General features: G+C 38.9%; 7 protein-coding genes and 8 non-coding genes across 23 annotated transcripts; 3 read left to right on the top strand and 12 right to left on the bottom strand.

Annotated features, from left to right (window-relative positions):
* Window positions 1–2,408: 2,408 nt before the first annotated feature.
* Window positions 2,409–10,300, bottom strand: esco2 (establishment of sister chromatid cohesion N-acetyltransferase 2). Its single transcript, XM_044016367.1, has 16 exons — window positions 10,185–10,300; window positions 9,243–9,307; window positions 8,376–8,527; window positions 7,960–8,284; window positions 7,809–7,858; window positions 7,471–7,772; window positions 7,135–7,244; window positions 6,918–7,029; window positions 6,442–6,514; window positions 6,310–6,352; window positions 5,636–5,777; window positions 5,358–5,489; window positions 4,622–4,711; window positions 4,386–4,529; window positions 3,663–3,847; window positions 2,409–2,986 (listed from the first exon to the last, which is right to left on the bottom strand). The coding sequence occupies exons 2-16, from the start codon at window positions 9,290–9,292 to the stop codon at window positions 2,854–2,856; spliced, it is 2,043 nt and encodes a 680-aa protein (XP_043872302.1). The 5' UTR covers window positions 9,293–9,307; window positions 10,185–10,300; the 3' UTR covers window positions 2,409–2,853.
* Window positions 10,301–10,811: 511 nt separating this feature from the next.
* Window positions 10,812–14,495, top strand: ccdc25 (coiled-coil domain containing 25). The gene is made up of 9 exons (XM_044016352.1): window positions 10,812–10,995; window positions 11,167–11,214; window positions 11,385–11,424; window positions 11,966–12,017; window positions 12,107–12,182; window positions 12,301–12,404; window positions 12,876–13,078; window positions 13,230–13,275; window positions 14,074–14,495. The coding sequence occupies exons 1-9, from the start codon at window positions 10,971–10,973 to the stop codon at window positions 14,101–14,103; spliced, it is 624 nt and encodes a 207-aa protein (XP_043872287.1). The 5' UTR covers window positions 10,812–10,970; the 3' UTR covers window positions 14,104–14,495.
* Window positions 14,496–15,221: 726 nt separating this feature from the next.
* On the bottom strand, window positions 15,222–15,294 carry trnaa-agc. The gene has a single exon. It is a non-coding gene; the product is annotated as a tRNA-Ala (tRNA).
* Window positions 15,295–15,908: 614 nt separating this feature from the next.
* Window positions 15,909–15,982, top strand: trnan-guu. The gene has a single exon. It is a non-coding gene; the product is annotated as a tRNA-Asn (tRNA).
* A 914-nt stretch (window positions 15,983–16,896) lies between these two features.
* trnaa-agc lies at window positions 16,897–16,969 on the bottom strand. The gene has a single exon. It is a non-coding gene; the product is annotated as a tRNA-Ala (tRNA).
* A 1,589-nt stretch (window positions 16,970–18,558) lies between these two features.
* trnay-gua lies at window positions 18,559–18,648 on the bottom strand. Its single transcript is given in 2 exon segments — window positions 18,559–18,594; window positions 18,612–18,648. It is a non-coding gene; the product is annotated as a tRNA-Tyr (tRNA).
* Window positions 18,649–18,995: 347 nt separating this feature from the next.
* LOC122761183 (gastrula zinc finger protein XlCGF8.2DB-like) lies at window positions 18,996–21,433 on the top strand. Its single transcript, XM_044016365.1, has 2 exons — window positions 18,996–19,315; window positions 19,902–21,433. The coding sequence occupies exon 2, from the start codon at window positions 19,919–19,921 to the stop codon at window positions 21,011–21,013; it is 1,095 nt and encodes a 364-aa protein (XP_043872300.1). The 5' UTR covers window positions 18,996–19,315; window positions 19,902–19,918; the 3' UTR covers window positions 21,014–21,433.
* A 3,158-nt stretch (window positions 21,434–24,591) lies between these two features.
* Window positions 24,592–24,664, bottom strand: trnaa-agc. The gene has a single exon. It is a non-coding gene; the product is annotated as a tRNA-Ala (tRNA).
* Window positions 24,665–25,672: 1,008 nt separating this feature from the next.
* trnay-gua lies at window positions 25,673–25,760 on the bottom strand. Its single transcript is given in 2 exon segments — window positions 25,673–25,708; window positions 25,724–25,760. It is a non-coding gene; the product is annotated as a tRNA-Tyr (tRNA).
* Window positions 25,761–26,102: 342 nt separating this feature from the next.
* Window positions 26,103–42,095, bottom strand: tmem214 (transmembrane protein 214). The gene is made up of 17 exons (XM_044016366.1): window positions 41,822–42,095; window positions 37,640–37,833; window positions 37,188–37,338; window positions 36,936–37,070; window positions 36,424–36,506; window positions 36,143–36,248; window positions 34,399–34,480; window positions 34,196–34,297; window positions 33,354–33,495; window positions 32,626–32,717; window positions 32,497–32,545; window positions 31,646–31,753; window positions 29,811–29,928; window positions 29,607–29,703; window positions 29,271–29,439; window positions 29,031–29,182; window positions 26,103–27,281 (listed from the first exon to the last, which is right to left on the bottom strand). The coding sequence occupies exons 1-17, from the start codon at window positions 41,958–41,960 to the stop codon at window positions 27,155–27,157; spliced, it is 2,046 nt and encodes a 681-aa protein (XP_043872301.1). The 5' UTR covers window positions 41,961–42,095; the 3' UTR covers window positions 26,103–27,154.
* A 1,838-nt stretch (window positions 42,096–43,933) lies between these two features.
* On the bottom strand, window positions 43,934–54,787 carry LOC122761180 (microtubule-associated protein RP/EB family member 3-like). 4 transcript variants are annotated; one of them, XM_044016356.1, is made up of 8 exons: window positions 54,711–54,787; window positions 51,734–51,801; window positions 50,144–50,271; window positions 49,911–50,056; window positions 48,902–49,061; window positions 47,142–47,278; window positions 46,177–46,329; window positions 43,934–45,455 (listed from the first exon to the last, which is right to left on the bottom strand). In XM_044016356.1, the coding sequence occupies exons 3-8, from the start codon at window positions 50,262–50,264 to the stop codon at window positions 45,381–45,383; spliced, it is 792 nt and encodes a 263-aa protein (XP_043872291.1). In that variant the 5' UTR covers window positions 50,265–50,271; window positions 51,734–51,801; window positions 54,711–54,787; the 3' UTR covers window positions 43,934–45,380. The 4 variants fall into 4 exon arrangements, with proteins under 4 accessions (XP_043872291.1, XP_043872292.1, XP_043872293.1 ...); XM_044016357.1 differs by having other exon boundaries at window positions 50,144–50,268; XM_044016358.1 differs by lacking the exon at window positions 54,711–54,787 and adding an exon at window positions 52,188–52,215.
* trnar-ucu lies at window positions 51,311–51,398 on the bottom strand. The gene is given in 2 exon segments: window positions 51,311–51,346; window positions 51,362–51,398. It is a non-coding gene; the product is annotated as a tRNA-Arg (tRNA).
* A 715-nt stretch (window positions 54,788–55,502) lies between the features above and the next one.
* LOC122761179 (dihydropyrimidinase-related protein 5-like) lies at window positions 55,503–76,070 on the bottom strand. Of its 3 annotated transcripts, none has more exons than XM_044016354.1 (15): window positions 75,984–76,070; window positions 68,151–68,265; window positions 67,111–67,260; window positions 63,036–63,194; window positions 61,591–61,770; window positions 61,289–61,357; window positions 61,085–61,129; window positions 60,915–60,990; window positions 60,665–60,821; window positions 59,549–59,690; window positions 59,274–59,416; window positions 58,966–59,173; window positions 58,061–58,238; window positions 57,874–57,965; window positions 55,503–55,830 (listed from the first exon to the last, which is right to left on the bottom strand). In XM_044016354.1, exons 2-14 carry the CDS (start codon window positions 68,259–68,261, stop codon window positions 57,880–57,882), a joined length of 1,704 nt encoding a protein of 567 aa, XP_043872289.1. In that variant the 5' UTR covers window positions 68,262–68,265; window positions 75,984–76,070; the 3' UTR covers window positions 55,503–55,830; window positions 57,874–57,879. The 3 variants fall into 3 exon arrangements, with proteins under 3 accessions (XP_043872289.1, XP_043872288.1, XP_043872290.1); XM_044016353.1 differs by having other exon boundaries at window positions 55,503–57,270; window positions 57,884–57,965; XM_044016355.1 differs by having other exon boundaries at window positions 57,884–57,965; window positions 75,984–76,069.
* Window positions 73,765–73,837, bottom strand: trnak-cuu. Its single transcript has one exon. It is a non-coding gene; the product is annotated as a tRNA-Lys (tRNA).
* Window positions 76,071–85,523: 9,453 nt separating the features above from the next.
* On the bottom strand, window positions 85,524–97,859 carry LOC122761182 (DNA (cytosine-5)-methyltransferase 3A-like). Of its 4 annotated transcripts, none has more exons than XM_044016363.1 (17): window positions 97,659–97,859; window positions 97,037–97,195; window positions 96,702–96,809; window positions 95,854–96,001; window positions 95,635–95,778; window positions 95,484–95,528; window positions 95,043–95,122; window positions 93,704–93,816; window positions 92,536–92,719; window positions 91,469–91,553; window positions 89,999–90,144; window positions 89,818–89,908; window positions 89,155–89,303; window positions 88,225–88,310; window positions 87,326–87,395; window positions 86,880–86,998; window positions 85,524–85,714 (listed from the first exon to the last, which is right to left on the bottom strand). In XM_044016363.1, exons 1-17 carry the CDS (start codon window positions 97,824–97,826, stop codon window positions 85,573–85,575), a joined length of 2,037 nt encoding a protein of 678 aa, XP_043872298.1. In that variant the 5' UTR covers window positions 97,827–97,859; the 3' UTR covers window positions 85,524–85,572. The 4 variants fall into 4 exon arrangements, with proteins under 4 accessions (XP_043872298.1, XP_043872295.1, XP_043872296.1 ...); XM_044016360.1 differs by having other exon boundaries at window positions 97,037–97,201; window positions 97,659–97,858; XM_044016361.1 differs by having other exon boundaries at window positions 86,880–86,953; window positions 97,037–97,201; window positions 97,659–97,858.
* Window positions 97,860–103,115: the final 5,256 nt, after the last annotated feature.

Below are 103,115 nucleotides of genomic sequence, written 5' to 3'. Positions count from 1 at the left end.
CAAAATGAGACGAAAAAGTCACACTATAGTATGTCGCCCAAAAATTGACAAAAAAGTCATAGTATAGTATGTTGTCCAAAATGAGACGAAAACGTCACACTATAGTATGTCGCCAAAAAATGGACAAAAAAAGTCATAGTATCATATGTCGTCCAAAAATGCACAATAAAGTCATAGAATAGTATGTAGCCCAAAAATTGACAAAAAAAGTCATAGTATAGTATGTTGTCCAAAATGAGACGAAAAAGTCACACTATAGTATGTTGTCCAAAATGAGACGAAAAAGTCATAGTATAGTATGTTGTCCAAAATGAGACGAGAAAGTCACACTATAGTATGTCGTCCAAAAATGGACCAAAAAAGTCATAGTATCATATGTCATCCAAAAATGCACAATAAAGTCATAGTACAGTATGTCGTCCAAAAATGGTCAAAAAAGTCATAGTAAAGTATGTCGTCCAAAATGAGACGAAAAGTCACACTATAGTATGTCACCCAAAAATGGACAAGTATAGTAAAGTATGTCGTCCAAAAATGGACCAAGAAGTCCCACTATAGTATGTTGTCCAAAATACCAAAAGTCATAGTATAAAAGTGTCGTCAAAATGAGACGGCAAAAGTCATAGTATTAGTATAAGTATTGTCCAAAATGAGACCTAAACGCCACACTATAGTATGTCGCTTCCAAAATGGACAAAAGTCATAGTATCATGTCATCCAAAATGGACCAAAAGTCATAATATCATAAGGTCATCCAAAATGCACAATAAAGTCATAGTACAGGCATGTCAGTCCAAAATGGACGCAAAAGTCATAGTATAGTATAAGTTGTCTCAAAAAATGAATCAAAACGTCACACTATAGCATGTCGCCCAAAATGGACAAAAGTCATAGTATCATGTCATCCAAAAGTGGACCAAAAAGTCAAGTAATATCATATGTCATCCAAACACAATAAAGCTCAGAGTATAAGTCAAAATCAAAATGGACTTAAAAGTCATAGTATAGTATGTTGTCCAAAATGAGACGAAAAAGTCACACTATAGTATGTCGCCCAAAAATGGACAAAAAAGTCATAGTATAGTATGTTGTCCAAAATGAGACGAAAACGTCACACTATAGTATGTCGCCAAAAAATGGACAAAAAAAGTCATAGTATCATATGTCATCCAAAAATGGACCAAAAAAGTCATAATATCATATGTCATCCAAAAATGCACAATAAAGTCATAGTACAGTATGTCGTCCAAAAATGGACAAAAAAAGTCATAGTATAGTATGTTGTCCAAAATGAGACGAAAAAGTCACACTATCGTATGTCGCCCAAAAATGTCACACTATAGTATGTAGCCCAGAAATTGATAAAAAAGTCATAGTAAAGTATGTCGTCCCAAAATAGTCACAGGTTAATGTTGTATGGTATAGTACAGTGGTTAACAACGTGGTGCCCACGGGCGGGCTCACTTCACCTCACTTACTTGTATCCATATGATCACTGGGTAAAATGTCCTTGATATTGTCTATAAAACTGCAATAATTGTCAGGAGTAAGCACCGGAATTAACGTTTATGCAACCAAATGCATAATATTCATCACTTAAATGGTAAGTTGCATAAAATGTTAATATATTCTCTTCCCTTCAGGTAGCTCTCGGTCTCAAAAAGGTTGGTGACCGTACTATACTGTGACTTGTTTGACGACAAAGTATGTTGTTTAAATTTATAAATTTAGTGGATCACTTTTTAGTTATATAATGTGCTTTAATCATTTAAAATTACATGACAAGTTTGAAAAGAAAATAATGAAACCAGAACCAAGTATTCCTTCATATTGGCATTTTTATTATTTCATTATCTTTTATAGTGTCCGACGATTCGATAGAGGAGAGTTTTGACGAGGATGCGTACTACGAGCGCTTGGGGACACGGCCGGCACTGGACGTGGAGTCTCTGGGTGCCTCATACCGGAGGATGGTGGAGCTTTTCTACCTCTGTACAGAGGAAGAGCCCAAGAAGAGGCCTTCAGCCACACAGATCGTCCAGGCCTTGGAGAAAATCCCCTGCGAGGTGATCACGATCAACTGATTCACATTCTCCACCAGGGTTTAAGTGCAGTTGATGCTACATGTAACCTATATTTGTTTGTATGTTGTTTTATCTATTGTAATTCTGTCATGTTGATTACTTTCATGTGTGTCTGACTGTTATTTCCCCCTTTATAAAATCATGGTTCAATATTAAAGCTTTCACTTTTGTTATTTACTTGTGTGAGTTGCCACAGTGTAGTAAGTGTATGTTAAGTACTGTTTAGGCCATGTTTTAATCACTAACATTACCTTAAAAAGCTGCATATTATTTAGAAGTTGTGACACTCGGGAATTAAAAGAAAAAAAAACTGTACAGGAAGAATTTATAAAACACTGCAACATGTTTATTAAAATCTATTTACAAAGCAGAATCCTCCTAAACAATGAGACACTGCCTTTAAACATTCTTACTTCTAAGGTTCCCAGAAAACCCTGAGCTGGTGTCAAAAAAACAACAATAATAATAATCTGAACGTGTGAAAACACTTTTCTGATGCAAAGCACAAAATGAACAGCAGCAGCAAACGATGTGAAAATGTCGAGCTAAATATAAACATCTGAACGTGCTGCTAATTAACACAACATTCACCGAGTATAAATACTGACTGATACTGTGATTAATAATAAACTCTACTCTGGTATAAGTTAAACCTCAGTTACTGCTTTGTTTGCATATGAACACTTTTTGCCTGATGATGAGTAAAGAAAAAAAAAAACCATATATAAACACTCACATCACTCATTTAACCGGCTGAACACTTGAATTCTCACGCGATGAAGTTGTAAACGAGAAACGTCGGCGTGTTGCAGTACTTTGTCGCAAACACTTTGCCGTCGGGCGTCGGGTCAGAGAAGGCGATCTCCTGCTTGGTCAGGTGACATCCGTACGTGAAGGAGCTCCTACACAATAAAAAGGATGACAATTAAGCACCAATTACTGACGTTAGGATTCTATATGTCCAAGTGACGTGTTGCTCCTTTAAATTGTGTGTACAAATAAAAACATGGGGAAAAATGAATAATTTAAATGTCTTAATCTCCTGCACCAAAGTTCATAGTCACAGCACAACAGGAGGTGCTGGTCCACTGTTGCCTCTATCAGTAGATTAGAATGTATTTTTATTGTGAAGTTCTTCGTTTCATTTTACTCATGACACAAAACAAGGATTTTCTCTATGGACTTTGGAGCAGGAGAATAAAAAATGTAGATTAAAAAAATATTGGTTTCCAGCTATAAAAGGCATCTAAACACAAGGTTAATCTGTGAATATATTCCCAACGTGTCAGAGAATTAAGATGGATTTCAGATTGTCTCCACTGTTGCCTCTATCAGTAAGTTTAAATGCAATTTTTTGTAACTTCAGTGTTTGAAAGCCCCTGATAATGTTGTGTTCCTGCATACTAAAAACGAGGACTTTCTCTGTGGAGTCTGGTGCAGGAGAATAAGCGGATTACGAATGTTGGTTTCCAGCTATAAAAGGCGTCTAAACGCAAGTTAAAATCAGTTTTAAGAGCTATGAACTATCTCCTTTCAGACCGGTCTGCATTAGTGTGAAGTTGTAGTGGGACACCGTACCTGACTGTGTCCAGCATGCGGGTTGCGATGCCCCGTCTCCTGGCGAGACTGAAGACCCAGATCCGGCTGATCCCGCACACGGCTGGTTCTGGGACGGTGGAGCAGCACCAGGCTCGGTGTCGCTCCATGAAGTCGTCCTTGGTCATGTCCTTGTGTCCGTCCGGCTGGTCGAGGACTCTGAACGCCTGGAGGAAGAGCAAACCCCCAGTCATTCCACAGTTTAATGGGATAGAACACTTCTCGTCTCCGCCCACCCGGACACTGCTGCTGCATACGAACAAGCGCTCCCTCCAGCACATAAAATAGGAAAAAAATGATTGGAGGGCAGGAAATTCAAGCTGATTTACTCTCTTAACTCAGCTTTTGTTTTTGGTCTTTATTAAAATGATTCTGTGAATTATATAAATACTAGAGCTGCAATGATTAATGGATTATTAATCCATCACTAACTTTATCTTCAACTGTTTCAAACAAGTTTACGCCCATCACCTCTCCTTTTTTTTCTTCCACTGAATCATTCATTCACACATTTAAGACCATAATTACTTCCAGGTTTGGGAAACACTGATTTAACACATTTTGTGGACCAAAAAAACAAAGGAAAAACTGACCAAATAATCAAGATTTATGTCAAAATATTCAATAGATTATGAAAATCTTGATCTGGGATGTGAACGTTGACAAAAAGACAAAGATGAAAGGTTGTAAATGTGTGTGTGGTACCTGACGTATGGGCTCAGCGACCAGACATCCCACCACCATCCTCTCTGTGTTGATGAACAGGTAAGTCTTTGCCTGCAAGGGTCTGCTCAGCGTCACCTGCTGGAAACCAAGCTCACTGTCTGCGACGCGACGCACGTCCTCAGCCTGATCTCACACACGCAGCGAAAAACAAGATTTAAAAGAACTTTCAGGAACGCAGTGTCAATATAATATGGCCAGAGTGTGCGCGCACGCACCTTTTTAACAGCATATTTGGGATCATCCGGCATAACCAGGAGAATTTTTCCATCCCAGAACTCGGACACCACACGTTCCTTCTTCCAGCCCTGGAAACAACAGAGAAAATCTGGTAATTAATTTTCTTAAATGTGAACTTTCTCTGGTTTCTTTGCTCCATAAAACAAAGAAACCTTAAATTTGGTAAAAACTTTTGGTAAAAACACCGACTTTCTTTAAACCAGACAACTAATCGTGAAAATAATCCACCGATTATTCAATATTCAATAATAATTTTTGGATTTGAGTGGTTTTCAAGATATTTTCAGCTTCTTAAATGTGAATATTTTCAGTTTTTTTTGCTCCATAAAACAAAGAAATTGTGAAATTTATAGATTTGAGAGACACTGATTCTGACATTTTATGAACCAAACGATGACTTGATTAATCTAGAGAATAATCCACAGGTTCGTCAATAATAAAAAGTAACAGTTAGCTGCAATAGCTGAAAACATGCTTCTTTCATTGGTCGACACGGAATAATAAAACAAACTTGACATAAAGAAGAAAAGAAATGAGATAAAAAGTAAAAATTATTAAAAAATTATAAACAATTTGTACTAAATTACATTGGTTTTTGTTGTGTCACTGTATTTAAATTTCTAGTTAGTTCAAAAATCAACTAAAGATCTTCTAATCTTAAACTGAGAGAGACGGACGTGAGGCAGAGAAGACAAACAAATGTTTTATTTTTACCACAAACTTGATGGAGTCGATGAAGCGCTGGTGGAACTGCGTGTGCTGGAAATTGTCCTCAGGATTTTCGGCGCTGTAGATCATCCCACACGAGCCGCATGTCGTCACACCGAAACGTTTCTGACCGGCATCCTGATTTAACAAAACAACAACAACAACAACAAAAAACAAAATACAAACATTTGAGACAAATAAAAAAAAAACATGATGAATCTGCTTCCACGTTTGTGTTCTTCACTTAAAACTGTTTCCAGGTCAAACATGACAGTAGAACTTACAATGATGAGCTGGTCGTCGTCCTGCTTCTCTCGCTTCTTACGAGCGCTGCGTTGTTTGGCTGAAGACGGCGTCTGCAGTGACGCGATGGGGCCAGAGGGGGTGCTGCAGGACACGGGAGGCTGCACAGCTGCTTTCTTTAACCTGTGGAGCAAAGTCTTTGTCAGTGTTTTTACTTTTTTCTTTTCTATATTATTTTTTCCACCCAATGTCCTTAATCTTTTACGTGCATTGTTATATAATGTTGTGGATTTATTATGTTAATTAGAGAAGCCTTTAACGAGGATGGTTTTGTTTTGTTTTTTTACACATAAACACATGAAAAAACAAACAAACACCAGTGGACGCGATGCAAATTGTAAAGGTTTCTATAAAAAGATGCCTGGAATGTTGGTTTCTATAAATATGAATAAGAAATTAACTCAGAATTTTCTGTTTTTGTTTAGTTAACATTCATTATTCTATTGTGATGCTGCAAATATGTAATATTTCTTGACACTACCCATTAATCTTGCCTTTCGTGCAGCAGAATATACTTCCCAGGGAGATAAAGTAAAGGACTTCATGTGTTTTGTCGACAGATTTCTCTTTAGAAAAGTGATTTTCACATACAGCAAGATTCAAAATGACAAAATTAGATGAAAAAATGTATAAAATAAACTCTTGATGATGAAACCTTCTGGAGGCGGAGCAAAAGATGGGATACACTGCTGCAGGTTCTGTAGATTAAAAAAAATAAAAAGGTTTTAAATGTCTCTTTTTGTCTCAATAATATGAGTATGATATTGTTTTGGAAGCGTGTGGTTACTTTTGGGTGGGCTGAAGGTGGCGCTGTTGGGACTGATGTCACTCAGGTCAAAGACGTCTGTCAGAGAAGCGTCCTGAAAAACAGCAGCAGAAAATAAGTGTTTTATGTTCAGTTAAAACAGACTAAATGGTGCAATTTATATTTGTTATTAAACATTTTGGAATCGCAGCCACACGTCTGGACAAACGACTACTTATAATCTTCAGATTAATCAATTATGAACATGAACATTAATTGTTGCCTGTTAATTAATAAGCTTTGTTTTAAAAGCCCAGGGACAACATACACACAGTTACAGTGATCTAGTGGAGAGGTAATGAAGACATTTAAAAAAACAAAAACAACACACAGGAATCTTCCAACAGACACAAAATAGAAATTAAAATACCAGGTACAGTTTTATGAGGATTAAATAAATTCAATCCTGTATGCAGGACAATGTTTGTGAAAAAGGTAAACAAAGTGACAAACTTCACCTGTGAGTCGGTGAACGAGGCTGTAGATGATCGACTTGGTGTCGGAGTCCTCGTCAACACAATCGTCAGCTCCTTGTTAATCCCATATTTCTCCCTCAGAGCTTTATGTGAGCTGACACAACAAGATCAGAAGATGATTCGTGACTTTCTGGGAAGTTTTGTTTCTGTTTTAAATGAGGTGTTAAGAGTTTGTTGTTGTTGTTTTTTGTGTAAGTACCTTAAAGGCTGTGGAGTTCCAGGCTCTTCGATCCAGTCGGACAGATCAAACCTGGGCCTCTGTTTGGTGCCGAGACGCTTCTCTTCTGGTTTGAGCGGCTGAACGACAGTCTGCAGGAAACAACGACATCAAATTTTACACTTAATTTAGTGTTAAACATCATTTATATCAATTCATTTGCTGATTATCTGACTGGAAATATTCAAATTTGGAGTGTTCATGACTTAAAACACAATAATGTGATTTAAAAAAAACATGATTTTCAATAAGGATGTGACCCAAAGTGCCACTTTCGTCTGCAGGTCAAAGCATAATCTAGGAATAGAGTAAACTCACTTTTTCAGGTGTTTTCTGTTGGTTCATCACCTGCTGCTGCTGCTGCTGCGTCGTTGTCGTTGTCGTCTCGCTCTTCTTCTGAACCGGTGCTGCTCGACTCTTCTGTTGCACTGAGACCGGTTTAGTCGAGGACTTTGGTGCAGACTTCTTGTACATGGACTTGGGTTTCTTCCCTGTACCGAAGAACGCAGCCCCGACGAAGATCTTGGGTTTGGGTTTCAGGCTGCTGAAAGTGATGGTGATGGCTTTCTTAGACTCTGACACAGGTTTGGTGACAGTGGTGGGAGGAGCAGCAGCAGCAGCAGCAGCAGCAGCAGCAGCAGCAGCAGCAGCAGCAGATGTTGTTGTTGTTGTTGTTGTTGTTGCTGCTGTTGGTTTGGCCGTGACACTGTGGAGTGAAATAATGCGACAGACGACAGATTGTGACAAAAAGGTAACAAAAATGATCTCCAAAAAAAGTATAGTCAGAAATCTTCTGACTTGACAAACCTTAAGTTGAGTTTCGAAAGTGTGATCTTCTTCGTAGATGTCGCGTAGCTTTTGATTCCCGCCTCCGCCGCGGTTCTCGATCCTGCAGAGACTTTCCTCGGCTTGTTGCCTCCTTTGACGTTCTTCTTATTCTTCCTTTGCTGTTTTATTGGCTGAGAGGGAGGTGACGGGAGAGCGGGCGGAGGAGGAGCAGCAGGAGGCAGAGACTCCTTAATCGCTTTCCTCTCCAGTGGAGTGAGGTAGACGGGCTTCTGTTTGCCGTAGAACGAGCTTGTAACCATGGTCTGTTTCAAGAAGGGTTTGCGGGGCGATTTGGCTGGAGAACCTCGAAAAAGAAGCAAATAAATACATATCACGATAGTGATTTGAAAATAAATCCTTAACAAATGAAAAATCCTTCAAAGTCAACACCATACCTGCTGGTCTAAGTGGGGATTTCTGTGGTGAAGGACAGTTCTTCTTGTTCAGACGTCCAGTTAGCTTCTTACTCATGGGAGACTGCGGCGGCTTCCTCGGGGAGCTTCTCTTCACGGGGGACATCTCTCTCACCCCCTTCTTGGACGGGTGACTGCCACAAAATACAGCACAGCCGCCATTTTATGTTGTTCTACATCTAAGAATTTATTTAGGTTAGGTGTTGAAAACTGTGACGACAGAGACCTGGTAGATCTCTTCACCGGCTGTTTTCATAAAAACATGTTGGGTAAAGTTTAAATCAGGCAGTTTTCCACCGATGTAGAAGGAGAGAAAGTTTGACAGAAAGGTCAAGATATCGGGATTACAGCAGGTAAGGAATAATGTCCACACTCGCTCTTCTATACTCATGAAAAGCACTTTAGGAGCATTGTAAGAGTCAGATATACTCAAGTCTGCAATATATTGTTCAATCTGCATTGATTTAAAGTGAGCAGTGAACTCTTGACGGCGTGAAACTGGCACTTAAGTTGTTTTTCCTGCCGCCATGGCGGTGTAAACTGAGTTGTGTGTCGTCAAGAGCTCCGCGATACAGCGTTGTGTTCATAAAACTAATGAAAACACAGCATGGGTGGTGAAAAAAACAAAATACAAACAGATTTGTCATCTCTACAATACTTAATGAACATATATGAAGAGGTCAGAAAAAAATAGAGTTAGAAAATGTAACACCATTGATATTGTATGTATTTTGTTTTACATCTGAATAAGAAGAAACATTAGTTTGAGGACAAGCGCTAAAGGGATTAATTCCAGAAGTTTACATTATAAATCAGATACTCTAACAATATTCAAACCCAGTGTCCCACCTGTCAGAGTCCAGAGAGGTGAGCTTTCTCTTCCTGGTATTAGGCATCATTTCAACAAACGGCACCTGAACACAGACGACACACTTCATTTAATGATTAGACATTACACGTATGTAGTTCTCTCCATTAATGCAGAAACACAGCACAACTCAATGCAATGCTGGTTTAAGGAAACTCATGTAATCATAAATTAACATTACTATACTAAATCATCAAGTTTGTTGATATGATCACTGCCTTTACGAAAAAGACAGCAAAATAGTAGTAGAAATAAATTACTTTCTATCGTGAAAAGTGAGATGTAATATTTAGCTCATAATTACAGCAGCCGAAAAGCAGCGACATAAACCTTGCGTTTGGACATCATGAAATCTCACAGACACAAAAATAGTTTATGGGTTATTTCGGGGTTTGTCGGTTAAATTAGCAGACTTTCTGCAGATGTTTCGTGAAAATGTCTACCAGGGAACATACACCCCAAACCTTTATCCTCACGTGACCTCTAACACGTCATTAACATATTACATGACAAGTTATTTGACTTAAAGCACAAGACGACAATTAATTCACGTTTGTTTGAGCAGAAATGTGAACACACTCGACGCGAGCGTTGACTTACACAACTTGAGCGCTTGTTTAACACAAACACGGCGAATAATGGGACAAATGGCGGGATGTTTAGCCAACACACAAGCTACTTCTGTCCTCAATAGAAACTAGCTAGTGTGTCATCAACGACTAACAACCACCTAAACACGACATTAGCTTGTCTATTTACGCGCGTATTTTGATATTCGTCCGTTTTACACCTCGCGTGATCAGACGCTGCTTTATTGAACGCGACTTCAAAGTAAATACGACACTCGCGAAAGAAATAACCAATGTATATTTGGCCGTCTAACGCCGAAAACACGTCCGTGAACCCGGCATCAGTTTACTTACCGAATACGTTTCTGTCGCGAAGCATAAAGCAACAAATGTTGAGATAAATTAAAAGTTGGCGGCGTCTTGGCAGCTTCTGTTGCCCGCGTTCTTCTTCGTGTTTTGAACACCCCGCGCTAGCTGGCCGGAAACGGGAACGAGGCATCAGAGGTCTGACTTTCATGGCCTTCAAAGTAAAAGCTCACAACTGTTTATACTGTGTGCTTCGCAAGGAAAAATGGCAACGTTCAAACTTAATCGAAAAAAAATGAAATAAAATGCAAAATGAATAATTGTACAATGAATGAAAACGTATTATTGCAATTAAATAAATGTTTATGCTGTCTGCTTGGCTAAAGGCCCATTACAAGTTAACACTACGATAAGCAAAGATTAAAAGTCACAAATATGGTACAACTTTTATTTTTTAAGACCGTACAGATCACAAATGTGACTAAAAGAGCACAAATACTACAAGGACAATACATTTACGATAAAGTTAGTGTGTTTAAGCATATTTTGTTTCTTCATATAATCCCAAACTGACTTGTTTATGTCATGCAGGGCTGCATAATATGGAAAGCATGGTACTTTGATTATACAAACCGATACAAACTGTGCTTTTATTTTGACGGCCTATTTTAAATACTTCCAGGGTTAACTTTTTACATGGGAAAAGTGACAGATAACAACGAACCATCGCCTCAGAACTGGTCGAAATTTGCTCGTTTCTGGTGCTCGGCGTGTTTAATTCGATACTTTTAGACACTGATTCATCTCTAAGCGGCGACTTTTAATCCACGTAAAATGGTGTTTTACTTCACGAGTGCCGGTGAGTGCAGCCAGAGTTAGCAGTGGTGTTAGCATGTAGCCTGGTTAGCCTGACTCCCCTCAAAGCTGTGGGTTATAAGTTTATTTAATGTTAAATGTGACTTTTTAATGTTGAATTAAACGAGTTGTGTGCTTATTCATGTAAAATCACAGTATTTCTTTCTTCTGTCAGTGGTGGAGACTCCGTACACAATCTACATGGGAAAGGACAAATATGAAAGTAAGACTGTTAGCATTATAACACATTCACTGATCATGCTCTGTGATTTTATTATTATATTCAGTTTAGTTTATGTGATAATTTAAACTTAAAACTTGATTTTAAATCAGCGTCTATTGTGAGCTGCACGGTCTAACAGATGATGAACGCCTGTTGTTATTTGTCAACAGATGAAGATCTAATAAAGTATGGTTGGCCCGAAGATATTTGGTAAGGTTTTACACAATTTTATTAATAATTAAAAGTGACTCAAGTTCACAACAAAGTCTCTCATGTATGAGTAAATGTCTGCTTAAAGGTCCCAAACATTGTTTACGCATACAAAAATGTCAGGAATTAAAGGTTTGTTATAAAATAAAATGCTAAAATCAGAAGATAAAAAAGTGTTTACTCTATTTACTTACATATGTCCCACTTAATTAAAACTTGTTGTTGTTACCCTCTGTTCATGGAACTCATTTTTTCATTAGTTTTTGTTTGTACTCAAATTGATCAGAATATCTAAAACTTATAATTATTAATAACTGTATACATGTTTACTGTCTATCTTCTAATCAACAGATTAATTATGAAAATAATCGTCAATTGCAGCCCTACTTTGTGCTGATCTAATTTCTATATTTGTATTATGATAATACAGTACATCATCAAGTATTGGCACACTTACTTGTACTATTTTTACATCACATCTTTGTCACATTAACTAAATAAATGACACTTTTCCTTATTTTATTTTCTTCTCAACCGGCAGGTTTCATGTGGACAAACTGTCCTCGGCTCACGTTTACTTGAGATTACCAAAGGTGAGGGGTCAACACTGTGAAGAACAGCGAATCTGAAATATGACAACTTGTAAAGTATTGATTCCTGACAACACCTGTGTGATTTCTAGGGTCATACCATAGAGGCTATTCCTCCAGAAGTGCTGATAGACTGTGCACAGCTGGTGAAGAACAACAGCATCCAAGGTAAAACAACCTGCCTCCTCACATCAACATACACTTAACAGCTACAAAACATGAGTGTAAAACATGCTCTGGATTAAGCGTTTGGGATTAATTTGTTAAAAAGTGATTTTGTTGTCAGGCTGTAAGATGAACAACATCAATGTGGTTTACACACCGTGGGCCAACCTGAAGAAAACCGGAGACATGGACGTAGGACAGATCGGATTCCATCGACAGAAAGAGGTCAGTGTTCACACAACTGAAATCAAACTAAATAACAGCTTCATGCTTGTGTTTTTTGACGGACAATTTAATCAGGAATATAAGAATATATAAAATATTTTATATTCTTTTTATAGAAAAGGGGAAAGCCAAACATTCTTAAATTATTCTAACTTTGAGCACGAATATCTGCCAAACTGTCTCAAACTGTCTAGTAAATATAGCCATTTTAGGGCCATTACTCTTGAATAGAGAAGTCAGACTCTTTAAATCAGAAAGAGAGAAACATCACAAAGCAGCATTTATTCAAGTCCAAACATGTCCAAATTGAAAAATCCAAATGTCTAAAAGGCAACAATAAACAATAGTTAAACTTTTAAATACATGTTTCTTTTTCATGGCAGCTTCACAAGATAACTTATCTTAGTGTAATTATCTTATCAATGCTTGAATCAGATTTTCTAATGTCATGTGCCTGTGTTTTCTCTTCAGGTGAAGCTTGTGGCCGTGGAGAAGAAGGTCAACGAGATCGTGAACCGCTTGGAGAAAACAAAAGAGGAACGCTTCCCCGACCTGGCGGCAGAGAAGGAGTCAAGAGACCGAGAGGAGAGGAACGAAAAGAAAGCACAACTCCAAGAACAGAAGAAGAGAGAGAAAGAGGAGCAGAAGAGGAAAAAGGAGACAGAGGACCTCAGGTACACAATCAGACAAAGGCTTACGTGCAATATATGGTCATCAAAAGGTCCTTTAAATTTACTCCATTTAAGGCAAATTAAGTACAATTTAATATAATTTGAGCATAATCTGAATCTTCTTTTAAATCTTTGACTTGTTTTCCTTGTCTAGGAATTATACATCACTGATGCAGAGTGAGAACATGCAGACAAATGAGGTGAGGATGTCAATCAGCTATCTACCAACCAACCAAGAGAGATCACATTACGTCTTCTCCCATGTCTTTGTTTATCAAATAGCATTGTGTGCATGGACACATGTAGAAATCTGATGAATTATTTGAGTTAGAGCGCTAAAACCTTGAAATTTTAATCATTTGATGTGTAGTTGTGCTCCAATAAGGTGGTATAAAACATAAGAATCCATAGCAGTGTTGTTACTAGGGCTGCAACTAACCATTATTTGAATCACTGATTTATCTGTCCATTATTGTCTCAATTACTTGTAAGATAAGAGTACAATGATTTTGTTGTTATATGAAGCTGAAAAATCTGACAAAAACAGTTATTTTTTGTTCTAAGAGCTTATCAGGTGTAGACCACACACCTTTTAAAATTCACGTAAAAGTAGAAAATACACATTACAGGCAGAAAATGTGGATGGGGATGCTGAATACTTGTGATTGCATTTAATGTGTATGCAATCTGCCTTCCACAGATTGGTGCCGTGATACATGAAAAATATTTCAAAATTAATAAATACTAGACGTGTATATACAATTTTCTGTATTTAAGACCAACTTTCGTGAGTTTTAGTGTAGTTTTATGCCCTAAAAATTTAATTATTTGGGGAGACAACAAAGAAGTAGGTAAAATATCTGCGATGTTTAAGAAAAGCGCTGTTGACTCTGTCCATACATTTAACAAAAAGTGAGAGGCTTTGAGAGGCAACTACGAGGTAACGCTGTTAGATTAGTAAAATCTTTCAGGGTTTGATGTTGATTTGTCATTTGCAGGACGGCTACGACTCGGATGACTTCATGTAGGACATGAATACGAGGCAGCAGCGAACAGACCGATGACTCCTCTTCACCACCGCTCAGATCTGCTGTCAGGATTCTGTTTGGCTGCTTTTGCTTGCTGTAACCCTACACTGACATTTTAGAAGGGGAAGGGGGAATTAAGAAAAAAAAAAAGAAGAAGAAGAAATAAAAGAAATGGATACCTTGAACTTTTGGTCACGTTGGAGCAGAGGGAGCGAGCCGGTTAGCTTTGCGACGTATGCCACCTGGCTGGTTCAGACTCTTCAACACAGGATAACACTGTGGACGAGGGAAAAGCAGGAAACAGGAGGGTCATTTTGGGGGTAAAGAATATCTCAAGCAGTCCAACAGTGTGTTTTTGGCTTTTCACTTAATTAAAGTGGTGCCTATGATGACCTGTCTGCTCACTTTATCCATGTGTTTTCACATCATACTCCATTGAGAACAACTGATGTATGAATTAAAGTATTGACTTACTCATTGGTGCTGCTTGTATCAACAATGACAAAGACACTATTATTTTTATAAACCTGTCCCAGCCTCTGTGGTTTTTTTGCAAAACTTTCCCTTTTCCCCCTGTAGGTGGCAACATTAGCACATCTACAGTGTCTTGGTGTATGCAGATGAATCAGTATGATTGCTTTTCCTTCCTTCAAAGCAGCAGAAACATGTATATATTATATGACAGTGACTCTCCCTATGAGGATCTGTGGCTTTTACATGTGGAGAGAATGTAATGAGCGGGGCTGGTATTTTACGTCCATGAGGTTCTTTGCATGTAAACCATTTAATAAAAGTGTTTAACTACAAACATTTAAGGGCAACAATTACCTTTGTACTTCCCACTGTGGTAGTTTAAGCTCCCATGTGCATAGTTTATAGCATAATTGATGCGTTCATGTTCAAAATAATATACATACATAGTATGCATACAATTTAGAGCTTCACTTCTTTCACTATACATTATTTCTTAGAAAAGTACAGTATGTTCACCTAGATCCAAAATAATATGAATCAGAAACTAATCTGCTGCAAAGAAAAGGCTTTTGTCACGATTAACATTATGTGATGTCCATATTAAAATAATTGGAAAATTAAATCGGAATGGGCAAAAAGGATATTGGAGGATGCGGGCATCGATCCCGCTACCTCTCGCATGCTAAGCGAGCGCTCTACCATTTGAGCTAATCCCCCGCTAGTCGCAGAAGAAACTCTATGCTTTATATGGGCATACACCATGTGAGGAGTGAGGACGAGATATAACTGAATGCTTAGGGGTTTTGTAAATGTTTCTTAACTCAGTCTCTCACAAAAAAATCACTGCATTTAATACATATCAGAAATAACATATCTATGGTGCGAACTCCGGGGGAGCCAGGAGGGGTCTCAGCCTGCCATAATGAGACATGAGCTCCCCTGGACACATGATTTGTGAGATTTTGGGAGGGTCTCTAAAATATTGGCACAATTGTTTTTTAATTGATTTGATGCGTGAGTGGAGGTTGGATTCGATATGTGCTGATTTAAGGCAAGTAGACATACAGACTTGTAATAATGGATGTGTTGAGTTGAGTAGGTTTTTTTGTGGTGGAGATGCAACCTAAACTGTGACGTGCCGAGTCGAGGCGAGTAGAGCCGGTGGAAATACACCACAAGCCCTTTGAGGCACGCGCAAGCGTCCGTCCCGCAGAATCATAAAAACATTTACTTATTGTTAATCCCATTTTAATGTATGGGGTTAAATATGAGTTTTTTTCAATTGCATACAGGTGGGCCCAGATGTAAGCCACGCCCATTCCACTCATATCGTCTCTGTGGCGCAATCGGTTAGCGCGTTCGGCTGTTAACCGAAAGGTTGGTGGTTCAAGCCCACCCAGGGACGTTTTGAGTTCAATATTAGCCACATTACAGAAGTCAATTTAATCCAGCACTCTGCTCCGTCCCTGGTATAAACCCATTGTGAAGTATAAACTACTGTGGAAGACTGAACCTAATTCATGTATAAATAAATAAAAGAATAAATAAATGCCTTACATTTATTTCTACATTTCTGTTCACTTACATTTATATATTTATTTACTGCTGTGTCCATATGTTAATGAGGTAGGAGGTCCTAACCTCAGTCAACAGCATGATTGGTTACAGGAGTGTGCTCGATTCGGGTCTACGACTTCTGCCTTACTAACGGCACTGAGTCGTGTACAGGAATGTTGTTGGCTACCAGCCCGCCCAGCACTGTTGCCAACTCCTAAGTAAGGAAAGTCGCTATTGGCTGTCGTAAAAGTCGCTAAATTATGTCATCGCCTAATTTGCAAGCACAGTTTAGGTTACATCTCCACCGCAAAAAAACCCAACTCAACTCAACACATCCATTATTACAAGTCTGTATGTCTACTTGCCTTAAATCAGCACATATCAAATCCAATAATATTGGAGGTTGACATTCCCGGTCGAGGACATTACGCTAACTGGAGCTTCTTTTCAATGTTACGTTACAGGGAGGAAGGCTTGGGATCGGGAATCGTTTGCGTTTGTCTGGGTCTCCGATTTGACCAATCATGCTGTTGACTGAGGTTAGGACCTCCTACCTCATTAACATATGGACACAGAAATAAATAAATAAATGTAAGTGAACAGAAATGTAGAAATAAATTAAAGGCATTTATTTATTCTTTTATTTCTGCATTTATTTATTCATTGATTTATATCTGCATTTATTTATTCATTTATTTATGCCTGTATTTATTTATACACGGTTTCGTCCTCCATACATAGCGGCGGCATCTAAAAAAGTATTGGAGGATGCGGGCATCGATCCCGCTACCTCTCGCATGCTAAGCGAGCGCTCTACCATTTGAGCTAATCCCCCTTGTACAATCTCGTGAGAACTGGCCATTAAGAACCGGCCAGAGAGACAGTTGACTGTGCTCTTTATCTTTTTGTAAGCGCGTTATGAAGGGCAAACAATACAACGCAATTTGGACATACGAATATTAAATGTTGTGACATTTTAGCTATTTTAATGTAAGTTTCTTGGGGGGTATTTTCAAAACATATTACTAGAAATATTGAACTTGTGTTACAGGTTTATAATTATGGAGGACGAAACCTGACTTATGTATAAATAAATACAGACATAAATGTAGAAATAAATACAGAAATAAATGAATGAATAAATAACTGTATGAATAAATAAATAAAAGAATAAATAAATGGAAGGCATTTATTTATAGGTTAGGACCTCCGTCCTCATTAACATATGGACACAGCAATAAATAAATAAATAAATATATGTAAGTGAACAGAAATGTAGAAATAAATGTAAGGCATTTATTTATTCTTTTATTTATTTATTTCTGCATTTATTCATTCATTCATTTATTTCTGCATTTATGCCTGTATTTATTTATATATTGCTGTATTTATTCATGCATTTATTTATTCATTTATTATTTATTTCTGTATTTATTTATTTATTTCTGTATTTATTTATACATAAGTCAAGTTTCGTCCTCCATATATAATTCCGAAATAGCGCTAGATTCTCTGCAACATTCTTATTCATGCAGTGTTTTTTTTAAATGATATGAAATACACTATTTTTATTAGTAGTTTATGTTTCACTTTCATTGTTCATGGACAAGTAGTAATAAGTACTTTTACTGTCAACTTTTCGAGAAATCCAGGGTCAAAGTATACTTTTCACAATAAATATTATTTATTTTTTATCGTCTATTTTAGAAGTAAAAGCCATACAGTATGTTTTACTTAATTTTTTATATATAATTGTTTTGATGTATAATTTAAAAAAAGATCTTTCCATCACGTTACGTTAGCTTTCGATAGGACTTCATTTTAAAAACTACAAATATGAGCGCTTGGTCTGGTCTGGACCGAGTAGAATTGACGTAAAAGAGAGAATATCTGCGCACATTTAGGAGCGGTTGATTTGACCACGGTAAAACATATATACCTTAGCCTTAAACCGGCCCTTATCGGGCATTGTCCCGGTTCTCCCGTGTGTCACTCCGGGTGCACCAGAAAAATAAAACAAACTCTTTGTCGATTTACAGCTAACGATATAACATAATTAGCTACCTAGCTCGGTGAGCGAGGAACATCCGGGTTCTTCAGCACTCCACTCAGCTACAGGACCGCAAGTCGGGATGCACCTGATCAACAGGCTCAAAGCAAAATGTACTTACCGGTAAAAAACTAAAACAAAAAAACAAGGTGCTTCAGTCAGAAATAACTTAAACTTACAGATTTAGCACGCCAACTTTCATGGGACGCCCATCTAGCTCTCAATCAAACAGGACTTCATTACGAAACCCAACGGACAAGTCGCCCCCTTCTGTCCATTAATGGCACAAGTTTCAAGCACTTCCGCTTCATTTAATCTGGATGTGTGGATAACATTAATAATCAAGAAAAAATTTAATAATGCAAAATGTGTCCTCCTTCGAGCCGGATTTGAACCAGCGACCTAAGGATTTCTTACAGTGTACTGCCTACAGTCCTCCGCTCTACCAACTGAGCTATCGAAGGGGATATCATGCCACACTGTTACAACTGTATATTATCTTGGACTGTACAGGAATAGTATATTGTTTCCATTATCTTTCTATCACCCTGTGGTGAATACAAGTAATTGTTCAAATATAAACTGAATATAGACTGCCTATAAATGGTATACAGATACACATGGATATTACATCACTTCTTTGAATGTCATCAGAAACTTGGCCAGCTATAAATGTATATTTACTCTATTATGATATTTACTCTCTCTATATATAAATGTAGTCAATTGTTTTATATTGATGACTACATGTATTTCTATCTTGCGCGTTCAGTCCAGCAGAGGTCGCTGCTCGCTATATTTTCAACGAACTGGAGCGTTGACGCAGTACACTCGGTTGTCTCGTCTCTGTTTACCAGTCCAAAGTGCGCAGAAAGGGAGCAAAGGTTCGCCGTGTGGCTGCCGATCATCGCCGCGGATGGTTTTCTACTGAAAGGCGAAGGAACGAACTAAGACCCGGCGCTGAGAGCGCTGTTCACCGATCCGCTGACAGCGGGGGAGATATGGTCGGTCTGAGTGAGGAAACTGTGTCTGAGTACAAAGACCGAGTGAAGCGGTCAGAGGGACAGATCTGCCGCAAGAGGAAGCAGCTCGACACCGCGTTGAAGCCGGAAGTCAGGCGGTAAATATCAGGTCAGTCCCTGCTCTCGGAAGCTCTGAAAAAAGCCCGAACGACTAGCTAACCCGCTGTTTGGTAGAAAAGCTAATCGGGTTAGCCATTGCTACATCCTCTCATAGACGTACACGTAGATGCTGCATTGGCCCATACGTCAAACTGATCGCCATATTGGTCCGGGCAAGAGGGCAGCACTAAGTAAACATACTATACTGATGTTACTGGGATTTACTAGCTTGCTAACAAAAGCTATCAAGGGTAGTGCTGCAACAAGTAATCATAAATTAGGCGATTTCTTCATTCATTTACTATTATTACATGGTAGGGCAGCCCATAGCCAAGAGAAACGGAATAGAATTGGGCTTGTAACTGGAGGGTCACCAAATCCCATGACAGGGCTGGGTGCCCCTGAGAAAGGCATCCAATCCCCATTGCTCCCCCAAGGGGATGGGTCTAATTCTAATAAGTTTTCAGATTTCAGCTTCTTAAACATGAATTTGAGTGAGTTTGTTTTGTAGCTCCTCCGTAACGGCATAATTATTAAATTTCCATGTGTGTATCATGTAAAGAGTTTCCTTTAAGTCTCTTTACTCTCTCCACCAGACAACCAACAGTTGGTGATGAAAGATTTTTCCCCGGAGCAGCAGGAGTGGAGAGTCAGCATGGATCCAGAGCGCTGCCACATTAAAGAGGAACAGGAGGAACTGTGGATCAATCAGAGGGAGGATGATATCATTGCTGTGATAGTAAAGGGTGAAGAGGATGATGAGAAACCTGGGTCCTCGCAGACTCGTCACAGTCGCACCGGTGAGAACAGAGCAGACTGTGGAAGACCAGAATCAGCCAGAAACCTGGGTCTGCGTGGACATCCAGGACCAGGTACTGAGGACAAGAACGAAGAAGAAGAAGAAGAAGACTCTTCTGAGACTGACAACAGTGAAGATGAGTGGAAGACCACCAGTGAACCTCAAACTTTAAAGTCATCCAAAAGTAAAACACCCTCCACTGATACGAGAGGTAACACCAGTGATAAAGTATTTGAATGTTCTGAATGTGGTAAAAGGTTTGTCAGAAAGAGCCACCTGACGACACACAAGAAGATCCACACAGGAGAGAAGCCATTTAGTTGCTCTGAGTGTGGCAAAAGCTTTACTCAAAAGGGCAATCTGAAGTCACATGAAAAACTTCACACAGGAGAGAAACCCTTTAGCTGCTCCGAGTGTGGTAAACGATTTACAGAGAAGAGCAATCTCAAGAAGCACATCAAATCTCACACGGGAGAGAAACCATTCGGTTGCACCGTGTGCGGTAGGCGATTCTTCGAGAACAGCCATCTGAGGTCACACATGAAAATCCACTCGGGAGACAAACCGTTCCGCTGCGCCGGGTGTGGTAAGGGATTCTTCGAAAGGAGCAGCCTAAGGAAGCACGAGAAATGTCACCTGGGAGAAAAACCCTACAATTGCTCCGAGTGTGGTAAAGGATTTTTCGAAAAGAGCAGTTTCAGGAAGCACGAGAAGTTTCATTCGGGAGAGAAACCGTTTACTTGCTTGTTCTGTGGCAAAGGGTTTGCTGAGAAAAGAAACCAGATACTACACATGTCCGTCCACACAGGGGAAAAACTACTGAGTTGCAGAGTTTGCAACCAAAGATTTAGCTGGTATAGTCAGATCAAAAAACATCACTGTGTTGGTTACGCCACAGAGATTAATTAGAGCCAGAGACCAGAAACCAGTCGGTTATTCACAATTTGAAGGATAGTTTTTCCCTCAGGCCATGACAGGGTCATTAACCTTCAGACACCGAACATTTACCATAGAGCTCCGAACGTCACATGACTCAGTTTGTTTACGCCGCCATATCGGCAGGAAAAGCTTCAGCAAAATGGTTTCAAGCTGTCAAGAGTTCACTGCACACTTTAAATCCACGGAGAACCTGACTGAATACAAATTTGTGTTGCCACCAAATTGAAACGGTTCGGTTTGGAACAGTGAACAATGAACATCTTTGGCACCCTTCTCTTGAGGTACCAGAGTAAAATGGTATGGTACGGTCAGGGTGGAGTCACAGTCAACTGAATGTGCGACAGAAAAATGTCACTCCCTTGCAGCCAATGCTTCTTCAACGCCCGCAGTCTATTCTTGTACATAGCTTGACGTCTTGTTGAGACAAAAGGCAACAAACTGAGCAGGAAACAAAGAGCTGCTGGATGTCCTCCATTGTTGTCTGTTGTGTTGCGTTCAATGTCGTCGCACTGGTACGACGTAATGCCATCTAGCGCAGCCCAAACCCCGCCTACCGAGTAAAGGTACTGTTCCCAGTTGAAATGTAAGCCTGACCCAAGGCTTTGTCATTCCAAACCGTACCGTACTGTACTGTACTGTACTGTACTGCACCAGACCAGACCATGACAGAAACACAGCATAGCTGATCCTTACAAATACCCCAGTGGAAAGAGTCAGAGTGGACATTCTTCCAGACCTGCAGGATTTTGATATATTCAACTTTTCGATGAATACTCCATCATCCTACTCCAGAGAACATTTACACATCGCAATAAATGCTTGTGAAATAAGACATTTAAGTTATTTAGTGATGGATTGCCTGTGGACTCTTATTGCTCCATTTTATATGCCAGCCTGTAATGGACTGTTTCGGCACCCTGGCACAACACAGCTACCCACCGTCTTCACTTTTTGCCTGATATATTACCTGGTAAACATATATATTCTGACGATTGTATAAATCTATGGATTTGTAGAGCGCCACTTTCTGCCATAATGGCATCATTTTGGTTGCATGTTGGAATTCCGTGACGTCCGCTACCAGAGCTCTATTGTACGTAACTGGTGATGTAAATACTGCATGCTGTGAATAATATAATGTATTACAAATACAATGTGCAAATCCATCCACCCCATGTACACGTATTTATACAGTATTACATTGCACTACTGTACTATTTTGTACCATTCTTAAACTTAGTAGTACTTAAAGTTTTTTTAGGGCTCCTAATTGGGTGCCATTTTACACCGACACCATTAATATGCCTTGTACGTGCTCACATTTGGCAAAAAAAAAAAAGTCGGGTTTGAGTCTGACAATCATTCAGTGAGTTTCCATTGGCCTGTTTTTATACGCATGCTTGATTAGTACTTAAAAAAAAATCAGACAATTAAAAAAAACTTGAAAAGTTTTTACACCTGGAAAGGTTAACATATCGGTAAAACGTAAATGTGAATAAGTGCAATGGAAACATTTTCAGAAAATGAAGGATGGCATTTAGAAGTCGATTGGGTTAGCCTATCATATAAGCAGAAAAGAGAAATTGTCTGTTTGAGTCCCCACCAGGTCAAGGGCTGGGGTATCCCTGAGCAAGGTACCCAGTCCCCATTGCTCATTGTCAATTAGACACTCTAAACTGACCCCAGCCACAGCATCCAGTGTACTTCTAATGCTGGTCCCAAGCTTGGATATATTGGATCATCCGCTGTGGTGCCCCCTAGAGAGGGAGAAGCCAAAAGAAAAAATGAAATATATATGTCGTGATTGAAACAGCACTGCATTTGGAAAGTCACAGAAACAGCCGATGAAGGAACTGTGACAGTTCTCAACGTGGTGCGAGAAGCAAATATTACTACAATAAAAGATGGAAGCAGCAATGAAACGCCAACATATTTTAACAGCTTGATGCTCTTTATTTATAACATGAAACTGTGCTTTGTTATCTTTTTCTTTTTTTTGGGCGCGCCACCTCGCACCTACTGCTTATCTCGGTGAACTAACTCCCAACATTTGCATCCACAACTGTGGCCTGGGCGACTTAAATGCCTTTTTTTGAATGGTTTATTTGATAGGACTGATAGAGTTTGCATTGACAGGCTTAAGTGTTTATAGCAGATGCTAATTTGCACCCGTCCCCAGAAGAGCTTCTGTAAAAAGTTTAAAAGGGGGTAATCCACTAAGTACAACCATGTCATAAATACAGATATACAGATTTATAAGAATGTAAGTCGGGCTACTCACTAACGATTGTTTCCCTGATTAATCCAATACTTGTTGGTCCACAAAATGTTGAAAAATATTGATCAATTGGCGATGTTATAACGTTTCAATTATCTCTTTGTTATATAGAGCAAAAGACACCCGAAAATATTTTCATTTAAGAAGCTGGAAAATCGAAAAGCTTGTTTTATTTATTGAAAGAAACGCTCAAAGCAATTAATCGACTATCAAAATAGTTGGCGATTAGTTGAGTATTAATAATCGAGTAATCGTTGCAGCCCTAAACATAAACAAATTAAATTTATGGTACGCAGTGTAAAAGGATATTCATATAATTAGACATGAGGACATTTTTGTTACTGTATTAACCAGGATTTGTTGAACTCTTGAAATGGGTGAACATTCTGTGAAATTTTGTAAGATGATTTAATAAAAACCACACTGATGGAGCCTGAAATCTCCCTGCAGTTAAACAGAGATCTCACTCTGTTTCCATGCACACATAAGCACCGATATCTAATGACAGACATTCCTAGAAAATTTCATAAAAATCAGCTTTTTTACTTAAAATAGTAGCTCAAATTGAAGTGTGGGCAGCACATGTATAAATATTCTCCTCTCAATTTTAGTAATTTATACTAATTTACTAATTTTATATTTTGTTGCCTACTTTTTTTTCTTCCTTGTACAGCCTCTGCATATCTTAATTTAATCTGCTTTAATCTTTAGTGACCTTTGAAATCTTACTTCATGTATTTCTTGTCACTGTGTTTGTTCTGCAACAAAATACCAAAGCAAATTCCTTGTATGTTAATTCCTACTTGGCAATAAAAGAAATTCTGATTCTAGAGCAAATTGTGTGTGTGTGAGTCAAAATGTCTTGACGTGGCTAATTAGATTTGGATGAAAACAGATATTCTATCCATAATGTTTGTCCCTTTTAGCCATAGACTGTGTATAAAAAAAGTGGATGTAGTCATTAAAACACTTATTGACTTTAGACATTTGCAAAGTGTCACAACTTGTCATAACTATTTATGGTAGTTCTGGGGATTTCAATAACAATATATTAGTTATTTGTATAAAATAAATATACTGTATGCTAGGAGAACAGGGTTTCTTCATTTTCAGGAATTTTTGCTCTATATAACAAATAAATCATTAAAACTGAATTATTTTTGGTTTGTGGACAAAAGCAAGATATGGAAAAGAAAATAATTTTAGCATCTCAACGTGTTGATATGACAGTGACTCTTGCTTTTAAACGTGAAATGGGTCAAAAGCTTCTTGGAGGATGCGGGCATCGATCCCGCTACCTCTCGCATGCTAAGCGAGCGCTCTACCATTTGAGCTAATCCCCCGTATTGGACACACATCAGTGACGTCATAAACTGTATTCGTGCGATTGTCAGACTTCAATATCATTCTTTTCTACAATTTAACTCCAGGTACAAGGCAGCGTGAACAACTTTTTTTTGTAAGGCATCGATATTTTTTGTTTCACGTGCTGTCACTCATTTTAATTGTTTTATTCAGCCACTTTATAATTTCAATACAAAACTCCGTTAGCCAGTTTTTTTTAAATACTCGCACTAAGACAATGAACTTAAAATGGGCCAAACGTTCCAATAATAAAAAATAAAATAGCTGGCGATGTCACATAACTCGCAAGTTAGCTAGCTAGCTTCGTGAGGGACCAACATCCGGGTTCTTTTAATGTCACCTCAAATTGGGAATAGTTAGCGACAAACAGAGTCAAATCAAAACAAGATGTACTTACCGGGTGAAAAAATAACAGCCTTAGTGTTTTTGGCATCGATAGTCTTATTTCACATGCCGTCACTAGTTTCTGTTTTTATTTAGTGTTTTTTGTTTAGTTTTTAATTCGGGTATAGTTACTAAGTACAAAACTCCCTGTTAGCCAGTTGTATTTTTGTAAATACACTAAGACACTGCACTTAAAATGGATAGAAATCTACCAGTAACAGAAAATAAAAAGTTTAAACGTTATTAGCGGGCGATATAACACAACTAGCTTGGTGAGGGACCAACATCCGGGTTCTTTTAACGTCACCGCAAATTAGGAATGCTAATTATGGATAGCGACAAACCAGGCTCAAAAGAAAATTTACCGGGACAAAAAAGAACGGCCGACGTGTTTTAGCAAAGCAAATCGCAAACAATAATTTTTGAAATGAACAACGATAGCACAACATTAGCTAAAAATCCCACAGACAGGACTCCAGAGCAAAACAACGTCACCCCTGCTGTTGATTTGAGAGAATAATTTCAGGCAGTGCTGCATTTAATGTAGTAAGGATGACAATGAATTATATCTTAAATAATTAACATTAATCTAAAAAGTGTCCTCCTTCGAGCCGGATTCGAACCAGCGACCTAAGGATTTCTCACAGTATTGCCTACAGTCCTCCGCTCTACCAACTGAGCTATCGAAGGGGATATTAACCACGGCTAACAATTGTCCACTTAAAATGCAAGTCCAACCATATCAACATATATTATAAGTAGAGTGATGCAAGTGACTTTGAATATGACCAAACTCCTTAATAAGCTTTGAGTCATGAAAGAAATGTAGTTAATCGTTATGCAAACACATAACACACAACACAACAATCACCTTGTTGATCACATCACCAGGCCCAACAGTGTTTTGCCATTTCTTGTGATTCATTAAAATTCAAAACCACGTACATAGAGGACACATACAGTGAAGCCAGATTATGAGAACATAATAGTAAAGACCCCAGACAGATGAAATAATTCATATCAAACAGTGACCAGGGTTGAACTCTTTATTATAAATCATTCACATTACAAAGTAAGACAATAATCACTGCCATATCCATCCAGACAGTTTTGCTTTTTCAAGGAGAATAGGTTAACAAATCAGATTGGTCAGATTAGGTATTCTTCTTCTTGTGAGGTGACGTTTTTACGGCGTGCGCAGGGGGAGGAGGATGTTGGCACAGGGTTAATGAATCTATGAGACAAGTGCATTGAACCATGCACTCTGACTCTCACTCACTCACTCACACACACACACAGACAGACAGACAGGACACTGTCAGCCTTTAAGTATGAGAACATAGCTGTTGTGTTGAGCTGCTGATAATAGATGAAAAGACGCAAAATGGGGGGAAAAGAGAAACGGAACAAGCAGCAAAGATGAGATGAAGTGCAAGACATAAAGTCAGTGAGTATATTTTTCTTTCTTCTGTTATTTTCTCACGCTTCCAACTCCAAATCTTCTGCAGGAGTCACTGCACTTCTAACACATCCATATTTAAACTAATCTGACTTTTGAAGTAAGCAGGACAAAGTGTAGAAGATGAACATGGCCCACAACGTTTAACTGTTAAATTATTTTTTTTTGGTTTTCTCCCTGCCCTTCAGCATCCTTTCACACTAACACCTTTTTTTGTATTGTTAAATTAAAAAACGGTTTATAAATCATCTATAAACTTACATCCAACTATAAATTACATAGTCTGTTCAAAGCAACAGTTGAAATTTGCAGTAGAAAACCGAGGAAGAGAGAAAGAGACGACCTCCGCATCCAGAAGTGACAAAGAGGATTGGTAGAAAAGAAAAGAAAAAAAACCAACTATACAACAGCAACTGATTGGTAAAATTTCACCGAAACAAGAGAAATACGAGTCCTTTAGAGTAAGCTTTTGTTTCTCTGACCCCCACAGTGTCCAATCATGGCTTTGGAGAGGATCCGATGCACTTAAAGGCAGCCTTAGGCTGGGTCAGTGTGTGTGTGTGGGTGTGTTATTTCTTGTGTGTATGTAAAATTAGTCAGCTTTGTTATTGTCGTTGTGGTGTCATCATGCTCGCGTTAGCAGCTTCTGAGCCCATGTCTTGATAGATGTCGTCGTGTGCTGGAGCAGGTTCCACGTGGAGTTGGTGAAGGAGACGGCGTGACCCTGCAGGCACGACACGGACACCTCACCACTGCGAGAAAAAACAAAAGACAAATGTGTTTCTCAGGTTCAGAATCAGACGACATTATTGTACGACGGGACAAGTCATCGATTTAATTGATTCATTTGAATTCATGGTGTATTGAGAGATTTGTTTTTAAGAAAGTCAACATCTCTTTAACTTTCACTGCTCCTCCCCTTGGGCTCCCTGGATAAAAGAAGTTTCCTTCGTCAATCTTTTCTTTGAAAGTTTTCTATAAACACAGCATTGTTTCAAAAAATGTTTATACACATAACAACTAGTGCTGGAAGCATATTTAAATTATTCCTAATTACAATAGGCCGCGTTGCAGTTTTGATTAAATTTCGATTAATTGTTCAGCCATAATAAAAACCCTAAAAAAAAAAGCAACCTCTAAACGCTGCAGTGTGGAGCTGTAACTCAGCCACAGAAAGTCACATCAAGGTCACGGGTCATGAAAAAACTCCAAACACAAGAGGAAGAAGATGATGACAACAAGGCAAGAGTAAGAGAGGTGGAGCTTTACTGAAGTTGTAATTTATATTTTTATATTCATTCCAAAAATAGTGTTTGAGGGCTCCCAAAAACACTGGCTCCACGTTGCTAAAAAAAAACTGTACAATTAAAAACGTTTGCAGTTTCTCCCCAATTGTTCTCAACGGTTTCTGTCCACAGTACTTCTACTTACTCGTTCTGGTGTGTAGGGACTGTCTCCTCAGTAGTATGGAACAGGTTTGGCTGGTTACTGCCCACATTGTTTAAAGGCTAATGCAACTACAGGCAGGTGTGTGTTTGGTTGTACTAAAGCTAAAATAGATGCAAATCATCAGAAAAAGAAAGGTGAAAGGTGAATTTGAATATCATCTTCTTTTTTTAAATTGAAAACACAGTGTAAACACTTGTTGTTCATAGGGTTAGTAGTTGCTTCCTCCTGGATGTAACAATAACTTCTGTCATTTTCTGTAACCATAAATAAAGGCTAACAAACTCCTGCATGACAGAGTTTGTTTCATCTTACGCCAACTGTGTTGTGTATTTGTCGGGCTCTGACAAAATTAAAATCCAGGATGTGTGCATGACCCACACTCTACTACACACATATCACCCAACCCTTGGTATATTGATCCTTGGAAAGCAACAGCTACTGTTTTGCAGTTTTAAATAGATAAATAAGGTATTCAAGCTATTTCAATACATAAATAAATATAAGGACAGATAGACAGAACATTGTTGTGAATATGCTCTGTTTTGTAAATTTGTAAATGTAAAATCACAAAGTGAATAAATAATGAACAAACTGTCCTGTTAAAAGAGCATGCTGATTATTGAGTTTAGTAACCCAACGTCATAGGGAATGAAGGACTCTCCTTGAAGGTATATGGCATCAGAAAAAAGAAACATTTACATTTATTATATATAGTATATTTATTTCTCTGTGACAGTAAAACTGAGTATCTTTTGTTTGCTGACAAATATAAATAAAGATATTTGTAGCCGTCTTTTTGTCTTTGACAAACACTGATTTGTCATTTTCACCATTTTCTAAAATTTTTGGACCAAACAACAAATCAAAGTAATTGTTGTTGTGCAGCACAATGTTTTGTCCAAAGTTGCATTACATGAGTGTGTCGACTAGGAAATTTTAATCTTCAACGCCGTATTTGCGACGTTGCAGCAGCTAAATCTTCATCATCAGGCAGGCAAGGTTGGGTAAAAATCTAAAATCTAGGTCGATGTTTTTTTTAAAAAAGCACTGACTTGCAGGAATCCTGTAGGTTGGTCCACGCTCGCTGTAGCAGCTCAGATATGTAGGCCAGTGCTGGCAGGATGTAGTTTTGATGGAGGAGGAGGAGGAGCTCCTTCAGATACGCCAACACCTGAAACACGCTGTCCGGAGTGTTTGTGTACATCTGAGCAAAGAAATGGAAAAGGATATTATTGTCCATGAAGCATTAAACATCAGTGAGTGACATGTTGACATTTGAACTAAGTACTTACCCATTCTATAGCCAGCGGAGTCTTTTCTTTGACCCAGAGAATAAAGTGTGACGTGTTCTCAAAGATGAAAATGGCTGCTGCTTTTGTCTTCTCTAAACTCCGCTCAATTAGCGGCCCCAAGACCCGCACACACTCAGAGTAGTAATATGGAGTGTTTTTCTCCAACCAGCTGCAGGAAAAACAAAACACAAGTTGTCACACAAACTGAAAAAGTGGATCAATTAACTGCTCAAAACTTGAATCGTTGACTTGAAAGGTCAACAGTTGACCTTTCTATGTCAAAATGAGTCAATTATTAACCAAGGGTTAAAAACTAATGAAAGTTTGAGGTCATACCTGAAGCCCCGTTTGGAGTAGACTGTTATTTTGCTCCATGCCTGCTGAGAAACGGCTGTGACCCCTGAACTGTGCAGATATCTGGCTGTGGTGGAATCTAAAACAAGCAACAACGATTAATAAAAAATGACCTTAAAAGAAAACAAATCAAAAAGTCGACAGAAACAGACTCGGAGGGAGGAGGTTCTTCTGTAAGAGACAGACCTGTGAAGGAGCCGTGAGATCTGACGTCGTGTGCGATAAAGCTGACGGCAAACACGCACAGAACCATGAGCACTTTGGACCAGGGGAAGCCCCGGCCGCGCATCCTCACCTGCAGATTCTGGTGACAAGAGCAAAACACATTCTACTTAGGTCGACATGCTGATACCAATGCACTACAACTGGTTTAAAACATGTTTTCTGTTAACCATGAAAAAGGCTTTGAAGCAATTCAAGTTAAGTTGTCATTGGTGTTGAACGTCTTCAATTCGTCTTCGTCTTCGGCATTTTGTTTTTCAATATTTGATCTTTCCAGACTTCATACTTGGCTGGCGACTTACTAAGCCCTATCCCTTTACCTACTAATGTTTTCCAGCACCCTGTACACAGAGAGTTGCTTGCAGAACTGTATGCCACAGTTTTAAGTTCTTAATGACAGTTCTTCCCCCTCTTCTTGTGATAAATATTCTTGCACAGCACCCTCATCAAAACCATGGCATATCAAAGGCAAGTCCTTTGACGCCTCTGAACAAAGGAAGAGGTAGCAGTGAACCTTAATAGATTCTCTCTGCCGTCAAACCAGGACCAGCCCCACTGCTAAACAAACCGCTTACGCATGCCTAAAGACATCCCTGCCAATAAAGTGTTGATAAGCAAGGCAACGTGCCTTGCACAAGATGCAGAGACAGTCTACGCATGGCGTGCTGGGGTGGCAAAGGACGCAGCACACAGGGCAAGGCGGCGTGAAGACGAGACAGACGCCACACGGCAAGCCCGACTAGCAAGGGATGCCGCACGCAGGGCAAGGCGGCGCGAAACAGAGACTGATGACACGCGGCAAACTCGGCTGGCAAAGGATGCCGCACGCAGGGCGGAGCGCCGTGAGTCCGAGACAGATGAGACGCGGAGCGCTCGACTGGCAAATGATGCCGCACGCAAGGCAAGACGCCGCGAGGCCGAGACAGACGACGCAAGACGAGCTCGGCTGGAGAGGGATGCCGCACGCAAGGCGAGGTGCCGCAAAGCCGAGACAGACGACGCAAGGCGAGCTCGATTGGCAAGCGATGCCGCGCGCAAGGCAAGGTGCCGCGCGGCCGAGACAGATGACGCACGGAAAGCTCGGCTGGCGAGCAACACCGCGCGCAATGCGAGGCGCCGTGCAGCTGAAGCAGATGATCTTCGGATGGCAAAGGAAGAAATCCTTCCACAGCGACATGCAGGGGATGTCACGCTTCACCAGGAGACGCGTCGCACACATCTGGAGCACAATCACAACCTGGATCAGTGTGAAGATACAGGATTGTTCCAAAAGGAGCTTAATGGTGGTGATAGGCACAAGCTGAGAAAGACTACCAGAAGCAAATCAATATAACAATGCAATGGCAAGTATTGGTGTAACCCAGGCCTGCTTCCATCATGTCCCCTTCTGTTACACGTCCTCCTTAACAACATCCATGAACCTTCTCTGTGGACTTCCTTTTCCTACCGCCCGGCAGCTCCTTTAAAAGCTGCTGAACATGGTCACATGGTCTCACACACACGCCTCTTTTTTCTCAGATCAGATGATCCTGCGTGTGAACTGGAATACCATCGCACCTACGCTTCTCACACAGGAGGTAAATGCTGTATGGACACTTGACTTACCAAGTGTGAGACAACACCTCGTTCAGCCCGACACACTAGAACATCTTCATTTTGTGCACAAGAAGACCAGAACAATAACACACCGCCATGCAAAAACAACTATTTTGCGCAGCCTACTGCTCATCTTGGTGTTAAAAAAAAAAAAAAAGGTGCAATACATTGTGATGGAAACCTGGTTGCTGTGGCGGACTCACCTGGCACAGGTCGTTGCACTCCTGAAGGTCCCGAGTTTCACTGCCGTCTCTCATCTCCTCATTGGTCACTTTGAATGACTGGATTGTCTCTTCAAGGTTTTTACGCAGCTAAAATAGTTGAAAGGTACAAATGCAGAGGTCAAAGTTGTTTTTTAACTTATCAGAAAGTCAGCTATGACAGGGCTCTAAGCTTTGTGATACCATGTGATGGTGTACTTTGATCTTCATGTGATGTCATCAAAGTGGCTGTGAAGTCAGACTTTTATTTTTGAATCCTTTTATATGATGTTGCCGTTTAAATAAAATGGAGGGATGGATTCTAATTTGTCTCTTGTCCTTTCTCCCACCTTTCCTGTCACCCATTTTTCCTTTCACCCCAACCTGTCTAGGCAGATGGCTGCATATCTTTGATTCTGGTTCTGTCACAAGTTTTTTCTCTCCAGTGATGCTATAGTGCTTGCTCATTGTGTGAATTGTTGGGTTTCCCCTGCTCTCGATGATGTTGTCTATGTACAGAGCCTTGAGATAATGTATGTTGTGAATCGGCGCTATACAAATAAAACTGAATTGAAATTGAATTAGTCCAGAAGCAGCAGAAGTTGTAGAAAAATACAATTGAAACAAAAACAATAGGACTTTCCACTGTGGGCATGTTTGTTTTTGGATGTGCTCTACAAATAAACATTAAATGGACTTTTTTGTTTAACTCTCTCATCCTTCCTTCAAGCGTCACAGTGAGTTAGTGTTGATTCATACACTGATTCTGTATTTTCCTCAGTTTTTTCTGTACAGTTTCAAGGGAAGTGATTTTTTAAACCCTCACATGTAGTGGCGGCAGGAGTCAGACCTACCTTTGGTGGCAGGCTGTTCCAGGACTTTAACAAATGATTCAACAGCAGACTGGAAAAAGAAAACATTTTTTGTCAGCTACAAAAATCTCAGCTACTTCTCTAAATGTCCCTCAAGTGTGTCTTTCTCACCTGGATTGGGGTAAGTGTTTGGTATAGAGCTGCCTCCATACTCCAAGACTCTGTACGTCCACACACAAACACTCTGTCATACTGCTGAGAAGCTGCAAGAAACGACAAAAGAAAAGAGACACAGAATGAATAATTACTTTTGAGAAATTCCAACATCCATCCATGTAAAATGTTTTTTAGGGAGAATAAAGTGAGTAAATATCTTGCGGCTGCAGTAGAATGATGCTGGAGTTGGTGAAGACAGTGAAACAGGTTTCCTATTGATGATTCATTTCATTGCAGAGGAGTAAAATACACGGAAACTAACACAAACGGTGGTACAACCCTCACCTACATCCTGTCGATAAAAGAAGTTAAAAGTTACAGCAACAGTTCAGGATAATATACAGACTATAATAAAAACAATGTAACTGCTCATGCTGCTAAAAAAGGTACAATAAAAAAGAACTTTCTCTTGAGTCATTTGCATATATTTGTTGAGGTTTAGAACTTGGGAAAGTTTAATATACTTAAATTCATCATTTAGATGAATTGAAAGATTGATTGGGACTGAGGTAAAAGTTTCATAATAGTCATCACTGTAACATTGTCAATGAACTCCATTCCATGGTTTTGCAGTTTCCGTTTCTGACTCGCTATGTTTCCAGTGCGTTCATGACGTCACAATTTACCCACAACTACCGGGTGAACCCACTGACTTTGAACACAAAACAGATCTCGAGTCTCACCTCCTTCTTCATGTCGTCTGGACAGTGTGACGTGGCTCTGGACAAGAATGACGGCAGATACGTGTGTAACGTGCTCTCAGGTTTGGCTCCGAAAGCCAGGACTTTGAGTCGAGGATACAGATGTCTCAGCTGTTCCTGCAGACTGAGCAGAGAGTAATGGGTTCATTAAAAAATAATCCTTTTTTTCCCCTTTTCTTTTTTAAAGCGTTCAGGGTGACAGCACATCATTATGCACAGATGACGACACTCTATCAGTAGTTGGTTTTAAAGAGGAACGGGAGGTGGAAACTGTCAAAAATATGTAGCTCCAACATGTTTCTGGTCATTCTGTGATTTTCAGTGCTTGAGTGCATATTTCTATATGTTTAACATCCGGGCAAAATTCCCACTAATCACATTTATACACAAATGTATTCCAGCACTTTGCAATGATGTTATTTGGGAACATATCTTTTATACATACAAAATAACAGTTCATAAGGCTGTCCTATAGTGCAGCTGCTGGAAAGGAGGGACCAATCTAGGTGCGGCTCAATCTGATTCACTGACATCGTGCCAAGAGGCTGGTGACCCAGTGTGTGCGCCAACTCAGGAGCACTACATCTAAACCACAGCTCATCCCCACCAATCACACTTCAACACATGCCAGACTACAGCGGATCTTAGTTCTCCGTATCACGTGCTCTTCTGAGATGCACCAGCGTGAGGGTAGTTACACTTAGCGGAGCCCACAGCTGTGTTTTGTACTTGTTGCTTCAACAATAAAACTATATAGAAGTTTCCTCTCATATCTCAAAATATGAAACACAACAGTTACAAAGATTGTGTAGCAGTGTGTGTACCTTGATGACAGAGCATTCTTGGGCATGAATGCAAAATCCAGTAAAGGAAAGAACTCTTTAGGACCCATGATGCCAAATCCCTTTGTCAGGTTTGCATGAAGTCTAAAGGAAGAAAAAGATTAAAAACAGCAAAAGGTGAATAAATTACTAAGAGAACATTGTATTTTACATTAATAACGTTGACATTTCTTGAACAGACTTACAGAAGAAGTCGATCCAGATAGGCTATGGCATACGCAGACAAGGATTTCACTCCGAGCACAGGAAGCATGATACCCAGCCACACTGAAAACACAAAAATAAAAACATTTAATTCACCTCAAACTGACGGATCATTTATTCAGCTTTCCCTTTTAAAGAAAATAAAAGCCCAGAGCAGAGACATCCAAACAATAAAGGGAAAACAAAACACAAAAGTAATTGTGTGGCGTAAAGTGGAGCAGTGTAACGGAGGTCAAACAAAAGTGACAAATCAATAAATGTCACAAAGAAACTATTCTGTAACTGTAACTATACCAGTCCGAGCAAAAATGATAAAAATATCTCTTCTGAATGTCACCCCACGTGAGAAATTCTTCCATACTTTAGTTTCTTCATCTTTAGGACTTTTAACTAAAGTGCAGAGCTTTTCTGTGTGTTTTCAGCATCGACAAAAGACACGTTTTAACAGCTACAGGATTTTTATATAGTTACAGTGTCTGAGGAGGAGTTATGCCAACTAGGGCTCTGCTGCTTTGAATTATATAATAAGACACAACGAAAATAAACAGTTTTCAGTCTTATACTGTATATATAAACATTTGTTTCACATCCACACGTGTGCTTACAATGCTTAAAATGCACAACATGCAACATTAAAAATTGTCTATAGTCTCTTTAAATTCCCAGCGATGTGATCAATGTGCTCCAGTTTTTACTGATGCATTTTTTTCCTGTTAATAATACGAAAGTGTCTTTTGTAGTCTTCAAACTCCACGTTTCTTTGCCTTAATGGAGGCAAATGATGCTCATCTATTTTGCAGATGAAGGTTGTTGTGTAATCTTCTAAGAACATTCCCCACCCGGTGCCCACACACACCGACACCCACTCTCCCACCACACAGCCTCAAACACACACTGCACCGCACCACACCTCACACGCGCGTGCGTGCACATGCACGCGCCTGCTATCATGTGTTTGGAGATTATCAGTGGATGGGCACTGATTATAACTCTAAACTTTAAAGTTATGAATGACTCAGAGCTCTGATTCAATCTGTAGCGGCACAGAAAGGAATCTTTGTGCAGTCACGGACCTGGAGTTTGACATCCACATTTAACACGATTATAAAATTGTCCAAGTATCACTTCAACAACAAAAGTTTTCCATAAACACGGCATTGTTTCAAGAAATGTATTCGTACACACTAAACCCCCTGAAAACGATTATAAATGCTGTATATATACACACACACACACACATATATGTATAAATATATACACACACATAAATATATATATATATATACACACACACACACACATAAATATATATATATACACACACACACATACATATATAAATGTATGTATATCACAGAAATAAACCGAAATCAAGAGAAGATGACGTGGAGAGGTGGGGCTATTTTTCCAAAGTTGCATTAATTGGTAAATGTAAGGATGTTTTTTCTGAACAAATAGCATTCAATGGCTCCAAAAATGCCAGAAGACAAAAAAAGCAAAGTCGTTTTCGTATGTTAGACAGGCGTTCCTATTTTAATAAAACAGTCATTTCTGTCCAACTGCTTTTTCCCTGTTTATCTCTGAATTGAATTCCCCTGTTGTCGTCTTGTGCCATGAATAAACTTGCCTTTACTTGTTGTGTCATAAAAGTGGGTGAAAGGACAGTCTAGGACAAAGAGTAGTGCGCAAACTTTACAGCTGTGAAAGTGTTTCACTGTCTGTTACCTCTTAGTCCTTGGCTGAGGTCATGAAATCCTGCTTGTCCCAGAGCCCACATGATCGTCAGACACTTTGCCGGACGATTCTGAACCGACCTCAATAACTCCAAATACTGCAGAGGAAGGAAAGAGCGATAAAGGGCATTTCAACATACTACTGCACAATTTTGTCATTGGAGAACAGAAGTGAAACCGGTTGGCTGCTCAGTTTACGGCTTTAAAAAGAGAGAAAATTCATCAATTTGCATTGTTTGTTAGTTTTTTGTCTATATAATTACTCTCACTCACCTCTGGCAGATTTTGAGTGGCTATTCTGGGTTTGTCCTGTAAGAGTGCCTGAATGCAAACTCTGTAGCCATGCAGTGGTTCTCCTGAGGGGGGAGAAAGACACAGAAAAAGCTGTCGGATATTTGATCAAAGGTGGACACGTAAAGGTGGACATTCGTTCCAACTTCTGAACTGTTTCCTCTTCCACATGTTCATATTTCTATTAAATCGGCAGCGAAGGCACTCAGTTGCCAGTTTATTAGGTACAGTAGCCACAAAGTATTTCAGTCTAAAACTACAGAACAAGAACTGAACAATATCTTCCTCTTTCAGCTTCCCTCTCTCTTTCAGGGGCGCCACAGCAAAAGCTGCACAATATAAACTTAATAAACATAAGATTTATAGCAAGGTTAGACTGAATTCATGCCACATACCTGCACCTAATAAACAAGCAAATAAACATAACTAAATATATAACAAAATCTAGGAGGATGAGGCCACTTACACCTCTTTGTGTGAGACGTTGCATTTACCTGACTGTCTGTCCAGCTCCCTGAGCATCGTGTGAACACAGTGGTCGAAGAAATCTGGCAGAATGTCGCTGCAGCGTCCAAGGAGGCCTTTGATCACACCCTTCAGCTCTTTTCCTGTAAGGCAGTATGGGTAATCTGGAGGGGGGGTAAAGTGAAAATGGTGGAAATGAGTTAAGTGCTGACTTTTTATTTGAGCTATGGAAGTAAATATTTTCATATTTGGAGCGTTGGAGTGTGTGTGTTTTGACAGACCGTGGACATGGCTGCTGAGTGTTGGCTCAGTCTCTGGTACGGTCAGCTTGAGGTTGAGGTAACCTGCCAGGTCTTTGACCCAGACCGACGGATTATCAGGGAACAGAGTCTGACTGCGAGCCAACTGCTGCTTCAGGTCCCCAACATCCAGCTAAAAACAGAAACAAGGGCTGTAAACTCGGATAAACAACGCACTCATTATGTGGAGAGAAAGATGTGTTCAGCATGTGATTATTCGCTCTAAAAGACGCCACAGTGCTTCACTGTTTCTGTGCGGCCTTGAAGAACTTTACAGCGATGGCATGTGTGGCTTTTTCACAAAGAAAATAAGAAGATTTGGGGCAAAACAAATCCACACAACTCGTAAGAATGTTAAAACACATTCCTCGACAAATAAGTCGTTTTAAAATGCCCTGATATCCTGGAGCTGAACAGGAATGAACATTACTCACAGCTTTGAAGGCCTCCTCAAGGTTCTTGAAATTCGCAGACGTGACCGTATTGGTGGAGTGTGGTTTCTTGGATGGTTTACTTGACGGCTGCTTCTTGTTTTGGGGCTCGGGCGGCGGAGGAACCTGCTCCTTGTTCTGTTTCTTCCCCATCTTCTCGAAGCCCTCGAACAGAGTCTCTGACATCTTCAGGGGCGCTGAAAGAAACAGGGGCAGCTGCAGTGAGACACGCCTTTCTTGGAATATAACAGACGACTAACTGAAAAAACTTCTTTGATCCTCTTTAAACTCTTTCTTCAATCACCCCAGTGTCTTGAAAATCAAGTTAGTCCAGAAGGAGTGAGGTATTCCCCTCCCTGGCTGCTCTTCACTTACATCCAATGCCTTACTGATCTTGAACACCCTCCCTCGCTTGTGGTTTGCGTAATAGGCGGTTATTATCCCACAATCTTGAAACATCCATTACAATTCACATAGGGGACAGAGTTTTAAGCAACAGCTGTACCGTTCATTTTCCTCTGTGCATAACTTGTTGACACCCTCTTCAAAGCAAAACCACTTCCAGCTAAAACCCCAAATTTAACCTTCTCTGACCAATTCAAACATTGTTTGTTATGTTTTCTACTACTTTTTACATTATAGCTCTTTATACCAACATTAAACCCAGGTTTTAAGCTTGGAAAACTCTGTACTGTATTGTATTTCTAACACTGACGTAGTTTGAAAAGCTGACTGTTATAAAGTAGAGGTCAACTAGCTGATATTTGCCATTTTTTTAAATAATCATGATAATTATTCATTACTCAGCTAATAATAGTAAAATAACTTCAAGTTTCAAAGGAACAGATTGTTAAAAATCTAAGAACACTAGGCTCAAAATCTACTTGCCTTTTAATTAAAAACAAAAAATCAACACTTAAAATAACAGGGACGATGTAAATTACATGTTTATGTCCATATTTCACCACCACCATAATGCACTTGCACTCTTTTTTCAGATTAATTTATTCAAATACATTTACGGTATTGCGGGGGGTGGAGTGGCTCAGTGGTTAAGACCCTACCTTGTGTACCAAAGACATCATGGTCGCAAGTTCGATACCACCCCTGGCTAATTGTACTTGATTCCATTGTAAGTCGCTTTGGATAAAAGCGTCTGCTAAATGACATGTAATGTAATGTAATGTATATAAGTATGGTTTCACACGAGAGTTCAAACTTGAGTGGTTGTTGCTGACAGAGGTCACCAGTTGCTCAATGATCAGTCAGCTGGTCATGCTGCTGCTGCGCAGAATACTAAATTTACATCATCTGTTGCTGTGACTATCAATGCAGTGATGCAAAAGAATGGACAGCTTTGTATCCATCTCCAAGTGGATTCACAGCTAATTCAAACACCATAATCCATCATAAAAGAAATACAGGTCACTTTTTTAATCTCTTTTTGGGGAGTAATCGCATTGAAAATATAATTTTTTGTTACAAAACAGTGAAGAAATGTGATGCCTGCTTTACTACAGACTGTTAGCTCAGCGTCTATGTGTAAATTTTCCTGTCAGCTCTCTGTCTCTTCTTCTGCTGGTGTTAGGAGTCACTCCACTTCCTGCTGTAAGGGACACGCTGTTGCAACGTACTATAGTGTATGTCTCCTCAGATTACGTTGTCACAAAGACCTTCTGCTGACTAAAACCAGAACTGTGTCCAAATTGATCTCTCATCCATGCATTCACTACTCCACCTGTGAAGTAAGGAGATACATATAGTTCGCTCTGAAATGCAGATTTAATTCACAGACAGCTGAAAGAGTAAATATGATCTTTGGTCAGATATTCCAAAAAGATAGTCCAGTGTGTAAATTCAGATGACATTATTTTCATTTGTTGTAAATAATTCTACTTAGCTTTAGGACTGTAACTAATGATAATCCTCATAATCGATTAATCAGTAGATTATTTTCTCAATTAATTGAATAATTGCTTAGATTGAGTGTTTTCCAAACCTGGAAATGATGATCAAAACTCAAATGTCGTATTTTGACCACAAATCAGTTTTAATGATTTCTTTGTTATAAAGACCAAAGAAACCAGAAAATATTCACATTGAAGAAGTTGAAAAGTCAGAAAACTTCACCAGACATGTAAAGACAAACATGGGTATCATCATATCAGTTGACCTCAGACCCAGTCTGTCAAATACACTACACACTGATCAAAGAGAACGCTTTCAAGGTAAAAATCAGACACATTTTGCCAGGGTTTCCTTGCAAATATGGCTCTCACAGAAGTGAGAAACACTGTGACAAATATAGGCTGAGTTACTCTCTCTTTATCAATGCAAATCAAGTGCTTTACATAACACTGTGGCGGTTAGAGGGACATGTATTTGCTCCAAATAAAAACCCTCTGGCAGAACAGGGGTCACTTTCAAACAGACTTTGAACAGACAGGCTGATTCTCTGATAAATCTAATGCATTAACAAACAGCAGTGGCAGAGGCAGATCTAATCTTTTACTGACACATTATTTTTGTAGCAGCCAGTGAGTAGAAGGACACTGTATTTAAGCAAATTCAATGGAAAACCTGGACTTTGGAACATGGTCGTGTACTAACGATAGATAGGGCGTAGAAACGATTCAAATTCAAGCATGAGAGGAAAAATGTTTCCATTTCAGTATTTTCAAATTATCTGTTGTGTTTCATGTCATGGTGAATATTTTTGGGTTTATAGAAACTCTTAAGGAACAAGAACATTCTCACATTTTAAATAAACTACAGAATTAATCAGGACTATAATCAAAGCATGAATCACTTTTAGACTTATTAAAACATGGTGTTTTAAGTCTCAATGTGCAGTAATATTGTGTTTTTCTGCTGAAAATATAAGCCAGCTCCTTTAATACCACTCAGTTGTTGAGGGGAAACGTAGACTTTGTAAGGTAATATTAGCAAATAAAACCTTGTACATCTACTTTGTGCATTCTACATACAACTTTAGTAGTTATAGTGGGCAGACGTATTTGAATACCAGGAATTCAGTTGGGCTAACTACATACACAACTACTAAAAAAAACAGTGTAAACATTTTCTATTTATATGAGATATTTAAATTGCTCAGGTTGCCTTAAAAAGTTCAGGTTTCCCCCTTAATGACAACTGAACAGAAGACAAGAAGGTGATTTGGGTTTAAGTGCAAGTTATTAATCAGTTGATTATTTTCTCGATTAAACAGTCACCATTTTGCTTCATAAAATGACAGAAAATGTTGACAAATATTGATAAATGTTTTTCTTCCCTGGAAATTATGATGTTTCTCAAACAGCTTGTTTTGTCCATAAGCCAAAATTATTAATATTTAATGATTTATTTGTTACATGGAGCAAATAAACCAGACAACATTCACATTTAAGAAGCTGATACATCAAAAACACTTTTAGTTGAGTAATTGTTTCAGTCTGAACTTATTGTGAAATACCATATCTGCATTCATGATTATCCCAATACAGGAGAGCCACCAACTTCAAGTTCATTTTAAATCGCGATACATAATAAGGTCGTTTATCGTCCTAACCCCAGTGACGATAATATGGTGAACGTAGCACTCAGCGGTGACAGCTGTCAGTGTAGGCTAAGCAGTAACGGGCTAATGGTTGATTCTTTTAAAGTTCAGCTAAAGTGAAACAACATCATGTGACCGTTTTAACAAAGTGTGACAACAGCAGAAGAAAGAGGAAATCAGTGATGACGACGCCTCTGTTGACACACACACACACAATTATGAGGAAAAAAAACTGCTAACAAGCTAACCGCACATGCTAGCTGGCTAACAATGCTTTCTCACTCTTTTTCTGCTGTGTGCAAAAAAGGAACACACAACACGGGGAAACCTATTAGCCCACATGTGTATATAATAGCGTGTAAATGAGGAAATATAAAGTATAAGTACGTCAAATGTGTAAATATATTAGAGAAAGCTGCGTAAATGTGAGCTAGCTAGCTTGTCCACTCATAACTGACTCATAAGTGTCTTCTTTCGCGACATTATCTCGGTAAAAAGGGGGAAGTTGGTGTGAAAACATAAAGTTAACAGGAGCTCCGGGTTTCTTTCATTCATTTGAACAGAGACAGAGAGGTGAGCGGCTCATGGAGCAGGAGCAACAGCAGTTGCTGCGGGCCGCGTTCACTTACGTCGGGACGGCAGGTTGGACTCGCCGAGCGCTTTCCTTCCGCCGCTGTTCTTCTCACTCGGGTTCTTTCCGGAGCTGTTGTTCTTCTTTCCCTTCTTCACCACCTCCCATTTACCGGCGGAGCCGTTATTTGAAGCCATGTCTTCGGTCCTGGTTCTGTTATAGTGTCGGGGTCGGGGCGCTGCTGTTGCTGCTGGGTGAAAACGGCCAGGCTTGACGGGACGATGCTCCGGCAAACACCTCGGTTCATTTAAACATAAAAAGCCTGCCACGTCTCTTTGTCGGCGTGACGTCAGAGTGACGTGGAGGACCGTTAACTTCCACATTTGTTTTTAAACGAGCTCTTTTAGATTTACAGTTTAGATTTTCTTTATGAAAATATATCGTAAATGTTAGGTTTACCTTTAGAAAACACATAATTAATTTTTGGACGTTGTTATGTCACATTTGAACTTTAACTGAGCACACAATGCAGTTAAATATGAATTAGTTTTGATTTAATTGATTAAAACGGACTCATCCATGCGGGATTTACATATAAATACCTAAAGATTTTCTTCATGTATGCCAAATTCATGTATGCCAAATTTCTACTTCAACTTAGCTCAACATTTGGTGAAATATGAGTTGACCAGTTAATAGTTTACCTGAAGAAACTCTAGTTGCATTTAAATTGATTTTACAGAAGATAGAAATCAGTTTTGACTGAACTCAATTGAAATTGGAGTTGTCTCATACAGGTTTTGATTTTCACACACAAAAAAAAGGTTTATCCGAAGAAAACCAAGAAACAATAGATTTTTTTGTGTGTGTTTTAAGTCAATTCTTTTCATCTGTGGGCTAAAAACTGTTTTGGGCTAGTTTTGTTCTGTTGCTCGTCCAAATAAAGCAGCAAATAGCACTGATTTAGCCGCTCAATGTTGGATATATTGAACTACGGAACTTCAAAAAAAAGCCTTCCCCAAAAAAATGTCTCTATTGGAGGTTTTTTTTTCCTTCTACGTCCCATCTGGTACTTCGTACCCCAACAATGTTTTCAAATGGGAAGGGATTGCAGTAACTTTTAAACTGTTGCTGTTGTACATATTTTACTTACTATCACCTTTAATGTGAGGCAGAAACCTAACTGCCGACCACAGTGGGCGTTCTACTGAATCAATATTTTGCCAAATATACCTTTGTTTTCCGAGTAGTACACGTGAACCTTTACTGTATTTGTAACTGTTGAATTGTTCTTATAGCTGCAAAACATATGAAGTTCATTTTAAAACAGAGACAGCTATATATTAATGACCATTAGTGTTACATACAAGATTGTAGCCACATATTCTTGTTTTTTTCCCTTACTTTCAGTGCAAGTTAGTGATCAGCGTGGATGATTACAGGGCACCAATAATAGGTATTTTCATCATCATTCCTTCATCTGGACCATCTGCTCTCAAGCTGCCGCTTCAACCGTCAAACAGCTGACAACAACATGAGTCTTCCTTCCTGCTGCTTTTTAGAATCCATATAAATGACAATAGGAGGGTTAAAAAAAAAAGAATAAAAGGCTGTGCTGTTAGCTCTGGGGCAGCAACTAATGATTATTTTCATAATCCATGACTGTCGATTGTTTGGTCAGTGAAATGTTGAAAGATGTTGATCAGTGTTTACCAAACCTTCTCAAATGTCTTGTTTCGTCCACAAAAATATTCAGTTTAAACAACTTTTTTTTTGTTTAGTTATAATGAGCATAAAATAAACCAGAGAAATGTTCAAATTTAAGAAGCAGAAGAATCAGAGAAACTTGTTTTAATCATTGAAAAAATGTAGTTAGTAGTCAATTAATAATCAATTAATCAATTCATTCATTATTTAAAATCCAAATAAAATAATTTATGTTTTGATCAACATTGAAGGCAGAGTTTATCAAAACAAAGTATTGTGAAATTTGTTCATTAAATTTCATTTTACTATCAGCGCATATCTTGGTCCAAATATCGGATTATTGGCCTCATTAATGAGTAATAATCAGTATTGATATCACTGGAAAAAAACAATATCGATTGACCCAGTTTTCCATAACCTAAAGATGAATTTAAACAATATGACAACACCACGGACAGCACACTTCTTGAACCTCAGAACTTTATTGCATTCCAGCTGTAACTCCAAACGATGTCGGTTTATCACAAGGCTGCTATAACAAAAAACAACAAGTGTTCGATGTTTTTGTTCTCACACCATGTTTGACCCCCCCATGCAAATAAACTCATTGTTAATTAAATACGGCAAATGAAAAGGAGAAGGATAGCAGCTAAAATGTTTAACTCAATCAACACAGTCAAACATTAGTGTTGTCAGTCTGTTGTCTTACCTTTTTTTTTTATCATTATTTTACATTTGTTCATTCATAGAATTTCAAAATCCTGACGTTTGTCTGATAAATAATTTTTCTTTACACTGGTTCTTTACACTACCAATGTCTGACTTGGCCGTGGACAAATTCAGTGCAAATTTAAAAAATAATAAAAGAAATAGACATAATATAAAACGGCATTTTCCTGTGTGTCCCTGGCAAACAGCCAGTCACTGCGTTGTTGGCATTGTGGATCATTTTTTATCTTTTTTTGCTACATTTACTGCATTTTTCAAATCCAAAAAGAATCCAACACTGTTTTCAGAAACTTTGAAGAGCAGATTAAAAAAAAAATTAAATAAATAAAAACATAAATACATCATGCTGTCTCGTAAAACAAGCTGTCAGAAGAGCAAATCCATCTGTGTTTTGACGAATGAGAACGGGAATATGAGAAATTTCATACAATCTGATATGTTTTTATCATATCTATATATATGTATATATATATCTATATATATATAGATATATATCTATACATATATAGATATATATCTATATCTACACATATATATGTATATGTATATACACTTATATGACGTCTGTGTGTGTGTGTGTGTGTGTGTGTGTGCAGGCCTCTCCTCCAGAAGGGGATTTAAAACCGTTCATAATCTCACTTGAGTGAAATCTTCTGCCCAAAACCGAACACAATGTGCAGAAAATATTGTGTGGTTTCATATATAAACCCTGATCCCTGTGTGTGTGTGTGTGTGTTTGTGTGTGTCACCGGTCAGAGTGGACAGAGACAGAAAGTGACCTCCTGCAAGATTTCGACACATCGTTATAGCAACTGTCGGCTCCGACTGTCAGCACTGAAAACCCTGTAATCACATTACCGTTCATGTTGAACCTCTGAAAGACTTAAAGTAGACCCCCCCCCCTCCCCCCAGTAGTGCCGCGTTCTCCCCCCTCTCTATTAAGAGTAAGTCGAGTGAGACAAGTCCTTTAGTCCAGACAAGTCCAGGTTTAGTGTCCTTTTGTTTGCAAGGGCGAGTTTGGGAAGCTAGGCTTTACAAAAACAAAGAGTTAAGACGACGTATGAGTGGGGGCGGGTAAATAAAAATAAAAAGGACAGATGAGAATAATGATGAGGTTTGGTTAAAGGGGTGAGAGATGAGAGTGGGACAAACTGATGATTTGTGATGATGAGGAAAAGAGTTCAGAACTCGTCCTGTTCCGCACCTGGTCCTGCTCCCTCGTCGATCTCCTCATCCTCTGGCGGCGCAAATCCCTCCTGTCAGAGAAAAACTCAAGGTCAGAGTAGCAACAAATCTTATTTCAAGTTTCTACACCACTACAGGGTTTCACCCTCATTACCTTGGCTTTGCATCTACTTGGTGAGACACCCAAAAACACACACACACACCCTAGTTTTCATGACTTTGGAGGACATTTCACTGATTTACGTTAATTTCCTGGAGACTTACTCTGATCTTAACCATAACTACCACTAATCCTGACCATAACCAGAACCTAACCCTAAGCTTGTGTCTCATGTCTTCACCTTAAAGTAAGTCATTTTCATTATGGGGACTTGATTTTTGTCCCTATAAGGAAGACTAGTCCCCAATGTAAGGTTTGGTTTGGACACTGCATTGTGTTCTATTAATTCAGGACAGTCTAAATATCTGAATATCTTCATCAGGCAAAACCTGTTTCTACTAAACTTCTTTCTTCTAATCTAAACTGTTCAGTATTGCACAAAAATGGCAAATTTAAGAGACGTCTTGGTTTAATAAAAGTAACTTGAATGTAAAACGTGTGTCTTGAATGTAAAACTGCTCTTTGACTCACTTAATCTTTTTCAGTCACTTAATCTGATTTTTGAGTTCAACTACCGGGCCGAATATTAATGCTGGCGGCCCAGTTTTGGCCCACAGACCACGAGTTGCTGAGCACTCGTACGACCATCATGATAATGAGGCTGCCTGGATTTATTTTGTGACCTCGTTTACCTCTGTCGCGTACAGTACGTCTAGGATTTTGCTCAGGAGGGGGCTGCTCTCGCTTTCGTTTTCTTGACAGATGAGCTCGATGTCTCGCAGCTTTCCAAAGTAAAAGTCCCTCTCCTTCTCCAGTCCGTCCACAGACTGCTTCAGTTCCAGCACCTGAGGGGAGGAGGGGCCGCAAAGTGGGAGTTAACGATAACAAACAGATACATGTACATAGATTAATAGATGAACCAAGGAACAATGCCACATTATTACCAGTAAATATTTGAGATTAGTGTTTACTCAACGCTATAGAAACCGCAGAGATAAGGAAGCAAAAAAGGTTTAGAAAATAAAGTTTATAAAAGAATAGAAAATAATAGTAAGGAATAGCAAAAAAATAAATATAAATGGTAAAATACAATAAATGTGTGCACGTGTGTAAGCATATAGAAGTGATTCCCAAAGACTGGGTCGGGACCCAGAAATGGATCACTGGTGATTTTTTTTGGGTCCCCAATCAAATTTACAGAACTTTCCCAATGTTTTGGTCAAGATTTATTTGTTTAAAGTTTAATATATCATGCATAAAATTAATGTTTTGGAAATAATTTGGGTTCACCGATTATAAAGCGATATTAGCTTTTACACAAACGGTTGTAAATGAGTCACAACATTATGTACAAAAGTGCTTTTGTCACGATTGATATTGGGAGTTTGGTCAAGCTAGTCTTTGGGAAACACTGACGTTTATCGTAAATTAAATAGCACGTAGCATATAGTTATGACCAATAACAAACCACACTAAAAATCCAGACAGATAAAAATGTTGCTTAACAAAGAAAAGCGGTTTAATTACAATGTCCTTTGTTGTGAAACATCAGTATTGATCATTTGGTGAAGTCAACATGACACTGAGCAGGAAGTGCATGTGTGACACATTAAATGGCAGTTTAAGAAAACGTGTGCACAGCTGTGAGGTGAGGTACCTGCTGGTGGAGCTCCATGAGGTCGGCGTCTCCTCCGTTGCGGGTCACGGGAGGGTTCCTGCGGGCCGCCGGTACGTTGGCCGGCCTCTGCGGAGTGGGGACGCTCTTGGGTGTTGTTGGCGACGTTCTCATGGAGGCTGGAAGACAGGGACACACGTTATCTACACCAGGATACAATCGGTCATCAGTGGAGTCTTTCTGTTGCGCTGTGGGTTACTCCTTACATCACTGTAACTGTGAACAGATTCACCCTATTCTTACTCACTGTAGCTGTCAAAACAGACTGCAGGGTGCAACGCTGCCCTCCCCAGGAAGAAAACGTCACTGTCAACAGTTCATAACTCCTTCAACACAAACTTCTTTATCATCACATGTGTAAGTATGTGATTGGACAGGAAAAAGCATGTCGCAGCAAAGTCACAACATTTGTTTTGTTAATAATCGGCTGCTTTCACACAAAAAACATGTCTGTGTGAAACAGAAATAAACAAAATAACATCTGTTTCACGCAGATAAAAGAATTCAAACATGCACACATGCACAGACTCACAGATCGACACTTTTAGGACATCTTTACATTAAAAAATCAATTTCTTTGAGTTACTGTGAGTTTTTTGTTTCCCTATATAGAGCATTGGACCGTAAATTTAAAGGTGACATCAAATGCTTGTATCGCACATCTATGTTAGTTATGGAGGTCTACTTACATATATTATCTTGTTTTCATGGTTAAAAACCTCCTAATCGCTGCAAACAAGCCGATCAAAATATCTCCTCACTGACGCTCTCGTCAGCCGCGCTGTTTCAGACCAAAACCACACCCCCAGCCAATGAGAGCTTTCCTACTGTCCTGTGATTGGCCAGGTACCTGGAAGTGACGTAATAGATAGCCCAGCTCTCAGATACACAGCTCCCCCTCTGGCACGGTGGATGCTCTGCATCTCAGCAGCTACAACGAGAGTAGTTCTTCTTCTTCTGCGGTTGAATGTACGCAACCGGATGTGCCCGGACTAGTGCCCGCACCAGGAGGCGCTACGGTGGTGAGAGGAGTGGTGAGGATTTCTGATGACGACATCAAATTAAGGAAGTGCCGATCCGCTTCGCAGAGCCCAGGAAAACAATAAAACCCTATTTTCTCAGCAGTGGCTGAACTGTTTGTTCTGAAACTTTAGGGTTTCATAAACGAGGTACTGACGCAGATACACACACAAACGCAGCGTTAATTGGAGCTTCCGGTCTATGTCGCCTTTAAACTGTATTATAGATTTATAATAAATGTTTCTTTTAACTCAACTTACGCAGTCTTTTTTTTATGTGGACCATCTTGTAATATAAGGCAGAAACTGCCTTTAAAAATTGTTCTCTGTCGGTGCACACAACTCCACAGATGCAGTCAAAGGCCACAAAATATCAGGACAGACTTTTTTTACAGCTTATTTTTCTTGTCACACCCGTTTGGATGAGACCAACCATGCTCACTGTGGTACTAACAGCTTTTATTTGACATGATGCTTGTGTTGGTTCATCCAAACTGGCCTGGAAGAATATAACACATCAGCATGAACACACACACACACACACACACACAGACACATGGTTGATGGAGGGGATGTTACCTGTAATGAGCGGTCTTTTGGGTTTGTGATGAATGGGAACACCTGGGTTAGAGGGGGTGGTGGTGGTGGTGAGTGTATCTTAAAACAGCATCTTACACACACACACGCACACAAACGTGTGTGTTGTTCATGCATGCGTCGTACCTATGCTGGATGGATGCGCCGATCCCTCCTGACCCTGTCGCGTGAGGACGGGGTCGTATTCTTTGCCGTCGTAGTTGGCGTCGAAAAACCTCTTGAACCACTGGAGGAACTCAAAGTTGTCTTGGAATTTGCCCTTCACCAACTTCTCCACCGGGATGATCTAAGTGTTAAAGAGACAGGGACATCATTTACAAAATTACTCTGGCCAAACAGCGGTCTCAAACCTGCGACCCGAGCGCCACAAGCGGCCTCCACAATCAAATTGGGTTATTTCTGTATGTTTTTTAATTAAAAGACTTAATTAGAAGACATTGTGCATCATTAATATACTCATATTGTGAACTATTTATCGTTCTATATCAAAAGAAACACTTTAATTTTGAAATTATACGAAATATGATCATAAATATCTCTTTTTCTTATTTTTTTTCACTTGACCAGCCTCCGACTGACTGAACTAGCCATTCAGAATTGTTTAATTAATATAATTATTTAAAGTTCCTGTGTGCAATATTTAGGAGTGTTTAATGTCAGAAATTGAACATACGACCCATAAGTTTGTATAAGTGTACAATCACTTTAGAATAGTAAATACTTTGTTTTTTAAGTAGAGCTGAAACAATTAATCAATTCATCGATTACTAAATATAATTGACAAGTATTTTAAAAATCGATTACTCGGTTCAAAGGTTCAAATGATTAAAACAAGATTTCCGATTTTTTAAGCTTCTTAAATGTGAGTATTTTCTTAATTTCTTTGCTCTGGATAACAAAGAAATCATTAAAAGTGAATCATTTTGGTTTGTAGACAAAACAAGACATTTGAGAACATCATAACAGGTTCACTAAGGTTTTCTGATATTTTATGGACCAAGCAATTAATCAAGAGAACTTCTTTGTTGCGCGAGACTCATTTTAACCCAAAGGGGACAATTTATTTAAGTTATTGGACCTAGTTTATTTTTAGAAATGTGTATGTGTGTGTGTGTGTGTGTGTTCGTGTTCTCACCTTGTCCACATTCATTCTCTTGAACGCAGCCTGTAAAACCTTGAAATTGTGGATGTATTCATGTTCCAATTTGGAGTTGAATTTGACTTTCTTCAGCAGTATGCAGCCTGGAAACAGCATGTCCATGAACTGGCAGTAAGCAGTGCCTTTTTAGAATAAATAAATGAATGAATAAATATATGTACTTTTTACCTTCAATCGCAAGCTTGACATCCAAATAAAACAGCGTTTACCTGAACAGAGCTGCTCGATCTTCGTGTAGGTGAGCTGCAGCGAGTCGTTCACCCACGCCAGCATGTCATGACGACTGAGGTTCTCTACGTTCATAGAGGTGGAGTAGACATTCACCGCCATCCTCCTGCTTAACACACACACACACACAGATTATATCAGATGTCGGAGTCTCAGATTACTGAAGAGAACTGGCGTCACATAATTTCATTCCTAAAGTAACTAAAGTAACAAAGTTATGAACAAACTGTCAGAAAGCAAACCTGAAAAATGAAATGAAAAACTCTGGGTGGAAGAGCTTCTTGGACTCACAGTAGCTTTAGTAAGCGTTGCCGTTTGAATGGAGGAAAACACGCAGACACAAAGACAAAAGACACTTTTCAGCCTCAAGTCTTATTAATAAGTTTGGAGAACACACCCCGACACGTTTGAGCTTGTTTGTTTTTTAATGATTTTAACCATGACCACTCCGTGACATTAAAGGCATCTTTTGAAAATGGTTTGAAAGAGAGTTTCCTTGGATTTTTTGACTTTGATATCTTCTTTGAAGTCGCACAATATATGAATAATTTATTCATCTTCCATGTGTCGTCTATATGGAAGGATATAAAGCAACAGAAACTTTTGATTTCCTGCTGAGGGCAGCGCTGCACATTGAGGTGAACAGCCTGAATCCAGAAATCATTAGAAGAAGAAGTTATATTACATTTATCAAACCACATTAACTGCCTAATCTAATGTCTTTCTAATAAGTGTTGATGCTGCTATCTAAAGACATGTCTTTTAAGAGCAGATTTGATGAGATTTGATTTGATTTAGTGATTTTGAAAAATAGGAATTGTAAGGCTGTATATAAGCTGTATGTAATATAAAGTTCCTGAAGTTTTCCAAATAACTTAATTGTGTCTGAAATCCCTGTTTTTCCACTTTTTGGTTAACCTTTAAGGAGGCCCTTTTAGGGAACAGCGTCTTTTGAACTTGACCTCTGTGTTTAACTCATCCTTTTTAAACACCAGTCATGAACACACACACACACCCACACACACAGGAGCAGTGGGCAGCACTTATCTGAACTCAGGGAGCACTTGATCTGTCTGGAATTTAGAACAGGCAGCTGTCCAGTTACAGCCGCCCGTTTCACTTCCACTCGGCAGCCAGAAAAAAAAATGCGACTCCGGTGGGACTCGAACCCACAACCTTTGAATCACTTAGTCTTAACCTAGAAGTCCAATGCGCTGTCCATTGCGCCACGGAGCCACTTGCCCCCACAATGTGTCATAGTAACAAGTTAAAGCCTCAAACCTCAATCACCACTACTTCCACCAACAGTGCATTGATATAGATATATATATACATATATATTCATTGTTATTATTATTTCCATAAATTTAAAGTAAATAAAAAATGTTTAATATACAAACTTTTTAGTCGGGTCAAAACTTTTACATTAACCACAAACTCACTTTCGAAATACATTACAAATACTTTCTATTGCAATTAACCCACAATAAGATATTGTCCCGTCACTACATTTTCATGTATTTTTTAAGAGCCACTATATACAAAAAACAAGAAAAAAACACTGTGCTCACCTGTGCTGGGTGTGTGTTCGGTGTGAACTGTTTGAATCAGGCTGTGCTCGACCACCTCACAGACAGACCTGCAGACAAACAAAAATATTATTATTAGTCCCATTTATGACACAATTTATTTCTGTCATGCTGGTGGTTATAAGCCCTTATTTATGTCGACGGCCAACATACAAATGTTAGCGTTACATCCAGGAGAAAAGCCCCCACACACAGAAGTCACACACTATCAGTTCTGTAAATATCCAACTATGGGTGTAAAATAAGTAAACTCTTTTTAGTTACTTGTTATATTGTATATTAACCCTTTAACACAGGGCATATCATTACCATATCGCAGATGACACATTAGCATTACCGTAATTACGAGGTGGTTACTTTGCGGAAAACGGTTTCTGAAAGCTGAGAAGTTGCACATCAAAGCACAACATGTGGTTATTATGGTAATTTCACTTACCGGCGAATCAGTGTCTCTGTCGCCAGAGAGGAGAGTTGGAAAAACTGCCTGTACATACAGTAGTTTAAATTACTGTCTGCAAGTCTGTTTTTTCGAACATGGAGAAACACTCAAACAAATGTCACCCTAAATATGTTTTACACTGTTATTAAATTGTTAACACACTATTTTACATGCAGTAAGTTGTAAATAACTGCCAGATATTGAAAGTTATTCTGGAAAAATGGGCAAATACACTTACTCACAGGACATTTTCTGGCCCTTTTATGGTTAAAATAAGCACAAAAGAACATTTTGAGGCTTAGTATTCTCAATAAGTAATTTTGCAAAATGTATTTATGTTTCACTGCGATAACCGAACACAACCACAACCAAGCTGCAAAAATAATTTCTAAACTTTATTTATACCTGCTTTGCAATGGTCCAGAGCGCCTCAAAAAGGTGACAATATACACCACTCACGAGTTCACCCACTAGACCACTAATCTCTCCTAATCCTTTTAGCCGAGGTCCAACATGCCGTAACCCATCATGGTTCAAGCACGCAGCACGGATCACCAGTGGGTGTGACATTAAACCAGTGCAAGTGAGTCATCGTCAATTCGATGAAAGACCAAGATAAGGAAATATCTGACAATATCAAGGCATTTCCCTGTGAACTAGCTGCCTCCAAAGTAAACACCACGCCGCAGGATGTTCTGCTGAGCAATCACTTCCTGAGTGCAGGGCTGCACAGTGCCAACGTTGTTCACTTGGAAAAATGCTGCAAAATGTTTGTTTTTTTCATTGGTTAATCTGCCAGGTTCTCTCTGTGGGTAACACAAACTCTTCAGCCTGATGTGTCTTACTGAAATACTTATTATTTCACTGTACAGTTAGTCTGAAAATGCCTTTTCCTTGCTGGAAAATGAAATCTGTGAACCGCCTTCTCTCCCTGCACCAAAGTCCATGGATAAAAATCAACTATTTAACACCACGGCACACAGGAGTTGTTAATCCAGCAGTAGATTCAAACGTGTTAGTTTGTGATTTTGGTGTTTGAAATCCTTTGTTTGCATGAACCTCAGTGACAAACTTATCAAATGAAGCAGCAGTAGACCAGCAGCTCCTGTGTCCCTGTGAGCTGAAAAACGTTGTTTTTCATTATGGACTTTGGTGTGGTAGCATGAGTGGGTTACAAAAAACTTCAGTTTCCTGGAAAAGTGAAAACTTGTGAACATTTTGTGCACATACTGTATACTTAATATAACTTATATGAAGTGAGCCTTTCAGAATTGTCCCTTTAAGTTTGTTTCAACACATATGGCAAGACTGTATAAATAGGAATAGGTTTAATTTGTTATGTGGATTATGTAAATTCATAGTTATACAGTATATTTGAAGTGTTCATATCGGCTATTTTCCTAGTTAAAGTTCAGATTCAGATAGTACACTATTATTTTTGTGGATTCCACATTGAATGTGCAGAACAATACTGATTAATGTAAACTTTTTAAACACTTCATTACATTGGATACATTTACACGTACAAATACACAAAATATCATAAGTCAAATACTATATACATTGAAAAGCCTAATTATTTGTGTTATAGAAATAGCCACAGAAATAGGTCTAATCAGAATTATCTGAAACAAAATGTAATAACTTTATTTTAAGATCATGTAATACAGCATATGTGGATACAAATCAGCCACATATATCTCATAAATCAGTATATAGACTAAAAAATATCCAGATATTCATATAAGCCATATCGCCCAGGTTTACAGAAATTATATTGTGATATATATCTATATATATATAGATATATATATATATATATAGATATATATCGATATCAAATGACATTAAAAAAATAAAGGTATGTTTTTATTTGTGAAGCACTCTAACTTTATTGTTACTTTTAGTGGTTATGAATGATCTATATATAAATGTATATAGTACATTAATCACTGAAGTGTTGGCAGATTAAAGGAAACGCAGCTGTATAATGTTGTAATATTGCACAGACATGTAAACATGTTGTTGTAACATGCAAACTCTGCCGTGTGTGAACCAAACTTCGCCGTCGGTTCCTCCGCTTCGTGTTGTGACAGCTGAAGTCGTGGCCGCCTCACGGTGCCACAGACTCGGCTGTGACCGTGTGTGACAGGGCCGAACTCGAACTGCTCCGCGGCTAGTAGCTCCTCCAGCCTGCTAACCGCCACCGTTAGCTACCGAGCTGAGCTCCAGTTCGCTAAAATAAATGCTGCATTTAAAACCCACGCATTTTATTTTTTTAGTTAGATCGTGGCTGCGTTAGCAGCGTGGAAATAAAAGTGTAAGTCAATACGAGACTTTAAAAAAAGGCTAACGTTACCCCCCTCTGGAGGCCTTTTCGGTAATACACACGCACAATATCAGTGAAACTACGGCTTGGTTTAACTACTTATCTGCCCCATAAATCAAATGAGTCACTAGAAAACTGATTTAAAACATAAATGTGGAGATTTAAAGTTAAGTTGAGTAGAAATAACTCACCGGAGTGGCTCTCTCAGCCGTCTCGTTGTCTCAGATGATGAGCTGCTCTCTGTCGCTGAGTCGCTTCAGCCAGTTGCCGCGAGACTGCTGCTACTGCTGCCTAAAGCCGCCGGGAGTGCGCGTGCGCGTAGCAGTTGCACGATTTCGCCGTTGTGTTGAGTGAAACTGGCGTTTTTCAGGAGCGGCCATGATGGAGAGAGTGGCGCATGTTCGGGGATTAACCTGGCCGCTGGTGTTTCTATTACACCTCATTTATTTACACCAAACATTCAGAATAAATTAGCCTGAAGATCGAGACCCAACCATAAACGAGTTATATATACATTTAAATGTATATATAAATGTGTTTTATGTTATGAAATGAGAAGCACTGCATGCAATAAATGAATATATAATTTCAGTTTTTATTGAATCTTGTGTTGAGACTTTGTATAAACTGTGCTCAATCAAGATTATTTTTTATTATGTTTTTTTACTATTAATTGCAATGTTGCCAAAACATTTTGTTTTTAAATGAGATATGTAAACAAAGTTGCAAACAATTAGGCACCAGAGTTGCACCTTTCAACTTTTATTATTCTAATTATAAGGTTTGTATGCAATTTACATCTTTTTTTGCTAAACAAATCACATTTTTATTTGATATTACTAACTTGTACACAAATCGACCTATAACATCATTTTATCATTAATTATTGGGGAAGTGTTAATGTATTACATGAATACAGCTGTGGTTTAGTGGTCTTAGTGGAACCACAACGCCATTAAAAAAAACACACAATTAACAGGGGGGAGCTTTTCTTATTTTTCCACTTTATTGTTTGCTTTGTGGTAAGAAACAAGCAGCCACTTACAGATTCAACAGGTTCACTGTCCAGCACGACAAGAGTCTACAAACACACAGAGCCACTGAGCAGTCACAGTGCCTTCAACACAACAAAACCATCCAACAGTGAAATAACTAATAATATCATCATCATAAAAAAACACACAGCACCAGGTTGTTTGTTGTCGGTTTTCGGGAGACACTTCTCTCCTCTTGCCTCCGGGTGGTGCTGTTCATGCATGGGTGTTGGTGTGGCACGCGTGACTCACATTTTGGCACATTTTATTCTTTCAACTAAAAAACAAAAACAAAAACAAACAAACATCCTAAATATATAGTAGTACACAAGCGAGAAGACGTGAATGTGTATAAATATAATACTGGGAGGCAGGAATGAAAGGACCAGTGTTTTCTTTTGTTTGTTTTGTTTTTTTAATCCTGCATGTGCAGCTCAATCTTTTTACTCTGGAAACACACAGCTCTTACAACAATCCCTTCTATTTTTCCAACGTATAGTAAACATAGTCTAATATCAGTTGCTCACATTTGGGCTCCTATGAACCACTGCACCCCAAGTCAAATCAAATTCTTATTGTGCTTGACATATTTAGAGTGTAATCCAAAGGTTTTTTCAATGTGCGTTTCATTTAAATATTTAAATTCATGTTTGCAGCAGCTTCGATTGATAAATGAGAAGGTACATTAACCTTTACTCATGTTAATTACAGAAACTATGTGAAACTGTCAGTAGCAAAGTAAGAAAAAAACGTAATTTCCCTCCCTCCCTTTCCTCAGACCTTTCCACAGGGTTGTAGCACAAAGATGAAGTTTCCATAAGAGCAACGCCCACATGTAGCCGTTGTGGGATCAGTGGTGGGACTAGGAGTTATAATCCAAATTAAGCCTGGACACGTTGTGTACTTACATAGACTGTGCTACACTACAGGTGACGCTGGGAAATGTGTTGTATTTCAGTCAGAGGCAGTAGAGTTAGGACTTGGTTCAGACCAGGTGTTAACATCTGTCCTGAGTGACCTGAGCACCAAGGTGGTTTGAGGATGAGTGTGACCATGTGCCTGATCATGACTGAACACAATCCGGCCTCAGGATGGATTAGAGTCTGCCTCCTTTTTTTTAACAGTAATCTGCTTTTACAGACACATCTGAACAGTCAGACCGGTTGTAAACATGATTTTGATCACATGGAGTCACAGGAGAATCATCCAGGACATATTTTTAATGCCAGGTGTGAGTAGCTGTAGTTAAAGCAGAACTATGCAAGAATTTCACCTAATTTAATAGCTTCTGAGTCAATGTGGTATGGTTATATGTCTTGATGTGAGGAGATAGGGGGATGTGTTGCAAGATCAGCGGCGCCCCAAGAATCAGGAGGTCTTGTAAAGTCACTGATGTTGTGAGACACACTAATTGCTACACATAGGCAATAAGATCAAGGCAGATATGGTGACAGTGATGAGTTTTCACAACAGTGAGGATAAAGGAGGATACTCCAAAACTGTAGGGGGAGCGGCATCCGTAAAAGCGATAAGTCTTGCAAAGTTCCGCTTTAAAGCTGTCTACTTGTGATTGGGTCGCTCAAGACGGACGTTAAAACCGGGTCTGAAACGAGCCAAAGACGACGGATGATCAAGTCACTACTGAGGGAGTGGCGCTGTAAGATCACATGGTGTTCAAAGCAGTTGGATGTCATCACCACACAGCACAGTTCATCCACTGGAAACAAAAACACTGAGGTTAGAGGAGCCCACGGTGCAGCGGAGAGGCCGAGCACAGTGGGTGGTTTTAATCACAAACAGAATCCACACACACACACACTTATCTTCATATGATTCTAAAGCTATGGTGTCTACAGTGTACGCTGTGTGTGTGTGTGAGTGACAAGGGTATACAGTATAATAGATATTCCACTGAATTCAGTTGCACTATTTTTAAATAATTGGGTCGACATCACTTCAACTTCAAACCATCAAAAACTGTACTGGTTTTGATCTCTCACAGCGCGGTAATGAGTGGACTTTATCAGTGTTAGTATGATCAGCTTGAATTTGGTAATGGCGTTAAAATTCATAGATAGATAGATAGATAGATAGCCCTTCACTCTCATGTGAATCAGTCATTCCAATTAAAATTAGATTTGTAAAAGTCACTTTGGCAAATCATCGATCGTCAGTCGGGTTGTCACTAACCACAGATAAGTGCTGGAATTTATTCCCCCCCATTTCAACTTAAAAACTCTGTGATGGAAAATCAGTGCAGTTTTCCTGGTTGCTCAGAAATATACAAAACACGGAGGCTTAGGTGGTCGGAGGTCATCACCAGCGTTTACCAGATGCCGCTGGAACGACCGCCGGGAGGAGCCAGGATCCGAGCGGAGGACCTCTTCGGGATATGGTCGTCGACCTGGGAACCTGAGAGAAAACCACACAAGAGTTTGCTTCAATCTCAAACATGAGAACAATAAAAAACATGACGACCAGTGCTGTTAGTCGTATTCCGGTTTTACCCGAGAGGCTGAAGGACGACTCATGAAGGTCTCGGACCCCCTGGTGAGCCCGAGGACAATTCTTGTTGGCGGCGTCTCCATCTACCGGACCCAGACCCAGCTCCTTCTTCATAATGGTTGCCACCTTGGCCACATCACCAGAGTAGGGATCCCTGTCGACTCCTTTATAACCCTGAGTCTAAAACAAAGCATTAAACACATTAACACAAAACTTCTGTTGATGATTATTCTGGCTCGGTTTGGTTAATGAGAACAGAAATTATGCAACATTATTTGTTTGCTGTGGTTCTGTTATGCAATACTATTAGATCTGAGTGAGGGAGCGTTTGTGTGTATACAGCAGCAGTGCAGGGGTGGGCGGGTATAAGGTATACTGTTTTTGTTTTTTTGGAAGCAGTTGAATTGAAACCTTCTCACTTTCCTTGCTTAACGTTGCTGTTTCCTCCATCTGTCTTGTATAAAACGTATCACTTCCTGTGTGCAGTGTGGGAATGTCTGCCACACTGAGAAAGACAGAGTCGTGTGGAGCTGATAGACAGTGTGTGAACTCACTTGACATTGATTAAAACGTAACTGATATAGATACAGCTTTAACATCAAGAAAGCATAATAAATAATTCAGTAGACGCTATATCGTGCATCTGAAAGAGAGTTGGAGCAAAGCATGCAGAGGCTGTGAGCAGTTTCAGTGTACAGTGCATTAAAGGTTTTTTCTTTTTAAACTCTACGAATCAGTAGAGTTAGATGCAGTTTCATGGATGCATTTGTTGCAGATTTCAGCCGATGCAGCACAGCATGAGCCTTGATACTCTGCTGCAACTAAATTAGTTTACTAACAAGTGTTTAAATTCAGTGTTTAAAGTGATGATGGAGACACATATGTGAATGAATGAAAGTGAACACACCTTTTCTCTCTGCACCATCTTCTTGTAGAGGTAGTCGGGGAACGTGCGCTGGGAGTAGAACTTCCCGGATCCCTCGGCACACATGAACACACCGTTCTCACACACCAGACGCCCTCGGCTGATGGTGACCAGTGGAACGCCGTGACAGCGCATCCCCTCGTATAGGTTAAAGTCTCCGCCCTGCACCTGAGTGCTCACAGAGATTGTCCTGCGGTGGCAGAAGAGCCGTTACTACACGGTTACTTTGTTTGTCAGCATGTTTGTGTTATTTAAAAAAAACAAACAAAAAAAACACTGTTACTATGTACTTTGTTGCATCTGGGTCCCAGACCACCACGTCAGCGTCGGCACCGGGGATGATACGCCCCTTGCGTGGGTAAAGGTTGTAGATCTTTGCAGCGTTAGAGCTTGTCACTGCCACAAAGCGATTCTCATCCATCTTTCCTGTAACCTGTAAGTATTGATACATTTAAATATCCGGGAATGTGTTTGCAGAAATGAATCTATAACATTTTTTCTTTACAAATTCATTACAAAAAATACATTTAAAATGTCATTCATGCTTGTGTGTGTGTGAACGTACCACTCCCCTCTCCCAGATGACACTCATCCTGTCCTGGACTCCAGCCACTCCGTGAGGGATCTTGGTGAAGTCGTCTTTCCCCAGAGCTCTCTGCTTGATACTGAAGGGACGGTGCTCTGACGCCACGACGCTCAGGGTGTCACTGAGAGACAGGGCGTGCATGTTCACTTTAGGCAAAACACACTCATTGCAGGACAGAAAGCTAGAGAAAGAACGGTGTGGAGGTGTGTTTTAACAGCTTGTGAGTGAGAGGGTTACTGCCCGTTTATTGACAGTATAACATCACGGCTGGATTATTGTAATTCCCTGTATGTCAGCTCAGACCAGTCATCTGTCCAGCGACTCCACCTAGTCCAATGCCCGCCTTTTGACAGGAAAAAAGAAAATAGACCACATCATGCCCGTGTTGCTCCTCCCGCCACTGGCTTCCATCCTATTTTAGGATTGATTTTAAAATGTTATTGTTGGTTTTTAACGTTCTTAGCAGTTTGGCACTATTGATCGGTATTTACCCATGGAAATGAAATCTGCCCCATCATTGAACACTTTAAATCCCACCTCTTCTCTTAAGCCTTCACTTCAGAATAAGAACAGTCAACCCAGACTCTTCTATGGAGATTTGACCTTTTTACTATTTTATTATTACTATTTTTACTGTTTTACTTCTATGTTTTTTTTTATTGATTTTATGTTTTATACCTTTTGAAACTCTGCAAAGCACTTATCAACCTTGGTTGTTTTTAAATGTGAGTTGACAGAAAAGTGTGGTGAGCCTGTGTGTCAGTGCATTGTCCAAACTAGATGTGTACGTGTGTGTTGCTGTACCTGACAGAGAGGGGGAGCGAGAGAGAAAGGCATGCACAGTTGAGCAATGCCTTCAGTCAGTGACCTCACACACCAAATCTGCTCAGTTTACCTCAGGGTTAATACACCCCATTTATTTCACAAGGTTTGGTAATTACTTTTTGAATCCAAATCAGATCTGATCTGAGTACAAATCACTTCCTTGGGCTGTAACCTATTTTGCAAAAAAAAAAGTGCTATTCACGAACAGAGAAAGGTGGATTAAAACATAATCTCCACGAGGAAGGTAAAAAGTTTGAGATTTGCACATACTTGCCCAACAGGCCCATGAGGTAGCTGGGTGTGTTCGGGTCGAGGCGAAGAGGAGGGATGATGACGTGGGCGGCAGCATGAGCCCAGTCCTGGTGGTAATACTGCATCCCATTCACCACTGCATGAGCTACTGTGGTCTCCGCATGGACCACCTTACCTTCAGCGACAAAATGAAAAAAGGAGGATTATTATCATCCTCTTTATCGCAGTCATGGTCTATTCTGTGTTTGCAGCTGAGCAGGTAGCTCACCCTGCATCTTAGCAGCAGCAATCATGTCTCCAGCAGGTGCACTGGACACATTTACCAGGTAGATTGGGCATCGGGCCTAAAAATCACAAAGAGATCCAATAAATGATCAATATCACACAACTTATCTACATGTTAAGAGAATATTAAAATGTAGTGCGCCATTGACTTACCCTGTTGGCAATGGTGACAGCCCTGTGAGTGGCCTCAGACTCCAGCTGCAGGCAGAAGACACAAAATGATACTTCTATGCAAACAAAATAATAATAATGACAGTAATAACTTTAATTAAAATCTAAGTACTGTGGGCTCGATCAAGGGGGAAAAACATGAAAGATTAAACAATAACAACCCTGTGATACTGTAAAAAAATGTACCTCCTCTGGTCGGCTGATCTCAATACCCTCTGGTCCACTGATGCCCAGATCCAGAGCCTCTTTGGCACCCTAACAACAAATACATACATCACCATACAGCTAATTTAGTAAAACATTCCTCAATATTTAAAAAAAAACAAAAACACAATAATCCAACCAAAACAGCCTTAGTATCACAATAATCTAACCATAATGAGGATTGATTTGACTTATTTGACACTATGCATTTCATTTATTTTACTTTTCTGAAATCTCCCTTTAAAAAAAGAAAAACAAGGAAGAAATAAACATGTTTTGTGCACCTCTGCCACCAGCTCTCCGTTCTCAGCGTGGACGCGTGCGATGGCCCCGATGTCTTTACAGGACTGCAACGCCTGGTAGAGCTCAGAGTCTCTCAGCATCATCATGTCTTTGTAGGCCATGTACATCTGGAAGGAGTTCACCCCGTGCTCCCTCACCAGGGTCTCCATCTCGCTGTGCACCTGATCACGACACAAAGGTCAGAGGTCGAAATGTTTGAGTCATTACCAGGACACAGTCACAGCTGAGGTCCTCCAGGTTTCAATGGCAGACAGTGAGGCACATTAGGCAACGAGAGCATCTGTCTGTGTGTGCGTGTGTTTGTTATATGGAGCATGAAATGAGCTTTGGAGAGCAGCCAGACCGAGATCACATTACATTTACATCAGTGACTGTGCTGCTGAGTTCCAGTGAGACTGTGACAGTCGACATCAAAAATGTAACTTTCATGCAGAATGCAAAGAGAAACCTCTTCATCTTTACAACGTTAAGTAACATTACTGGAGTTAAAGAGATTTAAAGGTCATAATGAAAGAAGAATATAAGTCCCCTGCATGAAATGTTAGTGCTAGAGCTAAATTTCAAATTAAGATAAAACACCCACTTACATTGATACTATTTTTTTATATATACAGTAACTTGTGGGCCACAGCTAGGGCTGCAACAATTGATCTAAACTAACAAAATATTAATCAATAACTAAATGAATCACCAAACAACCATACTTTAAAAACTGTTTAATTGGTGTGAGTGTTTTTGTAATAATTGATATTTTTTGTTAGCTTCTTAAATACAAATATTTTCTGGTTTGCTTGCTTCATTGAAATTGAATAATTTTGCTTTGTGGACAAAATAAAACATAAGACATTATTTTAAGGTTTGGGAAGCAACATTTTCTGACATTTTATGTACCAAACAGCTAATTAGAGAATAATCAATTAATCTGCAGGTATTGCAGGGATAGAAAAAATATCCAACCTATCAAATTCATTGACAAGAATTCAGAATTGATATCACTGTTAATTACCTCACTCTTAAGAAAATAACAGACTCATAAATGATATTTTCTACAAATATTAACAACATATCTCATGTTATAAAGGCTTATTCAAGAAAAATCACCACAAACATTTAGCTGCAGATAATAAAAAATACCCTAGAACAAAGCCTTAGAAGGTGAATGAATAAATGCATAATAATAAGATTCAGCAGATGATATAGTACAAGCATAAAGCCAGAGGCTGTTTGTGCATCTTTGACATGTAAAATCTGTCGAGCATGTGTATTAACCTAGTTCGTGTCAGGTTTAAACTGGGTCATTTCACATTTCACCCATAAATGAAAGTGCTGCTTCATTATTCATGGTGAAAAGGCTGAGGAGTGAAACAGTGAAAGAATAAAGAGAGGAAATGTTTTAACAACCTCCACCCCCCTCTGTGCGACTCACCTTTGGTCCCCACCAGGTCACGCCGACATGCAGAGCGTAGTCGCAGCACACTTTCGCGTCGGCCAGAGCTCGGCACTTCTCATAGGCGTCCAGCAGGGAGCAGTGTTGTTCAGGCAGGGCCAGAGCCATCACCATGGTGGTACCACCCATCAGAGCCGCCTAGGTGAGGTGAGACGGAGGGATGGGGGGTGAGATAGGAAGCAGGGAAAGGAGGGAAGGAGGGAGAGTAAGAGAAAAAGGAAGGCAAAGTGAGACAAAACAGACCTTGATTGGAAAGGAAAACAATGATTCCACTGTGAAGCACACACTGAATAAGCAATGAACTGTTTTGTTTTCATCACACAGTCTATTATTCACCACGATGGATGGATGAGGCACGAGTACTGAGTTGGCCACTCACGCTATTCTGCATCTTCAACACAGCATCTAACTGTAGAAGTAAAAACAGGAGGTGACTCATGCACGTGAGGCAGAGGGGAAAGTTGTATATGGAGAAAATGACAGGAGATGACTGAATGAGAGGCTGGAAAATGGATGGAGTGCAGGGAGAGGTCTGCATGGTAAATGTAACCATGACAACATGACCACCCTCCTCCTCCTCCTCACACTGATACAGTCACCCATTCAATATCCTTTGACTTACTGTATTGCGCTGAGGACTGACAGGAAAACAGGCAACAATCCCTCGTGAAAGAAGAAATAGTTTTTCTTCAGCTCGTTTAAAAGTGAGTATATTAAAAAACATTGTACATCATTTGTAGGATTTATTCTGAATGGAATTAAGTGTGAACTTGAACATGGCCCTGATTTCTGTGCCCGCGTGGGCTCCTTCCTCCAGATTCCAGATGTGATTCAAACGTAGGTGCGGTCATGACAACAATATAAGCCAACAAGATATTCGATTTCACATCACTATGGTAACCAGAATAAATCATGTGCTGCGTCAACGTCGCAGGACTCTGCATAATATGTAGTGTCATTGATCACTGTCAGTTTGTATGCACACGTGTGTGTGTGTGTGTGTGTGTGTGTGTGTGTACTTGTATGTGTTACCTATTTAGGACTTTTTTTTCTGGAATAAACACTGACCTTGTCAGGACCAGTAGTCCTCATAGGGACCAAAAACTGGTCCTAATGAGGCCGAACCTCATTTCTAAGTAGCCGGTTATGTTTAGGGCTAAGATTTGAAGTGTGGTTAGGTTAAGGTTAGGCATTAACTGATTATGTTTAAGGTAAGGGATTATGCTTTGTTTAGACTGTCCAAATGAAAAGAAGACAATGCAGTGTCCTAAGAAGTATAGCTGCGTGAACCTGTGTGTGTGTGTGTGTGTGTGTGTCAGAGTATCAGGAGACATGGACACACAGCAAGGGATTGTGGGAGTCAAACTGCTTGTCTGCAAGACCTAAATTAAAATGTACTGCCAGTTCTCTGCATCAAAGGAAAAGAGGTTTATTTCTCCCTCCCTCTCTGTGTTTCTCTATGTACAGTATGTGCGTATTTTTATATCAAACTGTATGAGTGTGCATGAGTTCAGTGAGACAGAGGAAGGAGCAGCATCAGACGTTTCTCTGTCAAACTGAAACATGGCAGCTGTCTCCTGCTGGAAATCTGTTTCATTCTGCTCCCTTTTATTCTTTTTTACTCTGAAACTGTGACAAAATAAAATAAACGTCCAATTTTAGACTGTTTTGTTCATACTCACCAAATTGCATGGCAAAGTTGGTCAAATGTGTCCAAAAAGTACTGGAAATATCATGTTAATAGGATTTTATATCAGAAATCAAGAGTATGTTTTATCATATTATAATGTAGCTTTGTTTCAAAACCTGTAATTGGAGATTACTGCCTCTTCTTTCTGTCTTTCCTGGGGGAAGGGGGACATGGTGGTGAGGCAGGAGGAGGTAGAGCAGAGGAAGCAGCATGGGAGGAGGAAGGGAGGATGGAGGAAGGAAAGAAAAGCAGGAGATGGAGAAGACTGTGATAAATGATGAGAGGGAGGGAAGAGGATGCGGAGGGAAAATAGTTTTTGGGGTTCAACACAATTGTGCATGAGCCGTTACCGCGGTAACACAGTCACCATAGGGACCATACAATACTACAAGTCATATGCGAGCATGTATGTGGACACACACACACAAATTTACTCCTTCTGATTACCACACTAAAGAGTGGGGGGTTAGTTGCCATGGTAGCGAGGTTAGTGGGTAGGAGTTGGTAACTGGGGGGTTGCTGGGGTAAAGCTGGCATATGCAAGGAATTGAATCTGCCCCAAATTCTTTTCACCACACTTTAGCTAACATTCCATGAGACTTGAGCCTCATTTCACAAAGATACAGCACCACAAAGTCTGCGAAGTCTGTGTTAGTTTCCACAAACGCTTCAAAACTGTCAGTGATTTTACAGTGAAGGTTACAAGAAGGACGTCATCATCACAATGCCAGTAACTGTACTGAATAGAAACTACATAGACCTGCTGGATAGGGTGTATGAATGGAAATAATAAATATCATAACTGGAATACAATACTTCACAATATCTTTTATACAATATTCTTTTTCATAGCCGATATTTCTATCAGTAGTCTCTGAGCAGGTGAACACAATATGGAGCAATATTTACCAGACTTTCTATATGTGGACCCACTTTTCTTAAGATGGCAAACAGTTGTGATCCAAAGCACAATAAAAAAGCAAATCTATCCATAAATGCAAGGAATGACTGTTAATTAATCACATAACTGTCCAAAAGTTAAGGCTAAGTTGGCAGTGGTGGGTTAGATGGGTGTGTGCAGCGCCAACTTTGACATTGTTTGGATAAGAAATGCAAGAGATATCATTAGAAATGCAATGGCTATATAACTATAAAAGCAGCTTCTGCGCCCTCCTTAGTACTGCATTAGTTTGTGCATTATGTAGCAACTCATTCACAGCCATATGTAAAACCTAATATCATTTTGAATTAGTAAGAAAATCATTTCAAATAGATATTTTATAAATTAAATACATTTTAAGCATGTTATTTTAAATAGAAATCACATAAATGTTAACTAGATGGGAAGATTCCCAAAAATAATCTCCTGCGACCATCTGAGTCCCAACCCAGTACACATGCATGGTACAAAAATGTAATGAAAATATATAATGCATGTATTCAGGGTTACAAAAACAGGAAACAAGTTGTCAAATTAATGATAAGACAGATCACTTAAAATTCCGTTTTTCAGTTCTCAAGAGACACTATGGAAATCTGTGCAGATTTTCAGATTAACAGGATGATTATTCCAGTCTTTAATGGCAATGACGGAGTATTATTCAAATAAGCTTTTTAGTAAGAAACAAGAGGAATTGATGATTGTGTTTGATACAAACATATTTCAAGTTTGAATGTTGAATCTATGAAAATTACAGCTTTACACAGATGTCAAGCTATGACTGCAATAATTTTTCTAAATATGTTACTTTCAGGAGCCTCAAAAACTATGCTCAACAACATCAGCAAAAACAAACTGCAACATCCTCCTGATCATGCACGCTGCTACAGGCCACAATTATTAGCCCATTTAAATATTTAATTCTTCTAATTATAAAATCATCCTCTCTGTGCTGGGTCTCAGGAGAAATGCAGGAAAATATGCAAAGCATCCACATGAAATGAACAAATAAACCCGGTGTGACTGAAGACTGAACAGCTGAGTCCTTGATTTCAACTTGAAACTTGTGACAGCTGTGTGACGGAAGATGGGTGGTCATTAGTCTTACTGATGAACACAGGAAGCTAGAAGCAGAGATTCATATTTCAATTTGGACAAGTAGGGACTGCAACGAACTAATAATTTGTTATTTGTTGTTTGGTCCATAAAATGTCAGAAAATGTGAAAAAAAATAATGAATAAAATGAATAATCAAACAAGCATGAGGGAGAATGAGTGAGTGAGGGTGAGTGCGGCTGTGTGTTTGACAGCTGTCTCTGGATTCTAAATGTGTTTTATCAACCTACTGTTGTCATAACACAGCCGTGTGTATGTACAGTATGTGTGTGTGTATGTATAACATGTGTGTGTGTGTGTGTGTGTACCTTTGTCCCACTGTAGAAGTCGTCCTGGATGTTGGCATTCATGAAGGTTTCCTGCAGATGGACACTGGTGTCTATTCCGCCTGGCAGCACCAGCTTTCCAGAGGCGTCGATCACCTTTGCTCCGCCTGGAATCATCAGCTCTTTACCAACCTGTCAGAACACAACACATTTTTCAACATTTCTATTACATTTTGTGGACCAAACAAGTAGTCAATTAATCAAGAAAACAAACAACCGATTAACTAAAATAATCATGAGTTGCAGGCCTATTATATTAGAAGAGAATTATGCTTGGGCTTATTAGGAATTGATGAAAATACATGTAATGGTTCATTTCAAATGAAGAGAGACAATGTTTTTGACCAAATTTAGCAACGTCATTTTATAATGATGCAAAGAATACTGGCCCATATATGTATTTTTTCTTAAACTAAATTTGGTATCAACATCAGCCTCAAAAGTCATGCACAGAGTCAGTTTATCTACTTCAGATGTTAACACACGATAGCGTTGTCCTTTTGAACTTTTACTAGGATATGGTCAGTGTCACTGTCAACATATTTTACAGTCACCCTCTAATATTTATTATTAACGTCCGTTTTCTGTTCTACTTATTCACATAATCCCACAAAATTGAAAAACTGGCAAATCAGTGTCAATATATACAATATATATTCTGTTCTTTGGGTCCAACTAAAAAACATTTTACTGTTAGGACATGAGCACATTCTGGCATCAGCACAGGTGTTCTGATACAAAGTTGGGTTGGGTGTTTTTAGTGGACGTAACAATGAGCTCTCTGGGTTCCTAATTAAAATGTATCCTCTTCTTTCTATGACAGCGGTCTGTGAGCTAATAATAGTGTGTGTGCGCTATCTTCACGCAGAGTCACAGAGTTCACAGAGTCCTTTGTTCTTTCACTGTTTCATTACGGGATGAGTCACACTTACATCTGTGTGGATATATGAGAGGTTTAATCGGTCAGGCTGTGCGTGTTCTGTACATACTTGTGTGTTCGTCTGTGTGTTAAAATGGCTCACCTGCTGAATGATGCCATTCTCGATGTAGACATCAGCTTCCTGGGTGAAGTCATCGTTCACTACCTTCCCTCCCTTGATGAGGATACGTATTGACCCCATGTTGGCAGCCATTTTCCTAACAGAAGAAGGAACAGACGTCTTTACAACATTTCTGAGTAGAATTCGGAAGTAACCATGCATGCATGCATGACTCATTTGGCACGTTCCATCCATGTATTTTACCAAATATTCAATATTAATTTCAGATTAAACTTGTACCAGGTAGAAGTCCATTATTGACTAGGTCTAATGAGCTGGACATACAGAGAGGAGCTTCCACAAACATTCCTGTGTGTGTGTTTATAGTGTGTATTCTGCATGGATGGCTGTATGCAATGTGTTTGAGGGCAGGACACAAAGGCCTCTTAGTCACGCAGAATCTGGGCAAAAAGATGGAGTAGAATAGAGAGAGGAAGCAGGGGGAGAAGTAGGGTGACAAGGGAGGAAAGATAAACAGTAAAAGGAATAATGAGGAGACAGAGAAGCTTGAAATTTGTACCTCAACAAGACGAGCAAACGTTTAAGGGGATGCACGCAAGTATGAGTATTTACCCCGAATACAAAGGTGGTGTCAAGTTCAAATTCACACTCAAAAGTTTGATTTGTAAGTAAGAAAAGAACAGAGGATGAAAGATTATTGCTTCAACGTTGAACAGAAATCATTAGTGAGATGGAAGGAAGAGAGAGGGAGAAGAATGATGATGACCACAGACAGAGATGATAGAAAAGAAATAAGAAAGAGATGATTGTGTAGAAATGATGGCGGTTAATCTGGCAGTGGAGGTGGTAGTGGGGGGAGTGCAGCATGGATTGGTAAGTAGTGCCCTAAAGGCCTGGCAGCCATAATAAAAGATTGGTTTCCCAGGAGATGAGAAGTGGAGTGCTTTCACTGGAAACACAAATCCACACACACACACATGCATGTAATTGTATGGAGAGGCATCCTTAAACAAAAACTCTGATTAACATTTAAAGTGACAATGTTTCACTTTCATTTGTTGCAAACTTTCACTGCAGCGCCCACATCAGGTTGGTCATGATGGTAATGAAAGCATTTTATTCATTTTCAAAGGTCTAAATTAAAGATTTTGATTTCTGTACTAGAGTGCTGTTTTTTGTTTTTCATTGTTATTTAGCAGTTCATTAACATATCACTGGAAATGAGAAGTTAAATCATTTGTCATTTCATTGATTCATCAATGGTTCTACTTTTTATGAAAAGTATGAAACGTGCCACACAAAGATTTGTTAAGAGAAAGTATTAAAAAACTAGAGCTGTAAGTAATGATTATTTTCATAGTTGATTAGAGCTGCAACGATTATTCGATTAATCAATTACTGATGGATTACTGAATTAATTGTTTCTTCTATTTTTCAGCTTCTTAATTGTGATTATTTTCAGGTTTCTTTGCTCCATATAACAGAGAAATTATTATGGTAAACACCGATCAACACTTTCTGATATTTTACAGACCAAACGAGTCGATTATTTTCTCAATTGATCGTATAACTTATTTTGTCAATGAACCAAAATTATTCAGATTTGATGATTTCTTGTCATTATATGGAGCAAAGAAACCCAAAAATATCTGTGAATATCAATAAAAATAACAAGAACAGTAATGATTAGCTTTAGCATTACAGGGAATATCGCCAAAGAAAGGACAAAATGACAAAGAACACATGCCCTGCAGTCGTTGTTCTCTGTCTGACATCTCAATAAACTCTTTGTCCAGAATGAAGGACAATGAGAGGAGTAGAAAATAGTAAGAAATAGTAAACTCGGCCTCTGTAACCGATATTTAAAGGCAGGAGCAGCTGCTGTCATTATTTTCCAGTCATCTCAGGCCAAACCCACACAGCTGACCGAGTGTGTGTAGGAATGGGAACGCTGACTAAACAGACCAGTGCACCAGCAGGCAGACACTGGCAGCTTTGTGTGTGTAACCACTGTAAAGCCAAAGGAAATTAAAATCATTCTATAATTGACATTTTTGGACAGTGACACCTTTTATACGGGCCCTGTAGCTGCTGTACAGGGAGGAAAATCACGAAGCCACTGTAGGTCTGATACTTTCTCCTGTACATGATGGATGATACCATGAAACTCATATAGGGCTGCAACAATGAATTTACAAACCCATAAATAATCAACAACTATTTTGATAATTGATAGTTCTTGATTTTACAGCTTCATATATATTATATTTAGAATATTTCATGGTTTCTCTGCTCCATAAGATAAAGAAGATCATTAAAACAAAAAAAAATTGCATTGTTTCAATTTGCAACTGGATTTGAAAACGATTGTTCTGCCATTGTCTCAGTAACATTAAGGACACCAGACTGAAATCACACACTGTCTCACTGTAACGTCGACAGTGTGTGATTTCTTTCTGCTGCGTCATGGCACGTTTCACAAACTACCACAGAGAAAGACAACACACACATTCACAGTCACACACCAACCAAGCTGCTTCAGCGCACACACACGCACACAAATCATTTCCCTAACCTTACCCATTACCAGTCTCATCGGGTTATGGTCTACACACACACATACACTTAGACAGTAAGTTTCCATACACATGGACATATCATGCACACAATTAAACACACACACACACACAGACACGCCCTCACTTCTCTGCTTTCTCTATGTGGACAGTTTTTTTAATGGGTGTGTTAATTAATAATGAATGCAGAGCAGCAGGCAGACTAAGTCCAGACTCCCTGTATCACACTGGGTCTCTCTCAAACGCAAACACACACACACACACACGTTTGCGCAGCAGTCATAGTGTTGACACATGCAGACATAATGCAGATTAAGTGCATAACCCTTACCCTAATCCTAAAAAGTGCTTTTAAGGGGACAAAATGTCCTCACTCCCTATGGTTTCTACGTTTTTTTGGTCCTCAAAGATACCCATACAAGAACACACACATGCACTAAGCTTCATGACAACATATTAAGTCATGGCAGATACACAGCGCCTTAATGGTTAGGAATAATCAACATATTGTACAAACATATAATGATTTGATGATACAATTAATCAAGTAAAATGAATCAAAAGCATGTACATGTGACAGCTTACGTGCAGGGATGCAGTCGTGGGAAAAAGGAAACATCAGACAGAACATGAAATATGAATTAAAGTAAAATCTACAATCCATATTTAGAAACACTTCAAGTTTGACATAGTAGCTGCTGACATACTGTGGTGTCCGTTTTCTGGGCAAGTGCAGGCGACATGTGTGGCAGGGAAATGTCTGTGTGTGTGTGTTCCAAGTTTACACGCTCACATTATGGGGACAAAAAGCAAGTCCCAGTGTAACAACAAATTGTTACATTTTAAGGTGAAGACATGTTGTATGGTTAGGATGAGGTTTGTCTGGTCCTCACAACATCTTTAGCTTTACATGTGTGAGACTTTCAGGTTTTCCGATTCGGTTAGGCATTGATTTATGGTGATTAGGGTTAGGATAAGGGGTTAGGGAATGTGTTTTGTCTATGAGTGTCCTCACTATGAATGCTGCACAATAATGTGTGTGTTTTTCTGATATAGGCTACACTTGGGAACACATTTTAGACTATAAAGACGTTACTTAAGGAACATATGAGTATTTGGGAGCTAAATCTTTCTCCCTAATTGCAAAAAAAAATCTAATTTTAGGATCAGTGATTAAAAAAAAGTTACATACGTGTGTGCATTGTGTGTGTGGCGTAAGTAAGGGGAGAGGAGTAATTGCCACGGGGGTTTGAACAGCAGAGCTATTTAAAAATCCAAACCAAACGTGCATGAGACAAATTTATGACTAAGTGGAGATAAGAAAAGACATAGAATAGACATTAACCACACACACACACATACACAAAGTAAGAGGGTGAGATGAACTCAGATGAGACTCAGATGAACATACAATAGTAACAGCATAACAAACTGGGGCATCACTCCTGAGGATTGGATGCATCTCCCCTCCTCTCTACACCCTCTAAAAGCTTTAAATGTGTATATTTGTGAATTTTTGTTCCACACTTTCTCTTTGCATTCTCAGGAAACAAGGAAACCTTTTTATTTTTACCTTTACTCTGACCTTTCCCTAACCTTTCCTCAGGTGTCACCTACAGCCAGACACATCAGCTTTGATAAAGAAAGACGTATAAGACATTTACGTGAAGTTATTTACATTTTAGTAACACCAACAGGATTTTCATTGATATAGTAATTTCTGCTGCTGCTGGCCTAGATGCATAAGGTTTTTGTCTTTGTAAAAAATATATTTCCTTCATGGACAGATGGTAAAATTGTATAGTTAGCACATTTTTTGTGACGCATGTGAATATTTCAGACATAAATAAAGACGAGACTGAAGAGACAGTAAGTAGATGTTCAGGCGCTCATTATGTTAAAACGAGGGCAATATAACGATCACAGCAGCCCCTAGAGGCCATTAATGTTATGCTTGAAGTGGTTACTATGCCTCAAACAAAGTGGATGTCATTGTTAGGATATGATGTCTCGTCCTGTATACTGTAACTCATACCCACACCCTTAAAATGTTTTTCCTTGCTAGGTAAATTAAAATTGAAAGAGACTAAATAAAGCATTTAGTCATCAGAAAACAAATGATCAAATCACTATGATTAAAGTTGAAGTAATTTCTCAAGCTAATTAGTCAGCATGTTCTCAGGATTTCTCTTCCCCAAATTCAGTTGGGATCGGCTACAGTTTCTATGTAAATAATAGATGGATGGAAAATTAATAAGTGTTTCTCGATTAATTTTTCCCAAAAGATGAGAAGTCGTCAATTTTAACAGCAGCCATTTTGACATGTTTTAAGGCTCAAGGTTTATTTGCCATTTGAGCCATTATTGAGTCAGCAAATTAAAAAAAGCAGGAATAACAAAAGCAAAAAATAGACTAAGGCAAATAAATATAACACTATACAAAATAAAATTAAATATAAAAACTAAAAAAACAGCTAAGAAATATACAAAACAGTAAACATAGGGAATGTATTACAAATAAACACTATCCTAGAAATGTGTAAATATACTTTAGGGGGAAAGGGTATTATACTTTTGAGAATATTACACGTTTAACTATAGTTAAATAAGTGCAGAAGGAAGTGCACAGGTGTTACTGAAAAGATTAACTGTTCACTTTATGTACGTCATAACAGTGGACAAGAATGCACCCTGAAACTGAGAAAGCTAAGCTGCCACCATAAATTTGATTATTTACACCTCCTACTGTCAAAGTGGCTGCCATGAAAAAGGACAGTTAATTGGATATATGTGAGTTTTCACACTGTTGTCCACTCAGACACTGCACCATCCAGCAACCCTGAGTACAATGTCAGATAATGTTTCTTTATTGTAAATGTGATCGAATAACCCAAGATTTAAGGACAACTCATAACATAAATTAAACAGACATAATTTAACTGGAATGTGTAGGCCAACAACTGCATCACCTAATAAGGATCCTCTCACTGAGTATATATCAGTATCAGAATGAGGATCTTCACTTTCCTGGGGGGGGGAAAACATAGGACAAAACATTCACGCCCAACGTGGGGCTCGAACCCACGACCCTGAGATTAAGAGTCTCATGCTCTACCGACTGAGCTAGCCGGGCTAGGTAAACTGCTAACATGGCTGCCAACTTAAGCCAGAGTTTTTATGCTCACAAGAAGTTGCATAATGAAAGGTGCAACCACACACAACTTTGTACAGCCATTCCTCTGAGGACACTGCACTGATTTCCACTCATTTGGTTTGCCAAACCTAAAGCACTGTAGGTCTGCGACTATTATTTTCATAATAGATTGATATGTTGATTATTTTCTTGAGTAATCTTTGGTCCATAAAATGTTGATCAGTGTTTTTCAAACCTGGAAATGATGATGGCCACAAATGCCTTGTTTTGTCAACAAACCAAAATTATTGAATTTCAATGATTTCTTTGTTAGCAAAATGGAGCAAAGAAACAAGCTAATAAATATTAATTAATTAATTAATTATTGACAAATAAACTATTATTAATTGAGTAATTGTTTCAGTCCCAAACCAGTGTGCAACATGTAGGAGAGTTAATTTGCAGACACTGAATGAACCACATATATGTATGTTTGAATGAGTGTATGATCACTTAGGTTTAACAGCTGTTTGTTTGCCTGAGAATACGCCTATTGCAAGTAAGGGCCTTGCTTTGTGGAAGCCGCCATCTTGTGCTGCCATTTTCAGGCAGAGGCTTAATATAAAAATTAAGAAGAACAACATCCTTGGTGTGGAGTGGTGACATTTGCAGTTCCATCATTAGATGTTTCTTGTGGCACTTTCCTACTTGGTGTGGTATCAGGCACGTCGTTTTCCATTACTGTAGTACCTCCTCAACATGGGCGGGGTCATAATAGCACTAGCAAAGCAGTTGTTTTCGGTGTACTAAATCCTTGTAATCATTAAAAAGACTAGTTTAGTACTTCCTGTATGACCAGAGAACAGACTCTGTCTGACACAGTCACTGATATGAAAGACAATTGAACAGGTTGTGATTCGGTTCACGATCGCCGGCTTTCAGCAGTGCTGTTGCTAAATACACCAGACTCCTCATAACGCTTGCAGTGACGGCATTCTCTGACCAATCAGTGGTTGGCAGTCTGTCGATGTTACATTTTAGCATTGGCTAAGCTCATTTGGAACCTTGCCCATAAAAAGCACCAGGTACCAGGTACTACCCCTAATGGAAAAGCAAAAGCAAAAAGAAGAGTCAAGTCAAGCCGAGCCATGCTAGAACTGCATAACGGGAAAAGCTCCATAAGATCGCTTAAAAGTAAAAATTGTTCAGATAACATAGCCTTAGGCTTTTGCTCTGTAGAGGCCACCATCTTGCATTGCTGTGTTTTAACACCAACCTAGATGGACGAATCGGCATTTCAAAACTAAGACAAGCATCATCCTTTCTGATATACCAGGGCCACCATAGTTCTATCACACCCCTTTGAAAGGGAGTGGTGACAATTTACAGTCCTACCATCATTACATGTCACTAATTCTTACGCACTGAACCTTTAATTTTACCACAGTTAAAATGTCTACCTTAACCAGCAACTCAGAAATTAGGTTCTGCCTTACTGGTACCAGGCTTTGGTACCAAATAAAGACCACTACACACACACACACACACTCTAGCAGAGTCATTGGTATTCCAGACGACTCCTGCAGACTCTCCTCTTTACCACCCTGTAACTCATCAGATTTGGTATAACAGACAATAATCTGTAAACGAATAGCTGGATTACATAACGTGTAACACACACAGACATACAGGCTTATTGCACTGATGGCATGCCACACACACATTACACAGAACATACGCGCACACGCACACACACACACACACATTGATGCTAGCGTACAATGACGTATCGTTTTTCGCTTAATTTATATAAAATTCCTACACTGTCATTCATTTTTTTCCCTCGCTATAAAGATAAGTCTCGCATTAATGACATTCTCATTCAAGTATAAACGCGAAAGCACGTAATTTTTGTGGCCGTAAAAGTCAAATATTTTCAGACAGTTATGATATTAAGATAATTCGACGTTAGCAACTGGTTAATTAACGGTCATTAAACCTCCACTGTGGTTGTTAATGAGGTGTAACGCGTCGACTTTGCTTCTAAATGTCCATATTTGAGCTCAAACAACAACCATATTTGTGAACTAGCCACTAAATATCTAAAATAATCTGTGACATTTTCGTATTTTAGACCGTTTCTTACCTTTTATTCCAGGTTTTCCAGGTTCCTCCCTGTCTCTATCTCCGATGCACAGACAGCACCAGCAGAGTGCGCGAGGACAGCTGGCACAACGCGAGCCGCAAGATGCTCTTTTGCCAGCCCGTGCGGCTCCAGCCAATGGGAGGCCGCTTGAGCCAGAGCAACGGAAGAACCGACCAATGGGAGGCAAGATGTGTCGACAGGCGGGGTCTCCCTCCTCAGCGGACAGGGGCGTGACTCCTGCCTCCGGTGCTGCCTTCAAATGCCGTCAAACAAAATGGGAAACTATTGTTTCCACTTCAGAATCAGAAATCCGTTTTGTTGACAAATAGTTGGTGTTTTGTAGCATAAATAAACAAAGAAACACCAAATGAGATTAAGATTAAAGAAAAAATAATAATAATGTGAAATAATATACACTTTGTACTCTGACAATAATATGTCATGTTTTGTATATATATATTCTGGTTACACACACTTAAAATTGCAAATATTCTACTTTTAAATCATCTTAATATCTAATATTTACTATTTCTACTCATGTTTATAATTCATGCTTACTATTAATTAACATCTTTGATGTCTGCTGCTGCTGTGATGTGGCAAACTTTTCAAAATTAAATGAGGGCATATTAAACTATGAAAATAAACTACTGAACATTTTTTTTATTTGAGAGATATTAAATATAAAAACAGTAGTTATATTTACATTTCAAACATCTGTGTATGGCGCAAAAATCTAATTGGTATTGAAATAAAAACCCAAACGTTTCAAAGACGAAATTTCAATCAACAACAAAAAAAAAAAACAGGAAATCCTCTTCAGTCACAGCACTGATGTGTTTGGTTTCAGTCGTGAAAAGGCTGCTCTTACAGCAACAAGTGTTTACGAGGAGCACCTGAAGGCAACAATATGGTGCTGAAGAGCCACAGTATGGAGACAAGATAGCTCCTTTTGGCAGCAGGAGGACTTGGACAACGACCACTGCTGCTGCTGCTGCTGCTGCTGCTGAGAATGAGTCATTTACAATTCCAACAAAATTATTGAGTTATTGAGGAAAAAGTTACGGGATAAGACCATAGAATGTCATTTATCTACATTCTTTATGCGCTTTCCTCTTTATTAAGTCAAATCAAAGATATGAATCTTTGTCGAGCAGAAACACTTGAGAGTTATACAGTAACACTCAGCAATTTTAATCTACTTAAACATTCTGGGAAGTTTAAGAGGAATCAACCTGCATGGTCGACTTGGCGTAAAGATCTCGGGCTTTGACCTAAAATCTTTGTGGGCTACTGTGCATTCCATGGACATCGGATGTAGAAAGTGGGAGTAAAGTCACCTTGGATTTGACCACATAGTAGTTAAGAAAAAATATGGACACAAATGTATCTCGATAATAACGTTCTACGTGGTATTTTGCACAAAAAAAACAGCATAGCCAACATGTCTATGAATAAAATTGGCAGCCAAGTTTCCGAGTTGGAAATCCGACCTGAGGGTCCGTCCCATTTGAAACCTCCGACTAGGAACTCGGAAAATCTGACTTCTTCAGTTACACACTGGAGCTTTAAATGAGCTGCAAGACAGAAAACAACAGGAGAACATACCAATAATAACAGAGACTTTCAGGCTAAATCACAAGAAACAGTCCTTTTTTTTTTATTTCACGGTTCATTTCTTACATTGTTCAAGTACAAAGTTAAAATGCTTTTTTTTTTTAATTAGTTCATATTCATACAAGAGTAAAATAATAATAATAGTGCCTTTTCATTACTACGACAAACTTAAATACATAGTAAAGACAAACTTGATTTATATTCCTAACAATATATTTTTCTTATTTTCAGATAAAATTTTAGCACCTTTTGAAACAACCACCAGGTCCTCTTTTTTATTTCTCATCTTTCATTTAGTCCATGAGATGAGTGTCTGCATGCGCCACAGCATTGTCTTTGTACGTGTGTGTGTTGTGCGACTGTGTGTGTGTGTGTGTGTCAGTAAAACAGTGTGTTTTGTGTGCGTGTTTGTGTGGCTGTGTATCAGTGTTTTTAAAAACAGCGCGTCACTCAGCCTAAAAGCTGTCGATAGGCGAACAGAAACGTCATCACCGTGTCACTTTAAGATTATCTTCTCCGTCCCTCGGTCACTCTTTGTTTTCTGACTGCACTCTCAAACAGACACACAGCGGAATAATTAATAATAACAACACCACTGATGTTGTTAGTCAAAACCTTTTTAAATTAAATGAAAAGAAGCCACTGGTTCCCCAACTTTTTGTTTGGTTTATTTACTTCCTACATCCAAGATAATTTAGTTTTAAAAGGGGAAAATATTGCATTATCTCATGCTTTATTTTCAAATTTACTCGCAGCTTCACTCATTCAAGTATCCCAATTTCAAAATTTCACAATAAAAGCTGGGGAGTGTGAATGAATTAGAGGAAAAATGTGTTCTTTTGCCACACAAAAGTAATAAGTGTTAATGACAGATGATTATTATTATGTTGTTATTATTATTATTATTGTTAGATGAGAGTATTAGACTTTTTCATCCCTCTGCAAATTAAAGATAATACCTTTTATTGTAAAATGTGCAAAATACAGCATAAGAAAGCCAATGATTTTCCCCTTTCAGATTATTTAATTTACATTATCTGTGATGGAAAAACTACAAGTGAAATGATTATTCATTTAATCAATTAACATAAAAGAAAGTTTGAAAAACGATTGATTGTGAAAAAGTTCCATTTGCGACTCTCTAAAGCTTGTGAAATGTAAATAATAGCTAATTTATTTCTGTATCTGAATTGCTGACATATTTTAGAACATTCACTGATAAACAATCTGTAAAACAATAGATAACAATAGATCTGTCTCGCATTTCACATCTATGTTTATATTATTTAAAATGACTGGTCATCTTGTATTTGGGAACCAGTGGAAACATCTTAATGGTCCAATGAGTAAAACTGAAGTGAAAAAGTGAAATTATTTGTCATTCGTCAGAAATTAAAAGAATTATTTTAACTGATTTTTCTGTTACAATTTGTGAATTGCTTATTTCTCACTAACCTAAATAATGAGACATTTGATGTAAATTCTATTTTAAATCTAAGGTGAAACACTTCTCTTTCCTTTATTTCCAAATACTACTGAAGATTTTCAAAAGTTCTGGGAACCAGAGGAAACTTCTCGAGGATTTCTTAATATTTCTTGATACTGAAAGTGCGGGTTTTTTATTTCACGTCTGTGTTTGAGAGTGCAGGCCCTGCAGCTCGTGGCTCCTGCAGCTCGTGGCTCCTGCCCTTTTTTTCTCCCGGCGTCCTCGGATACAACAGAACAAGTCACTATACTAACTGTAATATATGCTTTCTCGAGCCTCTCTCTCACACCCGGCGTCTATAGGCTGAGACTGAACTGAGCACCAACCTGGAACAGTACACACACACGATAACAGATTATTATTGTAATATTATTACCATTATTTTTATTATCATTACTCCCTAATCTAACATGAAATCAGAGATTACACGGACTGACTGACATGCAGCACCTGGGGTGTGGTAGTGTGGGGTAAGGGGGATTTTGGTCGGGTAACGGATGGCGGGTTATGGGAGCACCGAACGCCGCGGGGTGGTGGTGTGACACCCAGGGGGCGCCGTGGGGGGAGGGGGAAGCCTGATGGCGGCAAATACACAGTGTGTATGCTTAGTAAGTGTGTGTGTGTTTTTTGTCATTAGTGATGTCTTCGGTGGTGAGGAAAGGAGTGTAGAGAAGCGTGAACGTCGGCACCATGTTTGCAGCAAAGTGTGTGTGTGTGTGTGTGTGTGTGTGTGTGAGTATGTGTGTGTATGAGAGAGAGAGAGAGAGACCTGCAAGAGCACTGTAAAAAAGAGACGTTTTAAAAAGCACCTGAAGGTTGGTTATATAAACAGAGAGTAAACTTGTTGGAAAAAAACTCTCTGAGCCTGCTGGTTTTGCCGTTTGTCTTGTGTCACTGTGCCTGTGTGTAGATGTCTATGACTATGTGTGTGTGTACTTGTACATACATCTTCGTAAGGACTTACAGAAAAAAACAAACAAAGAAAAACATGCATAAACCGGCGGAAGCATGGACATTTTGGCTGAAGGGCTTAAGATAAAACGTGGATGGATGGAGCGAGCGAGCCGAAACCAAGTTGCACCAACGTCTCGTGTCGCAGCCCAAGACGAACAAAAAAGTCCATTGGGGCCATGGCCTCAACTCAACAGGAAGTCGGCCATTTTGAATATTGGCGTCCACCTTAGCGATTAGCGTGTTTTCGTAAAATAAACAAGCTAGTCTACGGAGCGTAGACAATTTATACTGGACACATCAAAGATGAAAAGTTATCGCAGATTCAAAAGGGGCGGGGCCACGGCAACCATTGGAATTTTGCCAAATCTCGACCATTTGCAACAAAACAGGAAGTGCCCCTATAGCTTTGCCATATATTGACCGATTGCCTCTAAACTTCATACGTGACACAAGAGACCGACCCTGAACACGTACACGTTATTATAATTATTGTTCTGTGGAGTGAAGACTGTTGTTATTTGTTTCATTTTCTACGCACTCCGATCACATTCCCCGGTATACACAGTAGAACGTACCACACTTTGAGAACCACGGGGGTTAAAGATAAAATGAGGTCCAGACGCGTGTCCTCACCAAGAATGCTGTACAAGGACGTGTGTGAATGTGTGCGTCCAGTTGTTAGCTGGTATCTGAGGAAGGTCAGAGGATCGGAAGGCTTCCTGGAGAGAGAAGATGGCCGACTGACCACCGAAAAAAGCACCAGACTGAAAGAGATGACAGCCCTGTTTAAATAAAACACACAGGCAGCAGGGGGGAAACACAGGCACGGTCACTCGTGTGCTGTCAAACACGTCCACCAACCCTCGACTCCTCTGCCGTATTCAAGATCATACAGGAGCTGAGATGATCCCAGCATGCATTGGGAATCGATCAAAGAGCAGAAGAGTTTGAACGGTTGTATGTGTGCGTGTGTGTGTGTGTGTGTGTGTGTGTGTTGCGTAAAGGAAAGGAAAGGAAGTATGTGTTATTTATACAGGACTATCTGCTTCAGTTGTAAGGAAGTAAAAAACCAGCATAGTGTCTGCAGAGGAAAAGGTTCTGCCTCGGGTTTGACTGGATGTCGCTGCAGGTTTTGGATCCAAACCCAGCAAAGCAGGAGCTGAGGACTGAGACCAGGTCAACCAAAACCAGGTCGACCGAGACCAGACACAAAACGCTGAGGCTGAGGCACAAAAGATGCCGTCTAACTCCTGGAAGAGTTCAGGTTTTATCCCATACTGACTTCCCCGTTTCTCTCTGTCCTGCTAAAAGATTTTTTAAAAATAGCCAAAATTTGATTAAATTAGAGTGTTGAATTGAATTTAATGGCTGCTGCTGCTGGAAGAAAATAATCTCACAAAATGAAGATGAATATTGAAATATTTTTACATTACATGTCATTTAGCAGACGCTTTTATCCAAAGCGACTTACAATGGAATTGAGTACAATGAGCCAGGGGTGGAATCGAACTTGCGACCATGATGTCTTTCGCACACAGGGTAGGGTCTTAAACACTGAGCCACTCCACCCCGGACCCCTTTTGACAGGAGTCCACTTTCGAATGGACAGAAAGCACATTTGAGTGTTCAGTACGATATTTAATTAAAAATCTAGAGCTTGGCTGTTATTAGATGTTTTCAACGATCGCGTTGCTACCTCCAGAAGATTCATGAGGAAAAATGTAGATGTTCAGATTCAGTTGTTGTTGACGGGCCTTTTGCTTTATACGGAAGCCCATTTAAGAAGTAAAAAGATATATAAGTAAGTCATAATTAGTAGAAACTAGTTGTGACGACAGCGTTTTCCAAAGAAAAAGTTTAGAGTTGTCACGGCAACCATGTTCCTATTTGACAATACCAGCTGTCAATCACACTGGCGTCCACTCATACTGTCTATTTTCCAAACTAGCGATTGACAGCATTCACTTATCATGGAAACGTCGTAAATCAAGTAACAAAGAAGACTCATTTTCCCCATAGACTTGACATTTTATAACGAGCTGAGTTGCCCCCTGATGGCTATACAGCATACTGCTACTTCCAGGTCGGCTTCAGCAAGGAAACCACAATCGTAGATTAGCTTGTATTGCTAACAGAGACAGTTAAATTAAATTAAAGCCGCACTCATGACGGGTGAAAAACAAACTGAGGTTCAACAGAGAGAAACCGCCTTATATTGACATTTCACAGTACACATAACTGTCACACTAGTGTCCTTTGTCACTGCCAACATGTGTGTGTGTATGTGTGTGTGTGTGTGTGTGTTCCCAGGTCTGGTACAGCATTATGACATAATTAGCACCACCTCATTTTTACCACACGAGGGTAAACTAGATAAAAACTAAGTATGCGAAACCGAAGACATGATTACAAACGGAGTCGAGCGGAAGCTGTCGCCGTATATATGTGTATATATACTGTACATACAGTATTATTCCAACTTAACCATTCACGTCACAGCGAACTGAGCTACAGTAGTGAATGAAATCGTTGTCAGCATAACTGTTAAAATGCTACCAGTAAATCATAATATACAATCACTGCCTAAAATATTGCAAAAATGACCTAAAAATTAAAACATAAAAAAATAAAACAGTGTAGAGTGGCTGTAGATCCTGACCACGTTCTAAGTAATTACGTGCAGTTACATTTGTACATATATACAATATATATATATATGTATATATATAAATATATATGTGTGTTAATGTCTGAGTGCGAAGTAAAAAAGCTGACTTTACTCTTTGTTTTCACCTTTTTCTAACACATCGACCTCAACACAAAGGATGTTTTTACCCTGACATGAGTGTTTTGCCATGTTCTACACACTTTTTCTGATTTTTATTAGACGATAACAATACTAATGTCCCACATACCATATCATTTCAAATCCCTGGTGTATTAGCAACAACAGAAGGTAATTCATGTCTAACTGTTATGGCAGATGCTACATTATGAGCACCAATAAGAGGGAATTTAACCTAAAACCCCAAATTTACGTTTTCATTTTAGTATTTAATGTTGTGTGACTGCCCTATTAGGATGCGATTAGTTTTACATTTAGATGTGGAGTAATGAAGTCATTATTACCAGAGCTTCTAAGTGATTTTACACGCACATGACGACAGGAGGTGCCCACCTGTAGTAGTTTTACTGAGATTTCTTATCCTGTGCGAATTGGCCGTTAAAATGACAGATGTCCTGTAGACCCCATGTAAAACTAATCCTAGCAGTAAATATGTGCGTAAATATTCTGTCACATCCTGTTTACGAGTAGTTTTCTGCGGACTTTCAGACAGGGAGGCACTTGAAGAAGAAGCGTTCAGTTTTTAGGTGGTTGCACAAGCATGTGGCAAACCTTGGGAGTTTTCGGGCAAATAACAAACACCATTCCCAATCAAAAGGGGGTCAAAGGGGTTTTTCAGTGTCCTTAACTTTTGCACATTTGCCTACAACTATTCGATAAATCTGAATTTCCATAATAGTGAGGTTATGCACCAGCATTTCATCCCTGGTCCAGTTTCGCGTTTTAGGCTCTTTAGCTTCTGTCGGCACCATGTTGGCGCGTGGAAGCAGCTTTGTGTGCCACTTGTGGTAGTTTCACTACAGACGTCCTGTGGTAAAATGACATTACTCCACCTTTCCATGTAAAACTAATCCCAAATTTACAGAGATTTGTTGAGATGTTTTCTTCCAGAGCAGCTTTTCCTTTAAAACCAGATCAGTGAACACTCAAAAGTAGAAGAAATTGTTTTAAAAATAAAGGACTTTTATAACACTCCTGTCTGTCTGTCAGGACTGGCGTCGTCTCCGTCTGCTTTTGACTCGGTTAGGAAAACAAAAATCACTGCAGCGACCGAAAAAAACCACCGGAGACCTTTTTGAGTCTCAAAGAGCACCAGAAATCTGTAAAAGTGTCATATTAAAGTGGCACCGTTTTGGACTCGTATCACTGCCTGACCAGCACCACAAGCTCTAACTGGCGTTTCTGTGTGTGTGTGTGTGTGTGTATGATTGTGTGTGTGTGTTTCATTATTAATCCACTGTAATATAAAAAAGAAGCACTGTCACTCACTACGCATGGATACAGTTAAGTGTTAACGGTTCAGAGGGAATCAGACAGAGAGAGAGATTTCTCTTTCTCAAAAGGTCGGGGCATCTCGGTGAGCTTTGCGCCCCCTGGAGGTTTGAACTCTGTAAAGCCAGAAGACATCAGTTTCAAGGTCGGACAGGAAGTATGTGTGTGATGAGTTACAGTACAGGAGCCCTGCACCAGTGAGTGTGTGAGTGTGTGTTTATCAGTGACTGTAAATGCAGACGGACGACTTCTGTCCGCTTCTTTAAACGTCTTCTTTATTAGCGTAACGTGAGTATATAAGCCAGAAGTAAGTGTATAATTGTTTAAAAATAAGAATTGTTTGATTTTTGTTGCATTACAATAAGCTTTATATATACTTTAGGAAAGGGCTGCCATCTTGTGCTGCCGTGTTCCTACGGCAGCCTGAATGGACAAACTAGCCAGAGCATTCAGAATTCAGTACCAGAGCCTCATTTTTTGGTACTTTATACTCTGTTTTAACAACAAAAACGTAGTTTAAGTTGTGAAAAAAAGTACAAACTCTTAGGTTTAACCCTCTAAAAAACTTCAGACCTAATGATTTAACAAGAGTCAGTACTTTTGTGCAACCAATTTAACTGTTTCTACCGTCAAACAAACCAATCCACAATCCGCGCTTGGTGAGGGAAACGGGCAGGTTCACCATTAGATGTCGCTAATTCTTGGCTAAAAATATCTTGAGTGCCTCCTGGTGGCTGGATGCAGTAGGTGCACCCTTAGTTTTCGTCTTCTTATGTGTTGTTGAGTCAAACTTATGAATCATTTTGTATCGCATTTTTTAAAGAAAAAAAGGGGAGCGGCAATAATTGTGCAAAAGTCACTATATTAGTACTTTTTGCTCAGGTGTGTTTATATAGTTGGTTTATGTGATTTTATCAGAAAAAAGATATAATACACTCTATATTGCATATTATAGCCTCCGTTTATACGTTTTAACATAGTTATGGAAAAATAAGGGTTAAAGCAGGGGTCGTTGTGATCATACTGATGCTCTAGCGGCTCTAACGACTCTGCTTGATGCAGACTCAGGGCAGGAAATGACATCACAACCAGCACAAGATGGCAGCGCCGCCCACGTGCCCTTACAGTGGGCAGGAAGTGGAGACACGTCGTCCGTCTTTATTTACAGTTAAAAGGATGTAAATCAGTCAAAGTAGCACCAGGGGACTCAGGTCAGCCAATGGTTTACAGGTGTGTGTGTGTGTGTGTGTGTGTGTGTGTGTGTGTGTGTGTTAATCCGATCATCCTGCATCAGCCAACCTTTATGTAATGAGCTGTATACTGTGTGTGTGTGTGTGTGTGTGATAGAGAGAGGGAGCGAGACAGATAAAAAGTTGTGTGTGTGTGAGTGTATGTGTGTGTGTGTGTGTGTGTGACTAGTAGCAGGCGAAGAATTCCTTGAGCGGGGCGAAGAGGTGCCTGATGACGGGGACACTCCACGAACGTCCCAGCAGCCTCTGCCTGGCCAGACGACTCATGTTGGACACGTCCGTGTAGTGGACGGGGAACCCAAACACCCTGGAGACACACACGCAAGACATTTGATTAGTTTAGTCTGGATTAGATTAGAAACTGAAATGTTTTTATGTGTTAATTTGAACCTTTTTTACATTACACTACAGAACGTTCACACACACACGTAAAAAAAGGTCATTAAATCTTTTTTTTTTTTTTTTATTACACAGCAACAAATGAAGTTAAAACATGCACAATCTAAAAACCTAATGGTTTTATCATCTGCCTCCATGAGTGAGGGAGAATATTTTGGGGCTTCTCATGTTAAGTGTTCATGTTACCAATTCCATTATATACAATATAATAGATAATGAAAATAGGTAAAATGGAAACTTTACAGCCCCAAACTCGTCCCCTCTGCGACAGACTCTGCTTATTCACAAGCAGAATCTGTCTATGGAGATTAACCAAAACACAGACCAGAAAGACAAATGCTTTCAAAAATAAAATATAAATATATAGATAATGTTCAAATGCTATGTCTCTCTACAAAAGGGCGGCCCAAACTAAGACTTTTGTTTAGTCCATCAGACTTACATTTATAAAATGTGATATTAATGCTTATGCTTTTCTCCTTTTTATGGTAGGTAGGTAGGTAGTTGGTAATAGGTAGATCGGTTGGTGGGTAATAGGTAGTTAAGTAAGAGGTAGGTAGGTACTAAGTTAGGTACTATGTAGGTAGGTCGGTTGGTAGATAGATCATTATTTTAGTTGTTGCTTAATCTATGTCCTTTTCTAGTACTTCTTGTATTCGTCACTTGTCTCTGAAGCCTTTGCTGCTGCTGTTAGAATATGAATTTCCCGTGTGGTATCAATAAAGTCTACTCTAATTTAATCTAATTGGTCATTTAGTAGATGTTTCTTCCATTTTAAATACTGATATTTAATTTAATGGAAATACAGAAAAATTACGTTCGTTTTTGACAGAAACAACTATGGTAAGTTGTTATTCAACTATGTTAAAGCTAAAAGAATATATATTAAAATAAGGAACCTGGTGATCCCTGTACTTTAATGCTTTGATGTGGATACAATAGAACACAAGGGTTGGATTCCAAATGGAAAAAGTTTGGGCAGCCCTGGTTTAAACACAACCATCACAACAAAATCACAAACACAGGATGCTCAAACTCAGCGCACACACAAGTTTACACACACACACACTCACCTTTCCATCTCGGTGCACCAGAGGATGTCCTCCTTGTTGTCCATGTAGACGGGGAAATGCTCGTCTTTCCCCTGCTTCACAGAGTTGGATCGTGTCGTTATCGTACGCAACTTCTCAAACTGGAATTAACATCCAGAAGCAAACATACACAGAGACAAACAGACACACACACACACACACACACACACACACACATCCTTTTTAATCCTACAGCTGTCTTTGATATGTGATAATGTGAAGATTTAGAACAAAACAAAACAAAAAAAATTGAGGGTTAGAACGGAAAAAAAATTAAAAATGCTCTCACTTGTTTGTATTTGATAAAAAAAAAAAAACCATGTGACTGCTTTTACCACAAGGTTAAATATTTAAATGACAAGTTTATGATAATCTCACACACCACATATACACACACTCTCACACACACACACACACAGGGTGTGTACCTTGGCAGTGCGTCCATGCTCGAGACACTCCTGTAAATCCAGCCTGTCGTTCACCATCGGTGTCAAAGGTCTGCGACGTGAAGAAAAGAGGTGGACGATGTGGTTAAATGGTGTAAATCTTATTTAATTTTTTAAAATATTGTTTATATTCTTGTTTTTCAGAGTCATAATAAACAGAAAGTGTAGGATATTATTATTATTACTTTAATACATGGGTTTAATGATAACAGCAACAAAACTAAAACATTTGTAACGACAATAATAAGAAATACAAGTTTTTGCTGTTTATTTCTAACCCAAAACTTAATTTTCAGTTTTTTATGTTATACAAGTTGCCAATCTGAATAAAAGAATTTGCATGGTCTAGATTTCTTTAGTTGATTCCTTCCTTTTTATTATCTGTCACACCATTAGTTTCAGCCACTTTTTAATTGCTGTTATCTTTAATATTCTGTAAAGATTTGATCAGATGTCTAAGTGAGCAGATTAGGGGATTTGTTTTGAAAATATTACCATGTTATCAATGTCTTGCTTCAGTAGGGACCAGAAATGTTTTAAAGGTGTGCATGAATATGTACATACGGGAGATGAATAATTGACCTGTGTCATCCAATTATGTCTACTTTGTACTGTGTATACAAACCTTCTCTTTGGGTATCAAAGTGAAAAAATCAATAACAAAAATACATAAACAAAAAGTCCAAAAAACTGTAATTTGTGCTGACATTTCAAAGAATTTCAAAATAAAAGTGTTTGTTTTGGGTATAGTTTGTGTGATTTCATTTCATTTTTTAATTACATTTTAATTGAATTTAATGTGTTGCATTTTGATTGGATAATGAGTGTTGTAAACAGTTATTAAATGAAAACCCATAGTGTGCGTGCTTGTGTTGAATCACCTGGACATGCCTGGCAGGTTCCCCCAGAAGTAGCGAGCGCGGTGCGCAGCAGACACTTCCTTGGCGTCGATCATCACCGGGTTACACTGTGGACGACGTGCACACGCAGTTACATAAAATGTGATTTATGTTTCCTTGCTTTTCTTAGAATGAGACATTTAAATGTGTCTAAAAGTCACAGTCTGTGTCTGCATAAAAACGGTTATTAAAAGCGCTGAGAAACACACTAGATTTAAGACATTAACAATGATTAAATAGCTTATATAAACATTAAAATAGATACAAAAAACAACAGCAAGAATATAAAAATATAACTGTAAGTATATATATTTAAAAAAAAAAGCTGCTCTGACTGGTTTCTGATTAAAAATATGATGGAAAAGTTGTGGAAGTTTACAGTATTTGTACCTAGTTTAATAATATTTGACCTTTATGCCACTTATAAATATATTATACTTCATATACTACTACTATATTTCGACTTCACAAGGTTTTCGGTGAGAATTATTTTTACTTTTTCCTCCAGAACAAAGTTTCGATGGTAGCTACTTTGCCAAATAAATCACTTATATATGAAAGAAAATATGAGTTCATAAAACATGATGCAATGTCTTAGGTTCAGCTTCTCAATAGTATATATTATTGTAGAAATTAAATGATTAAAAGTTCACATCACCCTGTATTAAGAGTGCTTAGCTTGCTCAGATATGTTTGCTGCTCATACGTAATTATAAGTTTAAATGTAGGACTTATTCTCCTATTCGTCTTGTTTTATCGTTAATAAAGTGTTTTCCATTTCCTTTTACGGAAACTAATGTTTCTGTGGCCACAAGGGGGCAGCACAACCAGCCATTCAGCTTACAATCATCTCTGTGTACTGTCCTGTCTGTGTGTGTGTGTGTATGAAGTGGTGAAGAGTTTTCACCGTGCCTCTAAGAAGCGCGAGATGTCGCGCTTGTCGCTGACTCCCATGGCGACCACGTTCTCAAACAGCCAGAAAAATGGCCGCTCGTCGCCGGGCTTTGGCCGCGCCTCGTGCAGCAGGCGGTAAAATTCGAAAAACAACCGGCCCGTTCCCTCTGGGAAAAGGACAAAAGGGAGACATTTTAGAATACATTTGTTTACACCCTTTATTGTGTTTCCTGCAAAAATTCTCAACAAAAATAAGCCCACAACAAATGGGTTACATGGGTTTAATCATAACAGCAGCGAAACCAAGAAGTTTGTAATTATAATAAGAAGAAATTTGAGGTTTTTTTGCTGTTCATTTCTAACACAAAAACCTAATTTTCAGTTCTTTGTGATCTGAATTAAATAATTCAAATTCCTTATAAGTTCCTTATTCTAGGTGTTCTTTCCATGGTCTAGATTTCTTTAAGTGTTTCCTTCCACTTTATTATCCTTCACACCATTAGTTTCAGCCAGTTTTTTCATTGCTGCTATCTTTAATATTCTGTATATAGAATTTATCAAGATGGCTCAGAGAGTAGATTAGGGGATTTTTTGGGGAAATATTATTAATTTCTTCCTTTAGTATGGAACAGAAAATGCTTTAAAAAGCAAAATAAGACAAAAATGTTGATCACTGCTTACCGTAAAGGCCTTTGCGTGCAGGGTTGACTATGGAGAGGTCGTTGCAGGGGCTTCCTCCGATCACCAGGTCAAACGGTCCCCACTCTTCAATCTGGACACAGAGGACACATCTCTAATATTCAAACATTTTACACTTACTGTAAATACGTCCTCCTGTGTGTTCTTGGCAGTTTTGACGTACGTGTTTGTGGGTGACGTTGCGAACGTCTCCCACGTACATGATGCGTCCGTGGTGTCGCACCATGCCCACGGTGATGGAGTCCTCGCAGACCTCCGACGCCACGTACTTGTCCACCTGGATGCCCAGATCCTTCAGCACCAGCAGACCTGAGAGAGCACACACACACACATACAGAAATATTCATTTATTTAATTATCTTTAACTGTGTTTAATTTTATTTGAATGTTACCATACAGCACTTTGGGCAACTAAAAAAGTGGATTGTATTGGATTGGAACAATTACGTTTAAAGGAAAGCCTGTGGCCAAGAGGATAAGAATTGGGCTCGTAATCAGGGGGATGCTAGCTCAAATCCTGGGATGCATCAAGGGCTGTGGTGCCCCCATTGCTCCCTGGGTGCAAATAAGTGCTGGCATGTCATAATATAATTAATTATAGCCTGAAAGTAATTACGTCTCATTTAAATTGATGAAATGATCCACAGAAAATAAATCTGCAAGGGTTTTAGTCACAAATCAAGCATTTTAAATAATAAAGAATAAAGATAAATATACTTTAAATCAGCTTCTCTGAACAGTTTGTGCTCTTGATGACATCGTGGCTGAGCCGTGAGTCATTTTTTTAGTATTTTATTGAGAAACCAGTTAAGGGACTGATAAAAAAATATAAACTAGGGTAAAGGCTCTGTGGAGCTGATTTTAAGGTTTTTCTTAAAGTGAAATGCTAACGTCTGCATGTTGACACGTTCACAATGACTGTGGTTAACAGGCTGATGTTTAACTATAAACCAAAATCAGCTGAAATTCATCACCCAAGGGATGTGTCATTAAAAAACCTCACAGTAAAGCTGAGAGGAAAATAAATCATAAGTGTTATTATCTCAAGAAAGTCAAAAATGAAGGTACAGCTTACACAAGGGCAAGTTTGTTCAAATTCCATCTGTGCAAAATCGCCAAAAAACGCAGAAAAGTGAAAACGCTCAATCCAAGATGGCGGCTTTCCTGTTGGGTTTGGATCATGGTCATAATGTAACGACCTTCTACACACGTGTACTGATTTTCATGCATGTACAATAAACGTGCTGTTCGGGGTGAATTTGGACGGTGGGCGGCGCACGTATTTGCCCCTCCCACATCCCACAGCCAATCGCTTGTATGCACGTTCACCGACCCACTTTCAGACGTAAATTTTCAACAATCTGTGAGTTTTGGGGCATGGGAAAGCATGAAAAATGCGATTTATTTCCAGGAAAATTATTATTATTGTTATATAATAATAATAATGATAACAATAAAAAACTCCTTCAGTTTCAGTAGGAAAAAAAAAATTAAATGCACAAAATAAGAAAATAAGAGTAGAGAAATAGGAATATAAATGAAAACAAACACCGCTGCAGTATGTAAGAGCAGAAAATGTAAAAATAATAAATGAATCAATGACTAAATAAAGGTAATAGTAGTTTGTAAATACCTGTGGCGATGCCGTCAAACAGGGAGAGGACTCTGATTGGTTGCCTCTTCTCTGCTGCAACAGGAGGGTACAACTTTGACGGCTCCTGAAAACAGAGAGTTATGATGAAGGAAAAGAAGGAGAAGAAGAAGAAGGCATTGACGAGAGTGGGATATTAAACTTAACAGCGTGTGGAGAGGACTCAACTTTTCTTTTTTTGGCAAACGTTTTCTGCTGAAAAAGCTTCGGCCTTCGTGGGTCGTTTATTTCTGACAAGATCTGACGCCGCTTCTCACTTTACTGTGTTTTATTTTGCCTCACGTTTATGTTTAGACTGAAGCGAATTAGGGATTAATGACCCACATTCAATCCCGGTATTACACAGTACCATATTATGTATACTTGCTGCAGCCATAGAGTCTGTTGTTCTGCATGTTCTGGGCGGGACGTTGTGTCCACTCAAGTGTTTTATTGTGTTAGTTTTATTTTATATAATACTTCTGTAAAGCACTTTGGTCAACTACTGTTGTTTATTAAATGTGCTTTATAAATAAATTGGACTGGATATTAACATCCAGGAAAAGTCTGTGTTGTCAGATCTGATCTTTAAAAAACACTCAAAGGTGGTTGAGGACAAATATTTCCACATTCCTAATCGGATTACACACGCCTCCTCAGATTATGTCATCAGTGGCGCTTTAACAGTATGTGTTATTTGCTATGATCTAATGGGTAAAAGTTATTTAATGACACAGCAGCGTGAGTAGAGCTGTCTACTCAAAGAGCTGATGGACTCAAACACACTGTCACTTACCATCTGAGATTCAAATATCTGCTCAAACTTTATGGGAAAGTTCAAATTTAAAAACCTTAAAAACCAGTTCCAGTTCAAAACACAGCCTTGAATTCGTCACGCGGTCTCAAGTAATTACCGTTTGAGCCACTGGAGGACGCAGTTTAGCCACAACAGCGGTTACTACTGGGAACAGCGGCTACTACAGAAGAAGTGAAGTTGTAAAAAGAATCGATTTTTATATTTAGAATAAATGGAGAGAAGAGAGGACAAATTCCTTGGGACAAAGACTCACAAATTCCTGTTCGTGGTTGTTGGCGAAGAAGTGCTGCAGTCTGCAGGGCCAGTCGTCGCGTCGCCGCAGTAACCCGTAGGTGTTGCGCGGTCCGCACATGTAGCAGTTCCACGGGTCCTCTTTGATCGCTGCGGCCGCCGAGCCCGCGCCGACCAACAGGTCCACGCACTCCACACAGAAACACCTGCAACATGTTTTTAACATGTCAAACTATGTTTTTCCTGCCATTTCTGTCAAACCGACACTAGATTAAAGAAAATACTCATAAATCACATTAGTATTAGGCAAAACAACAGTCAAGTTACGGTTAAATAATGTATTTTTTTTTTTTACAGAAAATAATATGTAAATCATAGTAATTCATGTCTGCTGTGACGTTAAACAGGTTTTAAATCACGATCATTTATGATAAAAATAACTGTTGTTGTTGCTGGAACATTTATTTTTTGGGATTCTTGAAATGTGGACATATAACTGATATTACTGTACAATATCGGTGCTTTTTAAGATGGCATTTCTGCAAAAAAATTACACCGTATTTAGAAAACGCCTGATAAATCACATGAATATTAGGCAAAACAACGGTGGCGTTAGGGTTTTTTACAGAATATTAGATGTAAATCACAGTAATATATGTCTACTGTGACTTTAAACAGCTTTTTTTAATGCAATAACTTATAATAAAATAACTTAACAGCTTCATACACAACAACAATCAGAAAACTAAAGCCAATTCAGTGATTTTAGCCCCAGATTTCATGTTTTTTTCCACTGGGATTCTAAATTCAAAGAATAACACCACTCCTCTGAAGAGATGCAAACACAGTATTCCAGCAGCTGTATTTGTGTTACTATCATATACTATAAACCATGTTTGAAGGTACATGGATGTAAATCATAAACTCAGTGAACAGCTCAGTCCTGTAACTGTGAGGACTGTGACGCTAATGCAGTTTATTTTTATCCCTCCTGATCTCAGCTGTGATGAAGTCTAGAGCCCAGATTTATCGGGATAAACATGTTCCACACGTCACGTTTCTGACATTTGTAGTGGGTACGTGTCCATGTGAAACCCAAAACCTTGAGCCACAGCCACAAGAACATGAAGAAGACTTATAAAAACACGGTCGCTCGCTCGCCGCCGGTGTGTCGCGTTGTACTGACTGACCTACAGCAGTTGTTGTTGCCACACATGAGCACTTCCCTGCCTCCACAGCAGATGGTGCAGTAGGACTGGTAGCCGTCGTCGTCGTACTGGTAGGCACACTCCAGGAATGAGTTCTGACGGACGGGATTTTAATAAAAGAGAAGATGGGGAGAGAAAAGAGCAGTCAGGCTAACATCTATTCATGTAAAGAGTCTGTTAAAGTCATGTTATTGTAAGTTGTTGGATGTTAGACGATAAAAGTTACTCATCCAATATACAACATCTCATGTTCTATCATGAGATGTTATAGTCAAATTGTTAATATCTTTCTATACTGTACTTTTCACACATGTGGAAAAGCGTGTTTATTATTTATTACCTTTATCTTTACTGTCTTTGCTGCTGTGACAATGTCAATTTCCTAATAAAGGAGTTATTTTTCCATCATTTAGATGTTTCGTGAAATACCATCACAAATAACGGACAGTTGCCTTTCCCCTAAATATTCTTGGAATTCGTCATTTTTAAAATAAAACATTTGAAACTAACCATTTAGAAAATCCCAAAGGTCTTAGTTTACTTTACTTTATATCTTCATTCTTTTTTAAATAACAGTCTATACATGGTGTTCTCAACCTTGCATTAGTATATAGAATAGTGAACGTTTTGATTGTGTGAAAAAAGCTCCATCACGTCAGTTACAGCAAGTATTAAAGTCAACCTGCAACTGTAAAATATTATAACTAAAATAAGTTCTAGTGTTTGTGAATTATTGATGATTCCTGATAAATAATTCAACTCAACAACTGCGTGAATAAAACATAAAAAACCAAAATAAAACAAAGCGGACACATTAACATAGTTTGTTGCTTTGTTTGGAACATTTCTGATGAATTATCAAACTTTCCAATCAATTATCTCTTAATTTATTATGAATTTCGGAGTCATCAATCAAAAAAACACTAAACGTTATAGCTGTCGAACAATTCAGTTTTTCTTAACGGCGATTAATTGCAGACGTTTAGTAGTTAATTGCATTTTTATCACATTAAATATTTTGTTTTTAAATCCACATGAACAATTTAAGGCATATTTTACCAGTGTACCCTGATTCTAAATTAAGTAAAAGCAAAGAAAGTCACTTTTTGAGGTTGAATGTGACGTCTTCCTTTAATCAATCATCTTTTTAGGGGTCTTCACTGTCACACATGAGTTAACAATGAGTAATATTTGAATTAACATCGAGTTTTGGAGTTTACAATTCACATTAAATGAATTTTATCGGACAATAAAATAAAAATCCCCCCCTCCGAAAAGTCTACAAAAACCACAGTAGTGAATAATTTGACGTCTTTCTTACTTTGCAGCCCTGACACATGGCTCCCATGAAGAGAGGATGTTCCAGAGAGACGTTGAGGCTCCCGCAGGAGATACAGATATCTGCGGGAAACATAAATGGCACACCTGAGAGATCAATAACAAGTTCCCTGAGTCAAACACTAAATGAATCTGCTGCTGCACAAACAAATCACTAAATGTAGATTTTACAGCTTGAATGAAAATGTCAGAAAATGTAAGTAAGAGCAGTAAAAACCTCAAAATGATCAATTTTTAATGACAGCGGATGTAATAATTCCCCGTCTGCTGTCGTCAAATTGATGTTTTTATTAACCCGAGACGAGTGTTTCGTAAAAAAAAAAAGAGTTATGAATTCTTAAACGACGTGTATAAATAAAACATTCATAGATGAATTTTAATTCACGTTTTACCACATTTTGACGATACTGTGAGAATCCTTTACCTTCTATATTCCTGGTCTTCTTCTTGATTTCTTGGATAAGTCGCTCTGGAAAACAAAACAAAAAAAACCCATGTTATTGTACATAATATACAACAGATAAATAATCGTGTTTGATTACATCCCATAAATAAAAGAGGTCTGAGTGTTTTACCTCTGGTTCCCTCGTCGATCACCTCTCTGATTTTGGCTTTTTCCGCCGAGTTCTTGCGAGGTTTCTTCGCGGGTGGGGGCGTGTACGCGGCCTCGGGCTCCGCCCACATCTCTGGATACACTTCTTTGTAGGGATTCTGCTCCTCTGAGGCGACAAGGGACAACATTAACACACAAACATCATACACTGTGAGTGACTGAGAGAGAGTGGAGTGCTTACCTTCTGGAGGATCCAGTGACTGTGGGCCGTTGGGCAGGAAACCCTTCATGGCCCACTCTATCATCTGTCTGGTTTGAATCTCCACGCCGTCCGCGTCGTCGCTGGCGTCACAGGAGGGAACAGGCCGCCCCGCCCTCACACTCGCCACCTGAACACAAGAGAACATGATTTTATCATTACATTTTCAGTCTCAAATTTCCCTTGAAAGGTCCAGCGTGTAACGTTTAGAGGGTTTAACGCGTGTATCATCGCTTTAAATTAAAGATTATATCGTTTTCACAAAGTTAGACTAAGTCGTTTATACTGTATGCAATTTAACCCTCTTGATAATGAGGCCGTCTGGATTTATTTACATTTTTAAGGCTGTAAAATTGAGTGTTTCTGTCCCTTTTGACGCACTGGTGAATCTCGTCTGTTTCTGTGGAAGTCCTGAAATTCTACCGTAAAGTTTTTGAATTTTCTCAATATGTCTAGGAGTTACGGTAATGAGAAGTACGCGTGCCTAATCCTGTATGCGTGGGCCACCGTAGTTCCTTGAGACACTTGTGAAAGGAACTACTTTCCACTAATTCTTACACACTGGACCTCAGGAAAACACAATTACAACACATTTGCCTACACAAAACACGACTAATATATCCAGATTCTACTGCAACACCTCCACATTATGCAAAATACCAACGTTACGTAAGAGAAGAATGAGGAAAAACATCATATTTAAAGCTTTTACAGGTATATTTATGATAGTTTAGACGCTAATTTCATCCATAGATTTATATATATATATATATATATATATACATGTACAGTAACGGGAACTGTAAAAAAAAGAAAAGTGGGTTAATGACCTGCAGAGCCTCAAAGATGGCTTTCCTGTACATGGACTGTTTGTTGTAGGTGGGCTGGTGGAAGGCAGAGGAGAAGGAACTCAGAGGCATCAGCTTCTCCACACACACCTGCAAGACAAACAGTCATCACATGACAACAAATACATGGAGGAAAAACAACAAAAGAAAACAGGCAAGTCACGCAAAGTATCTTGTCTTTCTTTTGACTGGTTCAAAGTGGGAGATTTTATTGATTTATTCATGTTTCTGTTCAGAGAAAAAGAGGATAAAACGAGAAAAAATAAGACTAAATGAGTAAAATTTCATCATGAAATCACGCTAAACGCCACGCTCACCACGGAGAATTTGCCGTCGCCAAACCACATGACCCAGCGGGTGCCGTCGGCCGCTCGACTCCGGCCGCTCATCCACCAGGACACGATCCTGCCGGGCCACCAGGAGAAACCTCGCAGCTTCCCGAACACCAGTGCGCCGATGACGAAGCCCCGCCCATCCTGAACCAACACACGCACGCACGCACACACACACAGAGGAAACAAAATGGCTGTTAAAGAGCAGTGCAGCTTCCTCCGGAAGTAATATGTGTACACAACTTTGAAAAAAAATTTAAGTGCATAAAAGATCAAATAAGGAAAAACAGCTTTCAAGGAAAAAGTGAATAAAATCCGTCTAAATTACACGTCAGGCTGCTTCTCTCCTAAATGTACCTGCCAGAACAATTACCAGTGATTAAATTTGCATTAAATTAGTACAGGATGTTATGTCCTGTGCTATTTAGAATCACAATTAGCAGCTGCTTTAACTGTAATGACAACTTATTACATTATTAGTGGACAGCGGTGACAGGAAGTGACAGAGTTGTGTTCAGGTGCAGCGATAAATGCAGGAAAATAAGACTTTCTGCTCATGTTTGAGTTTATGATAAAACAGTCAGCTGGATTTTAATATAAAAAATACCTGGTACTCGATCTCGCGGGGCGTGGCCTGTTCCCCCCTGGCGACCGGCTCCGGCGTCACGGCGACCGTCGGGGAGGCGGGGTCTGTGTGTTGCTGTGAGGGCGGTGGCGCCGGGCTTGACGGCTCCTCCTCTTTCTGAAAGTCGGCCTCTGATAGGTCGTCCATCATGCTGATCTCCGCCTCTCTGTACGCCCGCCGCTCCGCCTGCGAAGGGAAAAAAAAAGGTCAAAAGGTCAGCTGATGTTTTTACGTGTTGTTTTGTCATTTCTGTTTATGAAAATCTTAGTTTTGCTGTACGATACATGGAAAAAATAAAGAAAAAAGACTTGAAATAAATATTCTGTGCTTTCGCCTCAAGCTACAGGAAGATTATTCACCATATTTTTGCATAAATAGAAGCAAAAAAAAGTTCCTATTATTGACAGAAAGTTAGATTTTCCAGCACAAAGACACCTCCACATATTCTCATATATAACCTCCTACACAGGAACTCATATGATAAGATAAAAAATTAAAATAACCCTTATCTTGTAAAAGTGCATGACATATTTTTCCTGGATTTTGCAATTTAGCAATACAAGTAGAAGATTTAAGAGCGAAAAGAGAGAGAATTTTTGTATTTTTCTTTCTTGTACATTAAAAGACATACGTTTATTATTAATTTCCTGTACTTTTGACTGTCTTTGCTGTCGTAACCATACATTTTACAGTTAAAGAACTATTAAAGAACATCTTATTGTAGCCTATTTTATCTTATTTTACATCACATTATGAGTTTTTAGTCAGAGAAACAGTACAGAAGACTTAAGGTTTGTTATTTAATACACAATTATGAAACAAGTTATTTTAAGGATACATAAGTACATAATATTTAAGTACATTTAAGTCTGTTTTGTTTTCTGGTCCATAAACTGTCAGAAAATTTGTGTTGCCTTCAAACTTCAAGTTAGTGATGTTTTTAAATGATCCATACGCCAAAATAATTCAGTTTTAGTGAGTTTAGTTGTTATATAAACAAACCAAAGAAAACTGAAAATATTCACATGGAAGATGCTGAAAATTCAGAGAAAGTTGTTTTAATTATTAAGAAAACATTCGTCCCAATAACGCCCTCGCTTTACAGTGGGCGGCCATTTTGTGCCGCCATATTTCTATAGAGGCACAAACCAGATGCATACGACGACAAAGAAATAGGTGGGAAAGCGAGTGGACAAGTCGTCCGTTTGTCGCCTCAGATGTTTTTAAAAAAAATGTCAAATCTTAATCGTTTTTCCATCATCAGCCGTCTCCGTTTCCCTCAAACATCACCGCACGTCATTGTTTCTGATCGTCTGGACACAGGAGTGTCCGGCGTTTCCCTTTGAGTTTAAACGAAACACTTTAAGGAGTGATTGTCGTGTGATTGATGTTTTTTTAAAGCTTTTTGGTGGCTGTTCTTAGATCAAGGCCTGAGTCCCCCCCACCCCCCAACCCGAGCTGTGGGAACAATCCTTTAATTGTTCCTCTAAACAGGAAGTGAGTGGGGAGAAAAGGGTGCGGCGGGCGGTGGAGAGGCAGCGAGTTCAATGGGTTCACAGAGACGGAGAGAGAGTAAATAGGATTATATCATAAAACTGACGAGTAGAAAAGGAAGAGAGAGAGAAAGTGGAGCACGTTTGATGGACGACAGAGGGAGAAAGACAAAATAATGTCACATTCACTGGTTTATTACACTGAAATTCAGCTCTGGATGTCATAAAAAAAATGCTTTTCACAGCACACTGTAAGTCTGCATTTATGTGTCAAACTCGAGGCCCGCGGCCCACATCCAGCCCGCCACACACATTCGGCCCTGCGGGATTATATGTTACGTCTGTTCTGCTCCTCTGTTTACACACACATTAGTTACTGCTCATAAAAATAATAAATGAACAAACTAAATAAATAAATGCCGGAACCAGAGGGGGGCAGTTATAAGGGATGGCCCCAGCCCACTCATTTGTATTTTGCTGCCTCTCTTTTACCTTTAAACAGGAAATCGTAAAAAAATGAATGAATCAATTAATTAATCAAAACTCTTCGGCTTCCGACCCAGTATGAGACATTGGTTTTTTTCATAGTTTTATTGTATGACTTTGTTAATTTTATACTTTTTAAGGTATTTTATTGCTTTATTGTTTGTTGTTAGGGTCTATTAGGTCTCACGTTTTTTTGTTTCAGCTGTTGTTTTTAGAGTGCTTTAAAAATAAAGTGGGATTAGATTGGATTTGGAAAACTAGCTTTCTGATTTTTCAGCTTCTTAAATGTGAATATTTTTGGTTTGCGGACAATGTTTGGGAAACACAGATTAACATTTTCTGAATTAATCGAGAAAAGAATGGAGAGATTATTCTATTTATGACCAATATCCAACTCAATGGATATCAACAGTTTTGTTTCCTGGTATAAATGTGATTGTTTTGGTTCCAAGAAATTAATCACACAGTGTTTTTTCCAGAGCTTCAAAAAGACAGAATCAAAAATAATCATGACCTCACTTGGCAGGAATCTCACTATGACCCAGATGTAAAAATCCCATGACTCCTGCAGAGCACTTTCCACGACCTAAAAACACTCTTTTATCATCATCATCCCTAAGTCTTTCCTCCTCTGCTGAAAAGGTGTAGTGAAAACAGGCCGAGGAGGAGAAGAAACAGCAGAGAAGGAAAGGACGAGGACACAGGGATGATGACGACGACGTGACATAAATTCAAACTGAAGAGACTGTAAAAGCGAGGGTGTCGGGTTGTGACTCTTCTCAACTCAGTTTGACCCCAAAACTCACTTTTTCCTGCTCCTGTTGAACTCTGACCTCATAAAACCCAAATCAGCCTGTTACACGGATCATGGACAGACCACACACACACACACACACACACACACACACACACACACACACACACACAAACACACACTGGCTTTTTTAACATCTGGTCAGCTTGAATGAAAATTCTGTGGATTTTTCTTTCGTTTCTAGAGCGACATATAAAAAGTATCAGTGTTTCCAACACCTACACAATACATACATTAGCATGTAGCATATAGCATCCTCAGTGTTTATACTGCTGCTGGTGGATTTTCCCAGTGTTTTATCGATGGACAAACGAAAATGCACAAAGGAAATGCTTATTTTTTGGACTTGCGAACATGTTTTGTAAGTCAAATTATTAGGTCAAAGTGTTATGTGGCACATTTTATAAACAACAATACATAAAACAGACAGGATATGAGACAATGTAAACTAAAACCAGTGTAGAACACAACAAAAAACGGAATGTAAAACCCATAAAACACAGGAACCAAGCCAATAAACAATAAAAAATTAGGAAACACAAGCTGATTTTGCAGTAATATATACAAAACATTTCCAATACTATAACTAAAAATATTTAAAGCTGACAAACTACCGTGACCCAAATCACAATATAAGTTGCGATAAAAGCAAAAGTAGTGACTCATTTACAGCCATATCTGTATCAGCTGATATTATTTTGGATTGATGAACAAATCATTTCTCAGATTTGTTAAATAAATCAATTAAAACGTCATCATTTTAAAACAGCTACACATAAAGTTTTACTAAAAAAGTTTTGGAAAATTCTGCAAATTTGTTTGGGGACCCAAACAAAATCTCCCGCACCCCGAACCAGTCTTTGGGAACAACTGATATATAACACTGTCTTTACTGTATAGAATCAGTTCATTAACAAGGAACTGAATTCTCATTTTAATGAATATTAACTTTAAAAAAAAATGTTTTTTAAAGACAACGAACTTTCAAGAGCAAATTTAAAACATATTATACACTTAAAATCTTAAGTTGACAAAATTCAAAAAATCAACCTTAACCCCTCCAAAACTATAACTAAAAGTTTCTCCCCTTTGGGAAACTTTTATAGTTAGTTATAGTGTAGTATATAGTGTAGTAGTAATATAATTTTACAGTCTTAACGCTAATCTAATTTATTTAGGTTCTGTGAATTCTCATTTAATGAATATTAATTAAATAAAATAAACTTCAACTTTAAATTTAACATGAAATTGCCAATTTTCCACCGTCTAGAACCAGGTAAAGAACATTATTTTTATTTGTTTTAACTATTTTTTTTATGAATTTTTAAACTAAAATTTTGTATTTTGTGCCATGTTGTCACTGCACATACTGTGTGTGTCACATACCAAGAAACTATGAAGATACATTGGCGGATTCTGCTAACTTTGACATATTATTTACTGGTGTTTATTAATTTGCTGAACATTAAATAAAACAAAAAATCTTACTTTTCCTGATTATTGTTGTAACCCTCAAACATAAATGTCTTTTCAGGAGGTCAAATGGGGGTTAAAGTTGTATTTAAATGACATTTATATTCAAACTCTATTTTTGTAGTAGTAGTAGACACACTGGACTCATTTCAACCCCGACTTTGTTGCTCTTATTGTTAAAGAAAACCCTGGACACTCTGCCCGTGCTGTGTTGCTAAGAGATACTGAGAGCCTCTTCCTCTCAGGATGAAAGTGTGCTTGTTGCCCGGGCAACGTGCAGCTGAGGGAGGAGTGCATCAGGAAGGTTTCCTGCTTTCAGAGGGTGAAGACACGGCCGACACACGATCTGAATTCATCTGCCCACACTTCTGTGACTGAGAGAGAGAGAGAAGCTCTCTGAAAACATCTCTCAATCTGAGCCAGAGTTGGCTTCAGGGTTTTCAGGAGGAAAATAAAGATAAACACGTACTGTCAGGCAAAACTATCAGACCAGCCTGAAAGTGAAACTGAAAAGTCATAAAATAAAGTCATATATTGGTCGTGTTGTAAGGTGACAGATCTGTGTGAGCTGCCGTGAATTGAAGTAGAAAAGAAAGAATTCCAAGCGTGCAGATGTTGTGAGGAAGATGAAGAAAAACAGGCTGCATGTGTCTTCTGTTGTCTCGTGTTGTGATGTCAATGAGGGACAAATAAAAGACGAGGGGACAGACACAGACAGAGGCTGTAATGCTGTGAGTTACGTCTTTGAACTTTAACGTACCTCATGGCCTGGTCAAGAGCTTTCTCTCTCTCTCTCAGCACTGCCCCCTCCCCGCCTGACCTCTAACCCCTCGCCCTCTGACCTAGCCAATGAGCCATTCTCTTAAAGAAGCCACGCCTCCTTTATGAGCGTGACTGACCCTGACCCGGAGATGAACCCGACAACCCTACAATCGTACTCTGAGACTGAGTTACAACAACAAAACAAAAACAAAGGTGGGTTTTAACTCTGCAGTAAAAATAACTGTCGATTTCACGTCCTTTCTTTACTAGTTGTGACCGTTTACACACGTGGAAAAATGGACAATACTTGACCCTTCACACAAATAAATAACAAACTAACAGATTGCTGTTAATATCAATGCAAAAACCCAGTTTTAAACATTAAAACACTGGAGTGGCGTCTTGTTTGTT

The sequence above is a fragment of the Solea senegalensis genome, unplaced genomic scaffold (genome assembly GCF_019176455.1).
Source record: "Solea senegalensis isolate Sse05_10M unplaced genomic scaffold, IFAPA_SoseM_1 scf7180000014403, whole genome shotgun sequence".
Taxonomy (NCBI): Eukaryota; Metazoa; Chordata; class Actinopteri; order Pleuronectiformes; family Soleidae; genus Solea; species Solea senegalensis.
The sequence above is the reverse complement of the archived record's forward strand: the minus strand, read 5'-3'. Positions and strand labels throughout refer to the sequence as shown.

Coding starts and splice junctions, on each gene's coding strand:
- esco2 (XM_044016367.1), bottom strand. CDS start 9,292: ATGATGCCTAATACCAGGAAGAGAAAGCTCACCTCTCTGGACTCTGAC. Junction 7,859..7,959: donor CTTTCGAAACTCAACTTAAG/GTTTGTCAAGTC, acceptor TTCACTCCACAG/TGTCACGGCCAAACCAACAG. Junction 6,353..6,441: donor CACCTTCAGCCCACCCAAAA/GTAACCACACGC, acceptor TTTAATCTACAG/AACCTGCAGCAGTGTATCCC.
- ccdc25 (XM_044016352.1), top strand. CDS start 10,971: ATGGTGTTTTACTTCACGAGTGCCG. Junction 11,215..11,384: donor GGGAAAGGACAAATATGAAA/GTAAGACTGTTA, acceptor ATTTGTCAACAG/ATGAAGATCTAATAAAGTAT. Junction 13,276..14,073: donor AGAACATGCAGACAAATGAG/GTGAGGATGTCA, acceptor TGTCATTTGCAG/GACGGCTACGACTCGGATGA.
- LOC122761183 (XM_044016365.1), top strand. CDS start 19,919: ATGAAAGATTTTTCCCCGGAGCAGCAGGAGTGGAGAGTCAGCATGGAT.
- tmem214 (XM_044016366.1), bottom strand. CDS start 41,960: ATGGCTTCAAATAACGGCTCCGCCGGTAAATGGGAGGTGGTGAAGAAG. Junction 36,507..36,935: donor GGAGCTGGACAGACAGTCAG/GTAAATGCAACG, acceptor CTCCCCCCTCAG/GAGAACCACTGCATGGCTAC. Junction 29,929..31,645: donor AGTGCAACGACCTGTGCCAG/GTGAGTCCGCCA, acceptor TCTTGTCACCAG/AATCTGCAGGTGAGGATGCG.
- LOC122761180 (XM_044016356.1), bottom strand. CDS start 50,264: ATGGCGGTGAATGTCTACTCCACCTCTATGAACGTAGAGAACCTCAGT. Junction 50,057..50,143: donor GATCGAGCAGCTCTGTTCAG/GTAAACGCTGTT, acceptor TATTCTAAAAAG/GCACTGCTTACTGCCAGTTC. Junction 46,330..47,141: donor TCATGGAGCTCCACCAGCAG/GTACCTCACCTC, acceptor TCCTCCCCTCAG/GTGCTGGAACTGAAGCAGTC.
- LOC122761179 (XM_044016353.1), bottom strand. CDS start 68,261: ATGGCTGCCAACATGGGGTCAATACGTATCCTCATCAAGGGAGGGAAG. Junction 63,195..67,110: donor ACTTCTACAGTGGGACAAAG/GTACACACACAC, acceptor CACCTCACCTAG/GCGGCTCTGATGGGTGGTAC. Junction 57,966..58,060: donor GTCGTCCTTCAGCCTCTCGG/GTAAAACCGGAA, acceptor GTTTTCTCTCAG/GTTCCCAGGTCGACGACCAT.
- LOC122761182 (XM_044016360.1), bottom strand. CDS start 97,826: ATGATGGACGACCTATCAGAGGCCGACTTTCAGAAAGAGGAGGAGCCG. Junction 97,202..97,658: donor CCCGCGAGATCGAGTACCAG/GTATTTTTTATA, acceptor GTGCGTGTGTTG/GTTCAGGATGGGCGGGGCTT. Junction 90,145..91,468: donor GTTTGACGGCATCGCCACAG/GTATTTACAAAC, acceptor GTGCTCTCTCAG/GTCTGCTGGTGCTGAAGGAT.